Source organism: Musa acuminata, chromosome BXJ3-5 (genome assembly GCF_036884655.1).
Source record: "Musa acuminata AAA Group cultivar baxijiao chromosome BXJ3-5, Cavendish_Baxijiao_AAA, whole genome shotgun sequence".
NCBI classification, from domain to species: Eukaryota; Viridiplantae; Streptophyta; class Magnoliopsida; order Zingiberales; family Musaceae; genus Musa; species Musa acuminata.
In genome coordinates, this window is record NC_088353.1 from 5,798,864 (window position 1) to 5,941,233 (window position 142,370).

Sequence of the window (142,370 nt, forward strand, 5' to 3'; positions counted from 1 at the left end):
CCTTTTTTTTTTCCTTCTCAGTCCATTATTTTTTTTTTCTATTTTATTAATATGTATATATATAATAAATGATAAGTGGCGAAAATAGAATTATGTATTGATGTATTAGTATATATTGGACATCATAAGTATTTCATAATTGTTAAATCTAACACATGAATCATAAATAAATAACAATAAAATAATAACTATCAACTATTTGGGATATCTTTTATTATGATCGAGACATATAAAAAATTAAAATCGATTAAGATTGTGTTTATAAGATCATTATGTCAATAGCCTCACATAAATCTTTCACTTTTCTCATCCATGGATGTGTTAAATTAATTAATAGTAAATAAAATCATGTTGATATGCGCCAACACATATCATGTCGATACTAAATTGTAGAAAGGTTTCTCGACACAGTTCTCTACATATACTGTAGTTTTTTAATCTTTTATTAGCAATTTATGATGATTGATATAATAAGTATTGTTTACTGTTGTGAATCATCAGACCGAAGTTTCTCGTGGAATTGATAGTGCTGTTGTGCGTTTAGAAGGCACAAAAATGAGGAATTCGACGTGAAAGTGATCGATTCCAAAACCAAGAGAAATGGGAGAATGCATGCATGGCAGCGTAGGAATCGAACTATTAGGTTTATGAGCGAAGACTCCGAGGGTTGAACTCTAGCCACAGAAGTCAGCGCAGCCTACCTTGTTCTCTTCTTTGTCGCAAGACAGTCAATCCAAGTTCATGCATGCGACAGTCACCGAGAGCGAAGGTCAAACATGCACACCGGAAAAAAGGACCAGCTGTCGATCACAAAGCTATATATTTGAGGATGGATACAAAATTGGTTCTGTCGATGCTAATTACATTTTAGCAATATCAACAACCTTTAGAAGGAGTATTTACGAGTTAATTTTCTTCGATATTATAAAGAAAAATAAGCACTTATATCCCTTAACGATTTGTAAGGATTGAGAGTTTTCATAGTGAACAATTTCAGTACGTCTATATCAAGATAATGACTCATCAGAAGTCGCAACTCGGTTCATGTACGGCAAGTGACAAACCTATGAATGGAAGATCTAAAAGTTGCAGCTGAACTTGTGTATATGTAGAGCTAAAGGTTGACCAGTAGTTGGGGGTTAAAAGGAGGATTCTACACTTGTTGTCCTTCAGCTTGGAGGCAAATGGAATCCTCTTCCTCTTTTGTTTTCTCCGCCATGTCCACTCCTCCACCTGCTCTTCTTCCTCTCTCTCTCTCTCACGCAACACACACACGCTCATATCACGGTGAAGAATTCTTTTACCGGTGGTAACTCCACGGGAGTGCAAGTTTTCGTCGAATCTCATCTTCCTCCGACTTAGCTGCTGACTTTACTGAAGCCGATCGAGAGCAATGCGAAGACCATGAGGCGATCAACGCGTTGTGGATGGGTCACTAACGATGCGTGTTGGATTAGGAGTGGAGTTGCTATTCTGGCCTTCTCCACCGCGTTCATGCCGGGCACGCTTGCATGCTTCTACCGGAAGCTTGCAAGAACGTTTTCTTTGTTGCTTGCGTGCAGTGTGTGTTTACTTCAAGTTTCATTGAATCGTTGCATCGGCAACTTTAAGCTATATTTCTCCAATTAATTATAGTTTTAGTGTGTTGGGATTTTGGAGAACTCTACATAATATTATGACAACGATGACAGCCAATTGGATTCAACATTGATAGAAAAATAGATAAGTATGTTATTAATTAAGTTCCTATATAATTTTCTTAAGTTTATTGTATTTATTTCTAAATCATTGAGATAATATTTTATCACTGATAATAGATAATAATAATAAGTAAATAAAAAAATTCTCCAATGATAATAAAACTATGGAAGCGGTTCATTCCTTTTACATGGGTTATTAATATTCTATTAAGGTTTTTATCAGTTGAGATAATATTTCATAGCCGTTGTATGGTGCATGATTTTTCTTTTTTAATTAGGAGTACAAGCATATATAATTTTAAAAATAACATATTTATCACTTAAAAACTCAATACAACATATATATCATTTAAATATTCCATATATATATATATATATATATATATATATATATATATATCACTCTTATTAGCATTCATTCAATAAAAAATACTATAGTTAGAAAATCCAAAATATCCTTTGATAATTTCATCAAAATTTCAAACATAAAAGGACAATATTATAATTACCAATGTATATAAGAATCTACACAATATTTTTGAATACATTAACATCATTATAAATGTCATTTATGTAACATTTAGTGTTTTATAAGTATATATATATATATATACAGTTTTTATATATAATTTTTCCTTAGTTTCGATAACAATCATCCCGAAAACTCAAAGAAACTATTTTTAACTATAATTAATCTTAACTAATTTATGATAAAATATAAAGTAGAAAAAAATATAATTGATATTCTTATCAAGATAATAGTTTTAAAATATGTTTATGTTAGTTAGAGTTTAAACAATTATAAGTATAAGAAGAAACATATATATGCACATTTTTGCCTTTTATTATTATTTTCCTTTTGGGCGATTAAAAGAAATCGTCTTGACGCCGTTCGCTCGACCCCCCAACGGTCCTGACGGAGGGCCCAGGGCAAACCGGTCAAATCGCGAGCCCCATCTTTTCTAAAGCCTTCAAAAACCCATGGTTTCGCCTTACTCCAGCTTTGGCGCTCTTCCCCCTCTCTTCCCTCTTTCCATCCTTCCCTCGTCGCTTCGTCTCTCGTTGCCTTCCTTCTCCTGCATCGTTTTCCTGTCTCGGTCCGTCGAGAGGGTTTCTAGGACAGCAACCCCCATGGGCGATTCTAGGGTCTTCGCGGAGCCGCGAGGGAACCCCGCGAGATCCGGAGCTGGGGTCGTCTCCAGAATCCGCCTCGAGAACTTCATGTGCCACAGCAGCCTCGAGATCGAGTTTGGTGATTGGGTCAACTTCATCACCGGCCAGAACGGGAGTATGCCGGATCACACCCACCTCGATCACTGGTTTCTGGATCTTTGTTTTTCGTTCGTGCTGAACTAGGGTTTTGTTCTGTAGGTGGAAAGAGTGCGATACTGACCGCCCTATGTATTGCGTTTGGGTCCCGAGCGAGGGGCACCCAGAGGGCGTCTAGTTTGAAGGATTTCATAAAGACGGGTTGCAGGTATATTTGATTTCCTTTTTCCTGTCCTTTTAATTCGTCATTGACGAAAAGCCCGCTTTTTTTTTTTCTTTTTCTTGTGTCACTGGCAAAATTCATTTTCTGGATATTGTTTATTTGTTTGTTGATTGTCTTGTTTGGTTCTGTTTGAGTGCGGTGTATGTGTTACGAATGGCATTTGATTAGTAATGTACACATTTATGGGATCCCGCTACTTGACTCAGGGAAATGTTATTATCTTACTGCGCTTAGTGGTTTGAAGACTAGCTGGGTTGTTTTTGGACACAACTGATAGTGGTAAAGAAGGTTTGTAGATTAAGAATTCTTTTAGTATTTTACTTCATAAAAAAATCTAATATTGTGTGAATGAGCCTGATACTGGAAAATGTCATATTTGTGGCTGCAGATGATTTAATTGGAACATAATGATTATTATAGAATAAAAACTATTGTGTAATGTAAAAAACATTGTCTTGGTTACGAGGTGATATAACCATAATATAATTTGTTGGCTTTGTCACGTTGTCACGGATAAATTTATATATAGGGTGTTTGATTTAATGTTTGTGTTTGTCTGTCTTTTGGTTTTGTTCATGCTTTTCATAGCATGTTGAGGGCTTACAGTAAGCTTGACAGTTTCATTTTGGTTAGTTTTTGTGATTGTTTTAGTTTAGTAAACGCAAATTGTGTGTGGTAATCGTGCAGAGGCAAAACTGCCTAAAAACAAGATATGTAGATAGCCTTGGCATGAGGCAAGAGGATGCAGCGACAATACTCTTGAATAATATGTCGTAGTGTTGCCATTTGAGTTGCCACAAAAGAAGCTGTGCACAACAGAGATTGTGCTAGGGGTAGGGGCCCATGATCTAGACAATGACACATCAATTTCAGTGAAGTCGGTAGACTTCGAGAGATGTTGGGCAACAGACTATCCTTGAGCTGCGTTTTGTCCATGTGTAACCTAAAAGTGGGCGGACGAAGGTTGATTACCAAAGAAGATAGCACAATCGAAGGTGGTGGAGGTCTTGTGATGTGTAGGTGAAGGCTACAGACGGAGAGATCGCAGTCCAAGTTCATCCCACAAAGATTAGAATGGAATAAAGATGTCACTAGGAGGCGACATGATGTAGCGGATCGTGATGGAACAATTCGAGGCAATGCGGCACATACGGGAGAAGTCATGTGAGAGATTCGATTATACAGAGGTATGATCGAGAGCCATTGGGAGCTTCACTTCAGTGAGCAACACGACAACAAGAAGGGTTATGGATTCAATGAGTGTATACCATCGTACTCGCTGAGGTAAGTCTTTCATACATGTATCGAATTTTGCATCAGATAAAAGCTTTGATCGTCAGCTTATGAGGGTTGTGTACCATTGAGGGGGATTCCAAGTGCAAGTATCGACGAGTCTCATGTGGGGGGCTTGATCATACATAGGTATGATCGAAGCGAATGGAGAGTTGGATTGCTCCAAAACTCATATTCACTTGAGGGAGCTTGACAAGTCTGAGGACAAATCCAAACGAACGAACATTCCTTCCAAGGATGCAAAGGAGAACAAAATCGACACGAGCTCTACAACATGATGGCGGAGGCCATACGTGAGAGTTGTATATGTTGTTCCATCAACCAGGGGGGATTGCTTGGAGAAAACAGAGACATTGAAACAAGTGGTCGAAAGGGGCGAGGAAGTGATGACGAGTCAAGAAGGACTTAACTACTCGAAGCCAAGCGTCAGTTAGAATGAATGTGGACTTAGAGGAGTGCCACATTGTCATAGAGGTGAATCTATCGATCGTGAAGAAAGAGATGTATATACGAGGTGACGAATAGTAGGGCCATGGGCACAGTAGCGCCATGGTACTGTAGAAGCAAGACTTTTTTGGAGTTATTGATCCTTTGCTCTTATAGAGGGAGAGTGTATGGTTGTGAAAGGGGGTCAAGGAGATGGAAAATGCTAAGGCAAACTCTATATATCGAGCTAAGACAAAAGGATAGAGGTTAGGAAACTTCATAAAACCGGTGTTGATGGATTTCTCATCAAGATTGTCGAAAGTGGGGAACTTCGGGTTGATGCAGGAGTGTTCGACCAAGGAACGAAGTAGGCAGTATGCGGTGCTATACCTTTTCTATTCAGAGGAGCAGACAATGAAAATGATGGAGAAGATGGTACAATCAGAGAGGTGGCCAAAACTATCGGAGACTTGCTCTAAGTCATGTAAATTTTTTCTCTTTTTAGGTAAAACTTTTTGCATTCTAGAAGTTCGATGACAATGAGGAGGAAAATTGCATTAGCTAACTCAATGCAAGAAGTGCAAATACTTTGGGTGCTTTAAAAGTGTGAGCAAAGAGCAAGCGAAGGATAATAACCAGCTTAATGCATGAAGTACAATCCTTGAGGAGGCGGATGAAATCAAATAACCTTTGACTTCGTAACTCTTAAGAGAATGAGCAAAACCAAGTATCCTAGTTCTCTTATTTATCCAGCAAATGATCTCTACACATATTCAAAGATCCTTCAAAAAGACTTAGTGGAAGACTACAACTATTATATCTTCACTAATGGTGATTGGTTCTATTGAGAGTAGATTGCTTGTTTTATTTCCCAATCAAATACCATAAAAAATAGAAGTTATGCGAACTTCCTTGGAGGCAATAATTAAGCAAAAGAGGAATCAATGAACAAATTTTACGGAGGAAAGACCTTATAAACTTTCAAGTCTGCAAAGCGATGCTCGTTAAAGTTTTAATAGGCATCCAACCAGTTCAAACAACGCGAGACGTTTGAGAGATTAACGCATAATAAATAATGTCTTTTTCTTCATATGAGGGATCTGCAAGAACTAGCAAAAATCAACACAGCTTGACCGACCCCACACCAGAGTCAGAGTCATTGGCGAATTGAAGCAACATTAGTGGATCAAAGTTTGACGGTACACTAGTTGCTCTCTAGCGATGTAGAGCAACTGGAAGTCGTGGGAGGTGTGTTGTAGCTAAAGCATAAAATTGAAGATTCAGTAAAGACGAGGAGATGTCTGTAAAGACTTCAAATGAATAAGTGGAGGAGAATGTCATGGAGAAATCTGTACACAATGTATTTGATATAATGTTTGTGTATGTTCGTATCTTTCAGTTTTGTTCATGCTTTTCATGGCATGTAGAGGGCTTGTAATAGGATTGACAGCTCCATTTTGGTTGGCTTTTGTGGCCGTTTTAGTCTTGTAACCAGAGGTTGTGTGCAACCACCGCACAAAGGAAAATCTACCCCAAAATAGGCCATCCAGGTAGTCATTTTGGGGGTTTTCTAGCTCTGTAGAGTGGTGCGGAGTGTCAGCCAATACAATACTCTAGAGTTACTCGGATGACATATGACTAAATGGGCTTTTGGGGTATTGTCTAGGGCTAGTTTGCTGTATTGTTTCACAACAATGTCATATGGGGACTTTTAGTCGTGGCGAACCATCTTGAACCCTTTGTCATGCGATCGTTCAGAGCTTGCAAAGTCTATATTTGTAATTTGCGTTGCCTATCAAGTGTTTGTTGAAATGTCTACTTGTGGGATCTCGAGTTAAACACTTCCTGTAACCCGTCTTCTCTTTTGCAGGTCCTTATGGGACCATAAGAGGTTTCAGAGGGGTCGATCCTTTATGGATGGACACACAAGGGTGTCGCACAACTTAGGTAAAACTAACTAAGTTTGTGATAATGTGGTATCTGTCATTATGGTGCCTCACCATGACTTATGTTATTTTTTTTATTGAAGCTTCTTTTCATCTTAAGTTTGGAGTAATCCTATGTAGTTGATGTAAAAGGTATTGTTGTTTATTTTCTCGAATGAATGACTTCCATTAACATGGAAACATACGACTCATTCTTGAGTAGCTATTTGTTTATTGACCAGAACTGTGGGTTAACATTATCATCCATTTACGAATGATTTTTTATGTTGTTGATGCTAGTAGGCAAACTATAATGTTATAATCCAACTTTAGTTCTAACTAGTTCTCTTATCGCATTTTGTGCCTTTTGGTAATACACAAGGATGCAACTCTTCTTCATTTCTAAGCAATTTTTTGTGTGTTCAACTTTTAACAGCAAAAGTTTTGTTCTGATAACCAATTTCCACCTACACCATTCACCCTGTGCTCCGGACCACTTATTCGTCTTTAATCTAAATGTTTATTGAGTAAGCTCTTCCTTGGAAGAGAACTTATTTGTTTACGTAACTCTTCCTTTTATTCTGGATGGTCAATTTTGAGAAGCTAAGGTTGCACATCGGTGATGTCTGACTGAGTTTAAATAAAGTAAACAAACATCCAAAAAAGCAAACTGTGATGAAGCATGAAATAAAGATAGAAGCCACAACTGGTTCCCAGGCACACTCATGCTCATGCAATTTGAATTTTTTGAGGAAACTTGCACTTAAATATAGTTTCAGAAAGCTTTGATATCAATTGAGATCTGTTTTGAATTGCCCATGGTATCTGAAGCCACAAGATAGATTGTGAAACCTGAAAATATAATAGAGTCCACGAAACCATCTTAAGTCTAATTCTCAAACTGAGGCTTTGGTGAGATTGATGTATGAGTGTGAGGCTTAGAGTAGGAAATTAATATGAAATTTCTGATTGTGTGGATGGGTCATATAGTTGCACTTGTAAAGTTGGAAGGATTTCAGCTTAGCACGTCATAAATTAGTTCTTTAAAATAAAACAACTTTTAACTAATTCATCTGTGCTTTTTCCTCTTTTCCATCACCATAGAAGCAAATATGAAGTCAAGGTTATATCCTTACTGTTTATGTTTCTCTCTTTGTAGGTGCTTGTGCTATGTTCACAAAATGAGTAGTATCAATTTTCTTAGGTCAACTAATAGTGAATTATATGGTGCTCTTGTCAATTTTGGTGTTTAGTGTAGAAAAGGTATCCAATTTTGTTGAGTTATTAGGTTCTTAAACAGGAAGCTCACATTAATTTGGTATTTCATCAGCGGGGCTAGGCATTGGAACTTGCTCTAAAACATGATGGCTTTTCTTCTTGCAGTTATGCTACTGTTCTTGTTCAAATAAAGAATCACGGGGAGGATGCTTTCAAGCATGAATCTTATGGTGACCTCATCATGATAGAACGCAGGATAACAGAGTCATCAAGTTTGATTATTTTAAAGGACCATCAAGGTTAAATATATTCTCCTCCCCCTTTTATTTTTTTGTTGATAGATAATATCATAGTTTTTATTATTAAAAAGTAACCGGTATATTATCCTTTTATTTTCTCCTTTGAATATTATTTTAACTTAAGAAACAAATGGATTATCCTTCATTAGAAGGTGATCTTTCTTAATGATTAATTTTATCTGGGGATTAAACCCGATTATATTGTATAATGATAGGAAACATTGTGATGGAAGAATCATTATATAACCGTAACCGTTATAGAAAAAGAAATCATATGTTTAGTTGTTAGACTTAAGAAATTGTCAACTTTGTTGGATTTAATCTTATAGTAGTGTTTTTATAAGTTTTAGGTGCATTTTACCAAGGTCCCAAAATGTTTGACGTGCTAAGTGCTCGCTCGAGTAAGGCACTCCCAAATATTAAAACTTAAAAATTATATTATGATTGATAAATAATTAGATATGATTACAAAAATAAAGATGGTGCTACAAACTAATTGACCTTTATATGGTAATAGTGTAATATAGAGTCCCAACTCTTTGGTAGCGAGTTAATTGATCACAAACTCCCAAGTTCTAACTTCTAACAGATTAACAATGCGCCACCTCAATATGGTGCAACAAGTTAATCGATAAAAGTATCACCTATAAAATGAGAAAGAGAGGATTGAGAAGATGGAGAAGTAATCGACGGTTGTGGAGGAAGGTGGAAACTAGCGACAGATGAAGCTGGAGAGGGCGGTAGACGAAGCTACAATGGCGAATGGATGAAGTTGCAATGGTAGATGAAGTTGCTGAAGGTGGTGGACAGAGCGTATGAAGGTGGCAGACGAGGTTGCCGACTGCGGTGGGCAAAGTGGATGGAGCTACAGTGGTGGATGAAGTGTATGAAGGTGGTGGATGAGCGTTAGGGTTTCACTTCTGGTTTCTTTCATTGGGTCGGGCACATGCACGGGAGGGGGAGTGGGGTGTGGTGGGGAGTGGGTTTGATTGAAACCCACTTACTCAACCAGTCAAACCCAGACTTGAAGTCGACTCGATTTGGCTTGTGCGTTCGCCTAAGGCGTCCAATGCTTAGGCTCAGCCATGCGCTAGAGTGATGCTTCATTGAAACACCTTGCCCTGAGGTGTTGCAAGGCGCTCAGGTTTTGCCTCACCCGAGCGTCTAGGTAAGCGCCCGAGTGCTTTTTGAAAACATTGCCTCATAGGAGGATGAACAAGCAAATATTGAAGGAGTTATAATCTAGAAAGTAAAAGAAATAACATCGAGCTTTTTAAGAATAGCTTGCCAAAAGGGTATCCAATGTTTAAGAGGCATTAGTTTCATCATTGAAAACAGAATTTGGATTGTATGTCATTTTGGCTATATTGGATTTTCTGGGTCATTTAAAGTAATCTGAAAATGTCAAACAATGGTGACATTAATGGCAAAAATAGAAAGATTTTTGAAATTGTTAGAAGCAAGGTTTTTAATTTCAAATGATATCACCCGGTACGGGCAGTACGTACCGATCCGCCAGCAGACCGGTACGTGGATTGCTTGCTACCGGGCGGTACCGTCGATTGGGGCTGTTTTTGCCCCATTACCACCTGAAATCGGTCGGTGACGGTCGATTTCGACCATCGCCACCCACTACCGGGCGGTATTAGCCAAGGGAGAAGGAAGAAGAGGGAGAAGAAAAGGGAGAACCTGGAGATCCGATGTCGCTCTCCCTCGACGATCCCGATCTGTCGCCGCCCTCCCTCGTCGGACACCGTAGATGAGATGTCACCTCCTCCTTGTCTAAGGCGATAAGGCCTCGACGTCTTGTCGTGGGGAGAAGAAACCTCGGTGATGTCACCAAGGCTTCACGGGGAGACCAAGGCGTCGTCGGCGACTTCGCCTAATCCGCACGGGGAGAAGAAGCCTCGGCATGGGGAGAAGTATCCTCGGTGACGTTGTCGAGGCTTCGAGGTTTTCTTCTCCCCACGCGGGGAGAAGAAACGATGCGATGTCGTCCCTTTTCCTATTTTTTAACTTTATTATTATTATTATATATATATATATATATACCAAGCGGTATGTCAGAACGTACCACTCAGTATACTCGTATCGCACTGTATCGAGTTGAACTCGATACTTCAGTACGGTACGAAATTATGAACCTTGGTTAGAATTCACAGAACAAAAGAAAGATTTTTGAAAATGTTAGAAGCCTACGGAACAAAATTGACTTAAGCTAAAAGTGCTCTAGTCAATGAATTGCAATTTATTACTAAAGAACAGTATTCAAGCTTTGTGTCACTGGATATAGTTATTCGAGATCTGTAGCTTTATACTTAAAAGATACTCTCTCTAGCATGAATGCTGTATTTCCTATTGCTTTTTCTACAAACAAATATATGATTACATGTGCTAGATCACATATTTCACCTGCTTACAAGAGTTAATTTTCTACGTGGTCAACACTGATTTTAGAGTGAATGGGTCAAGTTTAGAGTTGCTTCTGAAATATGTAACAACTTTACTGGTAATGTATTTATCCATAGTGCCATTGGAATTTGCATGCAGGATTTTTGCTGATTATATTAAGTTAATTTAATCTGAAAAGAAAAGCAGTTCAACTACATAAAAAATATGTAGAAGTTTTTCTTCTGAGAAGAATCTCTATGGATTATTGATTGAGCATTTTCATTTATATAGGAAGTGATGGGAATCAAATTAAACTTTGAATTCTTTTCTATTACAATATTTTATATTATTTTTCTATGGTAAATCACACATTAAATACTGAGTTTAGTCATTTAATAAGTGTTTGGTGTTGTTCATCTATATTAGTTTTATGTTTTTGAATAGGGAAGAAGGTCTCTAATCGGAAAGATGAGCTACGTGAGCTAGTGGAGCACTTCAATGTGAGTATTAAACTTTCATTCCATCATTATGCTACATCTTAGCAACTATTTCATGCACATGCTTTGCAATTGAATATAAGAACAATCCTCCACATTCTTTATTTTCGGTTCCTGTTCCTTTCTGGAACCTCATGTCTCAAGAAGTTCATACTGTGCCAATAGTTGGATATGAGAAGCATCAGCTAAGTTGTTTTGTAAAAACACTCATCATCAATTCTATTAATGCTAGTTTTTCTTAGCGTGAACATAGAAACTGTACTGACTCTTATTGCTCAGTAGTGGCTTGTTTGTGGGCTTTCTGTAGTTGTGTTCATTTTATTTGCAGCGGATATCTATGATAGCGAAATTCTAAAGCTACTCAGGATTTACATGGACTGCCATGGTGGCACTTTGGCTATTTGGTTAGTTTGGGCACTAAGCCATGCTATTTAGCAAGGTTTTGAATACCGTTGGTAGTACGATGTATCAACTGGTATATACCAGTCCCACTAAGGACCGATATTAGACCGTGTGGTTGGGTATTGGTCTGGTATTTCTTTATTATCTTTTGGCCGGCACTGAGCAATACAGGTCAGTGTACTCACTACATGGTACACTGGTATCATACTGGTCTAATAGATTACCTAAATGGGTATGGCACTGAGATGTAAAACCATGCTATTTAGTTCACATTTTGTCAGTCTTTAAAAGGGAAAAAGTATTGTATTGATCTGCTAATGCGCCCAGACAGATCTTAGATAAGTTACATTAGATCTGACAAACTGCACCTTCATTTCCTTCTGGATAGTATATTGTAAACTTTCCTGCAGAAACAGTTTTAGATTTCTATGTTATTGTTGTTTGCCCTGATTCTAATTCGTATGTTTAGAATCAATTTACAATCTGTTCACACTCTTCTATATTTTTTCTTGAAACAATGATACTGTCACATGCAAAAAAAAAAAAAGTGGGTAATGGTTCAGAATCTACTTTGTTGCTGTAAATTTGTGTCTGTTTAACGCTTGACAAGCTGTGAGCTCAGAATAAAGACAAATGAGGAGACAGAGGATCTCCTTAATGGAGTCCTGGGAAGGACATGTTTTGCCATTAATACGAATCAAATATGACATTGTATGTGTTTTATTATCTTGGACACCTAATTGTTACCAAACCCCAACCTCAGCATCAGTTGATACTTGAATGGCTGTTCAACCTTATCATAGGCCCTTGAAATATCCAAAAAACAATCAAATAATCAGAAGCGATTAAACACCTGGAATGAAAGTCTTGTGTGTCATCTATAGTATCAGACTATCAGGAACTAGAGTTTTTAGTCTATTTGCAGGAGCTCTCATAATTAGTTTCAATGCTTCGTTATATATGTATAGGTTGATGTAGTTTTAGGGATTTTTTTGTCTCAGGAACTAACGAATGAATTATTTAACTTTCAAATATGTCTTGTTGGTTCATAATGCTATGAGAAGAGTTAATTATATTCTTTGAATTATCTTCCGAAAGGTCTGGGAAAATCTCATAGTCATTTTATCTTGGCTTGGAGTGTTGGATGGATGTATATGCAGAAAAGTAGAGAAAGATTTCTTCTTTTCATAAGTTCTCTTCTTTGGCTTGCTTTAACATTGAAAAAAATTGTATTTTTTTATCACCCTCATTGAGCAAAATCTTGATATCGTACACTTCTCCACATAGTAACTTAGTGCATGTGCAGGTGGAGCTCTGCATCCAATTATTCATTGTTGCACTAGAATTTTATCGAGTATTTTCTCATATAGTTTGCGTGATGAGTCGTTGCAACAAAATTCAATGCTATTTTTCGGTACTTAATAGCATAACTAGGTAATGGTCTAAAATTTTACTGGTGTTACCCATACGCTAATGGTCTAACATTTTGCTGGTGTTACCTGGAAGTGGTTATAGACTTGGACACATTAAATCTTTGTAACAAGATGTGAGCTAAACTGTAGTATTAATATATCTTAGGCAGTTTGTTTAAGTTGTTGTTCCATATATTTGTGGAAGATGGCCACCAGTCTCCTACATGTGATGATGCTTATGCTAACTTAAGCTAAGCAACACTCCAGCAGTATAAAAAGGAAAGAAATATCATATGCTCTAAGAAACAGGTTGCTTTTTAGTTTTTACTCTATTGATGTGGAACATATGCTTTCATATAATTTGCGAAAAGGAAATAAGCATAATTATCTATTACTTGGCATGAAGTATTCTGTGTTCTTCATGAATTTCAGTGTGTTGTGTGTTTTATTTACTTGTACACTACAGTGAAAATCAATGTAAAATGTTTGATTCCTAAAACATTTTTGGATTCCATGTGATCAGGGATTTTTTAGGCTGGAGGGATGCCAATGTTAACAGATGCACAATAGGTTGATCTAATCACGTATCTGCTTATATGAATGTGAATTGATGACCAATTTTACTTACCTTGATCAGATCTGATTAAGCCACGTTTGTGCTGCTTCTGTTTGGTTGGAAAATCAAAACTTTTTGGTTAGTAGTCCCATATTGGTATTAAAAGTTTATATTGACTGTACGTTGTCTGAAATCGAGAAACCAAAATTAGTGGTTTTCAAATTTATTGCATGAGAGAGATTTTGATGGTGACCAAAATAATTGGTAGAACTCGTGTTGGTTAAGTAATCCATGTTCCATGAAACATTAATGATTTAGCTTGAAAAGAATAGAAAGCACGACTTGGTCTGAATGACTCATTGTTTGATACAATTTTGTAGCATGCAGACTTTCTTTTTTTATTGTAATAGTTAGGAGAAAGAAAGATTTTAAATACTGGATACTGACCTTGTATTGGTCTTTGACTCTTTGTACTTCCATATAGACATATATTGGTTAGGAGAAAAGGGATTAAATCCTGGATATTGGTTATGTATCTGTCCCCTCTTGATCTGTTGTGGAATGTTGGTATAACATAGTATACTTCAGTATATCACTAGAAAAACCATCAAATATCACTTGAAGCATCAATATACTTTGATATGGCATGCTATATTGCATGATGGGTTGCAATATATGGTTGGTAGACCTGGTAGTTGGCACACTGCAATATATGAATTCATGATTAAAAACATATAACCCTGTTTCTTCTTTCCTTTAGTTGCTGTTCAGACTATTGCTATGCAGGTTAACCAGGAAAATCTTATCCTGTAATCTTGCTGATGATCTTTCAGTCAAGCCATTCCATGGTTGTATGCTTTGATTGCTTGTTTTGAAAATCTCATTTGTATAATATGGGTAATAATTTGTTCATGAAGGCTTATATTTACTCTTAGGTGACATATTATAATTCTTGCAGATTGATGTGGAAAATCCATGTGTCATAATGAGCCAAGACAAAAGCAGAGAGTTTTTACATTCTGGGAGTGATAAAGACAAATTTAAGGTGAATATTGAATTTAACTTTGGTGAATAATATTGTATTTAATTTTAGTGAATATTTGTGCCTCGACTGTTAGTTCCATGAGTTCGTTTGAAGTTTTTCTTTTAAGTTTATGTTTATTTTAAGAATGTAAAAGTATATATTGCTTTAGATTTAAGGAAGAAATAAACTGCAATGTTGTGATAGTTTTCGTGATGATTCTGTTCCACTAGCTATTTTAATTTCTTCTTTCAAGTGTTCTATAAACATATACTTTTTGCACAGTTCTTTTTCAAAGCTACACTTCTTCAACAAGTCAGTGAGCTTCTACAGAATATCAGGACTGAGCTGTCTGCTGCAAATGAGATTGTTGATGAACTAGAGTCATCAATAAGGCCCATTATCAGGGAACTCGATGAGTTGCGTAACAAGATCAAGGCTATGGAGCATGTAGAAGAAATTGCTCAAGAAGTGCAACATTTGAAAAAAAAGCTGGCATGGTCATGGGTATATGATGTTGACAGGGAAATCCAGGAGCAAAATGTCAAACTTGAAGTGCTTAAAGAACGTATTCCCACTTGTCAAACAAGAATTGACAAATATACGGTAAGCTATATACTGACTGTAATGTTTTCCTTCAGCCTTGTGTTATTTGACTTATCAGGCATCATACTAGTGTGTTGATCTATTGACTTACTTTATCTAACACCTGATATATCCTTCACCTTTTTGGTTAGCTTATAGTGTCATACAGAATTCTTCACACAGGACAACATCAGACAAAAGTAATCCTGTTAGTTTTTTCTTAAAGCGTATTACCTTATTGTTCTTGCAGGCAGAATTTTGTCATGTTTGATAGCCTTCTTTTTCTGCCATTTAATAAACTTGAACTAAGATGTGATTTCTGTGTTTGGGAATGATATTAAATTTCTCATTTTGGTTGACTTGAAAGGAGACCAAAAGCTGTTAGGGACCTCTTTTTTTAGATGCTACACTATTTCATATGTAATCTCCAAGTTATATTTTCAATTGTTGTATGATTTAAGGTAGTTTACATCAAATGAGGTTGTGCTAAACACATATTCTGGCTGATCTTTCCAAGGCTAGGGCCGTCTGACATCTATGGCCCAAAATTAAGATGTTGTTGTTTGGGTCTAGTGAGACCGTGGCTTAATTGGCTCCATTTAGGTTTCTAATCATGCCCAATGTGCACTATAACAAAATAAAGCCATTGTAAGCCTCTTTGGGCATCACTTAATATATATATTTTTTGTGTTATTCCTGTCAAGGATTAAAATATCATACCGTACCGAAGTTTCGATATTCTCTCGGTATGGTACGGTACTATATACTGCTCGGTATACCGTTCGATATTCTCTCGCTTCGGCGACGTCGCCTTTGTTCTCCCAAGAGGGGCGACGTTGCCTCTCTCTCTATATATAAATATAATCTTTTATTTCTATATCTATTTATTTATATATTTATATATAAAAGTTAAAAAAAATGTGTGACGTCGCCTCTATATATATATATATATAATATTTTATTTATATATCTATTTATATATATATATATATTTATATTTATATAAATTTTTTTAAAAAAATGTGTGACGTCTCTCTTCTCCCAGGCTCGGTGACGTCGTCGAGAGAATGTATTTTTTTATTGTTGAAACAGCCAGAAATAAATAAATAAATAAATAAATAAATAAATAAATAAATAAATATATATATATATATATATATATATATATATATATATATATATATACCACCCGGTAGCGAGCGGTCCGTGTACCAGTTTACTGTCGGACTGGTATGTACTGCCCATACCGGGCGGTATCATTTGAAAATGTATACCTTGATTCTTGCAATAAGAACTTTGGTGTTCTTCTAAATTTGCTTGTGGGAGGTTGCTTCTCTTGTGAAGCTAGAGAAGCACTAGTTAAATGGTGTAATCTTGCTGCGTTTATTTAACACTAAAGGGCAATTTTCACTTAGTCTGGATTATTACTTGAACCTTGGACTTGTTTTTTTTTTAATTTTTGAACTTTGTGGTTGATTTAGGTGTTTCAAAGGGGTTAATTTTCTAGTTGCATTTGATTTGATAAGACCTGAATCTACAAGCTCACACACTTATTTTGGTTGGTTTGGCTGTGGTGTGCTAGTTATTACAGGTATGTGCTTTAGCTTTATCAGCAGCAAAAGAACTAGAGTGGCCTTTCTCCCAAAGAAGTGGCCAAGTGCAAGGAAAGTTAGGGAACGGTAAACAAGTAGCAAAGAATGATGAAAAAAAAAAAGAAGGATATGAATTTGGAGGAATTCTTATCACCAAGGAAAAGAGGAAGAAAGGAGAATTATCACCTGTCTTTTTTTCTTTCAGTTGATTATTGCATTCATAACCATAGTTGTGGAAGAGCATGAGTCTGCTGTAGCTGTTAATATCTAAAATTAGTCGAATATTTCTAAAGTAGGATGAGTAAAAAAATACATTTCTTGCATTTTTAATTTATGTCATTGTGAGCCAACTTGTTTTGGCTATTTCAACAATAATTTTATAGTTCTATTTCTGGCTTATTTTTCTATCTTGTGATTGTTTATATTGCAGGTACTTTTCACTCAAGGTGTTTAAGCTGATAAATATTTATGTTTGTTGAAATGTATCAAGTTTTTTTTTTGCAAAATATTATGTGCTCACTTAATTTTATTTTATCTGGAAGATTTCATTGACATTGTTTTTCCTGGTTATCCTTGTTAGGCTCTTGTGGATGAGTTGAAGGGATTACTTGCTTCTAAGAAAGCTGAAATAGCACACTTAATGGAGAAGACTTCAGAAGCAAGAAAATTGAAAGATGAACTGCAGCACTGCCTTTCGGCTGTATGCAATTATTTTTTATTGATCATTGGTCTATTGTTGGTTAAACAGTTGTAGATGCTGTATCAAGTTTTTTCTCTCCTTTAGTTGGTTTCTTTTGGTTGACTTGGAAATTGATGGGTTAATTTTATAAGGTTCTTGACCTTGCTGTTATCTCATTGGTATGATTACTGAGTATTTAGCGATAAAAGACTGCAACAATGGTAATGAGACTTTGACCCAAACTATTTGGGGTTGCACATTTTCCATCTCTTGTGTTGGACTGAGAGATCTTCTGTTTCTAATCTGGATGCTGTACCTTTTCTGATACATGATATGTTGTAACTGCTGATCTATATAAATTTCTTTTGTTACACTTCAGGATAGCATTCTAATTGATTTGCCATGGACCATTTTTTTTTGAATTATAAGTTGCTCATTAAATTTGTTTAATGCACTTGGCTATGATAATCTTTCTCATTTTTTATTTCTTTTTTATGCTGGTTTTGGGTAAGTTGTCATGACATTAACCTGCAGTTCCAAATTTCTTTGTAATTGTTACATACTTCTTAGCTAAGATGATGTGCTTTGGGTAAGCTATTGCTCTTTTTATATAGGGAAGCTAATAAAGTCTTTTAGCCTCCTATACTAGGAAGACTAAACTGAATCATTCCTGGAGGATGATGTGCCTTATGATTTGCTTGCTTTACTTCTAAAGGAACCATTTAGTTGGACCACAAACATGCACTCTTTTTTCAACATAAAGGAAAATAGGAAATAATATATTTTCTTTTTAATTCTTCTCAACTTCTCATGTATACAAAAGAAAATCATATGAATTTCATTAAAATAAGGTTTTGAATCTTTGTTTGGTGCCAGTATCAGTAATCTACCATGCTAGTACAGTACCAGTGGACCATGCAGTATACTGATCCATACCAATCCGGTACCAACATACAAAATAATAAAACACACCGATTGGTACCAAACTGCATAGTCTGTCTGATACTGGCCGGTGTGCACTGTACTGATCGGTATATGAAACCCTGCATCAAACATCATGTGCTTGCTTCTTCTTGTACTAGTTTTTGTTCATACCTTATATCACATGATAGCTTTTCTTGGTGGTGCATTCATCTGTTTGTTTGCAATCTTGGCAAAGTTGAGCTTTACCAATCATGATACCTTAGATCTGCTCTGATGCCACAATCTTGGTAAAATATATTATAACCTGTTTAATTTTGTAGGCTACGAAAGACAAGCTTGAGCTTGAAGGGGAGTATTCTCGAGAAAATAACATGGTTAGGAAACTGACTCATCGTGTAAAGTTGCTTGAGCAGCAAATTCATGATATTAAGGAGCAATATAAAAGAAATACACAGGTTTGCATATCTGTATTTCTTATACATTGCTCATACTTTTTGTGATCAAATGAATACATCCACTTTAAATTATCATAAAATTTCATATGTGATGTACTTCGAGGGTAGAACTTCATACTCATGCTTTATGTGTCCAAAAGCTTTTAGTGTACATTTTATGCTGAAACATGGGCGGCATTAATATACTGAGATATCATGTAACTGAAAGTAAGTACCACTGATGCATTATAAAGTAACTGAAAGTAATATATGTCACATAAGTCAGATAGTTCAGTTCTTAAATTTAGATATTTTAACTATTTTATTCTTGTGAAATTGTACATAATATATCAAATAACTTCATTTTTATTTTTTTATTTGTATTTAAATCTCTAGTCATTGCTAATTTTTTATTAATTTGTGCATTGTTTAAAGTTGTATACATAATTATGTGTATACCAGTGTAAACATGTCATTATAAGTAGACTGTAGATATAAAATTCGGTGCACGCCCCCATATGCTGATGACCAAGGTTTTCATCCAATGCAAAATTCGGTGCACGCCCGGAAGACCCGCCTCTGCGGTACCATGGCCTTCACTCCTTGAATCTATAGCCCTTCTTGCCGTCGTGTTGTTCACCAAAGCGGAGCTCCCAGTAGCTCCCGATCATACCTCCATATGATCTCATCCCTCACGGGACAATGTCGTGTGCGTCGCATTGCCACAAACTGTTCCACCACGATCCGCTGCACCATGTCGCCTCCTGGTGACATCTCCATTGCATTCTGATCCTTGTGGAATAAACTCGAATTGTGAACCCTCCATGTGTGGCCTCTGCCAATACATCGCAGGGTCTCCTCCACCTTCGAATTTGTTCGCTCCTTTGGCAATCGACCTTCATCCACCCACTCTTGGGTCACACCTAGATGAAGCACCGCTCTAGGACAGTCCGTCGCCTAGTAGCTCCCGAAGTCCACCGACTTCCCTATAGTTTGTGCACCATTGTCTGGATCCTGGGCCTCTGCCCCTAACAGCACAATCTCCGCTGCGTACTGCTTCCTTCATGGCAACTTGAATGGCAACACTGTGGCATATTCTTCAAGAGTACCCGCCTCTGCGTCCTCTTGCCCCGTGCTAAGGCCTTCTGAACCCAACTTCGCCTCCGCAAATTGAGTCGCCTTAGTTCCTCCATCAAATGCTCCTCCGAGATAAGGTGCATGTGCCGCGAAGCTCCCTTCGTCTTTGGCACCATGCAAGATGAGTCCGCTCCGTCAGAAAGAAGGACCCATGGAACAACATGATCCTACTCTTGCCTCTGCAAGAGTTCATGTCCTTGACCTCTGTCTAAGGAAAGCACTGTGCCTCTGCTCCATGTTCCAACTTCTATGCTGGCTCCCTTCATGCGGCTTGGGTACTTCGCCAAGTTACACCCAAGTTGTTCCGCTCCTCGTTTTTGCATTGAGTCGATGGTGGCCCTCGCGCCCACCATTCCACGGGTCAGCCCTCCCTTGAGTCCGATCTCCACATCGACTCCAAGTGTACCTTCATAAGTTGCTTTAGGTCGCTCCCCCACTTGATCTCGCAATGCATCCACCAATGCATTCTCTCGAGCGAGATCATGCGACAACTCCTCGCCGCTTGCTCAGTCCATCGAGCTTCGTGAAGTTGTTGTTTGTGAGGTACTCCTCCTCAACATGTGAAGTCCGTCTCACATGATTCTCCCCCTGGAGTGTCGAGACTTATCCCTCCTAGATAACTGTCCCGTTGGAGCAATATCTCTCTTCGTTTCGGAGACCACCATCCCCTTGGACTACTCCGATCTGCTGAACAAACTGTGCATTGTTCTGCCTCTTGCAAACGCACTTGCTAGATTGTGCCTCCACGTCAATACAGCCACCGCCACCCCTCAAGGCCTAGCAACATGCTGAACTCGTTGCACACTTCAGCCTCTTCCGGACGTATCCTTTGCATGCCGAAGAGAAAGTTTCAATGCTCCATGGCGCCGAGTCTCGGCCGCCTTGGGATGGCCACGAACATTCCATCGTCCGCATACAAGCCTATGCATGAGTACCAAATTCTTCGAGTTAGCAATTCCCCTCACCTCTGTGAGCTTTGCACAACTCATTCGGTCGCTGAGCAACTCATTCCACTTTGCATGGTCTCATCCTTTGCCAAGCGCGTTGCTTGCCTTGAGCACCATCAAGTCAAGTTGCCAACGTTGAGCCGTAGCTCAAACTCAGCCATCCCAACCTTTGTGCGCTCCGCATTCTTCCAAGCTTGCATGTTCTCGTGATGCCTTTTGCGCGAAGGGTTGGTCATTCCTCTGAATGCCAATGTTAGATGCCCGCTCCTCTAAGCGACTCTTTTCCCTACATCTCCATGCCCATTTTCCCTCAAACGGTCGCGCGTGCTGACTGCCCTCAACGCAGCCCCGCTAGGTCCCCCACATTTGCATGTCAAGTGTTTCTATGAGTGCTTGTCCTGCTCTGATACCATAATGTCACGACCTTAGCTGGTTTTGCCTAAGGCGTGCGGCACCCTCGCGCGTCCGTCCGCAAAGGTCAGCCTCCCCGAAGCCTCCCATTGTCCCTTAGGACCAACAAAAGAGAGAACGGGTTAAAGAGAACGCCTCAATCGGGATCCACAAGCAAACATGTCCGAAAAACACTTCATAGACAATGCAAATTACAAACAGACTTTACAAGCTCTGAATAGTTGCACAACAAAGGGTAAAATGGTCCATTACAGACCGAAAAGCTCTCGCACGTGTCCACATGACACAACCTTTATTTACAAGCCTAAAGAGGCCACCAACCCAACTAACATGAGACTATTTAGCCTTCGGCCGCCCCTCTACCTGCTGTACAATGCATGAACATGCCAAAAGACAACGGACAGACATAAGCATTACATCCAACATCTTGTTTAGAAGTTTGTCCGTTACAGTAAGGTATTGAAGCTTTTCATATATATATTTTTTGTTAATATTGCAAATCAGACCTGGATCTGCTTATGACTAATAACCAAGTATACAAGGTGTTTCTAGCCGCTGAAACTGAAAAATTGTCCTTGCTGTAATGATTCAAGGGCCAAAAATGGATGAAATCTAGGTCATCTATCATCTATGTTAAACCCTTCGATTATACATTCAATGAAATCAATCAGTACTGGGGCAAGGACACCATTTTAACAACAAATTAATTTATCATAAGCTTCATTGATTGATGAAAGCATCTGCATAAACAAGGATATTTTGGAGCCTGGTGAGATACTTGTTATGATGTTCTAAATTTGCTGATTGTCGAAGGGATTCATATCATGGGCAGTTTCATCCATGTATTTTTTTTGCTTTGTTAATAGCTGAAATCATATATTATGTGCATGATTTTGTTAGCTGAAAGTAGGCCAACTTTAATTCTTTGACAATCTTTGCATGTATATATCATTTCTTTTGGAAACATGGAGCTAGCATGAATATGGCATCAGTAACTTTGTGTGATTTTCAATCTAAGGCTGAGGTGTCCAAGATTGAAGAACAAATGAAGAAACTCCAAAATGAGGTTGATATAGCTCATACAAATTTTACAAGGTTATTAATTTTGATGTTTCCTATTTGGTGTTTGGACTTGTAATTGTGGTTAAGAATTCTGTTCTTTTAGGTTGTTGTTCTTTACACTTAATTTTTCTGTAGTTGGTTTCAGGTTGCAGGAGGAAGAATTATCTATGTCAGAGAAGTTATCAGTTGCTAGAAATGCTACGAATGAGATGTCTAAAGAGGTAGACTGTCGCAATAAAGATTCCATGTTCCTTTGGTTCATACATATTGGTTCTGGGAGGTGTCTCCTTGGACACTAAACTGCATAATCTGCCTACCTAATTATATATACAACAAAAACTTTCCCCCAGTAAAAGATGGATAGAGGACTCATGGCCTGAAGAAACAGGGGAGGGAGCAGGGACGAAGTTTTTTGGTTTGAGTGTGTACGTGAATGAGCAAACTAATGCGAGGGAAGGTAGTGAGAACTGAGTTGGCAACGGTATAGGCAAAAGTTGTTGGGCTTTCATTTTAGAGATCCTGTAGTTCCTGTGTTTTGCAAAGACATCAGTATATATTGAGAATTGGGTACCCCATCCTCATCTACGTGTAGGGAGTTTGACAAATATCATGGGTACCTGCTAGCTTCATAAGATATTATGGCACTTCATGGTGCTTGACAAATATTCATATAAAATCAGGTTAAAGATGCTTTATGTATTATGCTGGTTGCCACAAAAGGGAAAAAAAAATGCAATTTGGGTGCTCACCCATCTTCTGGAAGCAAGTATCTCTTCCCTTTTCTTAGGAGCAAATTACATGAATGTTAGAAGTTTGGCTTAATGTGAGGGTCTATTGAGCATCATTATGGAGTTGATAACTTACATTTTTGTGGTCTGATCGATCATAATATTATTAGTAGTGGATATTTTTTGCTTTTATTTTTTGTTTATCTTCTAACAGTCTGAGTTCTTACAGCATTAGGTAAGTTAATGTAGTACATAATGCGACTTAAGTTACATCTCTTACACATTCTCTTTTCTCTTGGTATCTTGACACTTTAATATGCACTCATAATATCTATTACTATATGCAGCATATGAGAAACCCATGTTTATAACAATGATGGAATTTGAAAGTTGTTTCAACTTTCAACAACCTATTGAATTTGTATGGTACCTGAGATGCTGGGAGGTGTACAAAGTTGTAATCCTTGGTATTTTTGACTAGGATCATAAAAGAAATAAAATGAGTTGTATACTGACTGGTACTCATCAACATTTAGCTACCAGTGCTTGGTTGGACCAGTAAATACTGCTTGGTGCTTACAAATTTGACTGGTATTTTAAACCAATAATGGAACATCCGTTTAGTGAAGGTAGAAGTCCAATAAAAGGGAAATGTTTCATTCTTAAATTATAAAGCTCAAGCAGTTATAGAAGTTCATGTCAAAATGGCGGTTGCATCTCTTTCTTGTCGCCTCTGTGTGTCTTGGGTTTTTAAGGTTCTTCATTAGTTTGTACTTTGTTGTATTTTTTTGGTCCGTGCATTGGCTATCTAAAAATTTTAGCTGATGTTTGCAGATTGATGAAAATGAGAGAAAATATCGTGAGTTACATTCACAGATACGCCAGCTTCAGCAGCGCCAAACAAACAGAGTACAATTTATTTAACTGTGTTATACTGGTTGGCTAACAGATGCATCTTTTACTTGGTATTCATTTATTGTTTTCAGGTAACAGCTTTTGGTGGAGAAAAGGTGCTTAGGCTTTTAAAATCTATTGATAGACATCATGACAAATTCAAAAGTCCCCCTATTGGTCCAATTGGAGCTCATGTCGTACGTGGAGTCCACCAATTGATTCTTTGTTCTTTTCAAGCTTAACTATTACATAGTGATATATGGCTAACATTCTCATGTGATTTCAATATAAATACTTTGCCAGCAATTGAAATTGTAATTTCATGACACAGACATTGGTTAATGGTGACATATGGGCCTTAGCAGTTGACTGTGCTATCGGGAAGTTATTAGACGCTTTTATAGTCACCAACCATAAGGATTCACTTCTTTTACGAGCTTGTTCTAGAGAAGCAAACTACCATGACCTTCAGATCATCATCTATGACTTTTCAAGACCATGGTAATTATTTTTTCCTTTTGTTAGGTTATATATATATATATATATATATGACCCTCCTGCAGCATGTAAGAGTAAAAAGGAGTCTTTTCATGTTTACTTATCATATGCAGGCTAAAAATTCCAAACAACTCACTTCCTGTGACAAATCATCCGACTACTTTATCTGTTTTACACACCGAGAATCCTACTGTATTCAACGTGTTGGTAGATATGGTTAGTATATTTTTGGAACTTTGATAAATTGTTGTTATTCTTCTGTAACCTTAGATGCCATGGTTCTACCATGTGAAGAGTGCCTTAACTGCTTTATTATATTTTTTTCATCTAACTAATTTATGTGTTATTATTTTTGTATTAGATGTTTTATTATGTTTTCCTAGGTAACCTAGAACCATATTTCAAAAGCTAGTTTCATCTCAAAAACTTTTATGAGAGTATTCTTTTAGTGAGAAGCAAGCATGATAGGATGGTTGGCCCCAACTTGTTTAGAAAGGTAGTTTTTATTTTGAAGGAACTGCTGTTGTTGATAGTGGTTTGTGTAAAAGAACAGCTATGGATTGTTGTGGTTCTACTTCATTCAAACTGCTATCCTGGGCAGTGATTTTTGTGAGATATAATCCTGGGCAGTGATTTCTGTGTTAACCATAAAAGGCTGCCTAAAGAATTATTTTTATGGTGAGGTTAATCTCAGATATATATATTTGAGAAGAAGTCTTTTTAAAGAAACAAAAGTCTACATTTCGGTTGTCAAGTGATTTATTATATTCAAGTTTTTTATGCTAATGCCATTCTAATTTATATTAGATGTTACTTGGGTAGAAACAAACAATACTTTAGTGCTTGTGGGTATGCATTGCATGTTCTAAGCTCAGTTATTTATGAGATGAAAAGTGAATGATGGATTTGAACACAATTTCTGTGATATGGCCCCAAAGGTAATATTAGTATACTATTAACAGAGAGGAAGGTTTCTAGATTCATTCCATACATCAAAATCGTTCATTTTGTGGAGGATGCAACCATAATTACACTGTTTGTTTTGAATTTTGTGTTTATGATCTGAAAGAAGATGATGTTTTCACTTTTGTCTGTTCCTGATTGAAACCAATCGTTTCTCCATAGTCCATACTATTCATAGATTTAGTTGTGTTCATATCATAGGTATTTGACTACAAATGCATAGTAAATACTACTATACAACAGGTTCTAATGATTAAAAAATGTAATTCCTAAAGTTATGTGTGAATACTTGCTTACTGGATTGCTCAACTCATAATTGATCGAGGATCTGATCATTATGCTCTTTGTCAATGCTTTTCATCTTCTTGTACGCTTGCACATGTTTGCCCGACTCTTGTTCAGGAATAGTCATTTATGGTTCCTATTGTATGTACTGAGAAGATGTCCTATGGTCAATTTTCTTCCCTGGTGCAGGGTAGTGCTGAAAGGCAAGTTCTTGTTCAAGACTATGAAGTTGGCAAATCTGTTGCATTTGACCAGCGAATCCCAAATCTGAAGGAAGTATACACTTCCGATGGATATAAGATGTAAGCTTTCATTGTTGTGGCACATTTTTGTTTCTTTCCAATTTTCCTTTTCCTGCAGTTTTTAATGCTATTAATGTGAGTTAGAAAAATGAATCATCACACATTGTCTCTCATTGTATTTTCCAAACATTAGTGTAGATTGCTATGACTGACGATCATTTTTCTGGTGAGACAGGTTTTCCAGAGGTTCTGTGCAGACTACCCTCCCTCCGTCTAGAAGAGGTAGGACTGGTCGTCTATGCAGTGCAGTCGATGACCAAATATACTCTATTCAAAATGAAGCCTCTAAGGTCAAAGGACATGTTCAAGAATGCAAAGGCAGGAAAAGGGTTTCTGAGGAAGAGCTTCATGATATGGAAGGCCAATTACATAGTGCTAAGGTATTAATTCTTTTCTGATCTGATAGGTAGTGCTGTCTCTAATGCATTTCATTTGTTCCCACAGAAGCGACGAGTAAGTGAAGAAAGAATTTTGACATCTAAGCAAATTGCATTGCAAGGCATGAAGGATGCTTATGCTGCTGAGCAAAATGCTGCTGCCTCTGAAACAAATGTTGAGGAACTTCTTAAAGAAATTTCAGTATGTTGCGAGTTTCACTTTCAACTAATGGTTTGTTTTGTAACTGAATTTTCTGCTTGGAATTCATTGTATCTTGCCTGCTGTTTTTTTTTTTCTTTTTTTAGCAAACAAAAGTTGAGATACAGGGGAAGGAATTGATACAAGAGAAAATCAGGGTTAAGATGACTGCTGCAGAAGAAAAAGCCAATGATCTCAAAATTTCGTTCAAGGACTTGTCCGGTATGAGGGAAAAACTGTTCATCTTTGATGTCCTTTGATTATTTGCTCCAAATAAAGGGGCACTAACATGCAAATTAAGGCCCAAATCAACACATTGGTTTTTCTTAGCCTAAATTTGATATGAAGGAAACAGAACCAACATTTGAAGATGTTAAAAAAAACAAAACAATAGCTTTATGTAACAAAGTTGTCCTTGATTTATAATGATATATGAGGCAAAGACTTCACTGGTAATTTTCAGTACTACTCAGTGTTTCTTATGCTTGGAAATCAAAATTCTTTGCGTTATAGTTACAATGTATGTTTATTAGTCCGTGAAAAAAGTTTAGTGATCACATTACATAACACCACATGTCTTTCCATGTACCATCTGTTTATATTCTTTCTGATAGTTGCTGTAGGTCTCTCAATGAGCATGGATTATTTCTGTTCATGCTGTACCACACCAGAAGAGTTGCATTTCATTCTAGCAACATCCTGACATGATAAATAACTTGCTCGTACAAGTAGTCTATGTGCTGCATATTATATGCACAATGTCTTGCCAATGCACATATTTGTGATCATGCACCTATTTTGCTAATGTGTCTTGGCATGTGTTAGCATGAATGTTTCAGTGTTTTTTCTTATGATCTAATCAAGGAATTGGATCTCAGATAGTAACCCTGCACCAGTCCTCTCTTAAATTGGCATGGTAAATTGTATATCATTGAAACCTATGAAATATTTGTTGAAATGCCGGTATGCCTCTATTGGGTTCAATATCTTGTGTACTTATATGTGGTAGGATCAGAAGGGTTTGGCTGGTATTCTTGTTGTACGACTATGTTCTTGTCCATCAAACAACTTAATTTGCAATAGGCCTTTGTATTTTTCTGCCTTTCTTGGGAGAGACTTTCATATCATTCATTTCCTTTAACATGGTTAGAATTATTTCTATACCATCACATTAATCATACTTTCATAACTTGAACATATTCTTACAGTAAGTTATAATAGCTCATATATGGAATCTTTTCTTGACCAGCCATGGCAAATCAGATCATTACTTGGGATAGAAATAGCTCATTTATGGAGATTTGTCTTAAAAATAGTTCAAAGAATTTTTTCTGGTTTAATATCTTTGTGAAGATCTAATAATCATTCTTGATTTTCTTGTACCTTACATCTTGTTTCATAAATGAACACATACCTGTTATGAATGTATTGCATGTTGGTGATTTATTTACCTCTATTCCTCTTTTTTATGAGCATGGGTTGCAATAAACAATCATATTAAAGTTCTATTTCAAAATATGTTGAATGTAATTCAGATTCGGCAAGAGAAGATATTGATGCCATTGAAAAAGCAGAGCGAGAATTATTGTCTACTGAAGAAAAGTTACAGTCAGCAGAAGCAGTATGTTTCCCTTTTGCTTGACTCACATCAAACACAAAACTGTAAATTCTTAGTTAGCTGATGTTTCTTCTCAGGAGAAAGTTCATTATGAAGGGGTCATGCATAATAAAGTACTACATGATATCAAGGAAGCAGAGGCAGAATGTGAAAAACTCCAAGAGAAACGGCAGGTTATTAGCTTCATCAAGTTGATAGCCGCTTAAATGTTTAATGATGGATTCTATTTTACTTGAACTTTATTAAGTTTGATTAGATAACTCTATGACAAAAAAAAAAGTGAAAAAAATAAGGTTGGATCAATTTTTTATAGAATGAATAAAATATTGTTACCCTTGGTAGTATGCTCTTATGATCCTTCTTACTTGGGTTAGAGTCTCATAACAGTATTTAATCTATAATTTTGAATAATTTGATGTTTTGTACATCAAATATTGTCTTTTGCCTCCTTTAAAAATTTGACATTTAAAGATGTCTTGATGGACACTAATCGCAGATTGTATTTTAGAAGACTAATGGATGACAAATAACTGCTACCACTTAAATTGGTCTTTCTCTTGTTTGTTCTTTGTCAAACAAATTTTTCATGTGAAATGTTCATGAAATACATTATTTGTGAATCACCAGGAAAATTTTAGGAAGGCATCCATCATTTGTCCTGAGTGTGAAATGGAAGCTTTGGGAGGCTTTGCTGGGTCTACTCCTGAGCAACTAAGTGCCCAGTTAAGCAGATTGAAACAAAGGCTTCAGCATGAGAGCCAAAGGTCTCATATGATGTACTTTCTTTCAATATAAATATTTTTGATACCTTAAAGAGGGGTAATAGTTCAGTTAGTTTCTCTTGCAGATACACTGAATCCATTGATGATCTTAGAGCATTGTATGATAAAAAGGAGCGTAAAATTTTGACAAAACGACAAACCTATGCCGCACTCCGTGAGAAGCTAAATGTACACTCCATTTTATGTAGCAGGAATTTGTGCTGGGATCTTCTGTTTTCTTATGTAGCTCTTTTGTTGTGCATGTTATTGTTAATCATAAGCTTTTGTCCTTTTTCTGGAGAAATGCATTCGAATATAGCAATCTGTTTGGTATTCATCAAGGAAAAGTGTTGCGGGAAAAAAAAGGTAGGGTCACGATAGAAATTTGAAAAGAAAATGAGAGATCATTGTCTGTGCCCCTGGATTGTTTAAGCAGAAAGAAATAACTTTTTCTCTCTAGTTTTGTTCACTTTTAGTGGCTCCTAATTCTCCTAAATTTTCTATCCATAAATATCAAATTCTTTTTATTCTTATGTTTCTGTTTTCTCTACTTTTCTCATCCTAAATGGTCTAAAGGTCTTCATGTTTTATTGTATGCCTTTGCAAATATTTCATTTTTCCTTAAGTGTTGATTAGATTGTACGATATGGAGGTGATCCTGGCAAAAATCATCACATGGATTGATATTCAAGCATGCAGATCTAAGAAGCACAGACACATGCATTTGGAGGACATGCCCATGTCTGACATGTGTCAGACACACGTTAGAAACTCGCATGTGGTGTTTTGCTTATGTGGCCCTCACATGAGGGCCATATGCTTCTTTAGAAATGAAATCTAGAGATCGTTGCAAAGAAACATATATCAATTCTATCTGAAGATTGTTAAATATTATTTGATGATTTTTATTTTTTCAACCTGTACAATGATATTCATTTGTTCACTCAATTATTTATAAAATTTAAGTATAAATACTATAAAACTCATGTTAATCGAATATTATATCTACATATATATTAAAAATCATGTGTCCTCACCGGATCTATGTCCTAATTTTTTTAAAAACAACAAATCACTGTGTCTGTGTCGTGTTGTGTCAGTGTCCCGTGTCGTGTTTTGCTACTCATGTATTCGTTAGGAACTTTGTTCTTGAGATAACTGCTGATTGGCTATATTGCTATGCACTGGCTTTTCAGTTTATGTTTGATTTGCTAGTATCTTATCAACCAAGCAATGCCTATCCATCACCTTGCTTTAGCTTGACTATCAATGAAGTGTTCCATAATGGCCATGTTATGAGTTAAATTTTCACTCAGTGACTAAATTTTTCTTTGGATTATATCCTTGTTAGTCGAAGAAAGTTATGGAACCTATTATTTGTTGCCTTGCTAGTTTGCCAGGTTAATATACATACATATGATACATAAACAGTTCTGGCTGATATGCCTTTAGATACCTTTAGTTATCTAAAGGCATTGGATATTTTCAGTTTTGGTTTACTCGGTTAATGATGCCTTTACATGCATTAATACCTTAAGTTATCTAAAGGCATTGGATATTTTCAGTTTTGGTTTACTTGGTTAATGATGCCTTTACATGCATTAAATATTGCATGGCTGATGTCTTTCTAGCAAGCATCTATTTAAGTAGGAATGTCATCTTGCTCTATTCCCTCCAATGCCCCTTTTTGGTGGGGAGAAAGGCATTTGGTGTTTCTGGCTATTTTAGTAAGATATATGATGCCTTTACATAAATTAAATATTGTGTGGCCGATGTCTTTCTGGCAAGCATCTAGATAAGTAGGAACGTCGTCTTGCTTTAATGGCTTATTAAGACTTGCCCCTCCCTCCAATGCCCCATTTTGGTGGGGAGAGCTATTAGGTTTTTTTGGCTAATTTATTAAGTGTTCTTTGAGAAGCATTTAGATAATGCATATCAAACAACACTAATAGTGCTATACTCTTTGCCTTTTGTGTTTTGCGTTCCACTAACTGCAGTGATATTTTGTCGTAGGCATGCCAAAAGGCACTTGATCTGCGGTGGTGCAAATTTCAAAGGAATGCAACGCTCTTAAAGCGGCAATTGACCTGGCAGTATGTGCAATTTGCTTATTGTCCTATTTGTTGGTTTAAGTTGAAGAAATTATGCTTAGAAACTATATATAAATATTCCTGAACTTTATTTCAGGGTTGTGTATTAAATAACTACTACAAAATTTTTCATGGTACCTATGCATAGATTTTTTTTAAAAAAATTGATGTAAAATGTTTATATTTTAATAGTAAATACATAATTATGGACCTGTACAATTGTATATATGCTAATTTGCCTATGTTCAATAAAGTGGTTTCTTTATGAGACTGCGTTCTGTAATGATGTCAGTGACAAATGTTACTTGGCTGTCCAGGTTTAATGGACATTTGAGGAAGAAGGGCATTAGTGGGCACATTAAGGTGGATTATGAACAAAAGGTCCTGTCAGTGGAGGTAACTTTGTTACTTGTGTTTGCCATATACAGGTTTCATATGTATTAGCCATATTCTTGCTTTGTGATGTCTTATGTTGAGTTAAAATCATTTTTGTAAAGTTCCCTTATCTTCAAGTATAATGAAATACAACTGATACTGTTTGTAGGTAAAGATGCCTCAAGATGCATCTGGCACAACAGTTCGTGATATTAGGGGGCTTTCAGGTCTTGTGCTGCTTCCTTACTATTGTGCAAGTGCAACATGCACTGTTTCTGACAAAATAGTTCCAGAATTTCTTATTAGTTGAAGTTTCTGTGTTCTCCCCTTTGCTGTCCTTTTGGGCATTTTGGTGCTTTCTCTGATTACATTTGCGTGTCTTTGTAAACAAAAGATATATTGATCTGGTGCAATGGTTATATATATTTCTATTATTTTTATTCTTTTTCCTGGTTTGTCGGGCAATGTATCTCTCAATTTCCCTCGTTTGCTTGCCTCATGGTTATGAAACCTATCATTTTCTGATACACATGGTATTCGTAGGTGGGGAACGGTCCTTTTCTACTCTCTGCTTCGCATTAGCTCTTCATGAAATGACAGAAGCACCTTTTCGTGCCATGGATGAGTTTGATGTGTTCATGGTGAGTGATCAGCTTAGTTCTTCCCATTTATTTCATTGTTGTCTGTGATCATTAGCGTACATTTACTCTTGTGTTTTCCAGGATGCTGTGAGCCGGAAGATGAGCTTGGAAACTCTTGTGGACTTTGCAGTGACTCAAGGCTCTCAGTGGATATTCATCACTCCGCATGACATCAGGTAAGAGCCACGTTTATGATTCCAAAACATAAAACTATGGGCCAATCCTGCAAATTTTGTGGTGTCATAGTCTCACAGACTGGCACATACACATATGGGTTGTTTCCTTTTTTTTTTTTTTTGAGATGAGCTAACCCCCCCCCCCCCCCCCCCCAGTGAATTTTCCGGTGATGGGCTATTCCATTCATAGTCATCGGGCGATGGGCCAGCCTAGTGAATTTTGAACTTGTTCAACCCAGAGGTGGTAGTATCTGTTCATGGACTAATATCTAGTTTTCCCATTCAGCATGGTGAAGCCTGGAGAAAGGGTCCGGAAGCAGCAGATTGCAGCACCTCGTGGTTGATTTGTCTTTGCGCCCGTGGTATAAATTATCCAATTCTTATAGAGGGGAAAAACAAATCTCTAATTTGGTTGTCATATTTTGCACAACACTCCACCCTTTGCAAAGGCACTCGGCCGTAGCAGGAGCTCCACGAAAAAGAATCCTCGAGTACCATCGTGAGCTAGAACTTATGTACAGGAATCTCTTGTATTATGGACAGGAGTCCATTAAAAAGGTCAACAGGTACCAACTATATTATGTACAGGAATCTCTTATTCAAATCCTTTTTGTAATGGGGATGTATTATGTATGATTGCTATACGAAGCATCATTAATACTCACGCTGGAAGTGTCGTTTTGCTGCGTGAGTTTTTGTCAGATTTCTCGCAGTAGCTGTGAAATGTTGAATATTAGTCTTCTTGCTGGCTAATGCCGTTTTCTTGCTAATTAATGATTTTGTTTGATCCTGTTACACTCTTGCTTTGTTTTTGGGTCATGTGAGACTTGGCGTTCTGGAAGCATTATTGATAGAAAATATATTGTCAGTTTATTATCATCTGATATGTAATCGAGTCTTTGGTGGGAGGAAGAGGTTTGCCTCCCTATTATTATCATCTGTAATAATAGGGAGGCAAACCCTATTATTTCTCACTTTGATGTCATGCGCAGATCATATCAACGCTTAAGTCAAGCGGAACCCATATGATGCCGCAATTTTGGGATCATATCCCAATTCAAACTCCCAAATCACGTCATTTGAAGCGTTAAACATTTGGCGTGTTTTTATGTTTGTTATTAAGAAAGCTTTCAAAAAGAAACTGCGCCTACGTGCCGACTAAAGTCACGACACAGTTCATGAGAGCCGGTCGTTACCACGTAGACATCCACGTGTGCTTTTATCTTTCACTTCAGAATCAAGAGGGAGGGAACAAAAAACTTTGAATCGAAGAGCGGCGAAACCCAAAACTAAACAGTCGCACGCGCTCGCTTGCACGGAGATGAAGAGGTAGAAAAAAAGATAGAGATTAGAAGGGAAGCGTCTCGCGGGGGGATGCATCGGCGAAGCACTACGCCCTCTCCTAGTTCCATTCCCACTGCCGTCGCTCGATTCCATTGCCGGAATCCTAGATGCACCACCACCGTCTGAGGAGATGGCCCAACCTCTGGTTCGCCGTCAAACCCCTCAAACATGTAGCCCTCAAGATGCCGCCCGGTGACCAAACCCTAACCCCAGAAGATCCCCCGTCGCAGCCTCGACCCGGTGGAGCCAGCGCAGACCTCACCACCCTGCTTTCCGACGAGCTCATCCTCCGTATCCTCGCTGCCGTCCCCGACGCCCATCGCCTACCCGCCTCCCTCGTCTGCAAGCGATGGCTCCGCCTCGTCGGGCGCCTCTGCCATTCCCTGACCATACCCGACTGGTCCTTCCTCGACCGCCGCCGCCTGCGCCTCCGCTACCCCTGCCTCACTGATCTCGACCTCGTCCCCGCTTCCTTCGCTTCCCCTTCCTCTCCCGCTGCCGGTGGCAGCGTCCTGCTTACCCGTGGCCCCGTCTCGGTCGCCGTCGACACCCACGCCGACTCTCCCGTTGGTGAATGCCACTTCCTCGAGCCGTATGTCATCGATCGCGGCCTCGAGATCATCGGACGCGACTGTCCTGGCCTTCGAAAGCTCTCCCTCGTATCCACCGCTTCGGAGGCCGGCCTCATGGCGATCGCCGGAGGATGTGACACTCTGCAGGAGCTGGAGCTCCACCGTTGTTCCGATCTCGCCCTTCGCCCCATCTCTGGCTTCGAGAACCTCCAGATCCTGCGGCTGGTGGGATACGTCGAGGGGCTCTACCGTGGGCCTGGCGTCACGGACTTTGGGCTCACAATACTGGCCCATGGTTGCAAGCGGCTGGTGAAGCTGGAGCTCAGTGGGTGCGAGGGTGGCTATGATGGAGTATCTGCCATAGGGCGGTGTTGCATGATGCTCGAGGAATTGACGATCTCCGACCACCGGATGGACGCTGGGTGGATAGCTGCGTTGTCCTTCTGCAGGAACCTTAAGACACTGAGATTGCAAAGCTGCAGGAGAATAGACGTTGAGCCGGGGCCATTGGACCATTTGGGGACGTGTCCGACCATTGAGACGCTACAGATGCGGCGGTGCCAGCTGCGGGCTAAGAGAAGCTTACAAGCATTATATATGGTGTGCGAGGCCGTTAGGGATGTTGTGTTTGAGAATTGCTGGGGAATGGACGATGACAAGTTCTCTCTTTTGAGCATTTGCAGGTAACAATATTTCTCTAACGACCTTTGCATTAATCTTCAATTTATTTAATCGTATGGTTGTAATTGCTGCCATTTATTCTTTCTACACCAATCTGCTGATGAATTTTCAAGGCAGCTTGGTCTTTGATCCTTCACGACTCAAAGTTCACAGACATATCTTGTTAAAATTCTTAGCTAACATTGAAGTTCTAGTAACTAGTTAATGCCATTTCATTTAGGAGCATTAGAGTTGCAATATCTCAAGAGGATTGGTTCTTTGGATGATGATGATACCTTATTTCCAGTTACACGCGACAACCTTGGTCAAGGCATGTTTGGGAGTTCTGTACTTGTATTTTGTGCTTTTCACTGAAAGCCTAGGGGGATCATGTACAAATTTATTGGAAAGAGTGTTGGCATATTTTGCATGATCTTTCTATGTAAAATATGTGAAATAGTTTATTGATATATTGGAGTCTTGTGTCTTCAAGCTTTCCTGGGTCATGCTTTCTTTTTTATTCTCAGAAAACTACTTACTGGAGTAGCTTTTCATGCAGATTGCTGTTTCCATTTGTGTAGACTCAGAATAAGTCTCTCTTTATCAAGTTTCTTCTATTTCTTGTTGAATGATTCGATCGAGCACAGTGAATAACTAACCTCTGCTTCTATCATCAGGCGTCAAGCATCTGATTCATATAATTAGTTAGTCACATCTTTGTATTTCCTTGAAGTCTGTTCAGGTTTTTTTACCAATAGACATCATAGAATTGGTTCAGCAATGTTGAGACTGAGTTGTGTTATGCAGGACTACCAATATGCTTCGTGAGTGTGCTAAGGTACTAGGGTAGGAGTGGGAACTTTTTGTACATTATTAAAAGAGTTCATGGGTGGGTCGTTCATCATGTACTTGGAATATACTGACATTTGAAAGTATGTTATATTTCACATGCATCATCTAGGAAAAGACTGTAAATTGGAGGCGGCAAATTGCAATTGGACCTTCATGCAGCCTCTTTCGTTGGGTGCGGTTGAACCATGCTGGCCAAGAAGAAACTGAAAACAGATGATGGGTCGTTTGCAACTGAATAAAAAATCTACAACTTAGCCCATGTAAGAGAACCAAGTTGCTGCTGCATGCCGGTAGCTTTATGTACCTTTGGTTGAGTTGCACCATCCTACCTCTCTGGCCTGCTATTATTGCTCAATACCACCCTCTTCTAACCACAACCTCACTGCTGCACAGAGGCTCTTCATCTGCTTGTCCTGACCACAATTGGATGACCATTCCTTTTCCACCATCCATCATTGTTCTCTGTTTCTGTCCTCTGATACCTTGGAGCACAACATTCTGCAGTCATTGCCTTGTTACTGCCTGGAGCACCATCATTAAGTTCCCTCATCATAATCTTCTTTCCTTGTCACAGATGCTTGTTGGCACTGTCTCACTGTCCTACCTACTAAATATCGCATAGCATTAGCAGACACTGAGGTGGTTATTCAGGCTTGTTTCAGTTTCCGGGTTATAGCAGCTGCACTTGCTTGTCTTTTTATCTTCTCTTTTAGATTTAAGATTCATTTTAGGTCTGTAATTGGTTCTGAGGATATTGATTCTGATGGCAAGCATGTAAATTTCCCCCATAGGATTACCTGCCTTCTCATGGGAAATTATTTTGCTGTCCTATATATTCGGAGTACATAGTCTTACTAGTTGGTATGATGGAGTTGCTAACTGATGTGACAAAAAAAAAATGTATTGTTGTTTTGTTGGTAATAATATGGCAGGATAGTATTTTTTGCATTCAAGTCATTCTTTGGAATGCTTTAATGCTTTGGAATGTTAGGATGAAAAGGAGAGTTTTAATTTGTTTAACATAACTTTATTTTGGATACTGTCTTTCTTCAAACAGGTCTTGCAAATTATAAGGTATTTGTATAAGCTAAACATCTTTGTGTTTATTATTCTTGGTGATGCTTTTATGATGAATTCTTGCCTTGGGTATCTCTTTGACTCGATATTCAGCAACTTTAATTTCACTGATTGGTTTGATTGGGGTTCAAGTTCTGACACTCTTATGGTTTTGTAAAAGTATTTTTAATGTTTTGAAGTCTCTTTTTTCTCCTTTTTGATCTCTGTGCAGGAGGGTGAAGTTTCTCTCATTAGAAGGGTGCTCACTTTTAACAACCGAAGGTTTTGAATCAGTAGTTCTGTCCTGGCCAGATTTGCAGGGACTTATAGTCGTCTCATGCAATAATATAAAGGACGATGAAGTATCTCCTGCTCTATCAAGCCTTTTCTCGGTTCTCAAAGAGTTGAAGTGGCGACCTGATACCAAATCTGTCCTTGCTGTGACTCTTGCAGGGACAGACCTAAGGAAGAAGGGTGGAAGATTTTTCAAACGGGTATGAATCTTGGTTACTGCTATGTTTCAAATTTGGTGCCTCTGCTCTCACAAAACAGACAAATTGAACTTAGTGTTCTTTGCAGCGAATTCTGCAGGGTCGTCGACGGCTAAAAGAAGTGGAAGAAGGAATTATGGAAGAGTCGAGAAGAGAAGCTATGGTTAACTACTGATTAGCACAAGTAGTGTTGTACATTGGTGTGCATGAGACATGAGGGGCACTGCTCTTTCGGCTGGTAAGGAACGATTATAAAGCGCTGTTACATCTGTGCTTTTGAATGCATGTCTTCTGGTTAACTTTCTTTTTTTCCCTGCGTGCAGTTGCAGTTCATGTATAGGCAGCTCAAGACTTATAACCGTCCGCAATATTCTTAATTCTGGTTGAATGATGATCTCATAGGTTTACTAGACTTTGTCAGAAGAAGCAAATCAAGATGTGTGACTATGTGACATCTAAATTTTAATATATGGGTGAACTACTCTCCCTCCTACACATGTTTGGTTTAATTGCTCAGAGTAGATTCCAAGTGCCGAGCAATCTTAGGTGTTCTTACATGTGCATTAATTAAAAGCTATGTCAAGTTATAATAGGGTTAATTATAGATAATTTTTATAATAAATTATCTTTAGCATCTTGATTATTATAATTTAAAAAAATATATTAAGATTTTTATGTTTATGAAAGTGAAATATTTAATTTAATTTTTTTTAACTTAATATATTGGTATTTTTACCGATAAGATCGATGATGATGAAAAGAAACGTGATTAAATATTTTTTGAAAGTATAAGGATTGAAATATTAAGAATAATTAATTATAGAAGATAATATATAATTAGTTTATCATAATATTTACTTAATAAAGAATATGATATTATTTATTTATTATTTATATCTTGAATCTGATATTTTTATTTTTTGTTCACAAAATAAGGATAAATATTTCATTAGTAATATGAGAGGCTAAATCACAAGCTACAATTACGATACCAAATCATTAACAAACGATCGAAGTGTTAATAAAGACGTCGCGATGTCTTAACGTCATGAAGGGATTTTCATGAAAATAGTTATATATATATATATATATATATATATATATATAATGGAAACTTTTTTAACATTCTGGCGCGCTTGTTTTGTGGACCATATGAACGCTCGAAATGAAACACTTGGCTCAAACGAGGAGAAATCCACGGAATCGGGGTGGTCAGCAACGCCAGAAGCCGCAGGGAGGAGCAGCCGGCGATCTCCGTTCGCCTTCTCCTTTCCTTCCGCTGAACTAGAAATGGATGTTGCGTACATCTGTAAGCGATTTTGTTTATATCGGTCTTCTTGCATCCCATCGAGAAGTGTTGGTTTCTATCTGAAATCGTGGAATGTCAGGTGGAGGAGCGGGTTGGGCGCAATGCGGATCGGCCATTGTCTTCTCTCCAGATCTCATATTGGCTCCATTACAACCGTGACAGAAGGTAATCGTCATATTTCTCTCCGTAATTTAGGGTTCCTGTTGATGTTATGCAGCTCTTCTTGGGTTTTCGCAAACCCTAGCCGATTCATTTCACTTCAGAACATGATAATTGGTAGTTGGTATATTTATCAGAACTGCAAAATTCTTTGCATCTTGGATGAACCCTGCGCTCGTTACTCGCCTATTTTCCCCCTTTTTGCCGATGGTGGTTGTTCTTAGCACCACAATCACTACGTTTGAAGATATCTTGTGCTTGTCTGCAACTTTGCTTCTTCCATATTTCGTTGTGCATTTCAGATGTTGCTTCATTCTTTTTATAAAAATCTAATGACCCAAAGCGATCGAGTGTCGTTTCATATTGCTCGGGCAGACTCTCTCTTGTTTTTGAATACCTAAACATATTTTTTGTTTGATGACCTTGTAATATGAATTATCATAGGGTAGGTTTAATGGTCTGATACACGAGAAACAATAAATATATTTATCACATGTTTATGCATCTCGGTAATAGCATCCTTTTCGGAGGATAGAGCCTCAAAATTGCATTTATCATATCTAAAAGTTGAGCTTTTTTTTCTGGTGTTATAACAAGGTATCAAGCTAGCACAAATTGGACTGCCTCGACCGTAATTTCACTTTAACTCATGATGATTTAAAATCATGAAAGTGAACCTCCTGTTTATGGGCTAATTAACTTATCTAGTTAATTATCTCAAGTATCTTAATCTCTATACTTTAAAAAGTTATATTATTATTTTTATCTTAATCTCAAGTATCGATTTTACCAACTGAAACACGAAAACAAAAGGTAAAATAATAATTTTAACATTCGAGTTGGTGATAATGGACGACGGCACCGTTGGGGGTCGTGGATGACTATTGTGAATGAGGAGAGCAATGATGAGAGGTGAGGGCCGTTTGTATCTGCATCAATGTCAACGTAGTTGTCAAGTGGCCCTTCGTCGTTCTGCATTTACGTCAACGCCAACGTAGATGCAAAGTGGCATAACTTGGCAAATGCGTCGGTGTCGACGCAGATGCAACAAAAGGGTCACTCGGTATCTGCATCGACGGATGTTTTGTCGCTCGATGATTACGTCGGTGCCAATACAGAGCGGCCCTCATCTCTCATCATCGTTCTTCTCATCCACAACACCCACCTGTGTCTCCCGGCAATGCCATCGTTCATCACCATAAACTGAAATGTTAAAATTATTTTTTTACCTTTTATTTTCATGTTTTCATTAGTAAAATAAATGACGTTAGGGTAAATGAACTAAGATGATTCGTTTTCATAATTATAGGGACGTTAATGTAATTTTTTAAAATGTAGAGATCGAAATGTTTTACTAACTAAATAGGGTAATTTATAATTAACCCCTGGTTCATAGTAGAGAACATCAAGAAGGCTAACGAGCAATAGTTTAGGCTCTAAAAAAATATTATAGTCTAAAATCAAAATGAAATTGGCAGCATGACATGTATAGATAGATAAACACTTTTAGCAGCATGACCTTTAAAAAGGGTTGCCTCTTATTTTAGATGTGGAGTTTACTTTTGGTCAGTCTGATGGATCAAATATAGTGATATTGGACATGACAATTGAAGACACCAGAATGGATTAGGTAGAATTAGAGGAAGATATAGAGGAATGAAGGTATCGAAGAAGTTATTATTTCTGTGTAGGACCAAATGAAGTTTCTCCTTGTTTTGTAGAAGAGAACTGGGTACTGTCTCAAGTACAAGATAGTTTCCTTGAAATGGAAATTTTGACAGCTTTTTTTTCTTCAATGATGAAAGGAATTGACACTTACGAGGGCACGACAACTTTAGGTGTTCCCTGATATATTAGTACAAGAGGAATATTTATCCATCAGTGGCTGTCCTCTGATGTTTACTATAATAGGAATCTTTACCTTAAAGAAATCTAAGATCCAGTAATTATATTTTTCATAGCCTGCTTTCTTTTGGGGTGGGTGAGTTTGTATCTAATGTGGTTATTGATCATCAATGAAAGTGTATTGGCATATCCAGCAAAGAATAGAACTGGTTGCCTCCATATGATGTGGCCAATATAATGGTGGAAAAAATCATCCCCCACAACTATTTAGCTTAACTTTGTGATATAAATTCTACACAAATTTCTCATTTGTGTCTTTCAGAGAAGCGAAATCTGCAGCTGTGTGCAGAAAACAGCAAGAAAACTGTGTTTTCATCCCATTTGTGTTTTGCTCAGTGAAGATCGAGTGTGATATAGCACATAAATGAGAATTTAGGAGTACTTTGACTGGGGAACATAGGAGTAGGTGGATAGCATGAAAACTGGACAGTGTTCTAAACTTTTAACAATTGAGAAGATTTCGGTTTTGATTGCAGAATCGATAATGGTTTCAGTTTCAGAACCGACGATTTCTGTTTCGGAATCGACTGTTTCGATTCTGGTTGAAACTGTTCAGGATCGAGTCCGATACGATTTAGAACTGGCAAATCGTCGTCGAGGCGCCATGTCAAGATGTATAGTTCTTTCCCGTTTTATTTACGTTTTTTTTTTTTTTTACTATCCTTGCTGTTTCTTCTTTGAACGTACTTTCACATATTCTTCCGCAGAATTCCACCATTGGTTGTTTTATCCCACCCAGAATGGTAGATTAAAGTAGGAAAAGATATCCATAAAAGGAGATTGCTAAGATCTCAACCGTCCGATTTGTGGAGAGTTCAAGGAAGAATTAGAAACAAACGAGAGTTGTCCTTGAGAGGTGGAAGGGACTGTCGGCCTGCGACGGTAGCGTCGGTTGCAGCTTAGCAAGCCCCGTAGTCGCCTAACAGCAGCTCCGGCTGAGCGGAAGAGGAGGGGTGGTTCTCCTGGTGATGGCGACGGAGCAGCAGCTCCTTCTGGCGGCGGAGCTCCATCACCTTGCGGTGGGAGTTGGAGTGCTGCGTGAGAACAAAGGTGGGGCTTGCCGCCGGGCGGTATTCCGCCACGAGCCTCCCGGACTTGTACCTCACCCCGCATGCGTTGCACAGCGTCTTGGGCCCCAGCGGCCCCGTCCGCCACTGCGGCGTCTTCTCCGACGCGCAGTGCGTGCATCGCCGCGCCGCCCCGCCTTCCATCCCCGCGCTTCTTCCTCCTCCGCTAACGCCCTTCTTTCCTCTGTTGCTCCTATTGATGTTGTCGCCACCGTTCCCCTTTGGCTTGGGCATCGAGAACTCGGAGGAGGACGAAGAAGACGAAGACGAAGGCGAGTTCTGAGCTGGTGGCTGTAATGGCGCCACCATTGAGGACCAAGCTTCGGCCGCTACCGCACCAGTAGCGGCGCTCGAGCGCTTGCTCCGAGCTCCAGGGCCGTTGGCCGACTGCTCCACCCGAGGCGTTATTATGCCCGCGCCGGTCTCGTAAGGCACGTCGGAGAAGGAATCCTCCACAAACTTGGACAGCCACTCCAGCTCTGCTGCGTCCTCGCAGTGCTGCACAATAGTAAATAAAGCTTTAAGTACCCCTTCTTTACCTAAAGGAAGCGTGTCGAAGTCTTATTCCGAGCTCTCGTGGAGTACTCACTGGAATGTAAAGGTCGGAGGAGGCCTGCTGAGATCGGAAAACAGAGAACGTCTCCTCTGATAGCGTACTGCCCCCGGTGGTCAACGACGGCTCCACCGTCGTGGTAGCGTAGAAAAGGGTGTCGGTGGCAACAGGAGGGAAGAGATCATGATGGGAGAAGTCGAGGAGGTCATCGACGCAGAGACCGGCGTCGGCGGTGGGCGGAACTGGACCGTAGAGGTAAGCAGGCGAAGTGGGAGTAGCGCTGGTGCTGGGAAGTGGTGAAACAGCCGCTGAGCTTATAGAATAGCAAGCTCCAATTCCCATCATTGCCATCTCCCACTCCGGAGCCATCAGAAGGCAAAGAGAGTCGTACCGAAGGACTATGGTACTCCGAGCTCCTAGTCTTGTTCTGTTCCCAGTGAGGGTGGGTGGAGAGAGAGTGAGCGAGCGAGAGCTAGAGGAAGGAGAAGAAATGGAGGTGGGAATTGAGGTCAAGACGGCATTCACAAATTTGCAACATTGCTACAAATAATGGAGGTGGCCATGATGAGACCAATAATGATAATAATATCAATGCCGTTGTGGAAGTAACGAGGCGCTCGGACTGAGAGGGGGTGGGGAAGGGGGGAGAGCACATTGAAAGAGGTTGTGGCTTCATGCACTACGTGCATCCCTCACCCTCATCTACCTCCCCTCTCCTCTCTCCAAGTCTTCTGTTACTTTTTCAACCCCCTCGTATTTATCCCTCTCCCATGTGAGTTTGGCATATTAGCTTGACGTGAATGATCTCCATCGTTGACTGTTTTGTCATCGACATTTTAACTGCCGATAAAACTAACTCCACCTGGTTAGACCATGGACTCGATTTGCGTGTGGCTGTGAGGGAATAGGGAGTTTCTAGTTACGTTACCTTCTCTTTCTGTGGGCACTGTGCAGTTACCGTGGCCGTGCGCCTCCGGCATTCGGCTACCACTGCACCTGCACACGAGGATTCACTGCGTCCCATTGGACAGCCGCAGGCGCTGCGCATTGGACAACGAGGTGCCGGACCTCTCGAGGCGTCGTGCCCCAACTATACACCGGGCAGAATACCTGTATGCTATTCGTCATGTGCCGTGGTTGATGAGGACGCAGGTGGCGATTACCGCGGTGAGGCGAGCGGTCACTAAGACATGCAGTGTCGGACGCCGTGTGGACCACCGGCGCACCTCTGAGTCCCCCCTTGTAACTGTTATCATCATGTTGACGTAGGTAAATAATAGAAAAGAAGACAAAAAGGCCAAGGGAAACATACCGACGCCGAGACAACTGGATACAGCTGTGAAATCTCTGACGAGACCCCCACCCATCATGCGGCTGGAGTCTCCCCCCGGCGACCAAACACAGTGTTGCACTCACCCTCAAGCTCACGAGCGGAGGCGTCGGGCGCCAGCTGTACGCGCGCTACCCATGCGGCCCAAGGACCGGGTACTTTTCTTGTTTCTTCATGTGGATCCTGAGCCGTCGGATCCAGCGTGGCCCGCTGGATGTTGTCGTAGTTGTTTACCGGGTCCTGATGAGGAAGGCGCCGTGGCTGCCGTATAGAAAGTCGGAGACGAGGGCATCGAATCACGTGAGGGCGATGAGGATCCCGATGCGAGGGGGGAATCCCGCACCCACCCACCACCGCCACATCGCACGTGCTCGCTCGTGGTCTCCGATGACGCATGCACGTGAACGGACGCCAGCCCAATTCTTTCCCACTCTTCTCGTCTTAATTGTGGTCATTAGCGCTGTGTTTGCATGAATCGTTCCCACAGCTCCGCTTAATCCGCGATCGGGCGGGGACGGCGACGCGTTTCGGTGGGAGTGGGGGGTGCTCCGCGGATGAGGGCACTCGCGAGCGTGGGTGTCGGTGGAAAGCCTTTGCTACTCCCCTAGTGGGTCCCTCGCGCCCCACTACCACATTTCTCCCACCACCGGCACGTGGCTCTCGTCAGTTTTTTCTACCTTATTTTCTCTTTTTTTTTTTTTTTTTGCATGAGTCTCATCTGCATTAGCAATGGCCAACTAAAACACAAGGATAGAGAAGGCAGGCTCTCTCGCGGACAAGCAAACATTAGATTTTGATGTGCTTGCACCGCAAATCCATCAGAAACGGTTCCACCAGATATTGACTAAATATTGATGACTAGTAGTAGGTAGCCAACAATAATTTTCTCCCTAATCGAAGAAAACTAATAGCTATCGAGACTGACTTTAGTGTTCATTTTTAGACGTCTACCTTTTTCACCAAATTATGGCTTATGGCTGGACGCAAGGTAGAGAGGTCAAGCAATGAGAACAAAAAGACTACAAAAAAAAGAAAAAAAGATAAAAGAGGCTAGTTTCTAGACGCAGGTGACCACATTCTAAGGTCGCTAGTCTTACCATTGTGCACGCACAATTCCAGGCAATGCTTGTGTGCATTTGGTACTACTACCCATCAAAGTCATACCACCGTTATTTAACTTCAATCGAAGCCAGATAGTAATGGGGAAAAGAATTTAAGGCTTAGCTGCCTTTTGACTGAAATCAAACACCACTTTCGATGCCTCGGACATCCTACAATTAATCTCCCTCTCTCTTTGGCCATCCTGCTATCTCCATCCATTATGACCCGATTGGTTAATAAGCTTTGTACGTCAATAGCTGTTCACGGATCATCACATCCAAGTAATGCATCCCCTTGACCAACATGGCTACAGCAGACATCATACGTACAGCACATTATGCTACGTTTACTCAGTAAAATATATGAGAAAGGGTCAAAGAAAGATCAGAAAATTCCATTCTTCAAGATAACTTTCTAGCACTCTTAACAAAGAAAAACACTAACGCTCTTTGCATCTGCTCCTTCCAGATCAATTAACCTTGGACAGAATCAATAGAATTCTTAACTGTTTTCATGTATTTTTGTTATTTTACTGTGGTATGCATGCTTCGCGCACGAGATCATAACAAACTAGATTTACAGGTAAAGCTCAGATGGATTCAAAGGATGAAACAGGCAACTCACTCTATTCAGGGTGCTAAAGTTGGTACCAGTGTCTAGTTTCATCCGAGAGCAGCAGCAGCAAAACAGATGTGCCCCCTGAACTAACTGTGGTCACACACAAACATATTGCTTATTATAACAAATAGACATTGAATATGTTCAAGCATTTTGGTTTTTTTATACTAGGCGACTCATTTGATAACCGATCAAACAAATGACCCTAACAAGGGCATCTGCAAACATGTTACTTCCGTAACTCGAATTTGATCAAGTCTTATTAAAGGAGCAACCTTAGCATTGTGTCAAGGATTGCCCTTAGAAAACTATGTTATATTTTAGAAAAGATTGCAGCCACAATAGTAGATCAGATTATAAAACAAGTGCCTAACTCATTCCACCTTAGCCTCATGAATGCAGCTTTCCGAAGGTGCAAAAAAAAGGGGTAGAATTCATACTTTAAGTGGGACAGATAGGAAGAACTGATGTTGATAACTAAGTTTGATCTTTAGTCCTATCTCCTATTTGCAATGCTTAGTTTTCAATTATTCTTCAACTAGCTTAACTACATCATGGCTCCTTTTGCCAGGTGCTGGATCTTCAGTAGTAAATAAAATACTGAAACCTCTATTTACGTTTCAGGTTTCCACCAGTTTGTCCTTTAATTTCCCTACGAAACCTATGCCTAAGTAGAAGAATTTACAAGCTAAGGCAGATCAATAAAAAGTGGACTATCAATATCATCATGGAAGAGAAAGCCCAACAGAAAATTAATATTTAATATAAAATGAGAAACCATGCATTAAGCAATTATCAAAAATATCCTTTGTTCCGTAAAGGCTGAAGAATTTAACGACAAATTGATGCTTTGTGAATAATTGCAGAAATAAAGTACAGATAGGAACAAAGTAATTTCTGCTTACATGATAGGCAGTGCAGTTCTACAAATTGGCCACCTCCATTAGTAAGTAAAGAGACTTCGATGATGGTCGGCCTTCAAGTATCACCTTCGAACAGAAAGACCCATCTCTGGATCGACAATAAAAGTGGACCAAGTCATTAAGAAAGAAGAATATTCAAGTTATACCCCACAAGAAAGATGAAGAATACCAAAGCAGTCCTATTAACAGAAGGATGAAGCAGCAATTCATAAAGGTATCATTGCAAAAGAAAGCATATTGCAGAAAAAAAGTATGGACCAACCTCTAGAAATAGCAAAAGGATGAAGCAAAATGCTTCACGTACCATCATTGTGATCTGGAAAAAGGACAATTTCATTATCCTCTAAACTGTCCTAGTTGATGAAATCGAAACAAACTTATTAACATTTCCAAATGATGAGGAGATACAACGCCATTCTTCAATACATGTATTGCACGAAAACCTGAGTCTAGCTATCTTATTGTTGTCTTAGGCAAAAATATATTTACTGATACATTTAAGGTATAGTCAATTTAAGCAGTCACTCATATCGTTTCAAATGCAGTTTTAGGATTGCTATAGGCACAGGCACAGTTTTAGTCAAATTTCTTAGAAAGCTTTCTGGTGTGGAAAGTAGATAAGCTGCATATAGTCCTAGATTCTGTATTTATTAAATCTTTAATAGAAACCATGAATAGGCACAAGAATGATCCTGATTCTACCATCAGTTTTAAACTAAAGCTTTTATAAGCATCACATATATCCAGTGGGCCTAACCATTTCAAAATTAAAAAAACCCAGCTATCCAGGATAAGAGTAATGGTCATAATAAACATCTAAGTGACAAGGGCCACTATAAGTCCATAATACAAAATTGCACATGATGACATTACTTTCTTTAAATAACTCCAGCAAGCTTAAGTTGCCGCCAAACATCAACCACAGTCATGTTTTCAACTAGCTATCCAATTCATGAAGGTAAGTCTTTCTGTACCAAGGCTTAAGAACAACAAGTAGCTAAATTTCAACCACACATCACCACACCAAGTCATATCAGTCACTAACTTCTCGTCTGCCTTACAATTGATTCAACTTCATTATTATAGAAGTCAGATATCATTACTCAAACCACAAGGAATAAGCAACAAACTGCATGATTTAAAATCATCCAAATTTGAACATATGCAATCTCTCTAATGATTTCGATCTTGTGATCCAACCTTCTTTTTCTAAATCTTAATGGTCATTCTTCATTTAGTTTCTCTGTCCTTTTAAATGAGTGGTCCAAATTGTTTCAGTCATTGTAGAAAATCTGATTGGTCCATTCCCTTTCCTTCTTTAGTTTTGGTGCCTTAATTAAAGTATCAAGTTTTCTTTTCCAAACAAATTTAAAATAAGGATGCATGTCAGAATGCAAGAGAATCATCAAGTTCTTCTTACAATAAAAGCTGCTCTCTATTTCCCTGAAGCAATGGTGTTTCGGGCGAGCATCACTAGGAACAAATAAATAACAATGATAAATTTTACGCCATAACATCCTTTCGAGGCTGTGTGCTACTATAATGGCTGATGAAAACAGAATTATCTTTGAAAACAATGACAATTTTCCCTTGGTCTGTCCTCCATATAAAATATAAATCTTTGAGAATTTTAAGACACAATTATCAACTTGATGAAAACACGAAGCACATCATTTTACTTTATGTGATCATAATTAAAAGTCTCTACTCATTAAACTTGTATTAGCAGAGGATCTTATTGAAATAATTAATCAATTACTAAAGAACTGCAACTAATGAAACATACTAGTGGCCACATGTATTCAGAGTAGATAAGCTATCACTATCATAGATCTATTTTGCGATTACAAAGAAACAAAGTGAATATATTAAGAGCATAGTGACACTGAAGAAATATGATGTTGGCAAGAGACAGGAAACTGTGAACTGAAACTGCTCCCCTGTGGATTCTTCAATGTGACACTCAAGAAAGAACATAATCAGACATTGAGAAAGGCTCTAAACGTTGTTGATTATGCATCACTGATAAAAAACCACTTAATAAGGGGATGCCAACGGATTCTCTATAAGCTCCAATAACAGCCATCTACGAAAAGAACTCCACTTCCCTAATTTTAGCAAAATTGATTGCTAGTAACAACTGAACTAAAAAAAACCCAACTAAAATAAACACTAAGAGCCTTATACGTCTCTTGTTATAGGTTACATATTTCACTTTATAAATCTTTTAAAGCTTCAGAACTCTTTGATCTTGTTAGCCATGCATAAGCTGTTAACAGTCAGAGAGACAAAAGACAGGTAAATTGTCCTATGACTTGGCCAAAAATTTAACATTCAACCACAGTATAACTTCGCCTAATAGGCCCACAACTATTAGAGAATGATCGAAGAAAATGCAACACATTTTAGACCACTACACCTGAAGTTTCCCTTCTCCAACTCCTGTAGGACTAAAATTTGTACATAGATAACAAACTTATATATCTCATTCCAAAAGTTTTGCTCTATGAAACAGCCATTGGTTAAAAATATTTTTACCAAACTTCCTCTCTACAATAACAAATGTAAAATATGTCTGGCACCACAATAATAGCATTGGTTGCATTTTTGTTAACATTTACTCCACATGTGATATCATTCTGGACAAAATTCTAAACACGATGTTTGATGCAATACTTATGTATGTCCTTGTCTTTTGGTTTGTTTATGCTTTGTACAGCATGTAGAGGGACGGTTGAAAACTTAACAATCCCATTTTAGTTAGGTATGATGGTCGTTTTAGAGATATTCGGTCTGTAGTGGATCATTTTGACCTTTTGTTGTACAACCGTTCAGAGCTTGTAAAGTCTGTTTGTAATTTGCATTGTCTATGAAGTGTTTCCTAAAATGTTTGTTTGTGGATCCCGAGTGAGACGTTTTCTCTAACTTGTTTTTTCTTTTGTAGGTCCTAAGAGATCATAGGAGGTTTTGGGAAGGCTGACCGTTGCGGACGGACACACAAGGGTACTGCACGACTTAGGTAAAACCAACTAAGTCCATGACAATTCAACGATATATTATTAAGGAAGAGGCTGCTTCTTCAAATTTCTTTTTCTTATTCTGGAACAAAATCTGCCTCAGGCAAATTTCACTCATATGGTTAACGATTAATAAAACTTAAAAGTCTTAACTAGAATTAAAATAAAATCTATTTAACGTAAATTTCACTCATAAGGTTAGCGACTTCTAACATTCAGACTTAACTATAATTAAAAGTTCTAAAGGCTCATAAGCTCGCGAATATTTATTCGCATAACAATTCCCATCCCAAATCAGAAAAGATCAAATAGCTCAACAACTTTCTTTAGGTTTTAAATCTAACCGATAAATACAGAGGCCAATTCTATCTCAGATTGTAACAATCCATCCATAGAAACGTTCAAGTCAAATCCAACATATCAAACCATAGTGTACGACGGAAAAAAATTCTACATGATTCACAACCAAAGGCAAGAATCTTCGACGGAAACCAATTAAACGATCGGAGCAAAGCTACTCACTGATAACTCGAAAAACTGACGGAACAACAACAGCACTAGAGTCCGGGATAGGTGCGGCAGAGGGTACCCTGAGAGAGAACGCGGCCTCCGCGGGACGTCGTGCTCAGACGCGACGTCAACCTAGCCGCCGCCACCGCGCTGTGTAACGGGAGCAGAGAGCCCCCGTAGCACCCCAATTCGACAGGAATCCTTCATCCAAACGAGAAAGAAATATCAGCTAAGAGACGGATAAAAAAACCACTGGTACCAATAGAAGAGCCCACCTAGAGAGGGACGAGAACCGGCGAATCGTACAAGGAGCGGCGGCGAAGGCGTGGAGGGAACAAGAAGACGGAGCCGCGGCAGCTCTGGATCTAACGCCGACTTGTCCGAGGGAAGAGAGAGGAATCCGGCGACTCAGGGATCTCACGCAACTCGTCGCCATTAGAAATAATGAGGCAATCGAGGGAAAGGATCGATCGGGGTTAGGGTTTCGCCCCGTGAGAGAGAGAGACAGAAGACGGGCGTTTAGGGTGTAATGGCGGTAAAGAGAAGTGCACGCAACTGCGGATCGGGTTGAGGCGCCTGCAGATCAAGTTTCCTGATCCGACCCGCTTAAACCAGATTCGACATTTTATATGGTATATGAAGTTTGGAAATTGAAACGAAGTTCATTTTAATTTGACCCGACCCATTAACAGACGAAGAGTCTCGACTTTGACTTGACCGATGAACCGAATGGAACTAACCGGATAAGATCGGATCCAAACCCCTTTCCTGCACGTTGAGAGAGAGAGGAGTTGGCCACAAAGGAGGCAAAGGTAATGAGTGTTATCTTCTAATCTATCTGCTCGTACGTGTGTGTTTGGCCCATGCAGCTGCTCTTTGAGGATCGATGTGAAGGTAGCAAACCGGATTGGCACTCTTCCAGAGGCTAATGGTCGTCGTTCCAACGCAATCTTAGGCTTTTAAGCTCCGGCCATGTGTATGTATCCTCTCATAGCTGACGACGACTCGGAGTTGCAATTTTATAGCTTCGTCGGCCTCCGACCACCGTCTCCTCCTCGTTTCCTTTTCCTTCCGTTCCCTTTTGTTTCCTCCGGCTTCTCTCTCTCTCTCTCCCTCCTCTTCTTCTTCTTCATGTAAGTGTGTGAAGCCAAACTCTACAACACCGTAAGCCATGGATACCACTATGACAGTCTGCTCCATGTGTGGTGATATCGGCTTCGCCGACCAGCTGTTCCAGTGCATCCGATGCCGCTCCCGTTTCCAACACTCGTATGCTCTCTCTCTCTCTCTGTTTGGATTCCTAATTCGTATCATGTGACTCATACAGCTACTGTACCAACTACTACGAAGAGGAGCGATCGGAGACTGTTCGAGTCTGTGACTGGTGCTTAAGAGAAGAGCGAGACGGAGCTAAACGTCGCGGCATCCATCGGAAGAAGGTCACGGGAGGATGTACTTCTGAAACCAGCAGCGATAAGGCCGAGCCAAGAAGCGATCGAGAGGAGAGTCGTCGCGGCCGTGGTAAGAGCAGCGGCGGTGCTGCTGCTTCCAGGCCAACGGCCCGCAGGTACAAGCAACTCAAGGATGTCTTGCGCTGAGCTACTAATACTACTTGCTATCTAAGACTCGGAGAGATGGATAAGTTTCTATACTTACTATATGATCTCTCTCTTCAGATGTAGCAAACACATGCACAGCTAGTTCTGTACACGATGCTAGTCTTCGATCCTCTCTAACCAAGAAATGGATGTCGAAATAGGATGAAGTAGTTCGTAGCAGTTCATCCATGACTCTTACCATCTGGAGAATTCAACTCACAGTTGCACTTCATGCAGTGTGTCCTCCTGTCTGCTCCTTAAGGGACATCTAAAAACCCGTGCATGACTCAAAGGTCATACAAAACTCGAGTAGTAGTAAATTGATTGGGACGAGAAGCATGGATGAAGTCGATTTCAAAATGGATCCCACATGTGGTACCATCAATTACGATTATACATATATAAATATATATATATATATATATATTTGTTTGAAAAAATTATTTTAGCTCGATGATAATGCCTCCCATTTGTTCATTCATTTTCTTGTCGTTGCAATACCTTTTTTATTGTTTTTTATTGTCAGCATCTCTTCTTTCGAGTGAACATTGTTATGATCAAAATATCATTCGGGGATTATTCAAGGACATGATGAATAGAGGAGGAGATGAGATTGTAGACATTGACAACATCAAGATAGTAAATGTCGAAAGTGAGGGAGGGAAGAAGGTGACCATAGCAGGCGAAAGCGATACGATTGAAACAATAAGACCTCACAGAGGGACGAAGATAAGAAATGAGGGAGAGGAATGAGATTGCTATGGTGGGGTGGAAAGATTCGTTGTAATAATAATATGAGGTGGTATCCATATGACCCACACAAACTCCTCTAAGTTAAAGCATTAGATGTATGCCAGACATGATACTAATCGGAATTTGAATCTCCCTAATCAAAGTGTTGCACAAGTTCGAATGACTTGAAGATGCAATGCTAGAGTAGGTAATTTAACCTAATTGGAGGTCAAGAAAAGCACATGTATACGTCACCATTGTCACGTCTCATAATCCATATAAAGACGATTTGATTTATGTTGGTCTCTTAATTAATTGTTGGTCTCAGGCTAACTAAGCTCGGACTTATCAAGAGCATGGATGTGCATGGGCTTGGCCAGGGTAACTCTAACCGAGCCCAGTCTATCATTGGGTCTTTCCTTCATAGCTTAGGTGGAAGGCAAAGAAATCTTTCCACTATAAGAAGGATAGATACCGGAGAATTACTACTGTAAACTTTGCCCTTTTGTTCGGCCTGGGTGCTTTACAAAAGCAAAGGAACGTTCCTGTCTTAAAGATGGGCTCATCGATGGATGCTCCACCAAGTGGTCCTCCAAGGACAGCTATAAGGATCCCAAGTCAAGCTTCTGGGTGGCTTGGAACAACCCCTGTAAGAACAAGCACTCCTGTGCATTGTCCCCAACGACAGATCTTGTGTAATTGTCTTCCCACTGTTGCAGAACCATGGACTGGAAGAAGCTGGAAAGCTGTCGGACGTGAGATGCTCATTTTAGTCCCCAGCAGTGGTAGCAGCATCAGGATAGGTATTCACTCGGACCACAGTAAAGTTTCCATACCATGATTACTTTTGTGCCATAAAACTCCAGGTTTTGACGGTGGTTTGAGGTTGATGGAATGCAACAGGGAAACCTACAAGCACTGTTTTAGGGAGTAGTCGCAGATCGCCATGTGTTCCTAAGTCCTGCGAAGCTTTATTTCTATCAGCAGTTTTGAGGTCTCTCAGCTTTATTGTGTTTGCGTGGATGAACGCAGCTAATGTTTCAGAGCAAACATGACCATGAGGAGACCGAGGGATCAGAGACTGTCCGGTCCTCGAACTGCTACTATACCTTTTAAGCTTTGGGTTGAAGTGACATGTCTGCTTTAGGGTGAACTGCTGCTGCCTTCCCTTCACCATCATCTCTCTTCGGAGGCCAGAGGCGATAAACTAAGTCTCGTGGTGAGAGAGTTTCTCAGGAACGTTGGTATTACTCTCATAAGAGAGAACTTGGTTTCTTTTGTGATTCTTGAAAGCATATTAAATTTTAGGCGATATTACTCGAAGGAGGATGCTGCTGCCTGTTGGCCGTCGGAGTTCATTGCTCCAATGATCTTAGAAGCTGTGATTTCCAGTGATCGAATCTGTTTAAATGCAAAACCTCAATTCATTTTGATCGGTGAGGATCTTTATCTAAGCTACACATATCATCAGAATGAAAATAAAAAAGGACTTGGCATGAACATCATCATAACAAAATTCAACATTTCCGATATTTTTTTGAAAGTTTAATCACATGAAAATATACTGCACTGTTCAGACCAGCTTAACTCTTCCTCTTCCTCTAAAAAGAGAACAAATCATGATCAAACAAGAGGAAGGCACATCGAGTTCATGATATCAGGACCATCGCCCCCAGTTGCTGGCGCATGGAATCCCCCCTTGTCGCGAGACGGGGAGACTGCGAAACTGATGTCAGGTACCATCGTTTTCATGGGCATTACTTGTTAGGTCAGGTCAGTTCTGGGTGCAAAAGCGATGTGGCTCATATACCAAATCCATGTGCTGCGATAACAATCATATAACTGTGCCATTGAGGAATATTATGCACATGGACATAGGAATTCCGATGATTAAATTAATTGCATGCAAGAAGGAATATTACCAACGAGGGGAGCACCGTAGCCTTATCCAAAAGATTTCGCTTCTCTGGTGGTACGTACAGATCAGCCTCACCTCCTCACGTTGAATGTTAGTACTTGAGCGTGGATCCCATTGTATCGCCACAACGAGAGTACCGAGTTCTCTTTTGGGGGGAGGCATTTGATCCTTCGTGTTTCCGCAGGAAACAACTCCGGGCCGTATTCCAGGGGTGGAGAATACGTGTAATTGCAGATGGTTGAGGCACACAGTTACAAGGAGGACGTGATCATGGCGGTTCATCCACATGGGGAGGGCGACCGAATCGTAGTCCCAAAGCTTCCTCTCTGGAGGGATGACAGCATGATGGATGCATCTCGCGGGGCTGCTTTTGTCAGAACTCCTCGTTCAATGAACCTGTGTGACTCTGACCTGTCTCGGCAAGCGAACCCATCAATCACCTCCACCCACGTGTTCGGGCCCACCGAGACACGTGCGTTGCGCTGGCTCACCTACAGTGCCCCCGTCACGTGACCACCACCCCCCCTCCCCTCATCCCTCCCCTCCCCCCCATTATAACACACACCCTGAGTGGTTGGGTATACTGAAACAGTCGCCAGTGACTGGTCAGCTGCGCGTCCCTCCTGTCGAAGGGAGACCGGCATCGGTGTTGAGAAAGGGAAGTTTGCAAGTGGGAGAGAAGCCCCCAGATTTGTCTCCGGGCGTCAAACCTGTACTATTTACTCTTACCCTGTGACTCCAAAGCAGCAGCAGCCGCAAGAGTGATGGAGAACGGGGGAGCAGCGGGGAGAAGTGGAGTTCCCTCGTGGGACTTCTGGGAGCTCGGGAACTGGACGTCGTCACACGTCGCCTCGTCCTCTTCTTACGTCGCAGCCCGCCCCACTCATACCACGGCCGCCGCTTCTTCTTCCACTGCTGCCGCCACTTGTTTGCCCTTCTCCGGCCATCAGATCGTGGCAGAGAGCAGCGGGGACCACCGGGCTTCGCAGTTCCACGACCACCGCCACCACGCCCACCTGGCGTGCCTGAAGCTGGGCAAGAGGCAGTACTACGGGGAAGAGAGCGGGGTCGCCGCCATGAAGCGAGAGAGGCCCGCAGCGGCGCCGAGGTGCCAGGTGGACGGGTGCAGCAAGGTGCTGGTGGACGAGAAGGAGTACCACAAGCGGCACAAGGTGTGCGAGCTGCACTCCAAGGCTCCGAGGGTGGTGGTGCTCGGCGTCGAGCAGCGCTTCTGTCAGCAGTGCAGCAGGTCGTTCTGCCACAAAACTAGCGAGAAGAAACTGTACTCACCACCACAAGAACTCAAAACGGTTGGAAACTTGATGCAGGTTTCATGTGATATCCGAGTTTGACGACTCCAAGAGGAGCTGCAGAAGGCGGCTGGCGGGGCACAACGAGCGCAGAAGGAAGAACAGCAGCGAGCCCATCACCAGAAACCCTGCTTTAGGTAGGTACAACCACTTCAGGCTACAACAATCCCAGCTTCCTCTGGTCGTCGTCTCCATTGTTTCTTTCCTTTTTATCGCATGGTTTAGAATTTTATGTAGGTCAGCCCCTGCAATTTCAATTGAAATTTGCCATTAGTGGTGTGTCCATAACGTAGTACAGTGCACATGGGAGAAAGGTCTTATTCTTTTGAGAACGTTGGATATATTTATGAGAAGGATTGACACCGGGGAACCGGGAGCTGGTGATGGAACATAAAGCCGTGAAAGCGATCTTGACTAAAGTGGGTTGAGTGGACAATATTTAAAAAGTAGATCCTTTAGGTAAGGGTTAGGGCTAGATTTAGGATTAGGGTAGAGATAGGGTCAGGGTTAGGGTTTGGTTGGGGTTCGTAACATGTATCTAAATGGGGGTGGGGGGAAGAAGACAAAAAAGGTGACTGTCGAATCAGTAGCATTTGCTGGCACAGTGGGGGTGGGGGCCATGCCTGTCAGTCTCTGGATTTGACCTTTCAAAGTCTTTGGCCAAGGTAAGCCATCTTTATTGATTTTGGTTGGTCCAGCAATCATATCATCGCAATGCTCTACCTCCTTCGGTGAATTTGCTCCTCGCTGATGACAACCTGCATGTTTCAGAGATTATCTTCCACTTTAGTGAAAGTGCATGGCCTAGTTCCGAGATTGGTGTGTCGCTATGAATCACCCTCGTGCTTACCCCGGATATGCCGGATAGTAATGCAAACTGGCTTCTGTGAGAAGGCTTTTTGAGATCTTAAAAAGGGTTTCCTGGCTTCATTGCAGCTACTATGTTTTCTTTCGAGAGTGATATCGAAGGTGTATAGTCTGACACAGTAGGAGAAGAAAAGTGGTAGCTGACTCGGTTCCTAGGAATTCATCTTTAGGAGAACTTTGATGTAACCCATGCAGTTCAGTAGAATATTTCTGTGCATAGGAGGGAGAACAGCCACTGTTGTGTTATTTCTTGAACCTTCGTTCTTCCTGTTTGCAATATAGATATGAAGAATTCACATTATAAGTAACTCAAAAGTGAAATTATGAGAGATTTTTGTAAAACAAAATGCTGGATAATACAGTTAGGGTGAATGAACCCAAATGGTAGAACATATGTACGATGTTATTTTCCGTAAAAAGAATTACTATTCTAACTTTCATAGGCATGCGAGTACGATGTACGATGTTATTTTACCTTTGACCTCTTAAGTATCTGTTAATCCAATTTATACAATCGATTACTTGTTCTTGCAAGGTTTCTGCGTTATTGCTAACATTGCAAATGAATACTGTTTTTTCTATTAGTATCTGATGGAACCACGTTGTTGCAAAAATAAAAGCCTTCCCTTGTAACCTTTAGTTGAAGTCATTAGTTGTAAACATCTCAACTTCTTCCATAGTAATATGATTGAAGTTTCATGGCTTTAGTAATCATAACCATGTAACTCAATATTCCCTATGTGAAAACATGAGACTCAGTTTCTCATGGTAAGACAAATATGAATGTAATGCTACGATTGCTGAAGGCCAGAATAAATCCAATTATGTTTAGCCAAAAGGGGAAAAAGTTGATCGGTCCTATAGATCTTAGTTATGAGGCCAAGATGAATAGTCTTCTTGTTTTTCAAGTTAATTTTTGCATGCTACTTGAATTCTACTAAAAACATGAGGTAAATGGAATTTAAGACATATAGGAACAAGAATTTAGGGTTTCACTTGGCATAATTTATCTACGTAGTGTAAGGAGGAGAATAGTTACTCATTATATGTCCATGAATGCCAAAACAGTAGCAGAAGTCTCCAAGCTCCAAAGAAATTGCTGATCTTGTGTCAAACATAAGTTTCTTTTAGAATCATTCACCCTGAAGATGTAATGACAGTAGGTACAACAAGAGAAGAGAACCCAAAACACAAAACATTCCATGAGCTAATTAATTTATAACATCATATTTTATGTAAATAGCGATTAAGAGGTTGAGTTCCAAAAGGGACAAATATACTAGGAGCAGTTATTTGCATGAACAGCAAAACATTCAGACGGGCAAAGTTTATTGTTGCACACTATTGACACAAAGGTATTGTTATTGATATTCTAAACATAATTTCATATTATGGAAACCGTAAAGATTTAACATCCATGCTCCTTCAGTAAATGTCAAGCAATTTAAAGAGGTGATTGATGTTGCGCAACACAAATTATAGTTTGATCAGATGAAGTTGCTTATAACATGCGGTATGTAGTCTAAGAATATGTGACTCAGCTTTGAGGAACCAGCTAAATTTGAGTTTTATCATGTGCAAACGTGCAGTATCTTCTCTGGAATCTCATGCAATGTTTTTAACCTAATCTTAACATCCTGCTGTGCCAAGATTTTTTAAACTTGGAAAGATATCTGTGTGCAGAAAGCGCAATCATCGGAGGCATGGCCCCATACCTGTCTGCTTCCCCGGGTTGTGCTCTCTCTCTTCTGTCATCCAAGGCTTCTCCTTGGATTGCGACATCCGACTTCTCATCCCGATCAAGCGCCGCACTCAACGAGCTGATAGCCGAGAACCGCGCTGCCGTGCTGGCCCGGCAGCTGCTCGCTGATGGAAGTGGATGGCACACCATGGTCTCTGTAAAGCAGCAGCAGCCGCCCGTCTTCTGGTCACATATACAGCACCAAGCAACGCCACAGCCGATGCCGCCGCATGCTGATGGTTGGAGTCGTTTGCAGGGAGCTGGAGGCCATGTGACGCTCGACCTCATGCAGATGCCTGACTCCTTCGAGATTGTTTCAGGGAGGAGGAGCAAGTCAAAAGAGGATGACGAGGAGAGCAGTGAGATCTGGAAATCCTTGGCAGGAACACACGTGGTATGAAGTTTCAACCCTAAACCTCAAGTACCTCAAAGCAATTTTCCATTTGATTAATTTTTATGTACTATTTTTTGTGAGCTAATTAGCTTTAGGTCAATGCTCATTATGCTACATCTTGCAAAACATTTGCTAGTTTCTATATGTCCGGGCTTGGAAACTTGCCTAAGCTGACAGTTCTTTGTCCACTTATGTCTTTCTAAACGTTAGCATTAGCTTTCTAATGTCTGTTCAAGTTGCTGCCCTAATTTTACGGCCCTGTACGTGTAATCTTGAATATTGATATGATATGGTCATAATGAAGGCTGCCAATTTTGGTTGAGGATAGGGTATCTGATATTTTTCTATTAGAAAAAAAAATGATGATGGGTATGTGGGGATGTAAATAATCCAAAATAGGGAGTCCTGTTGTGGTAAATTAAGGTAGTTAATTCTAAACAAGGGTTTATGTAGTCTATGAAAACTTACTATTATGGCTTACGTAGAGGGTAGTATAGACAGCGTAACTCTGCAAATGTACCACGTCGAGCACGAGTCGGTGACTTCTCGGAAGCGCCTTTCTGAAACCCTGCAACATTTGGATAACGAAGCTACGGTACAAAGATGGAAAATAGCAGTAGTACAAGTGGCATTAGACAGTAGATAGATGTGCTGCAGAAGCAAACCGTAGCACTGCAGACTATGGTCATGTCTTGCTCTGAAAGAGTTTTCGGACCATCTCCGGAACACTGCTTTCGGTCCGCCGCCATGTGCGAACCAGTTGTGAGCACCTACAGCATGTCCGTTCGTCACACATACATGAGGATCTACATATGATCTATCTAGAGACTTTTATCTCTCTAACACTCTGGTTTGACCAACAGCAACTTGGTTCTCAAGAACATAAAAGTATGGTGAGAGACATGGCTTAGGAAGATGGAACTGTCAGTCTGGGTCAGTATCATAATCCAAACAATACTATATTTCTGCTGTCGTTTGACCTAAGCAGTAAAATGATGGTGTAGTTTGGGCTAGGAACATAGAACCTGGGGGTCATCAGCTTCATTACTGGAACTGCAAGATGCATCTATTCAACTGTCTTCATTTTTGCAGTAGACAAAACATGTGTTTTCCGAATGATTTATTTAGAAAAGATTATCATTTTGGATTGTTTTTAAAATAGAATATCCTTTTCGTTTTTTTCTCAAATAATACTCTTAATTCAAAAAATATTCAAACCGTCATTCAAAAAATTGACTATACTTTTCTTGTTTGTTATAGTATTTTGACCTATTATAATATTTTGGCTATTGTCATAAAAATATTATGAATTTATTTGAAAACATTATAAATAAATTAAATAAAATCAAAATAATATACAAACAATTTGATATAACATATTAGGATTCAAAAGCATATTTATATAGTTTAAAAATAACATCATCCAAATAAAAATAAAAAATAATTTATTATAATATTTTAACCATCATAACAAAAATATTATAATGGATCCAAATGGACTCCTAATATCAATCAAACCAATCACAAGTCTAATTGCAAAAATATGATATCAGTAATGATAATGAAAGAAATATAATATGATATCACTTATACTATTTTTAATAATTTTTAATATCTTATTAAAAATACTGTAAATATTATTGAAAAACACTATAAATAAGTCAAATGAAACACTGTAATAGCTCAAAATTTGATGAAAAACTGATGAAAAAATTTGATGGAAATATTTGGTGAGAGATACTTCAGATAGTTTATGAATTAGGGACACTACTTAGAAAAAACCTTTACCTAAAGGGGGACGTTGCTTGAGAAAAACCCAAAATAAGATCTTTTCCAAAGAAACTGCCCCAATCTTTCCAATTCCCCAGTAGCAGTCAACAAAAATTAGGCAAAAGACCTAGTAAGATATCTAGTGTATAGAAAAGAAAATGTCAGTCAGTTCTATCACCAATCAGTGAATATGTCATTTTCAAAGAAATAATAACACAGGGTTATTGGTTGGGAAAAAAACTGGTGTGTGGTCAAATAATCAGCACCATCAGTACCTCTTCTGCTTGTTCGTGTTAGGGAGATCAAAATATTGAGCTTTTAGTGATGTTTAGTGAGACTTCAAATGAGACGATCCAATCTTTTAGCCCATGGAAATCCCATAAACTTTTCTTGACTAGAAATGAAAAAAATTGAGGGAATTTATCCGACAGAAACACATTAGCTTTGAGTAATGGTATAGCCTTAATGCTAGGCACTAGAATCTGGAGACAAGAAAAGAAGAGCCTTCTTACAATGGTCACAGCAAAGCACAGAAACCAAAGTCAAAATTTGCTAGTTATTACCGAGGCAAGTTGGTGTATATCGATCAAAAGCTGTTGCGATGGCAGCAGCAGCTCCATAAAGGAACGGCTATGGCAGGAGCAGTCGATCCTTTAGCAAATCTCTCGGTAATACTGATCTTTGCTTAATGCAAATACTAATTAAAAATTATCTTCTATAGTTAATTATCTTTACTATTATAATATTTACACTTTAAAAAATTATATTGGTATCCCTATAATTACGAAAGTGAGACTTGTAAGTTCATTTATTCTAACGTTATTGATTTTACTAACGAAAACAAAAGATAAAAGAATAATTTTAACATTTTTTTGGGTGAAGACGAAGGACAACGAGAGGTGAGAATCACTTTACATTTGTGTTAGCATCGACATAGTTATTGAGCGATGTCACTCTGCATCTACGTCGGCATCGACACAATTACTGAGCGACGAAAGGATTATCGATGTAGACACCGAGCAACATCGCTCAGCAACTACGTCGACACTGACACAGATACAGAATGATCCTCACCTCTTATTGTTGTCCGACATCATTGACTGAAACGTTAAAATTTTCTTTTTGTTCTTTGTTTTAATATTTTTGTTGGTAAAATCGATAACATTAGGATAAATAAACCTAGATGTTTCACTTTTGTAACTATAGGGATGATAATATAATTTTTTAAAATATAAGGATCGAAATATTAAGGGTAACTAATTACATGAGTAATATGCAATTAGTCCGTTCAACGTAGTGCTACATTATTTTTTTATCACATTCCCAGAAAATAAACAAATATTATGAAATATATACAAGAAAATTTACGAATGATAGAGCTGTAACAGCATGATCAAATTCAATTATAAGTTTTTATTTGGAACTCCTTCCACTATCCATTGGGGGTTCTGCTACTGTTCAACAATTAGTGTAAACATCCGATGTTTGTAGGACATCGTCGGTCTCTGTTGGCAATCAAATTAATCTATTAGACCATTAAGCGGAGCCCTGCTGGCGATGCAACAAATACAAGGGCATCCTACTGCAATGAGGAACGTGGACTAGTGATTGGGAACTCATATGTTGCTTACAACTATGACATCTTATCATAACTTTTGACATTCTTTTAGATAAATAAGTGCATTAGCACCAAGATCTAGTTGGACGATGCAAGCAGAATAGTTAAAAGAAAACAAATTCAAGATGCATTGTGACCTTGAAAGACTTGGCCTATGAATCATAGAAAAAAAAGGGCAACTGCAGCATAGTTCAAAATATCCCTTCCAATTTGAACTTGTAAGATGGTTTTACCATCAAAGCTTGCTAATCCTCAAATTACCATGGCAAGTAAACAAGAAAAATCATAACCAAATTTTTTTCATGTAATTAGATTTGGTAGCACAGCAGGAATTTACAAGAATAATATGAGCTATCACGTTCATAAAACAGAAACAATCAATTGAACCATTGTTAGCCTAAAGCATTACTTGAGGGTAGATTTATCTATTTTATGGTCTCGGCAAACCCCACAAGGATGTCATGTGATTCAATCAATTGATCACTCTACGATAGATAAGGAACCCTCTAGAAAATATGTCGGCCTTCAATTAGAAAAGAGAAGCCAAATATATGTGATGATAACTGGATTTTCATCAAGTATCAACTAGAAGTAATGAAGTTCAAATATGCGATGCATGAATAATGCTACTTTCCTAAGTTTATCAATCATTCTGAGAGTCCTTTATATTTCCATTTTCTGTGCTTATTCCATCTTCATCCATGTAGTCATTACCCTGCAGTTGACTAAGATTGTTTGATCTCTTTCCATGGTTTTCTGTCACCTCTGTCGATTCCTAGCAAATCTTTGTCAGCTCTACAGAGCCAGATTGGTGTCAACGCACTATCAAACCTTAGCCTAGCATCTAAATAATCTTAGACTTAACCCCAAATTCATGTGTATATGATATGTAATCGACTCCGTCCTTTCTATCCTCACTCCTAACCCATCATTTTGGGTACAAAAGCTCAATCCCTTTAGGACATCCAAACAACGATGCTTAGAGATCCCTCGACAACCTCTCTTCCACCAGAAAACCAAAGATCGACGCAAGAAAGTGTAGCGATGACTACTACGATAATCTTGAAAGAGCCAACACACAGACCAGTCTAACTGGTAGTCATCAGCGAAAGAAGAACAACCCTAGCGTGGCTGCAATGGAGGAAAGACGATCGCCAAAGTCACAAAAAATGGATCGACCATGAAATAGGGTGAGCAAAGATCCAGAGACCTGGCGGTCGCAATCGAGGCTGACGACGAAGAGGATCCTCCGCTCCTTGTCCTCCTTGGCGTCGCGTCGTCGAGGAGAAGAGGCCGGCACGTACCGCTCGCGGCGAAACCTCACCGTCGCTTGGCTTCGCTTCTTGGGATCGATGTCCGCGGACCGGTTATATAGGCCGCTCCCTGTAACTTCTCCGGCCGCGTGTCACGTGGTACCAACGTGACCTAAGAGAGACCGCAAACTTGTTGAGCCTTTGGAGCGGCCCTATATGACCCAATAAGTATTATGGGCCTCTCAGGGTGATGCAGAATCATTCGATAAAAGCTCGACACCAATACTGACAACAGGAGATGCTTTTATTATAATGGATAGATCATTCAAAGAATTAGATTTATTATACTCATAAAACCAATTTGTTTGAGAAAATGTATTCGATAACATTGAGGTCATACTTTGGAATTGAGTTCTTGCAGCAGTATCAGTAGTCAAACGTACGAGATCAGTCAAGGAAAGAATAAGCCAAAGTCTTCTCTTCAATGAGCTCCTTCGCTGTCGCATCCATTCCAGCTCGTGAAGGCTCATCGATGCGCAGGCCTGCAGTTTCTGAACAAGCTGAGCTGCTCCCAGGAGACCATAATGAAGGGGGAGAAGAATTATACTTGGGGAGTAAAGATGAGACCGATACTTCAAATGAGTTCGTGCATAACCTTACCCTGCACGATCGACCATTCTCCTTTGTTGCAGGTGACAGGGAAGGAGTAGATGAGGCCGGGAGGAACACCATACGATCCATCGGAGTAGACACCCATCGACGTCCAGGTGCCCTGACGCAGAGTTGCAGTAGTGTCAACACATTCCATCGGGGAAGCACCTTATAGAGTGTTATCACACAGAAGCAAACCTTGGGAGTGCCAAGAACCCAGTCATGGATGTGATCACAAGCTGCACTGGCAGCAGATAATGCACTCGACAGCTTACGGGCATTGATGATGGCTGCGCCCCGCTGCTGCACAAAGCCGATGAACTCATCGTGCAACCTAGCATGAGTTCAAGATGCAAAACCTTAAGATTAAGTTATGGAATGCGAAAAAAGAAGAGATGATACCATTAAACAATAAAAAAAAAGACGATGGAGAAATCAATAATATAGTATTTATATATTTTCCAGTGATAGTAAGAGGTCTAAGGTGATTCCTCTTCCAAAGACAGGGTTTCACTCCAAAAGGACAAAACCTCATTAGACGCATCCTAGAGACAACAAGCGAATAAAGTCTATCTGCAGACACAATTAAAGATATTTGAATGGTAATAGTAGTTCCAATAAATTCTATAAGAAATGTGAGGAGAGTAATTTTATCTACAAGCCTATCTCTGGAAAAATGTATATGTTACCATTTATCATCAGCAATAAGTTCTTTGACAGATTTTTCTCCAGCCTGGGTGATGACAGTAGCATGACTGGCATCAGGATATTGAGTAGAAGAATGGTTTCCCCAGATGATGACGTTCTTCACATCACTGACATGGATGTTCAATCTCTGTGCGATCCCACCAAGAGCTCGGTTATGATCAAGCCTTGTGAGGCATGTGATGTTCTTTGCTGGAATGGACGGAGCGAAGTCTTTTAGGATCAGAGCATTGGTGTTAGCTGGGTTGGCAACAACAAGAACCTGAGATGATCACAAACCAGATCAGCATCAGCCTGTGGGTGAGTCAGATCTCAGAACACTCCTTCTCTAACATGCTTATGGATCATAGATTGTCATGCATATGGTCTTGTCCTCATTTTCTTTTTTCTAAAAATAAATCTTTTAAGATTTCATGATTCTACAAAAAGACTTATGTAAGTCTTTGTGGAGAAGAGCAGATACATTGAAGATTAGGTCTGGTTTCTCATTTGACTGATTCTACTGCTGCAAGTACTTGATATGTAGTTACAATCAACTATACCAAGCTTAGCATTGCATGTTTTGACTTCTAGGAAATTGTTCACTTAGAATTATTTGAATAATAAGACTATTCCTACGAGAGATGAGAGTTTGAATCTTGAAAATAATTTCTCTAAATATAGAGGTGATACAGCCTACTTTGATCCTCTGTTTCAACAGGAGCCTCGTGCACTAGATTTACCCTACTTGCTTAGCATTATTTTAAGTAGATCATGTAATTCATCAAACCGGATAATAGCAACAACTGAAGGATAGCTAAAAAGCAATTCATCAAAGAGAATTTTCCTTTAGTTGTTACCTACTCAATGACTCCTCAAAGGAATTAGGAAAGATATCCACATATTAGGTTGTACTAGGAATTACTACACAGTAGATTAGGAGACGGGAAGAATACCTTGCAATTTGCAGCTGCATACTGTTCCAGAGCTGACGCTTGAGCTTTGTAGATGGAGACATTCTTTGACATAACGTCTTTCCTCTCCGTTCCCTCCTTCCTACGAAACCCACCAACCATGATAGCTATGTTGACACCACCGCAAGCTTCCTCCACATTAGTTGTAGCAACAACGCCTGTTGGTTGAACCAACACAAATTTGGCCAAGAGGCATTGTTTACTTGAAGATTCACTTCAGATGAAGGATACTGCGTACCTTTGAGAAGAGGAAACGCAGCATCAATTAACTCCATTTTAACACCGTTCAAGGCCTCTGCAGCAGGTGGAATATCAAGCAAGTGCAGGATCACTGGTTGATCAGAGCCCAGCATTACACCTCGAGCAATCATCGGCACAAGAGCATAGCCTATTTGTCCTACAAAAGCAGACACAAGTCAACAGCTCTATTGTCTCTCGAACAATTTTTGGGCTGAAAAGATCACAGTGTCTTCCTCCAGAAACGAACAATAATTTCTGGGACAACCAATTCGATTAAGTAAACCTAATCAGACAAATCTAAATAATTAATGGTCAATGTCAGAAATTTCTTCGGAAACAATAACACAATCAATCTCTTAGGTTAATTCTGCATCACAATTATTTATGCCTTTAGATATTTCTTGGTTACTCTGCTGATGCAACACATGATCAGATGACCATCAACAAAAGCCTCATAACTACATAAAGGAAAAACCCAAACGAAAAAGCAAGTGCCAAGCTTGACAACAAGAAGAAGAAGAAGAAGAAGAAGAAGAATGATGGAAGAGGCTCAGAGTTCAAAATTGCCTGCAGCACCGGTGACCATTATCTTAACAGGCTGTTTCTCCATGGCACGGCAGCTCGTCAGGCCACATCTGACGACGATTCTCTGGAACAAGGAAAGGGAAGACATGATCCCAAGGAAGGCACCTCAACCCCCGATGTCGCAGGCCACAAGCACGCCATTCGTATGTATAAATGGGCGAATGGAACGGACTCCCGACTGCTCCAGCTTCAAGCCAGGAACATTCCAAGTTAAACCACCCAAGAAAGAGCAAAGGAGTCGACAACACGCGTTGCCCCTTCGACCATCGTGCAGTGAAAGCAGGAGACGAGGATGCAACGTTGGGTTCGGCTTCATATATGTTTAAATCGGAGCACAATATATATATATATATATATATATATATATATATATATATATATATATATATATATCATAATCATAATATTGTAAGTTGGTGTGTTTTACATGTGTTTATGGGTTCTTCACGTATGTTTGTCTACTGCTTCCCTTGGATCCACAAGCGTACAAAATCATAAAGAAAGCTGCTAATAAAAATGAGAGATTTTGGGATACTGACAAGTAGTAACAAGTCAAGAAGGATGCATTTTAAGGCTTAAGATAGAGAAACACAAACTTAGATTTGAATCTATAACATCTTACACCTAATCATCTGATAACAAAGTGTTCTTACACCATCTACCATCTGAGAACAAACCTTCTGCACTCTAATCCTTGGATTGCATTTATGTACATCATGACCCTAACAGAGAATTCTCAGTTATGCTGGAGGGGAATGCAAATCGAATTACATTGTGATGATGCCCTCCAATCATCCATGATTCTGACCTGCTACAGAATGTAAATTAAGAGATTTGTCAGTGCAGGATAAAGAAGGAAAACACAGAATGTAAATAAAGAGATTTCTCAATCCAGGATAAAGAAGGAAAACACATTCTTTTCATTCTTAAGGGCCTACCTCTTGAAGCTGATACACCTCTATGTAAAGACTTGCCACCTCTATCAAGTGGACTCTTTGATACAATCAGAGAGCTTTGCAATCCTTCCAGTAACTGTAGATAACAAAAAGATTTAACTTCAAATCAATACCTTTCAAAAATTGTTCATGAGCGAATCTCAACTTACCATGTATAGTAGTTACTTTCCAACTATGGGTGCACACCAGATTATCAATGCTAGAAGCATGCTGCTTTCGATTTATTTTCATGGAAAAAATAAAGAGAAAAAAAAACAATAACGCATTGCATACTGTCCATCAGACCTTAACTAATAGTTGTCAACAAAAGCCTTCTAATTATGGCAAGGATGCAAAAGATTGCAAGAACCGTGGGGGATGACACATCAACTATAAAAGGCATAAAACTTGCATATGTTTTGTTATATAAATGATGGTCCGAACATGTTGCTAATGATGTAAACTATGTACATCTGCTGTTCAATATGACTTTCACTATGGCTGGTGACATGGAATGACATATCAGAGCTTATCTCATTGACCTTGTGCTCTTGTGGATTCACTGCAGTGCTTGAACCAAACATGTTTATTAAGATTGCAGTTTTGCAAACCTATAATTATAAAATGAATGTCTCTGATAATATCTGTGAAGCATAATTACAGCAAATCAACAATAGAAAAGAAGAGCATAGGACAACATATAGGATGAACAAGAAATGAGCACTGATGGAAAACAGATACATAAAATTAATTCTCTTTGTTAATCGATAAGCAAGGAAAACAATGTGTCGGTGGATGACATGTATAAATGCCAGGATGTGCCTAGTCATGGGATCGGACAGTGGTTCAACACCTCGTGGTGCTTAGACTAAGAGAATCTGACATAATATGTCTAAAGCACATTCCCTGCTAAAGATTGTGCAGCTCTATAAAAAAAAAAAAAAGGTGTGAGATCAACGGCACTTCAATTAAAGTCCATATTACCAATTTTATGATGCCATCAAATTATCATCAAGTTGACTCTCAAGGATGCCAATGCTGTGAGTTCGAACTTCAGAAGCAAGGTTCTCAAAACAATAAAATTTAATAAAAGCACCACAGGCTCAGAAAACAATAGAATTTAATAAAAGCACCCAAAGACATTCAGGTGCTCCAGATATCAAAATTCGCACTGATGACTGAGCAAAGTAAAACATGAAACCTAATAAATATTGATTAAAGAAAGCAATAAAAATAAATCTTACAAGCCCAATACAGAAAAAAACCTTAACAATGCTTACTCTTGAAGTTGGCTGAATTCTACGATTGGATCTCCGGGGTTCAACAACATCAGCAGATCCTTTTCCAGGAATTTCAGAACCCTTAATATCAGATCTGGACAACTTATCGACAGAAGGTAAATCATTTTCCTTTTCTTTCTCCCCCATCTCAGCCTCAGCTGAAGATTTCTTCTCGAGTGACAGGACACCAGGTACAAATTGCAAAGGAGGCTCTATCACTGCCAATTCTACCTTTTTAAGAGCATGTGAAAAAGAACCAGTTTCCACTGAGTTCTTTATCTCTTCGTTGCTAAAAGAAGTTCCAAGACTGCTTTCGCCCCCATTTAAGATTGCTACAGCGGTGACAGACTTATCCATGGCACTCCTAGACTGAACATTCTGAGACCTCAAGGACTTTGGGCCCCTTCTGTTCAAGTTAGTGATCCCTCTTCCTTTAACGTCAACTTTTGAGGTATTTCTCCAAGAGTGGGATGCTTGTGGCATCAAATATTTTGCAAATTTTATAGAATCACTCACTTCAATTGTCTTTTCAATCTTATCTGTGTTGTAGTGTTTGCTTACTTCCATAAATTTTCTTTTCTTCCCAGGCTTAGGAACACCAAATACCACCTTAGAACCATCTTTCTGAAGGCCAGCTCGTCTTACCTTAAACACATCAGTGTTATTATCCTCACCCACATTGCTTCCAACAGAAAATGTTAAATCTTTTGCTGACAAATTAAGTGGCCTTAACTCTTCCAGCTTCCTCGAATCATCTGTGCGAATGTTACTTGACAAAGTTGTCATTCCTTCCTCACCTGTTTCTGACTTGTTTGCGGAATTGAAATGGCCTAGTTTTGCATGTTTCCCATATGGTGTATCACCCTAATTACCATCATAGCACAAAAGATCAAAGTTGTATTAAAATATGCCATCATATCAGACAAGATGAGCCAAAAGGAATAAGAATGCTTAACAGTATAAAAGGTAAAAAATGAACGAGGGCTATGCTAAGAAGGATTAAAACACTTCGTAGGGTTGAAAAGTAACTCTTTCTTTAGCTTGGGACCATTCTATCCATTGGCCATCCTTCCAGATAAGTGATGGTCGTAGATTCCAAGATCTAACAATTGACGAATCACCACCAGCTGTAAAGAGTGATAGCAATATTTAAATAATCAATTCATAGAAAAGAAGAAAAAAATAAATAGTAAGTGTGCTGATATATTCTTTTATATTCGAGCTAAATTTTGGTAAAAACAGTGATTAAATAAAAGATACATTTAACATAATATACAATGATGATAATAAACTGTAACTTCTTGATTCCAATGAATAATAATAATTAACATAAACCTTCTGGATAAAGAATATATTTATAACAAGAAATTTTATATTTAGATACTATTTTGATAAACAAATATGCTGATGCGTGTTGAATTCATGCCCAACCGCTTACAGAACATGAGGGAAAGAAAAACATACAAGTGCAAGCACAGAACATACAAATAGACTCCTATGGCAGGTTTTTAACATAAGCAATATCAAAATTTAAGTCCAAGTCTGATGGCAGAATGACCAATGCACTGGTCCACATAATATACAAATCCTCTATATACAGTATACTCCATGTGTTTATCTTGGAAATCTGGCCAAAGATTCTAATCAAGTCTTGTAATTTACAAAAAAGAGTTTCTATCTTCAGTTAATCATGATATATATATATATATATATATATATATATATATCAATCAATGTGAATAAATAAAAAAGTATCCTTGGAGTAGATCAATTTTGTTTGGCCTCATATAATGAACCTCCTGAACCAGAGGGCAAACATATCACAGTTACAAAGCATCATGATCAATTTATAGTAACCCTGATCATTGCTCTGCTTCCTAATAAAGCTAAGTTTGAGATTAAAAAAACACTTGATATTATAGTTAGTGACACAATTCTGTAAACAAGTCAATCCCCCTTAAGTTCTATCAATCCCAGACCCAAAAGGCTCAGGGTTTAGTTATCTTGTTCTTCAGTCGGCTGACAATAAAATGGCTTGGATCAGTCAATCTTTAACAAATCTTGACCGATTGTGGCTACTAAAGCTAGAAATGGTATGCAGGTGGAATAAGAGATTGAAGAAGAAAAAAGTTGAAACTAGTGTTTTACAAATATATTCACATTGATCAACATTTGCAGCACGATCAACAAAATCACCAGTACACATAGTTCTTTGACTTGGAAGACACGCATGAGCACCTTTTTTTTAAAATTTTTTTCAATTTTCTTATTTTGTATTATTTAAGTTTGCTTATTTATAGTTCATTTTAATATAAACTTTAGTCCAAGGATTCAATTCCTGCCCAATAGACAGAGTGGAATTGCTAGCATGGACACCTACTGAACTCTATCTACTGTGTTGCCAAAAAACATGATAATAATATGTATGAAACAAGACAGTTGCATATGCTGATAAAGACGTAGCAAACCAACAAAGCAACCTATACCCCTTAAAACTAAGAAGGAACAGAAATGTCCTCTGACCATATAAGTGCATGGCATAAGGCACATGCTCATGCAAAACCTCAATAAGCAACTGAACCCCAAAAAAACACCAAAGGAGAAAAAAACAATAATGAAGAACCCCACAGAAAGGGAAGGAAAACAAACCAATAACTGAAAGATATTACAAAAGCATACCTGGAAAATGGACAGTTAACTTGCTTTCATCATCTCGACTCTTCTCAGTGACAATCCCTTCCCACCAACTGAGGACATAAGAAGCATGCAATTGGCTTATGGATGTTAAATAATCCGTTATGACAAAGTATAAGTAGGATTATGACTCAAGTTCAAGTAACAATTACAAAATTATACTGGTCATAATAATCACACATTTATGAGCAAAATTCAGCAAGGAGTAAAGGTAAACCTAAAATAGACTCAAGCACAAAAGAAAAGTCATAGTTGGAGAAATATATTAGTCATAATAACCTTAGATATGTAAGAGTATGCACTGAGAAAAGGTAAACCCTATGACAGAACCAAACAAAATTTTCATCCACATAATGAGTAAGAATCTAATCAGGAAGCACCCTGGTACATGAGGCTGAATGTAATATGTATGTACCAAGATGCAACGAAGCAGCCTTACTATTGCACCAAAGTCCTTTAACTAATGAATTCTTACATGCCAACAGATAGCATATAGAAGTCAAAGGATGCAAATTAATTGTAGAAACTGGCCAATCCAAATATGGAAAAAAGCTTTTTTTAATTTAAATAAAAGATATTAACCAAGAGTTTGTAAACCATATACTTGAAACAATTTTCAGTGACGACGGTAAGGAATAATGCAGAAACCAACATAATGCTGTTCACCCTCAAACTGAAGTAGAAGAAAACAAGGGGATAGTCCAGATGAAAAGGTAAGAAAAACTTTAGATGGCTACCATGGATATAATATTACATGCTAAATAGCAGGCACAATGTTATAGCTACAGAATTAGTATATAAGATTTTCAGAATATAGTGGTCATCAAAGCTATGGCAACCATTATGAAACAGGCCAACATAAGCATTTTGAGTCCAAGTCCTTTACCTATCCGAATGAAAACTTCCTTAACACTGATGCTTTGGTGTAGGCAATCAATCCCACTAGTTTCCTTGAGACTTTTTAGACAAATGGAAGGCCATAGTCCCCCTCTCCCCTTTCTCCAATGTTTGGATCTTTAGCTATAGTAAATTGCTTCTTTTGATGATAAATATGACTTGACCCACAATAGGTTCATAGCACCCTTCATCAACTATTCATCATGAACATACTCTGTAGGCACTAATACACTCAACTCTTGTACTTTATAAGCCACTAATAGTTGACCATATGCCTCTACTTAAAGTAATTCCTAGTCTAGCACAAGGGTTTAAATAGGCACCCAGGTGCTCAAGTGAGGTGAGACGAGACCCGAGCGCCTCATATATTGGCCAGGTGACGCACTTTAGTGAAGCACCGTCTGGGCGCTTGCTTGAACCTAGGTGTCGAGCGCCTTGGGTGAACGCTTGGTTGAAACCTTGCAACCGAACCAGACTATTAAGTTTGTTTCGGTTGAACAGTAGCTAGTTGGTCGATTGAATCAACAAAACTACATAGTGTTACTATAGTTGCAAAACCCACCCCCCACCCCCTCGTGCAACCCCGAGTCTTAAACCCTAGCGTAGTTGCTACTTCTGCCGCCAACGCACAGGACTGCCACTGCTTTTGTGTGCAGCTCACTTCTGTGTGCAGCTCTTTCCACTGTCAAGAGAGAGGATCGCCACCGATGGACAAATATGAAGCATCCTCCGCCCACAACATTGCCATCCACAACTTCCGCTGCCGTCATCCGAAGCTTTCTCCATCGCTACTGTTGTCGTTCGCAGCTTCCTCCGCAATTGCTGTCGTCGTCCAAAAGTTCCTCCGTCATCGTCACCCTCTCCTTCCCCACTTTCTACCGTCGGTGACTTTTTTCTCCCCTCTAACTATTGTTAATGGTAGATTAAATATTGTTAAAAGTAGATTAAATACTGTTAACAGTAGATTGTTAACTATTGTTATCAATATAATAGTCCCTATTTATATTTTAGCACTACTAATCTCTATTTAGAATTGTTATTAGGGTTTGAGGATTAATGGCAAATGTACAAAGCAATTCAGAAGATTCATCAAAAAATTCAAGAAAGAATCCTGCTTGAAAATACAATTATCTAAAGGATCCTAAAGATCCTAATACAGTTACCTGTATCTTCGGTGATAAGACTATTAGAGGTGGTATTTTTCATGCAAAGCAGCATCAAGTAGGGAACTTCAAGAATGCATCAGCATGCAAGAAGTGTCCACCTGATGTAAAAGAAAAGTTGCTGGCTTATATGACTGAAAAAAAGATGCAAAGGAATGAATCTTATAGGATTTTATCCGAGGATAATGTCGAACATATTAGAGATGACAAAGAAGAACATTATTCAGAAAGTGTCAATTCAAAAGGGAAAAGAGTATATGACAAAAAAGAAAAAAAAGTCATAATTGTTAAGAAGGATAAAAAGAAACCAATGGACTTATATATGTATCTAGGATCACAAAAGCAATAAGAGTAAGTAGGAGCAAAATTAAGGCAAACAAATATAAGTGATGCTTGTGATAAAGAAAAAATAGGAAGAATGATTCAGCACATTGCTCGCTTCTTCTAACAGGCTGGCCTTCCTCTTAATACTTGTTGTTTAGACAGTTTTAAAAATATGATTAAAGCTATTGGAAGATATGATGGAGGATTAAGACATCCAAGTTATTATGAGTTACGAGTTCCATTATTGAAAAAAGTGTTAGATTATACAAATGACTTATTTAAAGGCCATAAAAATTCATAGCTAAGGCATGATTGCTCCATTATGTCAGATGCTTGGGCTGACAAGAAACATAGGAGTATAATTAATTTTATGATTAACTATTTTTAGGAACTATGTTTGTGAAGTTAATAGATACATTATTTTTTATGAAATCAGAAGAAAATATATATAAGTTGTTTAACTATTTTGTGAAAGAATTTAGTGAACAAAATGTTGTTCAAGTTATAACCGACAATGAAAGCAACTATATGTTAGCTAGTAAGATTTATCTTTTGAATTTTTTAATCTTTTAATTACTCTATGCCTCCAATTTGAATGGAAGAACTGTGTGGCTCCTAAATCTTATCAACTTTATTATCTTTTATCTTAAGTAAATTATTTGAACCAAAAAGATAACACTTATATCGGACTTCATGTGTGGCATATTGCATTGATTTAATATTGGAGGATTTTGGAAAGATTCCTAACATCAAAAAAACTTTAGAAAGTGTAATCTTTATCATTAGATTTATCTATAATCATATTGGGGATTTGAATATGATGAGAGAATTCACAAACAACAAGGAATTGGTGAGTTATAGTGTCACCCGATTTGCTACTTCCTTCTTAACATTATAGAGCATGCATCGTCAAAAATATAATCTAACAAACATGTTATCTCAAAGAAATAACTGACAAGCAAATGGATAGAAGAAGCGAAAGGTAAGAGGGTCGGTGATATCATCTTAATGTCATCCTTTCGGAATCTTATAGTTTATGCATTAAAGGTAATATGCCCTCTTGTTTGAGTCTTTCGATTGACAAATAATATAAAGAAGTCTGCTAATAGAATATATTTATGAGGCTATGGATAGAGCAAAAGAGACGATTCAAAAGTCTTTTGATGGAAATGAAGAAAGTATAAGAAAATATTTACAATCATTGACGAAAGATAGAATTATCAACTTCATCATCCATTACATGCAATGAGATATTATTTGAATCCAGAATTCTTTTATAAGAACATCTCCATTGAGTTTGATGCAAAAGTTGTAAATATGTTATATAAATGCATTGCAAGATTGGTTCCAAACCTTGAGGTGCAAGATAAAATCATATATGAATTATCTTTATCTAAGAATATCGATGGTCTTTTTGGAATTCTAATGACAATTCAATCTAGGACAACTACATCCCCATGTATTTATAAATTTATATAATTAATTTCATGTATAGTATGTTATTGTTAATAATAAACTAAAATTTGCAGCTAAATAGTGGTATCTATTTGAAAAATCCAAACAATTGACTATCAAAATTCTTAGTTTGATTAGTACCGTTGTAAGTTGTAAGCGAGACTAGAGTGTCTTTGAGCATGTAACGATCACAAAATATTTTTGTTTCAACTAATCTTTCTTTTTTAATAGATATATTAATATATTTTTAAATTATATGATATGATAAATTCACATAAAGAGGAGAAATCGGTTAGAACATCAACTATTATATGATCTGGTTTATATAAAGTATAATCAAGCATTAAAGGCTCGTCATGATTTGCGAAATAACATTGATCTATTCTCATTACAAAACGTTGATGATTCAAATGAATAGTTGGTGGGGGAAATGGGTACAAACTTGCAAGATGCCGAAGATGAGCTTGTATTTGAAGATGATAACTTGATATGGGGAGATGTGGCAAGAGTCTCAGGTGTTGAAAAATTACAGACATATACAAGACAGATGATGAAGGCAAAAATGAGTGCAAAAGCCTCAAGTTCATCTCCTGTCGTTGTCAAAGAGGAGGAAACTTATTTTGATGAAGACGAACGAGAGGAAGAGAAAGATGATAATATGATTGAGAATGATTATGTTGATTAAGATGATGATTGAATTTGATGTAAATCTTCATTGTTTCGAGTCTTTTGACATTTTTGTTAAAAGAAGATGGATAATGTGACTTGGTATTTTATATCTTTTTAATTTAATGTTGTGTTTCATTTATATAATCATATTATCAATTGTATTATATATTTTTTTATATTTTAATATTTCAAAGCATCTCGCTTCGCTCGAGCGAGCAGCTAGCGTCGCTCGGGCGAGCAACTAGCGCCTCAAGCATTTTGGGGCCTTAGCGTCTTTTGATGTCTAGTGCTTTTTAAATCACTAGTCTAGCATACTACACTTAACTCCTTATATGCCCAGTAGTAAGCCAATTATAATTATGAAACTAAGAACTCAAGAATTAACCATTTGCATTCCTAAACTAAGAATTATCAGTATCGATCACTATAGTTGATAAAGTTGCACAACAAACAATAACTAGCCAAAGCATACTATATATGATGCTAATAGCATCCAATTGAGCGAAGTATTGCTAGGTATTTAAAAATTGAGGTATAGATAATAGATATTTTTCTAAGCAACCCTAATTTAACAAATAAATCATTTTAAAAAATAATGCTAATGAGTACATAAAGAAGGCTTACCCATCACGTAACAATGCATCTACCCTGTCTCCAACTGCCCAAGTGCAATTGCCTGCAACCTCTCTCTGTCGCTTCCTTGTTCCTTCAGATTTAGTCACAATTACAGGATGTGCTACACGTATTCTAGGTCGTTGATCACTTTTGGATTCAAGTGGTATCCACTCCTTAAGCTTCTCATGGCCTGCATAATGTGAAGCATTTCACATTACAAGCTCAGAATAACATTACATATTCTATGAGCTTTATCACTTTCAAATTAGATCTCCATCCATTACTTAAGATGGCCAAATTTTAATAAAATTAACAACATGGTACAATAACACGGCTTATTAGGTACAAGAGGTAACCAACTTGTATCAACCAAAACTAGAATATAATTAGCTTAAATGCCATAACAAGTCTGTTTAGACACTATGAAAATCAATATTCAATTCCAGGAACAGCAATATTTTACCTTCATCAGAAAGAAGATCTTTGTAGCACACATATGCTTTACCATCTTTGACATCAAGAACCTGCGCAGAAAACCAAGCTCCTCTAAGACCATCTTCATCAGCTACAACCTGCAAGATTTCATTGCTAGAAAATCTGAAATGAATCTTAAAGGAGACAATCAAAATAATCAGAAACCTTGAGTCCAGTAATTGATTTAAAAAAGTAAACTTCATCATAAAGCAGGTAATATCAGAGTAAAATACAAAAAACATAACTAATTTCCTGACAAGTTTCGAAGACAGGTATTTAAATTAAAATACAAAAACAGGTTTATCCAATTGTGCCACATAGGCCTTATGTGGCACCCTGGGGATGTTACCAGGAACAGAAGCAACATACAAAGAAATCACACCTTATATGACTGAATTTGAATATAGAAATGTAAGCATATTTGATTAACACCCCCTTAGTGCCTATCAAACTAGCAACCAAGTCTAAGCTCGAGTATTCTTGCAAACTATATCTTTTTCATCATGAATGGAGTTTCTTGTCATCATTAGCCGAGGATGACTTTTTATTGCACAATTTTTCAAGCTGTACCTAAGCCTCCAATACATAAGGGATATATTCCTAGTTAAAACTTTTTTTCTCTTGAGGTTTTGTAATCTTCTGATTCCTTACCTATTGTGAACTTATCATAGGTCCTTAATCCTTACCATGAAACTACCTGGCCACATAGGTGTTAAACCAGATAGCAAATCCAGTATCAGTTCAATATTAAAAAACTAGAAATTACAAAGAAAACTACAATGAATATTCTTACTCAATATAGAAAATTACAAATTCAAAATATTCAAACCAACTACAAAAAATAACAAGTTCTTACTTGATATACAAAAAACTACAGCTTAAAATATTCATATCTTGGAAGAATAACTCCTTGCTTAGACTTATACCTCAACAAGTGAACCTTTCTGAATGTTACTTCCTTGCATAGGTTCGCTTGCAGCTCTAAAAGTCGGAATAGTTTGTGATCCATTTTCTAGATTACATCCTGACAGGTAAGATAACACAATATACTGATGAAATAGATCGATACGTAAACCATATTCAAAACAATCATAACTTGCAGAAAAATTGAAGCTGCACATACCTTCATAATTATTCTCTAAAATCATTTTCTTATTATTGGGAGTCATTTCCTCCATAACAGAAATTTTCTGCCTCCCGTGATGGTCAGTTGATTGTACTGTAATTATCTCAAGATCACCAGCCACATCTAAATGGAGATTTTCTCCAACCTGTACATCATTTGTTTCAATTCTCTTTTTTATAGTTGCACAACAAAGTTTCCAATGACCTTCAGGACCTGCTTCTACTAAATCACATATTGAGGATGGAAAGGGATCCCCCATTGTAATGACTGTTCCAGCTTGTGATACAGCTTCTGCAGCCATTTCTGCACATTTCAGTATGGCTTCCAAGTTCTCTGCTCGCTTTATAGTAGCAGAAGCTGCTTCAGCCCTCTTTCTGGTGGCCTCTCGTGCAGTAGAAATGATTGAACAAGAACCATGGATCTTATCCTGGCTCTTAGGGATTAGAACAGGAGTTGATGTCAACAGATTCTTCCTGATGTCAAGGCAGATTTCAGAAATTTGAGTGGTTCCTGTATTAAGAGAATTTAAAGTCTCATCTGCCATCAATTTAGCCTGTACTGCAGCCTCAGATGCAACCTTAGCAACTTCAGCAGCTGCCTTTGCAACAGAAGCAGCTGCCGTCGCTGCAACAGCTGCAGATGCAAGTTTCTGTTCGACTTCTAATGCAAGGCATGATTTTCTTTGAATAGCCATCTGTTCCCAAATAACTTGGCTGTGCCTGACAGCAGAAGCAGCATAAGCAGAAGCATTTTCAGCTTGCAGCTTCGACTGCTCAATTTGATTGCAAGCCTCTTTGATGACGATGCCCCTCTGTTGAGTATGACTACTGCCTAATATTTGGTAGTAAGGCATAGTAATGGGGTAAGAGGCAGCTGAAACATGACCAGCAGATGTAACAGTACTTGAAGAATTAGAATATAAAGAAAGTTCTGCAGAATTAGGCAGATTAATAAAAGGAGAAGAAGCAGATACTCCTTGGAGTTGAGAAACAGAAATTTTTGGCACAGGCCCCTTCGATGCAGAAACCTTCTTCCTCTTCCTGGACTTTTCACTAACGGATGAATTCTTAGTAATTGCAGGAGTTGCTTCTCTACTTTCTGTCTCACTTGGCACAATTAATGCTGCCGAAACACTGTTGGCACCCTGATTAGGCAGTAAGGAACCAGAGGAAGTGAGTTGCATGTTTGAGGTATGAGGTATAGAAGAGTCTGTAACAGTTGTTACTTGAACTGTTTCAGCAACAGGTATTGGAGAGTTATATGAACTAGAATCAATAGGTAAACTTTGTGGTGAAAAAAACCATGAAGCCGGGTGAGAGCTCTGAGATAACCAAGGTGTGGAGTTGGTCAAATATTGCCTGATCTGAGAAGTTTGATAGGGATGCAATGGTGACAGAGATTGACTGGAGTCCAAGTGGGTGCCTCCTGCATGAGAGTGGAAAGCTGACTGCAAAGACACATTGGAACTTTGTGTTGATGAATTTGGGACCTTGCTGTCCCTCCAGCTAGCAGGGGAATTCAGAACCTTGCTCTGAAATGGGGTGCAGCTGATCCCTTGTTCTGTAAATAAACATGAACAAGTATCAGTTGTCTTGGATAACTACATAACATTAATGAAATGCTAAACAAAAAACCATTCACCTGAATGACAATGCAAATGTGTGCCAGAACTATTGGGAGATTTATGGTTATAAAGCCTTTGTGCAGCAGAATGCCACACTTGCTCCCATAAGCTCCTTCCTCCATCTACTTAAAAATGGTCAAAACAGTCTAGATCAGGCAGAACCGCATAAAACATTTATAAATTATATAGAAACAACTAACCAGTTCCCCCAAAGGCTGGTACCATACAAGCCTGATCGGGAAGGACACCTTGGCTGCACCAAGTTGATTAATACATATTTTACCGGATAACACAATACTACAATAATCAAACAAAGAGAAGGCAACTGCAACTTACATGAGTGATCCATACACAAAAATCTGAGCACGCAACTGTACTTGTTGCAAATCTGTGAAAGGCTGGAGAAACAGAGCAGAGGGTACTGACGTGTTTAAATCTGGTAGATTGGATGCTTGAACACTTGGAGAACAGGACGATTTTGTAGTATTGGTCTCAACAAAGAGACGATGCTGTATATCCTCCATATGGGTTTTGCTTCTTGTGGATCTATCAGGGACAGATGAGGTATCGTATGGGGCCTTTTTCCTTCCTTTACCTTGTTTTTCTTCTGACTTTTCTTTAGCATCACCTTTTGAAATGCCTATCTTTCTAGTTGCAAAAGCAGAAACTTGCTTTCTTTTGTCTTCTAAAGTCATCTTGCTAATAGTGCTAGTACTCTCTTTTATAGATTGACCAGGACATCCCTGAGAAATCTCCTCAGACATCTAATTAAAGGTTTTACGTATCTCAGGAAAATAATGAAACTAAAATATAATAAGCAATACTGAGAACAGTAATTGAAGTAATTACCTGAGGCAGTTTGAAGGACTGCATATTCGAGAAGGGTGTCAGATCCTTGGTGCTGTCCTTTTGGGAAAGATTTGCATCTGGCTGAACTACAAATGTAAAGTTCCCATCATCTTTCAATGTCTCACTCACTTGAGAATCTTGAACGGTGCATTTAGACCTACTAGAATCTTTTGTTGAAGCAGGAGCTGCAGGATCTTGTGATGATCTATTGCTTTCTATAAGTCCTGTTTCTTCTAGGGTATGCTCATTGCAACTAATGACAGTTGGTGAACCACAATTTGGTTCAGATGAACTTAGATTGCCACCATCATGATCCACTAAGCGGGCCTCAGGATTACTTTCAGACAAAGTGAACCGAAGAAGGTTGTTTTCTGTAATGACATAAGCTGGTTAATTGGTACTGGCCTCCATTGAATTACACTAACTGGAAGGTGGCACATCAACATAAAGAACAGAGACATCAACTAACTTAAAGGGTACAGCATGATAACATCTAACACTATTTTAAATATGCCACAGCTAAGCTAATCCAAACCAGATATAATCTTCACTATTAGATGTTGAGATGAAACAGAACCTGCTGAAAAGGATCATGTTACTAGAGGACATGCCGGTAACCTAATGGAGATGATGTTATTAACTTTTGTGCAACTAAATTACAAATAAAACATGATACATATGACTTTCTGCACATAAAAATTTAATGGCCACTCCATATTTGCACACACACATGCTATTTCTAAAGGAATATTCATATGGATGTGCAATTGTGAAGAATTGCATGGTTTACTTGCAAAACTAACAGCAATTACCAAATATTCCAACTCCTGTCCCAGCCAATACAAGATTTCCAATTATACTTTGCCTATATTATCCTTATACTACAGTTTTCCCAAAATAATAAAAAAAAGATAATTGAAGGAATTCGACATGCAGTAAATTAAAATAAAAAGAAAAATTAATCACTTACAAAACATCAAAGATGACACACCTTCAGTTTCAGTGGATCTCAGTTTGTCACAATTGTTTGTTGCTGTTAAGTTAGCATCTTTCCCTTCTGTGCTTTGCTGAGCAACAAGAGAAGACATCCCAGCTGACGAAGCGACGCAAAGCTCATCACTGTTGGTAATTCCTGTTTAAAGGAAACAGTATATTTTGTAATTTATATTCACATTGAAGATTTCTTGCATCAAATGATGAAAAATATTCACCAGGAAACATTATGCTTGGAAAGGAAACAATTTTAGCTTTATCAAATGGCATTGCCAAAGAAATAATCAGGTCGTCACCCCATTAAACTGAAATTATCTTTGATATGTCACATAATAATTTTTATGTACAACAGAACCTTGGGAATGAAGGCTCCCTTTAAAATGTTATGTGTCAAAGGTTGATCTAGAAAAAAGTTATTTTGGCATTTGATAGAAAGTAGTGACAGGATTTCCAAGGAAATTAAGTGGTCATAATTTAATCATGTAAAGATCATTGACTGTCAGGAACTGGATATAACCTGCTTCACCTGATATGCTTGGTGACATGGTGTTGTTTTTCAACTCTGGCAATGACAACTAGAAGCATGAGCTTGCAGCAATTTATGCTTCCTTGTCCTCAAAACTGAATTTTGTAGCCAAAAAAATAAGGTTGCAGCTAACTTCAACACTCAATTTTTTTTCAAAACAAAAACATGATGATTTGTTCAGAGAAGCCAAACAAGGTGAATACCAGAAGCTAGGCTGATAATTTAAATTTTGAGAGAAATAATTGAATTGAAAGCTCATTTTCATTGTAATTTAAACTGAAGAACAAAGTTGCATTATCTGTAACACACAAAATTTTCATTGTATATTAGCAGTCAAATTACCCAAGCCATCTGAAAAATTCTTTACTGAGGGATCATTGGTATCTGAACCAGGCACTGCTATTGGTTGTCTCGATATCTGGGTATCTGTGTTACAACCTATAACTGACAAGGAAGAGAGGCAGACACCCTTCTCATTGCAACATGAAGCAACTGTAGATGACGCTGTCGTTTCCATCTGTTCTACCATCGCTTCAACTTCAGAATGTGACTGCTGGAGAATTGTTGAATCAACAGGGGACAGCAACTTCATACCTCCTGAGGTAAGATCACTAACTACAAGAAGGCAAAGGCAGATGAGCTGCACTATTTTATAAATTCTAACTAAAAATATAAGACTACAAGCAAAATATATAACAAAGATGTACATGGAAATTCCCCGATTACCTCCTGCTTGGTCCATGATGGAATTCTTGTCTGATTCCATCACTGTACCATTTCTTTGGATGTCAAATGAGCAAAATTCTGCATTCTTAATTATAGTAGAGCATTCCTTCAAAGCTGTGCCACTCGTATCAATCAATAGTACTGTGTTCTCCTTTTCCGCTGAATGAACTACATTGTCCTTGTTCAGTTCAGCGACTGAAGGACTTGTGTCAGATGCTGGAGCCAACTTGTTAGGATTCCGACAACAGAGCTCATTTTCTGCATCATCTGATAAAGCAGCACAAGATTCTTTGTGAATAGCATTTTCTGAAGCATCCGACTTACCAGTGGGTTCTTCAGAAATAGTTTTTAAGCATTCACCTTCAGTGCTATTTTCTGTTTGAGTAGAGTCGGTGTCATTCAAATTTGAAGGATCAACTCTGCATTCATTATCACCATCAACTCCGGTCATCCTTGTTTCAGTTTTCATCAGACTTGAAAACTCTACCTTAACTGCCATGTCTGAATAATTTCTCAGTTCACTACAGTTGTCATCAATAACTGTCCTGGATGTAGCAAGATTTCCTTCTTCAAAACTAATCATTTTACTTTCTTCAGTTGATTGAGAATCTGGGTTGCGACTATCATCTTTTGATATATATTCATGTACACAATGGCTAAAATCCGTACGCCCTTCTGCAACATCACATAGCTCACCAACATTTTCAGTTCCATCTCCTTCCACAGACGAGGAATGTGCCTCCTTTGTGCAGGTTGAACTTTTATCCCCTGTACTTAAGTCTTTGTTTGAAACTTTTACCTGGTGAGCAATATCTTCGAGCAGTGCATCAGAGTTCTTAAAGAACACAGTTTTACTGGATCCTTCATTTGGAAGGATTAGAGAATCTGTAGGTGAAACCGATTCAGAAGAAGCTTTCACATCACAAACATGATAATTAAGTGGATGGCCTTGAAAATGTTGATCAGTCACTTTGCAATCACCATATAAATTATAATTTGTTTCATTCTGCTTCGTTTCAGATTGCAAAGATTCTGATCTCTCACTAATGTCACCCTCATAGCATTCTTCCACGTTTTTCTCAGCGAATAATGGATCATCCAGCTTCCCAGTGACAATATCAGCATTATTAGTAGACAAACCAGAAGGACCATGATGAGTATTGCAAGAAAGAAATTTTGAACTTACTTCAATCTCCTTGTTTACAGCACATCCACGATCATCAAGTGAACTATTCCTGGTGGATGCATTATCCAATGGTTCCTCATTCTGAACCACCTCAAGAGGCTCACCAGCAACTAAACATGCTTTAGATACATTACCAGATGATGAAGTTAATTCCTCACTAGTGGTGCATTGTGTAGCAACCACCTTCCCAGCAGAGTCAATTTTTTTATCTAACAAAATCTCATCGAAGCCCACTTCTGATTTTTCCTCACTGGGGGTTTGAGGAGTAATTACATGTTGCTCAGCCTTAATTATGTGTTCATTTGACACCAAAATACTCCTTTGGAATTTATTGGTCAAAAAGCTTGAATCAATGTCTGTGATACACTCTGGCCTGCATTTGGCAGAATCTTCTACTGCATGCGTATCTGCCTCTGTATTCATAACTTGTGGGCTTACTGTCGTGACATCTCCAACAGATTTCACTAACATCTGTGCAGATTCAGATAATGGAGCATTGAACCAGATACTGTCATGCCCAGAAATGGAGCAAGTTTGAGAGGCACTTGGGTCAAATTCTACAACATTGTTTCTTGGTGAAAACTCTTCAATCCAATTGTTCTCTTCACTTTGAATGCCAAGCAAAAGCCCTGTTTCGGCTAAACTATCAAGCCTTAGGTGAGCCTGAAAATGATCATCTATATCAAATTTTGGCGGAGCATATGGCTGTATGCTTTGAGGAAAAACATCATTGTCCTCTCCAATTAGTTGAAAATTCTGACTTTGAAAATCATCATCATCACAATCCATGGATATACCCCTGAAACTATCTAGACTATTAAAATTAAGAAGAACCAATGCCATGTTCTTGTGTTAGGAGAAATTCCAAGGTGGCAAACTTAGTAACTACAATCAGTGGTTAAATAAACTTATGGATAAAACCAAATGCAAAACTGTAGATACAACAATGTGCTTCATTTGTACATTATCCAAGAAAAAAAAAGAAAAGGAAAACTAAACAGAATTGGAAATAAAAAGATCAGAGAAGCCAAGTAACAAAAACAAAAATATCCAAGACACAAGATGCATGTCCAGAGGCATACAGAACCAGAACCAAATATGAAAGATCCATGAATCCTTCAAACTGAATTCAAGAATCATTTGCAATGCAGGAGACATTTAATTCTACTATATATTTAAACAAATTTGTTATTTTGTTTTTTTATGTTTGTAATAAATTGTCAGATAGCGATATCTTATAAATTTCCACATTGCCCACTGAGATTATACTGGAAGAACAAGGAAGCTAAAACAAAAGATGTTTAAGAAGATATGTTTTGCTAAAGATCCACTACGTAGAAGGAAAATAACCCCAATCAAAGATCTTGCTAATAAGAAGTTTATTTCTCAAAAGGGAAAATAGAAATGAAGATTCTCCAAAAACAGATGTGATGGACTGGTACTGGATCACGAAATATGATATTCCATAGCACACATTTCCTATTTTTGGGTTTTCCTTTTCTTTTGTACTTGAGAGTATAAATCACAAATGTTTTGTAATAAAGAACATGGTGAATGAACAAAACTATAACTTTTTTTTATTTTATAAAAGTAATGTAAAATCATTCTTTCCCTTGATGATGGCATTCGACATTTGTGGATGAGATGCAACCAAAGTGAGTTTCGATACTATAATCTCTACTTTCCTCTGTTCTCTTCTACCATCACCAAATATGAACAAAAAATATATTTTCTTTCATCTAAGAGTCCTGCAACATATTTTGACATCAGAATTTCTATTTTAGCCACAATTCAGAGGCTATAACACAATCACGAGGCATCACGCAATTGGAAATTTGGCATTCATCATCAATCAACCAAAGATCTCATTCTCAGTTTCAACACAATAAGCATATGAATCAGATGGCTTTTTATTTATTTTAATATTCATAACATTTTGTTAGTTTTGATTTTTCTTTTTTTTTACAGATATAATAGGCTAGACACGACAAAATCTTATGTATTTCAACATCACCTACAGCCGAGAAAAAGTAATGGAAGCTAACATTAAAACAGAAGATGATCAGAAAGATTTATGATTGAATGACGATGCCCTAATCCCAATCAACGATCTAGCTGATGAGAAAGATCATCTCTCACTGCAAAAATATAAATGGAATCTCCAGAAAAGATAGATGGATGATTAATTTTGATTTGAAAAAGTAAAATGCCTTGATCTCAGTCCTCAGTGTTAATGATTTACGGTCACACACAGCATAACCAATCTCATACCACATAGTATACAGTTATTCTCTGACTCATGCTAGCAATGAAATCGCAGAAAGTTTATTTTCTGTCAGTATCTTCATAACAACATCAGACACACATGATTTGAACCATGGTCTGCAGTATCGGTCCGTACCGTCCGGTACGGGCGGTATGTACCGGTCCGATAGGCTTCCGGTACGCGGACCATCTGTTATCGTTTCGACACTGTAGCAACACCTAAATATACCGAGCCGACAGTGCTACAGTGCTCGGCACGCCTAAATATACCGAGCGGTACACCTGGGTGTACCACTCGGTATACCGTACCGTACCAGTACCGAGCCCAGGTCGAAACTTCGGTACGGTACGGTATTACGGACCTTGATTTGAACTACAGTCAAAACGATAGCTGACACTTGCAGCTTATCAATCTTCATAACTGCATATGCACATGCACTACGATGGATACACATGTCAATTTTGATGCGTTATTTTCTCATACAAAATGTGAGGTGTGTTCTAAAGGATTTTTAAGGATCTTGCACAAAATTGCATATCAAATCAACCTTATCCAAAGGTCTATGTGTCATACATATCCAACTTGAGATGGCATTTTGTCTATTTTAGGGATAGTCATCTAAACACAGTATCTATCAGCAACATAAAAACAACATTTCATGGTCTACTGACATAATAATAATATTGTAACATCCTTTAGTCACACATCGGAAGTGAACAGAGATTTGAAATAAGATAAAGGTCTTGGTGTACTATTATTAAGTTTGACTTAAATTTCTTGGGATAGTAGTACAAGCTCAGTGGAATTAATCTGCTAAATCATAACAATTGGTATTAGAGTCGACCTAGTATCCGTTAGGTTAGGTCGTGACAATGAACATTTTAATGTCCAGTTTATATCTATTAAGAATAGTAGCTACTGTAACAATAGATGTGACAACAACAAAGGAGAGAGAAAGCATAAGTGTTAGTCGGAAATTGCATGTACGTAAGTAACCTAAACCATTCTTAAACCTTGGATGAAACTTTCAACTCTTTAAACAATAATGAATCAATTTTTAAAAAAAGTCAAATTTAACTGTAGATCGGCAAATTTCTTCTTCTTGACAAAAAAAAAAAAAAAAAAGGTTGTCAGATTCTGCACATACAAATAGGTTTCAAGTTGCATAAGGTTTTGAATTCTAGAATCGTGAAAAATCATCACGGCATGATTACTTAAGGAGCAACGTGGACCCTAAAAGGCCAACCATAACCATATCAATTATTGAATCACAATGAACCCTACAAGTCTCTTAACAGCGAATATGACAACATGACAGAAGCTACTTCTAGATATAGTTCGACATGAACCTACACCAGCACAGAACTGTACAAGACTAATTTCCATGATTCACTACGAAGTCTAACTTTCAAGCAAGAGATAATTGTTTTATAAATAATCAATTTTACCGACGTGAAAGGCAAGTGTGGGCCGTCAAAATCGGTAATGTGATCCATTTAATCATCAACCGCGTAAAAAGACAACTTTTGCAAACAAATCAAGAAAGCTCATTAAATGAGGCCAATGTCCAAATTTCGGAACAACAGTTCCAACATTCAAGAAAGAACAAACGCCCCATACAAATCAAATCGAGCACATCAATGACTTTAACTATTCATCATGCCAATGCCGACGAAAACCAAATTCTTAACCTCCTTTCACGGCAAAGGCAACGAACCATAAGCAAACCAAAGCAGTAACAAAGCGCAGAGACAACAGCGGTTGTCGGCGGAGAGAAAAAGGGAGGACGTACCAAAGAAAGAGCGCCTAAGCTTCCACCACCCTCCATTCGGAGACAAAATCTTGCCTCTTCAGCGTCCAGCCCCAACACGAGATGCAGATCCGCGGGCACTCATCCGCGCTTCAAGATCACCGGAGGTCCCTCTTCCGCCCAGAAAACCCTAGCTCGAGGCCTTCCGGCATGATTATGCGCCCTCCATGAATGCTCCGGTGGCAGAGAGGAGGTCACGAAGGCGAAGTGGCAGGCGGACGTGAAGAAGGACCAAAAACCCTCTTTTCGCGTTCTTCTCCTCTGCTCTTTCCTCTTCCTTCTCGGAGCTCGGTCTTGCGCTCACACACCATGGATTCCATATGGAGAGGGCCTTTATGACGAAGAAACGTTTGGGCGAAGATCCCCACCAGTAGTTTCTTCGACCACAAACTCCCACTCTCATCCTGACCGCTGATTCATGGGGGTCCCACCATAAACCTTGACAAAACGATAGCCGGATTCGATGTGGGTGTATGATTGGTTGGAGGGGATCCTAGCAAGGGGCATGGGCAGAGGCGAGGCTCCGGAAACGGTCATCGTACCTGTCCAGATTTACGGTATCACCCTCGATGAGGAAGCCATGGCACGTGCGAGAGCGCGTCGCGGGGGCGGGGGCGGGGAGCAGGACGACAGTTTCGTGGGGGCGAATGGAGGTTGCAGCGTCACGTGTCGGAGGGAGAGGCTTGGAAGGGCAAAAGGGGCGCTCTCTGCTCCCACTCCCTCGGCTGAGTCGGTAGTCATAAATGGGTCGGAAAAAGAACAGTTAATCAATTGATTTCCAAATATAATCTGGGGGTTGGATGTCCGAAAAAGCTTACACATAAGCATAGAAAACATTAACCCGGGGTGTGGTGAGCGATTGAGTCTAGTTGGATCGGGTTACGGATCATGATCTCAAAATTAACATCCAATTCACGTTAGGGAATAGTGATATAAATCTTGTACCATTTTCTTTTTTCTAAGAAGCATCTTATTTGTCATCACCAGTTTTAATATATAGCATACACATGTATTTAGAAATCCAGAATTTTAATATAGGCATAATCATACGTAAGAAATTGCTCAAGAACTTGGAGTACGTAAAATAAACTGACTCCACAAAGCACCAATTTTATGTGCTCTCTCGTCAAGTCATCACAAAACAACTTAATGTAGAAGGTCTATTTAGCACCTTTGTGAACGATCTCTGTGACTAAAGTATCATATCGAAAATAAATAAATAAATAAAAATTGCAAAAGGTGGACTTGTAGTATTGCAAAATGGCAATGTTCGAATTCACACGTCGTTCCCACAAGAGTCAAAGTAATAACTGAACACTCAAATAATAATCGATAAAATTTCCTATAATACATATGTAGGCCACACATGAATCTTGTACTACCCTCTGTACTTTTAGCAACGTTTCTGAAGCATTCGATGAAAACACAAAAGCAAACATTACAAAGAGCTACGAAATTCTCTGAAAGAAATAAATTGGTGAAAGTTTCTGGATATGACGCTCAAGGAGGAATACTTGACATTTACAGCTGCAGCTCCGGCTATGACACTGTGCAAAACTACCTCCTGAAAGTGAACAAATGGACAAAACTTGCCTGACGGTCAGTTTCCATGACCAGTGATGAGCAGCTTATTTTTATTAAATAAAAAATATATAATACCAATGCAATAACATAACCAAGAATAAATTTCTGTGGCATTCATAATGGCAAGGCCGTGCATGCCAGGCAGTTATTGTCACCTGTCGATTTCATGACTCCAATGCTTCTAAAGTCTATTACCTTTACTCAATGCTGCCATGTAGACAATCTTTTGAAGCCATGGAGCATTCTACACTAATCAGGATCAACCTATCTGGTGAATTCATTTTCTTCTTTCACAGAGCTTCACCTTTTCAAACTTTCACCTTCCAAGATAACTAGCAACGTTGAGAAGTTTAATCCAACAATCCATCAGTCAAAACTGCTTAGCATCTGTGCAACAGAGATATCTCTTCTAAAATTGTTAAATCAAATCTTCAAAATGTAATGACATAATCTTCATCATTTTTTAAAAAAATTCAATAGAGGTGTTCCAGTACTGAATTTTGCTTAAATATGATTAACATTATGATCGTGCCCACTGTCGCTTTCTTATCCATCCATCATAAAATTGACCGAAGGTGAAAACTTAAATTGGAACCTTAAGCCCGAGTCTTCAGAAAATTTCAGACGCAAACAGACCAACATTATCATCCAAATGGATGTCATATGGTAAATTCTACCGAAAAACAAACTCACGAGTCAGTAGATCATTTGATAACAAGACATCATTGCAAAGAGATACAGACAATAGCTGCAAGCAACAATAAGGTTTTGAACCACTTAAAAAGTCTTAACGAACAACTGTTGTCCTGCTTTTAGTAAAATACATGAAATCCCTCCTGCATTGCCACAACAAAGTGCTTTCTACTTTCCACATTGTAGTTCTAACAACAACTTAGCAATCTTGTAAAAGACCAAATCTTAAAACCACCATTCCACAGAACTGGGCAATATGCTAAAAAGTAACTTCCTTACTATTATTGTGTAACTTTGCACAAAATTGATGTTCCAGGCAAGAGATAATATAGCAGATATAAGCAAAAAAAAGAAGGAAAAAACAATGACAAAAGTGATAAACAAGTACCTCCTGCCAATTATCTCATCTGTGTAGCAAAGCAGAGTAAACCAGATGCATCTGCCCCTACCACAGCAAGTTCACAAACAGCACAAAGTTGCTCTCTAATGGCAGGCACAAACCGAGCCCCACAGTATGGGCAAGAAACATCCTTCTGGCCACGATAGACTGGAACAAAAGTTGCTCCACAAACCACAAATGGATTCCTATAATCATAATTGAGCTGGTTAACATCTTTTTTGTCACCACAATGTTGCAGCAGCTGCTGAGCCTTCTTTGCTTGGGCATCTGTTGGACTGCTCTCAAGAAGCATTCTCGCAAAATTGGCAGATGTAGAGAAGTTTCCTCCCTTATAGCATATGGTCATAGCACTTGTGAGGACAAGCCTCGTATGACTCTTCTGAAGCTTACAGTTTGTGAAATAGGCTGCCAACTCTTGCTGTCGAACCAAATTGTCCTTAATTTCCTTTCTTTTCAACTCAATTTTCAGACCTAGCACATATTCCCTGGCTATCTCGATCAGCTCCCTCACTTCATCAACTTCCCTCCTTGTGTCAACAACAATAAGCGGGATAGTGTGCAAAATGTTAATAAATTGACGCAAAGCCTCCGGGAACTTTCCTTCTGTCGTGGCCCGATAAGCTGCCTTGAGTTTCTCATCCATCTGCAAAAACTTGAATACAAGTGCTGGTGGGCCCCTTACATTAGGACTAGCAGACTCATTCCACCCCTTTTCAACACCAAATGATATCACTGGTGCAGTAGAAAGAGCATGCACATAGGTGTGGCTGCCCATGTAAATATCCATAAACAGTGGCTTCAAGGGCATAAAACTCTTTATAGCCAATTGCCTGCTGAGTAAGCGCATAGCAGTGTCGAAGTTTCCAGCTGCCACATGCTCCCCAGCAAGAGATGATTTCTGAATCCAGATTTGACTAACGGGCATCCCAGGTGTGGGGGCGACAAACAAAGAATGAGCATTGCCTACAGTCTTTGGTGTGTCTACATCAGGTGGTAATTCCAGATCTTCAAGATCCCACCCTCCTTCCTCTTCAGTCTCTTCATTTGCTTCAGCATCTGCAAAATCTGCTGTAATATCACCATTTTGCATTTCTCTCTCCATGTCAACAATGTCCAGTTCTTCATCACCCCAATCAGCACCAGTAGCATCCTCCTCTTCCTCCTGTCCCACCGTCCCCATATCCAGCCCATTATCAAATATACCTCTCATTACCCTTAGTAATGGCCAATCCCCACTGCACATGAGTGGTGCAGGAGGCATCAGAAGAGAACCTACTTTTCCCTCAGGCAATGTAGGAAGGTTTTCTCCCAATTCAGTGGCAAGCCTATCAGCAACTTCCTTAAGCCCATGAGCAACAGCTGTGACATACGCAAGCGGCAACTGGCCAGCATTCTCCAATATTCTCACTCGTTCCTGAATGTCGCCAAGATACAGTGCATTGTGGAACTGACCCATGATGTCATTTTTTATTTCAGCTATCCTCAGCATTTTGGAGAGCTTTTCCATATTCCCAGTTACAAGATAGAGAAAAGACAATCTCTCAAAATTTTTTGTTCTCTGATATGCATATTCCACTATACTAGTATTTCCCTGTCGAAGGGCCTCAATGCCCAACCTGTACCAATGGTCTTTATCATCGATCTCTTTTGCTGAAGCAACAGCAATCTGGATATTACCACTATCCAGAGCCAGGCTAAATCGGGTCTTCTCATCTTTGACAAAATGGAGAGCAACTTCAGGGAAGCCTTTCTGTTGCAAGTACGCAATGACAGCCTGCCCACATAACTGTGAATTCCTGATCACACCCATCACATGGTCATATCTTTTTCTCAGAAGCGAAAGCTTGAAGATGTACTCTGTAGCATCAATTGATATAGCCAGGTTCTTCCCATCTCGATCCAAGCAACAGATATTGCTTCCAGAAACCTTGGTTATGTAAACAGGAACATCCAGAGTTCTTATAATTCCACTATCCCCATTAGGAAGACAATACTTGATATGATTTACTGTCGTATAAATGAAGACACCATTATCATCCCAGGCACCACTTTTTACACGAATTGTCTCATGCAGTGTGAAACGATGCACAAGTTTCTTATTAGCAATGACTATAGCAAGTTTACTAAGCAAAGCTACAGACTCCATATCACTAGACCAAACAACGTACTTAACAGATTGGGTTTGAAGTTCACCGAGGACAATCCTCTGCTGAAGATCAAAGATGACCGCCCTATCCTCAGCTCTGCACAATACATTACCAGTTCCAGCATAAAATATTGCATCAGTCACAATTGGAAGAAGACACTTCTTTACAATCTCATTTTTAAGGTTCTTCACTACTACTTGATTGCTACTTCTGTCTAGAACAGCAAACCTATTACGGGCTATAAAAACAGCTGATCCACCAGCTCCCTTCTTTGCTTCCTGAATATAATCACCCCTTCCAGCCATCTCCTTAGTGCCAATATATAACTCATAAGATCCACCATCCAAATCAGAGCAGATCAATACAGCATTTTCCGTGGGACTATAAGACATAGCTCTAGGTCCCTGGTTTAGATTGATGGAACCAGGCCTTCGTATAGGAACAACCTGATTATCCTTCTGTGTTGAGAACTCATGCAATCGCAAAAACCGATCTTTGACATAGTACAGGGCATCTCCACTGACAGTGAAAGCAGGACGTTCTCTCTCCAACTTGAAGACAATCATGCCGCTATCATGACCAGCTGCAAAAAGATTCATTTCTGGATGGGCAGCAAGAATCCAAAAGCGGTCATGTTCGCGTCTAAATGTCTGAATGCCTGTGCGTTTTGTAGCATCCCATATGCGAATGCTTTTGTCCTCTGAGTTGGATACAATGATTTCCATCTTCGCATGGAACATTACACAAGAGACATTATTTGTGTGCCCTCTTAGAGTATCCACCTCCCAAGCCTTTGAATCTGTTCCACAACAACAATTGGCTAGTTTAGTTCATTTCTAAATCCATCTATACTGACAGTTATTCATCTTTAACTAATGAGTTATCTGTGAACATACTGTGACAAAAACCTACAAAGAATACTCGTTAGATAATATTCTAAGGTTATTAATCTTATGTTTTTCTTATTCTATGATTTAATTTTCCAAAGAAACAATTAGACACAGTAGAAAATTAATGGTGAAACCACCAAAAGATTCTTTCCTAGATACCATTCATTCTCCAAAGTTTCACTTGCCGATCATCTGCGCCAGACACAATAAGGGGCAAAGTTGGATGGAAAGATGCCCAATTGACCCCACGATCATGACCTTCCAAGACATATTTGACGACTGCATCAATTCCCCCAAAGAAATCTGAATTCATCTGACTCAGATGCAGAATGTCATCAGCCGGTGCCATCTTCTTTCTCAGAGCACTAATGTCCCAGACACGGACTGTCTGATCAAGGGAAGCAGAGACAAGCAGGTCTTCCTTAGGATGGAACGACGCAGACATGACAAAGTGATTGTGCCCTGTCAAAGCAGAAATGCAGGTCCGCGACTGCCAGTTCCAAATCCTGATAGTTTGATCATCACTAGCACTAACGATCCAGGGGTGCTCATCATGGAATTGGACAGTGCGGATATAATCAAGGTGCCCAAGAAGGGTAAATAGGCACCGGTGAGTCTTATAATTCCAGACCTTGATCTTGTAATCATCTCCTGCGTGTATAAAGAAATAAGTGCTAATCAGAAATGCATGCATCACAACAAACTTCAATATCTTGTAATTAGAGTAAATCAGGTCAACTAGGATATAATCATGCACATTGTGACAGACGACTCCAAACCACAGCTTCAAAGTCACATCCTGCAATATGTCCTAAGTGCAAACTAATTAAGCACAAAAATACTAGCTTCTCAGAATTACATCATAAAGAGATAAAATCTAATTACTCAAGCTAAAACATCAGATCAGATTCCAAGGCTGCCTATCTTCAAGATCAGAGTTTGACAAAAAGAGTAGTTCATGGAATCAGTTAACCGACGAGATCCATTTACCACAAAAGCAAAACCTAGTCATAGATTTCCCAAGGCAACCGGCCTGAATCCAGATATGATACATAAGGGAAGAACAGAAACGACACATAAAGGGAAGAACAGAAAAGACCGAGTATCAAGATAAAAGATCTTGTCACCGCCCGAAGGGCTAATTACAGATTATCCCTATAATTAGCTACCTTTAACATCTTGATCCATGTCCTTTCAAAAGTTATAGATCCTTATATTCACGAAAGTAAAATATTTACTCCGTTACTTCAATAAAACTCATCTCTCTCTTCATTTTTAATTCTATAAAATTACCTAACCGGATTTCAATATTTACTTTTGAAAATGTAAGGACTAGAATGCTAAAGGCCTAATTACATGTGATGTAATTAGCCCCCACCCAAAGGAGAATTTATTCATCACCTCCGGAGACGAAGAGGGGCTGCAATTTGTGGAAGTGGAGGCCACGAACGGGGCCATCGTGTTCCTCGAACCGGTCGATGAGTGAGCCCATCCGATAGTCCCATAGCTGGATCACGCCGCTGTGGAGACTGGCAAGGATCCAGGGCCGCTTGCTGTGGAAGCTCAGCCCCTTCACCCGATTGCTCTTGGTCTCGAACTTGGTCAGCATCGCTGCCTTCCCTTCTCGAAACCCTTACCACCACGAGCCTGCGAATTCGGTACCGATCCAAGAAAAACCAAATCAGACGGTAAATCCGGGAGGCACATTTAGCGTTACCATTAGGACTGACATCGAAGCCCAGATCTTAAGAGAAAGGATAGACCTCAGGATCTCAGTTCCAGATCTACCGATGTAGTCAAACAAAAGAGTGCGAAGTAGAAACTGGATCGAGAAAAGGCGACCCCCACTGCCGCCTCCGTCGCTGATGAGATGGCGTCGCCGTGGCGTCCAAGGACGAGGGATCGCGCCACAACTCTCTCTCTCTCCCCGTTGCCCCTCTCTCTCCTTCTCTCTCTCTCGCTCGCTCGGCGGTATTGGATGAATTAAATATATATAGTACAGAGAGATCACATCAGCAGCCGTCAATATGATCATACGAAATTGTTGTCCGTCAGATTAATGTTTGACGGTGAGGATGTCGGTTGGGCCGAACTAGATCTCCTCTGCCCCGTTGAGAACCCGTTCCATGGCTCAATCGGCAATTGAACCGGCCGACTTCCCGAGTCCTCAGGCTCGGTCCAAGTAACGTCGACATCTTACAGAGAGATTGCATCAGAAGCCGTCAACGTGACCAAACAAAAAACTCGTCCGTCAGATTAATGTCCTTAGGCCCATTGAGAACCCGTTCCGGAGCGCAATCAGCAATTGAACCGGCCGTACTTGCGAAGTCCTGTCCGGCTCGGTCCAAATAACGTCGACTACGTCGAGGCATTCACATTTCGCCACCGCGTCGAATTGCCTGTTCTCTTTAATTTCTCAACTTCTTTTGCGATCAAAACTGTTCTCGTTATTAAGTCATGAAAATAATATATCACTTGATGTATATTAATATCATTTATTTTTTATATTAGTGAGAGTCTCATTCTTTTATTCCATGTTAAATGTCATTTATTATCACGCGAGCGTCGCATTGGTGCGAGATGAGCCCAACATGTTTCTGCCTGCAACAAGGGTTTAATGCGTGAGAACACAACGGCATGCTCAGCAAAGAGAGGGAGTAAAAAGAACGTAAGGTTGAAGGACTAGCGTTCGTTTATTTCACGAGTTGAGTAGCTTTTCTTCCTTAAGAGTATCTGTCAGAATCACACTGCTCCGATGGCGGTGGGTTCCTCCGGCGTCTTTGCGAAACGTCCTTTAATCCTCGGCCTAACGTCGGCGTACGCCTTCCTTGAAGCATACCGCACTTGCTTCTCGTACCTCCGTTTCTTCTTCTTCTCCTTGTACCTCAGGATCTTGGCTTCTCTTTCCGTAGTGGGGCCGCCTTGGTCGGCGGCCTTGGCATCTCCAACCTCTTTGTTACTACCACTAGAAGCTCCAGCGATTGTGCTTCCGGAAAAGGACGTCTGCAAACAGACTTTCGTGTTCATTAGGACGCAGATTCATGAGGATTAGTGTGATACTTGTGCTGTAGTGAAAACTCTTAACATGGCTGGATCATAGATCTGCTGCTTGTTATTGATTGGAATTGCCACCACATTAAGATTCTTCAGCTACTAGCAGTCATATAACAAACGTTTCATTGTGCTTCAATATGACAATTGCAGAAAACGGCCAGCAAATTGAAGCTCTCCATTAAACAGTTGCATCATTAGAAAACAAAGACAGATAGATAGATAGATAGATAAGAGGGAGTAAAGTAGTTGGATGTGTTAAAGTCTGAAAGATGATTATTAGGCTCGTTAGGTATGTCTTATTCTCAAGAGAATCAAAAGAACTTCGACGAAGAGCTTCTCAAAATACTTGAACTCAAATTAGATGTTGCTATCGGATTGCAATATTAGGTGGTCTCCCTCTTAGGTGTGAATTAAACCTTCTCCTCCTCAGTGTGAACTTTGTCGAGAGGATCTTGCTTCTCTCGAGAAACTTAAAGGCTATAAATTGTGACTACATGACCAATCAGTGTATGAGTGGTACCTAAAGGTAAGAAGTGGGACAGATTGATCAAGGAAAGGGAAGAAGATGTGGCGCTAAATATACTACCTATGGCCCCGAACAAGAAAACTGCAATGAGATCAAGAAAAAGGAACCACTCACGATGGCAGCACTTGACGCCGCCTGCCCCATGGCCAAATCAAATCTCAGGCCAACTCCAGGGTCCCAAGATTCTTTCAAGCTCTCAATATAGCTGAAGCCGGCAGCGACCCTCGGCAGCTGGCTGTCGTCGTCCTTTGCGTCGTCAAACATCCACGCCATGACCGTGTCGTCATGACCGAAGAACTGGAACTGACGCAGCTCATCGAGGCATCGCTTATGGTTGAGCTCGGCGCAACGGGGGCAAGCGCCACAGGTAGCGCCATGGCATACGTCACACAGGTAGGATGACGACATGGCGGCCGTGATCAGGTGGGGGGAAATGGCCACCGGATGAGGAGAGGGAGAGGGAAGGAGTGGTGGGAGATTCATATATGGAGCAAGGAGGTATTATGGCGACCACTTTGCTCACGTGGAGAATTCCTCGCTTCACCTTGTATTATCGTACATATCATGTTTTATGATAAGAGGAATCAGAGACAAGCTTAACCATCAGTGCACTGTAGTCATGCGCACAGAGCTTATACTAACTGGCGACATCCACGTCCCTTCCAAAAATTCCTTCCACTTTGGGAGTTTGACGGAAGGAAGTAAGCTAACACTCTCCGGAAAGGGAAGGCAAGAGAGAGAGAGAGAGAGAGAGAGAGGATTAAAGCTGAGAGCCGAAGGCGACGGAAGAAGAAGCAACAACACTAACCCACCCTCTCGTGAATCTTTCCGACTTTAGTTAGATATCTTCTTATCTCCTGTCATCCCCAATTCCTCCACAACTTTTCTTTTGCTTTGATGGATAGATGGCGACTACTACTCCTGCTTTACTTTCGCTCCTCTCAGGGAGAAATAGGTTGGGAGGATAAGAGCCTACAGTAACGGAGCTGCTGCAGCTGCTTACGGTGACACTTTGCCGCTTCAATAATGCAAAGCGAAGAAGATTCGGGTGGGCGGACACTGGTGAAGGAATTGCGCATCATCCAAAGTTGATGTGGACGCACGTTTCGAACATTCCAGGGTAGGAACAGCGGAGAATCTGTGTGTGGATGGATGAGAACGCAGTGGAGTGGCTCAGAGAACCTTAAACAACCTCAGCCGACGATAATAAACAATCCTTGATCTCAGCGCATCAAACGGCTGATCGAGGATGAGAAGAGGCCTGGTAGTGCTTCTTCTTTCCCAGGTTGATGCAGTGATCTTAGGGAGGAGGGAGATCACACCTCGAAAGATAACAAGAGAATGCAAAAGGGACGTCGGATCCGATTCCCTTGGACGTCGATGCGGATCTCTCGAGCTTTTTCTTTTTACTAACTATCGGAAAAAAAGGAAACCGTCCCTGACGTGAAACGATTAGTTAAAATGGAAAGATTGCTTTTTTGGCTCAAGAGGGGAAAAGACACTTTTTCTTGTAATCGCATGGAAATGTCTCTAAGATTTTGCCGGTTTTACTGATAGCGGAGGAAATTGGATAAATTTTCGAAAAAAATCTTCTTTTTTTTTTTTGTTGCTTTCCTCTCTTTTTTTAGAATTATTTTAATGGTTCTTTTCTTTAATACTTGAAATGAGTCCCTTATTCTTTTTTTTTTCTTATGTACTGATCTATAAGGTGGATTGATCTAACTATAATATTTTTAGAATATAATATAGTATAAAAATAATATTTTTTTGATATTTCTAAAAATACTGTAATATATTATCCATTAAAAAAGAGAGAAAATAAGTATATATGGATAAATCTGTACAAATGATGTTTGACGTGATGTTTATGTATGTTTATATCTTTCAGTTTTATTCGTATTTTACATAGGTTTGTACTAGGCTTGATAACCTACTATGATTGTTTTACACAATGTGTTTAATTATTATGATCGTTTTAGTTCTATAAATGTAGATTATAGTTGTAGAAGTAAAACTATCTAAAAACAAATTATATAAGTAGTCATTTTATGAGTTTTCTAGTTGAGTGGTATGAAGTTCTAGCAAGTATAGCACTCTCGAGCTACCCGGATGATATATGGCTAAATAAGCTTTTAAGGTAATATCTAGGTTGATTCGTTATTTTATTTTACGGTAGTATCATATAAGAACTTTTGATTCTGGAGATCACCTTGGACCATTTAATGCATGACCGTTCGAAGTTTTTTATATTTGAAAAAAAAAATATTATTAGAGAATTATAAAAAAATGAGAACCACTTCTTTAAAATTTTTTTTTTTGGAATTCTTGGAAAAATTAATAGATTTTGATTAACATCCTAAGAGTTAAAAAACTGTAATTGCAAAATATAGACTCGATTGATGGGTCGGATCGAATAAATTAGGAATCAGCTATTAATCGATTTAAGATTTCTTTAATATGATCCTCCATTTTCTTGACCACCTTAGAGATCATATTGCTAAACAGCCTCTCCGTTAATTTGTCCTTGTGGACACTACCAAAATCTGTCAAGTAGATAGGATAAAGACGAACATTAGCAGAACATCTCTGCGTCAGAACCAGCAACAGACCTTGCCGCAGCGATGGAGAAATTTTGGCATCGTATAGCAAGTTGGAGACATCCACGTACCAATCAAAGATTCCTCCTTTACAACATGAATGACTAGTGCTTTAATTAGAGATGCATAAAACAATCGTGTTTGCATGCATGATTCCAAGCTTCTTGAAGTGTTGTATCCATGACTCGAATGGGTCAATGGCCACTGGACAGGGAGAAGGAAGGGGTGTTATAGCCACCATTCAGTTCCTCGCCACCTTTGATCCTTCATGTCATTTGTACCCAACGTAGAACGGCGACCGCTATAGATTAGATTGTTCGTAATAGTGGAGATTGTTCGTGCATGCTTATAGATGAAGATGTTGGAGCTCAGTGTGTCCAGAGAGAGAGAGAGAGAGAGAGAGAGAGCATGAACAGCTTCTTACATTCGAGAAGAAAGGAAGGGAATGGTAAAGTCTGAAGACAAGGCGACGCAGGAAGAAGAAGATGCAATAGCACGAACCCATTCCTTACATCTCCAACTCCACCATACCTTTTCCTTGCCTCTGTACCGAGTTGCTGCCATGAATCTGATCTGGGAACATAATACGGAACCAAGACCGTGACACTCCCAAGATCGGATCACAGCTGCGAGCTGCATTGGGATGATATTTTGGTGCGTATATGCTTCTTTGATAATGCAATGCGAGGTAGATTCGGCCGACCGGAGATTGCTGGCCTTACACACATCCACATGAAATTGATATATATATATATATATATATATATATATATATATATATATATATATATATATATATATATGTATATGTATATATATATATATGTATATATATATATATGTATATGTATATATATATGTATATGTATATATATATATATGTATATATGTATATGTATATATATATATGTATATATATATGTATATATGTATATATATATATATACATATATGTATATGTATATATATGTACATATATATACATATACATATATATATATATATATATATATATATATATATATACATATATATATATATATATATATATATATATATATATACATAATCCTTTTTCAGATCATGCATTATGAAAGTCTGGACACTAAGTTTTTCTTTTGTTTTTGTAAGGATATGGAATTCGATTAAACTCAGGGCTTTAGCATGATCTCTTGATTTACTCCAGAACAAATGATCCGTAGTCTTAGCATGTGTATATATATATATAATCTAATTCTGATTAAATTTAAGAAATACATGATGAATAAGTTTGAAATGTGGATTTACTATACTATTTTTTAGGTTTGAGGTGAAGCAACGATTTGATAAAAATTTTATTTCACAAAGAAAACATATAATAGATTTACTCAAAAAGTCTAACCTAATTAATTATGAAGTTACGACAATAACTATGAATATAAATGAGAAATTAAAACTTAAAAATGATATAAGTTTGACAAATGCAATATACCGCAAAAGTTTAGTCAAATACTTCGATCTATATAATTCATACTTGATCAAATATTAATTTTGCTATTGGTGTAATATCTAAGTTTATGCATAGTTCAAGTAAAATTATCTCGGAGATGTTCAAATTTACATTTTATTACTGGAATTATAGATTATGACATTTGATATTCTTATAATTCTAAATATAAATTATTTAATTTCACTGTTAGTGATTGAGCTTAAACTTTAGATGATACAAAGAATACTTTATGTAATACTTTCAGTCTTAAATCAAGAGTTATATCTTGGAGTTTAAGAAAGAAAACAACAATTATGTTATCAATATTGGAAGCAAATATGTAGGTGCAACATCAATAGCTTGTCAAAGTAATATAGCTTAGAAGACTTCTTGAAAATCATCATTGAGAATAAAAAAATACACTATCATTTTATTTGAAATCTTATAGCAAGTAAGCAACTATAACAATGAAGTATTATAGCGAATAAGTTGTAGATATTGTCACTAAGTCTCTTCGGTCTTAAAAGTATTCTTATTTCATGTCTCAAATTAGTGTATATAATTATGAATCAAGAGGGGGTGTTGAGAATTGATTCATCAGTAATTGTTATCTTATATAGTTATTATGTTCTAAGTTAATTCTAATAGGTAGTTCTTACCTAAATGACTCGTGATAAACGAATTTATTATTATAGATTATAGTTTCTATACCTAACTTAATCATTAATGATATAAGAAATGAGTGAATTATAATTAAGTTATATAAATATGAAGCAAGGTGTTGAACTTAGAAAGGTTGAAGAGTGTTATGAGGTTTTCAAAAGGCTAAATGGTCACCTTGCCCATTTGCTGCAACTCACCTCTTCTACCGGTGAAACTATGAGCTTTTACCTCGTTGCCATTGACATATTTGTTAACTCGATATTGGTATAAGATAACTCGGGATTTCAGAAGCCTATCTACTATGTTAGTCATATTATAAACAGGCTCAAGGAATGATAACTCAACCTCCCCCCAACGAGAGGCTTGTATTTATATTAGTATTGGCAACAAGAAAGCTCCACCAGTATTTTCAAGCACATTTCATATAGGTGATCACTAACCAACCACTTAAACTGTTGAGGTGGTCAGTAGAGCTGGGTGAGCTCGACATCCAATATGTTTTGAAGACTACTATAAAGGCCCAAACACTAGCAGACTTTATATTAGAATCAACTCCTCCTTTGCTTGATATCGACAACCACACCTCACCAACATTGTAACATCCCTCATTTTTTAAAATTTTGTAATGACCTATTTGTAATATAGAGATCTAAATGTAAATATTAGAAATGTAATATGATATGTGAAAGATTCTCATTTAAAGTAAAGAAAAAAATAGTAGACATGTGTCACTAGCTAACCTAATGGTGTCACCTAAGATTGCCTTAAGGATGACACCTAGTCCATTTCATGCATGTTTGTCATCTTGCAACATTTGCAACTCTTGTGTTAGCCAAAAGTAATTAAATGAGAGATTAAAGGAGAAACTAAATGTAAAGTTAAGATGCTGCGGCCAACGTGAGTTATAAGAAGAGAAGAAGAAGAAGAAGAGGAAGAGGAAACTTTGTTTGAGGATTTGCATCAACTCCCCCACATTTAGGAATCAAACTCTTCTAAGGCAAGTATTCTAACCCTATCCCACAGAAATCCTAATCTTTATTTTTATTTTAATTCTACATAATTCGAAAGATTTCAGTTTAGCACCAAACCTTTCTTTTGTTTTGATACAAAGCCATTGAATTTGTAATTTTTTAGTAATCTGACTTCTATGCATTATTTTCGGACCTAACTTTTAGCACTAAACTCTGATTTAAGCAATGTCTAATTCATTTGAAAGTAGACTTAAAGATCTTTATTTTGATATTAAGATTAAATGATTTGGAGTTTAAATGCCTACTCATACTTCTGTTTCAATTAACCATACCGATTCTGTAAAACATGGACCGTAATTTTTGACCTCTTATTGCTTAATTGCTTATAACTTTCTGCTGGAAACTCAGATTTTATACAAAATATGATTTATTGAAAACTAGACTCAAACATCTTTCTGTCATTATCTGATTTGAAATTTTTGGAATACAAATGCAAATTGAAAACATATGTTTTTGTCAACCCTATGGATTTAGTAAAATAGAGCTGATGTTTTTAAACCTTTCACTACGAAATTATTTTTAACTCCCTATTGTAAACTCTAATTCAGCAAAACTTGATTTATCTGAAAATATATTAACACATCTTTTGAATAACACCTATGTTATATAAATTGGAGCATAATTGGTTATCTAAATAATTTATGCATTCTACCTCTTAAATTATGCCAGAATCGAGCTTTGGTCGATTTTGCCTCCTCTTGTTTCTTCTTTTTAAAAATCGATTTCAACAAAAACCCTTACCTAAGTTGAGCTTTACATTATTATTTTGAATTCTTGTATACTTTTGTCCTTCAATTATTTGTATACATGTATTTATTATGTAAAGTTCAAGTTTGTATCACAATATTTTGTATAGGCACATGTATTCCATTGTTTCCGCATGTGTTTTCGATATGTCCCAATTTTATTGTTCACTATTCTTTTGTACTCCAGTGTTTGTGGGATAAATGTAAACCTTTGCTAGAAATGGTAAAGGGAGTTATGCTTAGAGCCCGTGATGTTCTATCGGCCCCCTATGACTTCACTCAGATATGGGTGGATGAAGCTCCCAAACGTGGGAGACTTATGTTTGGTGCTCATTCAGAAATAGATGGACCATATTATGTTATGATCCTACTTCACATTCTATCTGCTTGATATGATATCTAAAGCTTTGGTTATGTGTTTCTATATGTGCTTTGGATGAGAATGATATGAATATAATGTCAAATTCGACGTTTGAGCTTTTATTCTATATTTGTTTTTTGATATATTTCCAAAATATTTCATATATCATCAATAACCAAAATGCTCCTTGCGTCTTTGTTATGCCTTGAAAAGTGCAACATTCATTATTTTTGAAAAATTTATAAGGGTCTATTTGTAATACAGAGACCTAAATATAAATATTAGAAATGTAATATGATTTGTGAAAGATTCCCATTTAAAGTAAAGAAAAAAAAAAAAAGTAGACGTGTGTCACTAGCTAACCTAATGGTGCCACCTAAGTTTGCTCTAAGGATGACACCTAGCATTTTTCATGCATGCTTGCCACCTTGCAACATTTGCAACCCTTATGTTAGCCAAAAGTAATTAAATGAGAGATTAAAGGAGAAATTAAATGTAAACTTAAGATGCTACAGCCAACATGAGTGTAAGAAGAAGAAGAAGAAGAAGAAGAAGAGGAAACAAATTCTACATAATTCGAAAGAGTTCAGCTTAGCACCAAACTTTTCTTTTGTTTTGATACAAAACCATTGAATTTGTAATTTTTCAGTAATCTGACTTCTATGCATTATTTTCGGACCTAACTTTTAGCACTAAACTCTGATTTAGGCAAAGTCTAATTCATTTGAAAGTAGACTTAAAGATCTTTATTTTGATATTGAGATTAAATGATTTGGAGTTTAAATACCTACTCATACTTCTATTTCAATTAACCCTACCGATTCTATAAAATAGGGACTGTAATTTTTGACCTCTTATTGCTTAATTGTTTATAACTTTCTGCTAGGAAATCAGATTTTATGCAAAATATGATTTATTGAAAACTAGACTCAAACATCTTTCTATCATTATCTGATTCGAAATTTTTGGAATACAAATGCAAATTGAAAACATCTATTTTTATCAACCCTGTGGATTTAGTAAAACAGAGCTGATGTTTTTAGACCTTTCACTATGAAATTATTTTGAACTCCCTATTGTAAACTCTAATTCAGCAAAACTTGATTTATCTTAAAATAGATTAACACATCGTTTGAATAACACCTATGTTATATAAATTGGAGCATAATTGGTAATCTAAATAATTTATGCATTCTACCTCTTAAATTCTGCCAGAATCGAACTTTGGTCGATTTTGCCTCCTCTTGTTTCTTCTTTTTGAAAATCGATTTCAACAAAAACCCTTACCTAAGTTGAGCTTTCCATTATTATTTTGAATTCTTGTATACTTTTGTCCTTCAATTATTTGTATACCTGTATTTATTATGTAAAGTTCAAGTTTGTATCATAATATTTTGTATAGGCACATGTATTCCGTTGTTTCCGCATGTGTTTTCGATATGTCCCAATTTTATTGTTCACTATTCTTTTGTACTCCAGTGTTTGTGGGATAAATGTAAACCGTTGCTAGAAATGGTAAAGGGAGTTATGCTTAGAGCCTGTGATGCTCTATCGGCCCCCTATGACTTCACTTAGATATGGGTGGATGAAGCTCCCAAACGTGGGAGACTTATGTTTGGTACTCATTCAGAAATAGATGGACCATATTATGTTATGATCCCACTTCACCTTCTATCTGCTTGATATGATATCTAAAGCTTTGGTTATGTGTTTCTATATGTACTTTGGATGAGAATGATATGAATGTAATGTCAAATTCGACGTTTGAGCTTTTATTCTATATTTGTTCTTTGATATATTTCTAAAATATTTCATATATCATCAATAACCAAAATGCTCCTTGCGTCTTTGTTATGCCTTTAAAAGTGCAACATTCATTATTTTTGAAAATTTTATAAGGGTCTATTTGTAATACAGAGACCTAAATATAAATATTAGAAATGTAATATGATTTGTGAAAGATTCTCATTTAAAGTAAAGAAAAAAAAAAAGTAGACGTGTGTCACTAACTAACCTAATGGTGCCACCTAAGTTTGCTCTAAGGATGACACCTAGCATTTTTCATGCATGCTTGCCACCTTGCAATATTTACAACCCTTGTGTTAGCCAAAAGTAATTAAATAAGAGATTAAAGGAGAAACTAAATGTAAACTTAAAATGTTGCAGCCAAAGTAAGTGTAAGAAGAAGAAGAAGAAGAAGAGGAAACTTTGTTTGAGGTTTTACATCAACTCCCCCACATTTAGGAATCAAACTATTCTAAGGCAAGTATTAATTTCATCCCACATAAATCTTAATCTCTGTTTTCATTTTAATTCTACATAATTCAAAAGATTTCAGCTTAGCACTAAACCTTTCTTTCATTTTAATACAAAGTCATTGAATATGTAATTTTTCGGTAATCCGACATCTATGCATTGTTTCAGACCTAACTTTTAGTACTAAACTCTAATTTATATAAAGTCTAATTTATTTGAAAGTAAACTTAAAGACCTTTCTTTTGGAAACCTTATTTGTTTGAAACTATCCTCTTTGCTATGGATCTGCTAGTCACTTGCTGAGCTCTATGTGCTCACCCCGTTGCTATATAAATTTTTCAAGATAGCTTGTCGCTCACTAGAATATTTAAAACGGGCTGAGGCAATGGAAAGCCAGATGATTTTGGGGCAAATCTTTCACACTTGATAAGTTGATGTTGTAAAAGTTTCTTTTGTGTGTAATGAAATATTATCGATAACTCTATATTGATGTGTCTTGTAAATATTTGGAATGTACCTCTTATGTCGAGATTTTAGGAATATTAAGTTTAAACTCTATAATGATATAAACATGTGGTACATATTGGTTTTGTGATTGTATATATTGTCACGCTTATGGATTTATGATGTGGTTATGGTTTAGTTGAGTTGGCTTTGGATTTTGTGAATCATTAAGTGATATGATGGTATCAGCATAAACTGCACAGGTCTTATGGATTATAGAATATATGGAAATGACTAGAATGTATAAATTGTGGAATATAGAGGTGAATATATGGTATAAACTGCACAGGTCTCAATGTCCTCGAACGTGTGATTGGATCCTAGAATGTATTATTGTTGATCTATAATAAATTTGGGACGGGGCGTGATAAACATGTATGCTATTCATGGATGTCTCGCCACCTCGAATAGGGGTGGTGTTGGACTCATCCTAAAATGCCTGAATAAATAAACATATAAAAAAGCTTTTCGGTTTGGGTTCAAAATCTCTAATAATGAAGCCGAGTATAAGGCGCTTCTCTCAAGGCTTTGGCTCACTAGGGAGTTTCAAGTCCAGGATTTAACAATATTCAATGACTCACAATTAGTTGCGAACCAAGGGAAACTACAAACCTTGAGATATAACCATAGTAAAGTACCTCGTCAAGGTGTAGAAATTAATATGTAGCTTCTCTCGACTCGATGTGTTGTAGGTCCTCCGTAAAGAGAACGCCTAGGTTGATGTGCTTACTAGATTAGCATTGACCTGGGCCCCGAAGGAGGGTTAGCCATTAGTCAAGACGTTACTAACCTAAACTATTAAGAAGCATGATAGTGGCTACATTTGAAGAAAAGCCGAACTAGATGGATGAGATATTATGCTAAAAAAAATAAAATGCTCCTAATAGACCCTACATTGACCTAAAGAGTCAAGTATTATCGAGCATAGTTTTGCATAATTAATAGTCACTTATATCTTAAGTCTTTTAGTCAACATTTCCTCGAATGATTGACACTTAAAAGAGGTCGAGAAGGTGCTCGCTAAGGTGCATGAGGGTATTTGGGAGGAACACATTAGTGGATAGACCTTTGGCTTCAATGTACTTCGGTAAAGGTTTCTACTGTTGACACTACACAAGGATACAATAGCCTATGCCTAAAGATGCCTTATGTGTTAGATGTTTACACAGATACAACATCAACCGATAAATTTTTTAAGTCTGATCGATTATGGATGACCCTTCACCTAGTAGAGTATAGACATTCTCAAACCCTTTTCATTGGCCTTGGGCCAATGAAGGTTTCTCATTATTGAGTTGATTATTTTATGAATTTAGTGGAGGCTAAGCTATTAGAGTCGATCACCGAGAAGTAAATTGAGGGATTCGTATGGAAGAATAGCATCATCTACTTTAGAACTGAGAGTCATTACCACTGCCAACGGAACTCAATTCAGCTATACAAAGTTTAAGGAGTTCAACTAATATTTAACTCGGTAGCTCATCCTCAGACCATCGATCTCACCGAGGTCACCAATCGAGTTATTTTCGAAGGGTTAAAAAACAAATTGTTGAGCAAAAGATACCTAGGTGAATGAGCTACCAAGTATCTTGTAGGCCTCTCAAACGACATCTAAGATTAAGTTGGGAGAATTACTATTCAACTTAGCCTCCGGCACTAAGGCTGTCTTATCACCCGAGATCCAATACCTCGAGTTGAGAATTTTAATGAGAAAATATTCAAAAAAGGACTTCAAGCCAGACTTGACTTAATCAATGAGGTCAAAGCATAAGCATACTTAAGGGCACTAAGATATAAAAAAATGATAGTCAAACTATATAATTAAGGTGTTCACCCTCAGAGAGTTGGAATTGGGGACCTAGTGCTTCGAGAAGCTGAAGTTAGTAATCTAACTAGATCTCATGGTAAGCTAGCATCGAATTGGGAAGAGCCATATCGAGTCATCGAGATCGTCCGAGATGAAATCTATTACCTCAAGACAATAAATGGAGTGGTGCTATTGAGGACATGACACATCACAGAATTAACGAAGTTTTACCCCTAAGATGTCCTTTGGGATTAGGTTGGGGAGACTACACCTCAAGCATCGAGCATTAGTCTATCATGTCTTTGGCATCAATTGTAAAGTATATATATACTTTTAAGTGTTAGTGTTGCAAGGAGAAAGAAATTCATTTCTATAAAAAAGATTACATCAACTCGATCGAGCTTGTACATCCAAAATGAGATCCTGACCTACTAAGATAGAGGACTGGTTGGACAGACAAGCCTAACGACACTATAAGCATATGATAAAAGGAATAAGATAGGTAGACATAACCGACGACTCAGACCAACATAATACAAACAATAAGCTAGGCATTGGGGTGAGGTGGTGAGTTAGGACCATCGTCAAAGGCACTTTGGGTGCCATCAGAACGTTATGATCCTCGAGGTAATTAGTGAACAGATCCTCCTCGAGCTTCGTCCTAGGATACCTTGTTTTAAAATGAGCTAAGGCAATATAGTACCCGTATTGATATGAGGTGACCCTCAACCTCTTCAATCCCCTCCTAAACTCAGCGAAGGCCTTGTAGTTAATAATCGTTTCCTTTTGATACCTCGATATCATGCATTGCTCAGTCTCTAACGCCTCCTTCAAACCCTAAACCTACTCAATGATGCTCATGACTCACTCATTAGGCACAACAACTTGCTCGACGAGCTCCGAGTTATATATTCTCATCGAATCTAACTCTCGAGTAAGTCATAGCAACTCATTTTCTATGTTTCAGTTATTATTCCAGACTCCTCTTAATTGCTCGGCGTAGTTGGCAAGGCGTCGCTCAACCTCTTTTAGCTGCCTTGCCAACTCAGCCACCTAAGCCCTTGCCTTGCCTGACCTAAACCTATAAGAAAAAAACACTCCTTCCAACCCTTATTATTAGAAGGGGCACCACTAACTCTAAAGCCCTCTCGAGTAGCTAGGTAGAAATTGTTTTCTCTCTTTCATAGTTGAAAGCAAGCAATGAAGAGTTTGTGAGTGAGGTAATATTAATAGTCAGCATTCTTCGATGAATACTACCAAGTAGTGCCATGAGCTAGACATCATATATGAGGGTGATATCCTTCACTATTGAAGGTAATATACTATCGTTAGGTGGAGGAAAAAATGAAGTCCCAACTTTAAAGTATTAGAAGACAAGTAAAATAACCTGAACATGAGATCAAATGAATGGTGACTGGGCCAAGAGATTTGTAGATCAAACTTGATCGGGATGGAGTACCAAGTCCGCAAGTGATCCAGGAGTTGTGCACTCATCATTGAGTCCTATATCGTACATGTTTTTCATAGACTCTAAGCCCCAAAGAACCTTTGGGGTTCATGGAAACTGACTCCCCCGACAAGGGGGAGGTCAGGACTTCCTTCGCCCTTGGGTTATCCAAGGATAGAGCATCGATTTACTTGATCATTTGACAGTCATGAAATTGATAGGAGCTAGTATGAGAAAAGAAAGACGTATCGGCCTACGGAGGCGAAAGAGCATGATGCTCGAAGACTGAGGTATTATTAAGTCGACGCACCAAGAGGTGAAGAGAGTTTTGGATGCTCAAATGGAAGAGTGAGTCTCACCCCCTATGCTCAAGAGGGATTTACAAGGAGGTGATCAATCTCTCTCCTCCCACGTTTATGGTAAGTGTCCTTTCAAATTGGTTATGTAAGGACATCTAATGATAAAAGGATATTTCGAAAAACACAAAAGTGATTAATATACCAATATCATCTTAAAAAGCACAAAAGTGACTAATGTGTGAACTCCACCTAGGAAAGCACAAAAGTGATTAATATGCAAAAAAACCTAACCTGTGTAGAAAAAAAGCCATTATGGTCGGAAGCTCAAAGCAAAATATACTTAAGGTGCAGGGTGTCATATTCTAGGAGCCTAAACTATGTAATTAAATAAATCATCCTTTATTTGTTACATGAGTTAGGAAAACCTGACCCGCATCAAAAGAGACTTGCTACGGTGGGAGGCACTATACAAAATATACATGAGACATGTGAGTTGGGAAAACCCAACCCGCGTCAGAAGAAACTCGTCATGACGGGAGGCTCATGACAAAATATATCCAAGGTATGTGAGTCCGATCCCCGTCTTCGCTCGAGGTGGGGAGGTTAGGAAGCCCAACCTCCCTTGCCTTTACTGAGGCAAGGATGTTGGAAAGTGCCTCTGCCCAAGGCGTGGGGCTCAGGAAGTACGACCTCACCTTTTCCTATAATGTGAAGGTTGGAAAACCCAACCCCTACCTCCACCGAGGTGTAGAGGTTGGAAAGTCTAATCCCCACCTTTGCCCAAGGCGTGGAGGTCGAAAAACTCAACATCATCTAGCTAATGTGTGTCCTTCGATGATATGAGGTGTAGGTCAATAATGGATCGCCACCGGTAATACTAGAGGTGATCTCAGATAGACATATCAAACAAACTCATTCCAGGCGATGTAGACATGCTGAACGAACTCATGTCATATGAACTAAACATGCCACCAGGTTGATCATGTATCGAAGAGGTATGAACTCAACATACCAAATGAACCAAACGTCGCACTCAAGACCCCTATGACAAGAGTCTCAAAGCATGTCTTTAGGGAGAGACAAATGATGGGGAGTACATTGTTATCTAAACGTCATTCGATATGCAACCACCACGTGGTGTCCAAGGTGAAAGGAGAATACAAAGATCACCCTCCACTCATTTGCCCATGTGGGCAAGGGGTCCAAGGAAAGAGGTTATGGGTTGCGCCCCCACCCTTATATGTCACCCATGTAGATAGGAGTTTAGAGGGAGGTTGTTAGAGATGGTTAAAGACCGTCTCATTATAAAATATTTTATTAAATATTCTCCTTTGATTAGTTTATCTCCACCACAGTGAATACAAAGATTTACTAATTTTGACATTGAAAAGATCTAATCGAAAAACTTATCTGGTTCTAATATCCAGACCACATTGGGCTAATAAGATGTCAATAATTTTTGTTATGTAGTTTTTTCGGATGAAACTCGATGTGTAGATTTCCGAGGTCCTTTTGATGATCAATTGTGAGTTTTTTTTATAAAGAGCTAATGTTGCGTCTCTTTTTTTGATGCACCAGAGAAGATTTATCATATCAGATTTATTCGAGAGAATATCCCGGTCAAGAGTCGGTAAAAAGGAGTTGATCGATTCCCACGGGACCGGAATTATCTGAAGTTACACGTGTGGTTATCGGAATGGCATAGCGTGTTGTTCACCCCGCGAGATGGATGATGTGGTTGGCGTTGAGGGTGCGTCCGTCACGGTGGCCAAACGTGTCAAGCGAGGATGCCACAAGATCGATAGCAACAGCTTGGCTGAAGAATCAATCAATCACATTGTGAGGTGGATTAGTGGAGCGGCTCACAGAACCTTAAACCGAAGGAGGATCTGAATGAGATCAGCTTCCGCCTATGGTGGGAAAGAGCTCTTAACGAATGAGATCTCCGTGCAATAATCGAATGCGAACCTTTCAGTCCATGCTCCGAGTACAACGTTCAATCCCACCAGTCGCAAGCACTTTGTCACTGCTATCGGAATCCTCCTTCCAATCCTCCAACCTTGTCCTCACATCAAGAATCTCCTTTCCTTTTTCCTACACGACAAAAAGAAAAAGATAGGGTAAAGCATCTCCCATCTCCCATCTCCATCGGTCCTCCAGTTTCATGCCGGAATAAAAACAGCCAGCGCGACACTTCGACTTAGTCCTCGTTGATTCTGACAAAATATGTAAAGCGGAGGGAATAAAGATGAACCATACCTCCGTCACTCCTTCCACAACTTGGTAACCGAGTCAACAACATTTCTACAACAGAACCAGCAACAGAACAATTCTAGGAAGAAATCTTGTATTGATCGACAAGCTGGAGAGGCAAGAAAGACAGAATTACTAAAGCATGGAGAGCTAAGGTGACGAAAGGAGGACACTTTCTATTTCTTCCTTTGTCAGATGTCTTCTTATCTCGTAGAATCTCCGATACCACCACACGTTTTCTTGCCACGCTAGTTCAGATGGCGACCCTTTTGCCAGCACTCGGTTTTGCCTGCTTTGCTTTTCTTTATGATGGCCGAACCTCCCTTCCCGGCTCCTCCCACCGCCCACTGGGGACGTAAGGCCTTAGAGGTCGGAGTGGATCTGCTACACCTTGTTGCTTCGATATACAGGAGATTCGCCAATTTACGCATCACTTCGGAGTGGATGTTTTGAGCACCTCGTGCAGCAACACTGGCCATACAAGTGCTGTTCTGCCACAGCACAGCCAAAGTCTCTGTTGGAGAAGAAAGAAGACATCTTATGGATGAAGAAAAAATAAGTACTTCATTGCTTCAGATAGAAAATATTGCGTAAGAGTTTTGACAAAATTCTCACACTCCCAAAGAGAGTTTTCTGCAGAATTTTCTAAGATGCTAAACTGATTTCGATAGTTGCACCCACTTATATTCAGTCTTAAGCACAATAAGCCAAATACAAACTGCACAATGAAATTACAGATTACACTGCTGAAAGATAACTAAAGCAAATGTTAAACATCAAAAATTCATGCTGTGTATTCCAAAATATTTAAACTGGTAATATTGCCAGCAGCTGATATGCTTAATGTAGATAGAAACTGCAATGAACTGTCACAAGTTGCTTTTGATAATGCAGATACATGAACCAGAGAAGATAAGCACACAAAAGTGTAGAAGTCGAGGAAAGCAACAAATTATTTTGAATCTCAATGGACCAGGCTGGTAGAAGACCCACATCAAATACTGACTAGAAGAAAGATCCAAGACAACCAATTCTTTGCATTGGAAGAGGCTTAGGTGAATCTGTGGGATCCATCCATTAACAGAACATAAGATAAGTGGGGAAGAAAAATCTAAGACACTTTCGATCCATTTGGGATGTAAAGAGATTAAAGAGAAAAGATTCTAACTACGTAATGTCAGTTGAAATTTTAGGTAAGGTTACATAGCCACTGGTGGCTTTATCTCTAAGACATCAAACTACAATGCACAATCAAGGAGATTGAAATTTACCTTGAGTTGGACGTACCAGATTTTATGCCTGTGGAAGTTGATGGTCCTTCGAAGGCATAATGTCCAAATAGTGATGCTTGTATCTTCCATAACTGGGGAATGTACACGTAGTTACCTACAAGCATGAATGTCAGCACCATGTTAACGACTCAGTAACTGCCATTTCAAACAAAGGGCCAAACTAGCTAACATGCATATACACAATATCACTCGAGCCAGATAGACCCCATGCTTTACTGAGATCCTCTTAGTAACAGTAAAGAGCACATGGGCCAGGCACAATATACACTATTCTTGAACCTAAAATAGTGGGGATGATGAGATCATGATTAACAGGGGCTAAAGACACTAACAAACAAGTCGATTGAAGAGATTTTAGCATAATAAACTGATCTACTCATTCAAAAAACAAAAAAAAACAGAAAAACATCTACAAGGGCTAGAGGCATCAATTCAATTGATCACACTAACTATATATTTTCACTCAACACCACTATTATTTCCACATATCATCAGAAAGGAATCACCTCTAAAACATATTTGGACTTCACGTGCTGTATTTAACACATATTGCTGAATATGTTTGCAATTTTGGATGCCCTCCTCCAAGGTTATATATTATCTATGCCTTTAAAAATTAGGTCACATAAATGACTATCAGGGGCATATATCTAACACCAACATGTAAAACTTTCCAAATATACATCTAAATGGTGCTGGAACTGGAATAGTAACCACCTTAAGTGACATTTAGGAGAACTTGTGCAAGTATGCCTGAACCATCCTTTAGCTTTTATTTCATGTCATCCTTCCTGCATAGTTATCTTGTCATCCATCAACACCCATAGCAATTTATTATTGGAGCATTTGTTGAGAGAAATATACAATGAACTAGGTTGTTTTCAAGAAAGCATACAGAGAGTCCATAAGGCTATTCATACATCTTAATATGCATTCAGGGCTTTACTCTCAACTTCATATTTCTTAGCAGAGAAAAATAACTACCATATCTTTTACACGTATGTAGAAACATTCAAATTATGTTTCAGAAGGTAATCTATCTCTGAAAACCCACCTTCAATCTCCCTACCCAATCACCATGGCATTTTCATTTTAAGAAGAAATAGAAGAAAACTACATCTTACTTCCAACAAGGACATGATTGATGCAAACATTAATATAATCAACCATCAGGCTTCTCTCCTTAGGAGTCATACATATAATAGAAAAGGGCCACAAAAGTCTCGAGAAACAAGAAGGGCTATAAAAGCCAAATTTACATATTTGCATGCTGTTCTCTCAAATTTTAAGAGCTCCACTCTCATCCTTCTCGTTCCCAATTTTCCATTGATAGCAGGACATTCCAAACCATCCAATTTCAGCATCTCTTTGAACTCTGTGCTTTTCTGTCAATCTGTCAGTAATCTAATAGTGAACAGGTTGCAATTTGCAGATGTACAATCTGAGATAAGTGTAGAATCACAAGTCGTAACCACACAAACATGTCACCACTGATGAAGTAAAATCATGTTCATAAATTTGATGTTCCCAAATCACATGATATCCTTTACATAATCATCAAAGTACAAGATAAAGGGGAGTGAACTGACACTATATGGCATGTCTTCAAAGCAATTTAAACTTTAAATGACTTATAAATTGGTCAGACATATTTATGGTGCTTGTACTGTAATTGCCATAAGAGACAAAATCAATGATCTTTGGTTTGCCTGATCAAACAAACAACACATACAATGAGCCGTCATGCCTCTTTTTTGGTTGATTAACAAGCTTGATGAAGAACTTTATAGATCTCTTTAAGTTTAGATTTGCTAGCCAGATCTTCAGGGGCAATAGCTACAACATTCCACCGATCAACGAATGAGCAAAAAACAGAGCCAATGTAGTGGCCCCAGTGGCCAAAATTCAGATCAGGTTAATGAAGTCTGAACAGCCCCTCTTGCATTAAGGGAATAAAATAACAACATTAGGCATCCTTTTTTGTTCCTTCAGCCTTCATTGAAGGACTATCGTGTTTGTGCAAACGTGCCAATGATATGCGAAGCCGTGCTGTATGTTGTTTATATGACCATGCTGATATTTTTGCCAACTATCATAGGTCACTATGTATCATTCTAAAAACTTTTTGGCTTGTATCTCTACCGAAAAACAGGTGGTCATTACCTTCACTGTTCCATTGATGAAAGATTCTGATGATATGTCCAATTAACTTGAGAATAACTAAGTTGACAAAGCATTTGACTTGCCAATAACATTATAAGCATTCTACCAAACAAAAGCTGCTCACAAATGATTAATTCATCTGAGATTAAATCAATGATTCATAACTTCACAGCTATATAATCCCATTATTAAACTAAAAAACAAGCAAAAATGTTTAACGATAACCCAATGCATAACTTAATCCTTGTAAGAACATGAATAACCATTTCCTGCCTATAAGTCATCTATATTCATGCATGCCAATTGTCATTGGTCCATTCAATGTGGTACTGGTCCAGTATGCACTTATATGGAATCACATGCCGCATGTGCCACTCACCAAATTATATATAAATAAATAAATATATATATATATATATGTATATATATATATATGTATATATATATATGTATATATATATATATGTATGTATGTATATATGTATATGTGTATATGTGTATGTGTATGTGTATGTATGTGTATATATATATGTATGTATACATACACATATATACACACACATATCATTCTAAATGTTGCCAAATTTAGCTATCAGCATTTTCCCAGTAACTCAGGAACAAAATAGTCATTTGAAACATCTAAACTTACTGAAGCGCTGATATATTTGCCATGCATTATAGTGACTAGAAGATCAGTAGCATGCATAGTAGATCATTGACCTCTTTAAGCGACAAAGTAACTTTTCTCAAAGCATGTTATGTTCCACAAGACTAACCATATGCACTTGTAGCCCCAAATACCAACACGCGAAACATGAACAAATAGACAGGTCTTACAGTATTGAGGATCCTCAACGCAGCCTCGAGTTCCAGTGGTCCAAGGTTCGTACGCCAGTGGCGCATAGCTCGCCGGAAGAGATCGCCCACGGTCAACACATCTGCGAACCTCCAACTGAAAGAACGATGCAGGATTGAACAACACAACGTCAAGCCCTAAGTAAATCTTGGGACGAATCTTTCGAACAGAACAAGAGACGCTGAAACAATCGCACCAAAAACCTTCAAGATTCGATCAAGATTCCAACTGCAAAATCGAACATAAATCAAGTCCATATCATCAAATAAAGTGTCTGATACTGGAACAACATGCAATAACCAATGAAAACCCTACATGTTAACCCCAAGAACAGGAAGATCTTAGGGTTTATCGAACCCGAGGAACAGGAAGGCGCTGGTTGAGCCCTCCAGGGCGGATATCATCCGAAGGCACATCTTGATCTCGTTCGTTTCACGTACCTCGATGTCATCGTCGCGAGTCCAGCTCTCGAGAAGCAAGCTGAATGGCGAGGGAGGAGAGACCGATGAACAGCTTTGCGATGGCGCGGGCAGCCGAGCTCGACAGGAATGGAGATGAATGGCATCCGAATCCGATTAACTACTTAGATACCCCGAAACCCGCAACTACTTTCTATTCGGATCCGTTTTAACTTTTAAATGGATACAAATCCGCTATCCCCGAGTCCGACGGCGGCCCGGTGGAACTCAAACAGCAAGCAGTTCGGTTAAGTTTCGTAAGCGAGACGGACCCGACACGTGACGGTTCGTATAAGCTGACGTTTCTTGATGCAATCCTATCCATCAAACATCAATACACGCGCAGAGCACGTTCGATATAAGTCACGAGCGAGCGGCAGATATCACGTGTCTTCGACGAGTGAGCTTCCCCTGACCCTGTTGCCGCTCCCCGTGCTTGAGGCGATGGAGTACGAGCGGCGCCTCCTTCTGGCGGCGAAGCTCGTCCTGTCGAGCGACCTTTGCGACGAGGGTGGCCGCCCTCCCGATCCCGCCGATCTCAGGATCACGGCGACCGTCAAACCTCACCAGATCGAAGGAGTTTCTTGGCTCATCCGCCGCTACCATCTCGGCGTCAACGTCATCCTAGGTGAAAATCCCTTGGATCCATCGTCTACTTTACCGTCATTCCTTACTCTCCTTCCCTCTTGATGATATGTTTGTTGGTTCATTTGCAGGCGACGAGGTCAGGTTCTTTGAACTAACAAGAAGCAATTGAAATCCTTATAGTTGCTCATGTGCCGGTATATTTTGATCGTTGGGATCTTTATTGTCTTGAGAAAGCGAATTAGTGGAGCTTAGGGCATGTTTGCGGAATTAATGTGCCCCTTGTGTGTCGAGTAGATATTCAACGCTATGTTCATTTAGCCGCTTCTAACCTCATAGTGCAATAATGGTTTATGATGTTCGATATATATCATGCTGTATGACGCAAGATCGTGTTTAACCATGTTTATGTGATAGGCTACCCTATCACACTGTACTTTTGCTTGTAGTAGCATACCTGATTTGGCGAATGATCATCTTTCAATGACTAAGATGACCACCAATAGTAACTTGTCAGTTTGATGCTAATCTATCTTTGTTTTAATGAAAAAAAATTAGACACCACTTTTCCATTCTTAAGTACTGGAAACTACTTGTGAATTTATCGGTACACTTTTAAATTTCTAATGGTCCTAAAATCTTCCATCTAATTAACAAACCCATGAAAGAATGTCAGATAACAATCTTCATTATTGAAAGAATAAAAAATACAAGCAGCAAATAAGATATGCATATTGCTTTTGTTTGAGGGAAAAAAGATGTTAGGCTGGTATTTCTTAGATTTGATCTAGAAGCAACAGCGAGTTGTGGATTTTGCTAAAGAATATTTGTAAAATCTTATAGAAAATGACTACAAAGAAAGAATGTCGTTTTGTTAAGTATATTTTGACTCATGTTCTATCTTCAATTATTTTATTCTTGTTTTATTATTTTGAGCTTTAATTCTTCTCCATCTGCCTTTTTAGTGATACATGGAATATGTGGGCAATTTAGGTAGCATTAGGTTGTTGTGATTTTACTTGTATAAAGAAAATGGGTTCATTGTTTCTGGTCCAGTAGCCTGAACAGATGGTCATGTATATATGCATTAAATATCAATTCAAATTGCACGTATTCTTTCAAATTGTTGTCTGACTTGTTAAAGCTGCATGGATGTTGGATAGATGGGCCTGGGAAAGACTCTGCAAGCTATTTCTTTCTTGAGCTATCTGAAGATTCAGTCACTATCATGTGGACCCTTCTGTGCGTGTGTTCCCCAAAAAGATGTGTTATGTTCTTATGCTAAGATTTGAAGACGATACTCAGCTTGATAATTACCCTCTTTTCATTCCACCCTTGCAGTGGTATTGTGTCCGTTAAGCGTCACAGATGGTTGGATATTAGAGTTTACCAAATTTTGTCCTACTTTAAGGGTTCTCCTCTATGTTGGTGAGAAAAAGCATCGTCTCGGACTTCGAAGGATGATGTATGAGAATCTGCAAAGGAAGTCTTCGTTCCTTGATGTAGCTCAACACTTTCCTATTTAATTCTTTCAGTGAATTATAACACTCTTCTTTTGTGTAATTTGTAGCAGCTCTTTGATGATTTGGTGGCTTCAATTTCCACTTTAATCCTTTCATATATTTTTTTGTTAAAACTGCAGGATTTACCTTTTGATGTGTTGTTGACAACGTATGATATAGCTTTGTTGGATCAGAATTTTCTTTCTCAAATTCCTTGGCATCATGTTGTGATTGATGAAGCACAACGGCTGAAAAATCCTTACAGTGTATGTTCAAGGTTTTAAGCATTAATTTATGGATTAATGGGTTAACTATGCGCATAACTCTGATACTACAGAAATGTTCTTCCTAATGTTATTGTTTGCTGATCTTTCTGTGATGACTGGATTGTATTGACATTCTGTTTGGTGACATTAGAATATTTTGTAAGTGATCTATCAGCAATATTCTCCATCGCTTGCTGTTTATTAATGACATATTCTCAAGTTCGATGGCAACTTCTTTCTGTAAACTCAAACATACTGTTTCTGACATGGCTTGGTTTTTAATTTTGAAAGCTCTCCATTTTGTTTTTTTTTTTTGGCATGCTTTTTGTAACATTTGGACATTTTGCAGGTTTTATATAATGTGCTTGAGCAAAAATTTATCATGCCTAGACGTTTGTTGTTAACGGGCACACCTATTCAAAACAACCTTACAGAGCTATGGGCCTTGATGCACTTTTGTATGCCTTCTGTTTTCGGGACATTGGAACAATTTATTTCCACATTTAAGGAGGCTGGAATTTCATCTAAAGGTAATCATTTGATGTTGATAACTTCAGTTTAAAAAAGAAAACCTAAGGATGGTAACAAATACATATATGATTCTTAAGAGCTCCATTGAGAGATTTATGAAATAGAAAATCAATGTTCTGTTGAAAAACTTGCCCGCTTTGAGTCTTTTTCCATTGATAGTGACCCTATTGTGAGAGATGTAGCTTTATTATTCTTTTATTGAATCCCTTATTTCTTCTTGTTTTCCTCTTCACTTCATTTTTTCGTACTCTGCCTTTTGTATTCTTACCTAAAAAAGATTATACTTTGTCCATCTTTGCGTTAAAAGAAGAACAAGCCATTTTTTCAACTTGTAGTCATATGAGTTGTTGTTGACTTGTTAGCATATTCCTGACTTTACATATTATTTGTGTTTCTGTAATGGTTCTCTAGTTTCATGTCTCCAAGCTTATGATCTCACAGTTGATATTAACTTGGTGAAATGAAGATTGTATGGCAATTTCACAGTTGGGTCAATGGGTCTATCACTTGGTTCCATCTTTTTTGCTATAAAAAGACAAGACTATAGTAATTAAATATTTTACTTGTACATTATGATATTTTATCCTATGTGTTTGACTTTCCTATCCTCCTTAATTTATTTCTTGTTTCTTTCATTTTGTTTAATTGTTGTTCATGTGCTCTTGCTGAAGATATTAAAAGATGGTATATATGAAACTTGAAATATGTAATTGTCAATCAAGGCATAGAATTAAAGAGAATGTAGAAATGCAACATGTCTGGTGTTCTATGTATGCGTAACAAATTATATCAATGAATTATGGTTCACGCATTCAGGTCCATTACAGTTTCTAATTACATCCTCAAGCTCCTTTTATTTGAACTTTTAAATTAGAAGTCCTATTTGATATAGCTCTGCTCTTTACATAATAATAAAAGTAGTAGATATGGACTTAACTATTTGATCTTCATTTTGTACATGTATGTTCTTTTATTGGTTTCATAAGTAGAAGTTGGAAGAAAAGGATAGTACGTTGTGTAATGATACTGATCTAGAAACTTCTCTGGTTGATTGACCACTATCAGTTGGATGGTTAGTTTGGAGGGATGGCGAAGAATTGCTGTATCACCTGGCAATTAAGGATGCAAGCTTTCATGCTAACAACCCGGCAAGCTTATTTAGGATAAATGATAAATCAATTTCCCCTAACACTTGTATTACTTCTTAAATTGACTTTTAGGTTTATCATTTTTTTAAATTTTATGCACTAAACTACAATGATCTAAAATGCATCAGGGCCTGCAGTTATCTCTTCCTCTTCCAATTTTCTTTTTTGAGCATTCCCTGTTCTCAATAATCATCAGATACCCATTCTTTAATAAAATGAATAAACCACTTTTTTGTATCTATCATGTGCATTGTGGGAGACATAGGTTTGCAATTAAAAAAATGACTATAGATCGTCGAAAGAATCAGTCTTCTTGTGATTAGATGTCTTGGATTCTGGTGCTTAGAATTCTTAGGGATACTTAGCAATAGAAGACATGAAGGCACCTTCTGTTCTTTCTTTGATCTTAGCCATCATGCAGCATTTTACTGGTGTGTTTTAGAGAGAAATATTACATTATAAACTTTTTCCTATGTTCCATTGTTTATCTGCAGGGTCTGAATCAGATAGGGTAAAGAGGCAATTTGGAATTCTCAGATATATATTGAGAGCGTTTATGCTCCGGAGAACAAAAGCAGTGCTTATTGAGAGGGGAACTTTGACTCTGCCTCCTCTTACTGAGATTACAGTGTTAGATCCTTTGTTGTGAAACTAAATTATAATATCAGTATCAGATGTCTATCTTGCATCTTTGAAGTTTTTTTCACATGGATCAATTAGCAAGTTTTGATAGTGTTCCTTGGGTGCTAATATATCTGGTGTTGTGTATAGGATGGCACCTTTGATGCCTTTGCAGAGGAAGGTGTACATGTCAATATTGAGAAAGGAGCTTCAAACACTACTGTCAATTTCGTTGGGAAGTACTAGCAATCAGTCCTTGCGGAATATTGTATGCCAAATTTTCACATAATTTAATATGCTGTAAAAATGTGTACTTTATCAACTATGTGTTGTAGACTCGTACAGAATTTCAATCTGAATCTCTGTTATATGTTCATTGTAATGTTATCGTAAGTTTGTTTTTCTACTGAACCTTTTCATACAAAATAATTTGATGACTTGAGATGGTAATGCTAATTATAACACAATGCAAAACTTCTTTAAGTCCTAGAATTTTGAGGCACATAAGCTATGCTTAAGATTAAACATGTCGATTGGCCATTTAACTTATGGAATTTACATTCTTTTTCTTTTGCCCTAGAGTAATAAAGCATGGCCCTTTTTAGTATATCGTTATTCATATTTAGATGACATTTCTTACAAAAATATAAGAATCATAGGATTCCTATTTGTGTGTTTTTTTATCATAGTTTATACAGTTACTCTAGTCTCTAGCTTAGTTATGTACCTGCTGATGTTTCCAAGGTACTACAGAAGTACAGATAATGTTTTCCCTAATCCTTACCAGGTAATACAACTTCGAAAAGCATGTAGCCATCCGTATCTCTTTACTGGTATGGAACCTGAGCCATATGAAGAAGGGGAGCATCTGGTTCAGGTAATTGAAAATTTGAAACTATTGTCAACACATTCCAGAGCAAGGTTTGCCGTACCGGACTGTACCGCCCGGTACGGGCGGTACGTACCGGTCCGATAGGCCAGCGGTACGCGGACCACTCCGTACCGTACCGACACTGTAGCATGTACAGTAACACTGTAGCAGTGTACAGTAACACTATAATAGTGTACAGTGCTCGGTACACCTGGGTGTACCGAGCGGTATACCGTACCGTACCGGTACCGAGCCCGGATCGAAACGCCGGTACGGTACGGTACGGCGAACCTTGTTCCAGAGATTATCAGTCTTGATTGACAGATATATCTCAGGCACCTGGCTTCAGTAGCTGTTTACTAGGCAAATGACCGCTGATTTTGGTGCACCTTTGTGAATGGCAGACTTTTTTATCTTTCTTTTGTAAAAATTTTGGTCAGGCTAGCGGGAAGCTTATTATTCTGGACCTGCTGCTCCAAAAACTCTATGCAGCAGGACACCGAGTTTTGTTATTTGCTCAGATGACTCGTACACTCGACATTCTACAGGTGAATCCTATTTGTTCTAGACTAAATTGGTTATTTGCATCTTTTGTTGTGCTTGTGTTTCTGGTGTTATATATTTTTCAACACACAATCTAGGACTTCCTGGAATTGCGTAAATACACTTATGAACGGCTTGACGGATCTGTACGTGCTGAGGAGAGATTTGCTGCAATAAGAAGCTTCAGTAAACAACCAGTCAAAGGTGATGTGATTCATCAAGATAAACAAGACGTTGCTTTCGTTTTTATGATCTCAACTAGAGCTGGAGGAGTTGGTCTCAATCTCATCGCTGCCGATACCGTGAGTTTCAAAGCTACACTTTGTTTTTCTTTCTGGTACTTTTCCTGGAAAGTCAAATTTTGAGATAGTTTAGTATTTAGCTACTGTGTCTTGTGCACAACTTTATTACACTTTGTTGTACTTAAATTTTATCCTCGTCAGTTAATTTTTAGAGGTATCTTGCATGATTGTAGGGTATGGTCCCAGTACAATACGGACACATATCAGTTATATTATATTCATACAAGTCTTTGGTCGTTTAGATGATTGTGAAAACTATGAATTCTTTGGCTACAGTCAGTATAGTTCTAAGATACATTCTCTTTGCATGTTGGTTAGCAGTTCAAGTGAGGGCATGGTTGGATTCTCATACAAGTCTTTGGTCGTTTAAGAGATTGTGAAAACTATGAATTCTTTGGCTACAGTCAGTATAGTTCTAAGATACATTCTCTTTGCATGTTGGTTAGCAGTTCAAGTGACGACATGGTTGGAATCTGAACTGATATTGGGTATTTATTAGCTAAGTTGTTTTGCCAGTGGCTTTCTTTTGGTATGAGCATCATTGCACCATATCTTAAGCTCGGAGTCAGATGGAAAGAGAGAGGAGAAAACATGGGGACATCACTTCTTTTGGCATCATTGCTAGGGAATTTTTTTGCTTGTGGCTGTATGAAGTAATTCAAAGAAGTATTTTCTTGGTTATCTTTAGAAGCCCATTGGATAATTTACCAGCTACCAATGAGTCTTGGTCATACACAAATACCAGTTGAGTATGTCATGCTCGTCACCTAATTTTGAACCTTCAAAATGAATCCTGTTGTCCTATAGAACTGAAGTGGGTCAGAAAATCTTAACCTGTCAGGTAGCTGTTGATGGACCATACCAACTGACTTTCTGCTTGTTATTTATTTCCACTCGTCGAATTTTCTCTTCTCTTGCTATTTTGAGTAAATTTTCTTGGACCACAGCTCCTTTGAAGGAAAGCGAGTATAGATTGGCCTTGATATCATTTAGTTCTCTTATCTTTTTGGCCTCCTTAACTTAAGCATGAGTGCCATCTGCTGGATATAACATTAGCGCTGATTGATCATAGTGATCACCTAGTCTAGGAGAATAGGTTGGCAACCCACTGCAGCATCACATCATTTTCCTGGTCATCGCCTCGGATTCTGAGAAGAAACATTCAAGGTCTTTCTCTTCTGTACAGTTGCTTTTGACTAAAGCACTTTCACACATGTTATCCTTTTGCATTTTTCATGTCATTTCAGAATCATTCCTTATTTCTCTAAAATTGACTCTCATCTAATCCAGATGACCCTTCTATAAAGTAATACTTCTAGTTCTAGGATATTGGAAATTTCAATATCCAAGACAAACATTTGAAAAAGAAGTTTACATATATATGAAATTATGAATATTTCCTTGTAGGAGTATCTTCGTTGTGTCTTGACTATGCTGTTATACTCTATTTTGAAAAACTTATTCTCTTAGTATGTCTGAAGAAAGGAGTAAGTAGTACATCATACAATATTATAAATTCATCAATCATTCAACTTGAAAGCTCATTTTCTTGGCTCATACTGAATGTTATCGGTTTGTTGGTACTTGTAATGTTTGAGTTGGGTATTGAAGCGTTAATATATGCAACAGGCTGCCTTTTGAATTGCAACAGAAATAATCTGCACCAAATATTGCCCCTTTGTTATTGAGTTGACACTAATTGCCAATTTGGTTTGATGTAACCAGAACACTTCACTTTGAAATCAATCAGAATTATGCTATATTTATGCTAAATATGCAAATGATTTAATGACAGCATAACAACTAGCGGAACTATGAAAATCCTTTTGGCATTTTAAACATAATCTCAATGTTTTCCTCACGGTTTTTAAAACCGTATTGTACCACTCGGTACGAGCGGTATATACCGGTTCGTCAGCAGACTGACACGCGGACCGCCTACTATCAGGCGGTATCAGGGGAAGAGGGTGTCCAAGCGGAGAAGCACCACCTAGTGGATGAGGGCAACCCAGCGGACCGCTTGCTACCGGGCAACGGTAGCGGAGGAGGGTGACCAAGCGACGAGCGTCGACACAGAAGGTGATGGGAGAAGCAGGAGAGAGAGAGAGAGAGATGGGGTTGTGCGTCTCGAGGCTAGACTGGTGCGTGGGAGGGTGGCGAAGGTCGCCGAGAGCAACGCGGTGGCAGCGGAGGAGGGTGACCAAGCAGCGGGCGTCCACACGAATGGTGATGGGAGGAGCAGGAGAGAGAGAGCAAGAGAAGAAAGGAGAAAGCGAGGGGAGGGATGGGGTTGTGCGTCTCGAGGCTGGATGGGTGCATGGGAGGGCAGCAAAGCTCATTGGCAGGGACGCGATAATAGCGGAGGAGGGCGACCAAGCAGCGAGCGTCGACATGGGAGGTGATGAGAGAGAGAGAGAGAGAGGAGAAAGCGATAGGGAGGGATGGGGTTCGTCTCGAGGCTGCTCGGCTATCAATGTTTGCAGACGTAAAGTAAATATGATAGTAATACAAATATTACTTGTCAGGGTGCCTTTGTAAGAGTTCAGATTATGTCCAAGAAAAATATGCTAATATGAGATGTAGAATAGCTTAGCTACCTTCTTTGTTGTTGATTCCTCCCACTTGTATGACAGTTCTGCTGAAGGCATTATCATTAGAATCTTGGCGTACCGCTCGGTACGTCGGTACCATACCGAGCAAGACTCGGTACATCGGTATGGTACAAAATTAAAAACCTTGATTTTTCTGGATGGTGATAACACTATAACACTTGAGTAGTAAATGATGGATTTGGTAGATGATTTGCAACTAGGAATATGGGTAACATCACATAAATGCACAGGCTACGAAAACAATGGTTTCTTAATAAGCTTTTGAGTCCAGTTTTATTGGTCAGACTTAACTATCATAAATATAGTAGATGATGATGAAAGACTTTTTTTTTCAGGAATTCTAGAACTTTAACATTTTTCATGACCAAATAGTTTAATTTTTTGGGCCTAAATTCATTTAAAATGTCAGTATAGCTAATTTTCTGGAAAAACAACATTTTGTGTGTAGTCCTGTATGTTCTATTGTCACTTATGAAATTACTTTAGGTAATCTTTTACGAGCAAGACTGGAATCCTCAAGTAGACAAGCAAGCTTTGCAGCGTTCTCACCGCATTGGCCAAATGAACCATGTGTTATCGATAAATTTGGTAACAGAACACACCATCGAAGAGGTGAAGAAATTATGTTCTCTTGAAATGAATATTTTTGGTCTGAAATTTGTAACATTGTTTTACCATAGCCGATGTATATGTCTAGGCAATCATGAGAAGAGCAGAGAAAAAACTTTGGCTAAGTAACAATGTTGTTCATCAAGAAGAAGAAACATATGCAGCAGGAAAGGATGTTGGAACTGATACTGGTGACATGCGGTCACTCATTATTGGCTTACAATTATTTGATCCCATGGATGTCAACAAAGACTCCATTGATGCGGATAATATGGTGGAACTCAATGAAATGACTGATAAAGTGGTTGAAATCCGTAATCATGAAACATCAGATAAGGATGTCCGAAGATTCAAAATTAATAAAAAAGATATGTTGGAAAGTGGTGACATGTTTGCGAAATCTTATGGATCTGCTACTTTTGATCCTAGAGTTGATGAGGCTTCATATTTGTCCTGGCTTCAGAAGTTTAAAGAGGCTTCATTGTCTGGAGAGGCTTCCTATTTGGAGCAGGGAAAGAGAAGACATCTGTCAGAAGAATATCAACGAAAACGTGAAGCTGATAAGAAAAAGGCAGAGGAGAAACAGTTAGCAAAGTGGGAAGCTCTTGGTTACCAGACATTAGCTATTAAGGAGCCGGATCTCATAGTGGAGAATAGTGTTCTGTCTGATTTGGGTTCTGTCCAGTTTGTGTACGGAGATTGCACTAAACCATCAAAAGTTTTCCCATCAGAGCCTGCTATAATTTTTAGGTACTTTTTATTTTTCACAGATGCTAATGAAAACTATAAGTGAATTTAACTGCAATTTTGCTCTAGGTGCTATTACATATCATCACTTATTTTGTTTCAAAACAGTGCCAACCTTTGGTTTATTTCTTGCTTATTTCCTTTGCTATTGAAAGTTCATCAACATGACATTTGGTTCCCTGATCATTAAATTGATTTCATCTGCAATAACTTTTTGGCTCTGTGTTTCCACATTAACTTCGTTTTCCTTATTTTGTGCATAGAAAGTTATCATGGCTGTCCTCTTACATACTTGGTATCTCTCCTCCATATATCCTAGTGATTTGTTGCCATAACTTGCTGATTTGCAAATGCAATCTCTAAATGCAGGGATCCAAACAAAGAATTTATAAAAATGCAGCATTTTCATATGTAGAGATCCAACAAGCTACCTTAGTAGTAAATGCTGCATTTATAGAAATGCAATCTGCCACTGCATGCATTACATAATATGGTTGCATCCACAAATTCATGCATCCTAAACAGCATCAAATAATTAGGTTATTGCCCATTAGTTATTGTATTGAGAGATATTCCTTAAGAATTGAAGAAGTTTTTAAATATATAATGACTTCTCCCTTTATGTGGTACTCTTTAATATTTGTTTTCCTTTACTTGATTTAGAAATTTGTTTGCAGTTGCATTGATAACTCTGGAAGTTGGGGACATGGCGGAATGTTTGATGCTCTAGCTAGTCTTTCAACATGTGTCCCAGATGCCTACCACCATGCTTTTGAATGTGATGATCTTCATATGGGGGATTTGCACTTAGTGAAGTTAAATGGTTGTTTCTTACATCTAACCATCTTATCATCAACGTCATCATCGTATTTTTATTCTTTGTTTTAGATTGTACAAAAGCAACAAATCAATTTATGAAGCTAAAAAATAATTTAAATTGAATATAGTATGTTAAGGATTTGTGTGCTACTGCTGTCTATATTCTGCTTGTGCTGCATAGACAAACATGGTGTCTGTGTTAATGTGATCTTTACCTTGATGAATTCTGAATATGCTCCAGTTAATTTCTTAGATTTTTTTGTTAAGTATAATTGTCTAGGTTTGGTTTATTCAGTAGTGCTACCAAAGAAATATCAAATATGACTAGTTTGGTTTATTCTGAAAAAGAAGGCAGAGTCACGACTTCTAATGGGTCACATATTATCCTTCTATTATGAATGTATCATGGGGCTTTGCTTATGAAAATCCTATGACGAGCTTAGAGATTTTTGAATTGATTTTAATCCTTCAATCGGTTTATGTTTTTCAGTACTTTTTGTTTCCCAATATTAAGTGCATGCTGGCCTGAAGGTGTGTGACTGTTAACAGCAATTAGTCAACTACCATAAGATGTAAATCCTAATTGTTCAGGATTAGCTATATGGATCTTTTCTCAGCATTGAAGTGTTATTGGTCGAGATCCATGCTTATATTAGATATATCAAATTTCTTATTCTAGGTGTTAGCTAACTAAGTCAACCCTCCTCTCCTGTCATCAGATATGTATTTGTCTTTGCTTTTGCCTAATGCAGCCCTCTTCTCCTGCTATCCAATATTTATTTACTCTTCTTTCTTGTGTCTGCATGAAGAAGTTGGGAAACCCATCAATTTTTGATGTCTGATCCATTGAAGATGACATTTTTACCTCTTCTGAAGTAATTGAACCTTGCATGTCCATCTTGACTTCAATGAATCATTAGTGGGCTTTAAGGAATATTTCAATCTCAAAGATATAAATATTTGGCCTTGGTAAATTATGGAGGATCACTGAGCCAAGTTGAGTTCTTTTGGACCATGGATTTCTTATCATTTGTACTGTTCATATCATGAGTGAGATCTGTTGTTTTTTGTGAAAAAAAGGTCTTAACTGCATTCTTATGATATTTTAAGTTGTAAGCTGACTTGGATCTAAATAAGTAAAAAAAATAGTTTTATCAGTTTATGGTTGTTCTCTACTTTTAGAAGTTTGTTAAGGTATGATAATCAAATTTTACCCCGAATGATTAGGAACAGATAATTCAAGTTATGGTTACTTATCGTGTTATAATATAGTTTTTCCTGATAGATTTACCTGTTGATACACACATACACAAATATATATATATATATATATATATATATATATATATATATATATATATATATATATATATGTATGTATATGTATGTATGTATGTATGTGTATATATATATATGTATATGTATGTATGTATGTATGTGTATATATATATATGTATGTATGTATGTATGTGTATATATACATATGTGTGTGTGTGCGTGTGTGATTTGTTAGATCGTCTAGGGAAGCTGACTTAACTTCACTGTGGTCTCATGATCCATGTAATTAGGAGATAGGGTCATGTACACTGTATTGCGCATTGGCAGTGACCTCTGTACTAGAAACATATCTGACCTGCACCAGCGTGCATCCTGCTCTGTTATATGCTATATCTTAAGCTGATACCATAGTATGAGAATGCCACTAGCAGGAATTAAACTTTGAACCCCAACTGCATAATTTTGAGGTCTCATACTATCTGGGTTGCTGTCCTACTAAATTAATAAGTTGTTGACAGGATTGTGAATTAGTTAAAAAGCATGTTACTCTTTGGGGTCACCAAAGATTTAGCTTAACAACTACTACTAAGTTTTGTGTAAAAGGATTACTGAGTGAGAAAGTTATTACTGGACAAGTGATTATCAAGTTCTTATAAGGTTTCAAATCATGATCTGCACCAAGAAAATAGAAGAAGATGCTTTGTACATAGCAAAACAACATTTAGCGTGAGGATTGTATAATATAATTGATAGTACATTTTGTATTTCATGTTTACTTTTCTTTATCTTGAAATAAATGCTCAATTGAAATCTTTCCTTGCAGCAACACTGTTGTGTAACTATGATTATTCATTCTTTATATACATGTCTATATCTACATAAATAATGCCAATATATGACATACTTCAGTTTCCTGTGGTGATGAAAGCATTGTACAAAATTCTCCTCTATGGGTTGCACTTGCTGTTGTGCAATCATATAATCCTCGACGTAAAATTCCAAGAAGTAATATCTCTATGGTTGATCTGGAACGATGTTTGTCGAAGGCATCCTTCGCAGCTGCTCAAAATTCTGGTAATTTTTTAAATTTAACATTTCAAGTCTTGGTCATATTCTTCATTTGTCAGTAATATAATTATACACTCACCAACAGTGGCATCACTAAAAAGGCTGAGAAACTAAGAAACTAAGAGAAAAGGATTGATGCATCCTCTTCCTCCATTTTTCTCTCATCATGTTCTTTATAAATTTGGTTTTTACAAATCAGCTTTCCTGCCTTTTTCATCAAGAAAATAACACTACAACTAATTTAACCTTTTCTAAAAATTGAGCTATTAATTGCTACAAATTGAAGTTTGTGACCAACTCAAAAATTTTCTTGTAGTTTCCAAATTATGCAAATTATTCTATATAATTTAACTCCCAATTACCATTTCTTTTCAGTCTCCAATGCAGTTAATCAATTTTCTATTCAATAGCAGTATGTTTCTTCACAGAAATATCCTAAATCATCAAAATTAATCTTCTTCGGGTAGTTGATTGCAGAATTAGGCTGGAATTATATAAAAGTTCAGTGGGTTATTCGAAATGGTGCATATAGCAAATGCTTTATAATGTTAAACTACCTCTTTCATTCTGGTTTATGGTGTTCTCCGAATTGGAATACTATTGAATGGAGGAACTAGCTAGTGATTTAGTTACTTTGAGCTTATTGCGGATATCCATATTCTTGATAGTACATAAATGAACTGGGATTGGTTACTACAAATGAGATCCTAAAAAGCTGATACTACAAATGTTTTGTGGTAAGACACAAGTGATGGAGGACTCAAGTGCCAGCTCTGCTATTATAAAATGTGTTTTTAATAAGCACCTTGGAGGTGGATGAGGGAGAAAAGGACCCAGGGGGTGGATGAGCGAGCAACCCTTTACATAACCTTTGCGGGTTAAGGAGTAGCAAATGTTGACGTAGATCACTGTGGTGAGTCAATAATAATGGATCCTCAAACATAGAACCAAGAAGGGAGATAGGTGAGGAAAGACACCTAGATGAGTTTCATCAGTATGGGTGGTACATACCAATCTATCGGTACACTCCACCATACCATGTGTCAGTATATCGATACATATCATATCAATGGTTGATTGGTACACCTATACGGATCGATAAAACGAACCATGCTAAGAATAACACAACTCTCTCTCTCTCTCTCTCTCTTTCTCAAGTTTTCTGGCACCTAAGTTCTAACATTGTTCCTTTATGAACATTTGTTATTTTTCTAGGCCTTGGAATCTGTTGAATGTAAACAAAAATACATCTTTCATATTGGTGAATTCATGGGAGCCAGATTCTCCAATTCTCCATATATGTGAATTAATGGAATCCATTCTTTTTGTTTGTATTTCATAGTTCACTAATAAATCTGTGATATATTTTCCACTGTGAACTTGAGGGATAATAACCAGAACAATTTGTGATTATTTTGCTTTTGTTATCCACTTTGATTAAGAGTTCACAGCCCTATCTTGTTTGAGAAGCTTCTCAGCATTGAAATTCTAGATTCACATTTTCATGATTTCTTCTTGATGATGTAAAATTATGGGTTTGCACCAGATAATGATTAAACTGTTTTGTGCTGTTTTATTAATCTTTAAGCTTCCATTCATATGCCACGGATTGGCTACCAAGATGGATCACAACGCTCAGAGTGGTACACAGTGGAACGCCTCCTACGGAAATATGCATCAATACATGGCATCACTATATATGTGTAAGGCACTATAACTTCAATTAATGCCATTTGCTAATTGATATTATGCATTTCTTCCACTTTCATCTGATATCTGCTTATTGATTCCATGAACTTACCCTTTGCTTCTATTCCATCATCCTGATAAGTTCATATGCAGGTACTATTATCGGCATCCATCCAGAGAGCATTAAGAGCTGATATTTTCAAGTTCTGCTATGTAAATTATTTATGATGTGTTTTATATAGAAGAAGCTTTGCACCATGAACAACTACCTATATTAAGATTTATGTTGATGGACATGGAACTGATAAAAATAGATGCTGAAACTCTCTATGTGAGGTGTTAGAATTTGTTCTGTTTAGTACTTGCAACTTTCACATTTGCAGAGCTGTTGGCAACTGTATTGTTTCTTGGTATGTGTGCATTACCTTGGTGGATCAGCAGTAATGTTAGCAACTCCTTGACAACATATTCTTGAAGGTGTCTGTAATATTATTGGTACTTGATGATTCATGTTTCAACTCATACAATACAATTTTGGCTGACTCGAAAATGAGGCATCAAGGTGTTTGTTTTGCTACTATTATGTATTAGCTATGGTTCTGCCGGTGCTGTCGATTCCTATGTGATGTAAGGTTTCAAATGTCATACTTAGGCTATTCATGTGTCTGATTGTGTTCATTGTAGTTCTTATATTGTGAGAGAACTTACAGTTTTACCATGCCTTGGTAAATTTTGGAACCAACAGATGAAGTTGAACTCTACAAGCAAAGTTGGAAAAACACATCCTCTCTATTTTGGAACTGCAACAGGTAAAGCTCAACTGATCATTTACAGTTGTGTTTTAGTGCTCGTAATTTCATAACATGTTTGCAACAGCAACAACATTAATGGGACTAACACATTGTTTAAATGTAGTTTCTCTTTGTGGATGTAGCATGAATGGAAAAACCATTTGTTCTGTCATCAGTCTATTTGGAGGACCACCTGAAAGCCATCAGCTTAAGTGCCTAACTTGTGGTGCCAGTTTGGACCTAATGATGTGGAACCAATCTCTACACATGATCCTGGTTTTTGTTGTTTGTGTTGCAAATGGAAACCAAGTCCAATGTGATAGATGCAGGTAGGTTATGTTGCTGCAAAACCATGCCGGTGCCTTGAAGCTTAGTTTTGGTAGCATATCTTGGGATTTCATGGGCAGAGGTTGTGTCACTCCACAGCAAGGTATTGAATTCTGCTTGTTCTATTCTGGGGTGTGGAGAAATCTGCACGAGGGCCAGTATTTGCCTTGCACTAGGTTGTGCTAAATAAATCTGAAGCCAATTTGTAACTTGAAAGATATTTTCAGGTTGCTCACTGTGGATTCTTCTGGTCTGCAGCATTGCATTTGTTTCATGACTGAAATTATGGCACAGGTTCAATTATTTGACATGCTTTTTTACTGTTGCATCAATACATTAGCATTTCTTGTGTACTCATGGATTATCTCTTTCAGCTGATAGGATGATGATCCTTTCTGGTTACTACACCCCTATGGTGGTTCAAGTGATCTTGAATAAGATAAGTAAAAGCACAGCATTGGAAAATGATGCATTCTTTGGTAGCATGTTCTGCATGTGAATTGTTTAGAATTTATGTGAAACAGAAGAATTCTTTTGTGCTATATATATAGCTGTTCATGGTTAATATGTTGGAATTAAGATGTCACCTAACACTACTTTTTTGGCGCATTGTTTGTATGGTCTTGTAGGGTGATGTCGCAAGACAATTTTTTAGAGTACTGGTAATGGTGATCGCCTTATCACAGTCACAATATGGCAGCAGTCAAGTGGGTGCTGATAACGTAGTCCCGACGAAAAAATATGAAGGAACACCAGCATACATGTCTTCATGCTTGGAGAATAAAAGATGAGTGCAGCTGTGGCCATCACAACAGGTAGAGATGTTCCATACTTGTCTCCATTCTTTTCTTGGAGCATTCCGAAAAGAATCCACGATCATCTAATAAATTAATTTTTGTACATCTAAAATATCAGTTTGATCACATCTATTTATCAAAGATTGAGATCCCGAAACTTTTTATATCATATAATTTAGTTGGTAAGGATCTTGATCATTGATAATAAGGTTAAGGTCTTAAGATTCGATCATTGTGCTTTAACATGATGGGCTCGATGTTTGTCATCAGGAGGGATCTTTTGGGACGAAGCTGTGACACAAAAGCCATCATCTTTTTTGGGGCCAGATTAATGGCCGTCGTCCTGGTTCTAACCACGAGACAAAGCTCACATTCTACCTGCCCTTTGATGTCAGTAAAAGCGATTGGAATCCATAGGAACAAGACAATAACGTGGTCACACCAAAGGCCTCATTTTTGTCCCCCGGGTTGGACCATTGAAGCTGCACTGTCCTCCTCCAAACAAAGGACCACCAACAACCGCTCTCTTGCGTATGGTGACAGTCTATGCTTACTACTGTTGACACACATGACTTGGAGAACAAACAAGCAACATCGCATGATCAGATCCCGTCGGCCTACGGACTGTTCATGCGTCCGGCAGCATGTACTGTTTAGCGGCTTGTCAGGTATGGTTGAAGTAAGTTGATCCTTCTTATCTCTCAAAGAAGATATGACAGAGAAAAAGAAAGAAGATGGTTGCTGGTAAGAACACGATCACACATATTGACCTTCCAATAAACTTTGTGCACCGTGCAAAGGAATGAACATGTGAAGCTCGACTGCAGCATGTCGAATCATAAATCGTGAATGACGACAATGATGACCGCTGCTTGCAGAGCTTGCGCTTGTGGGTGTTCTTACGCTCTCTGCGGAATCTCGCCCTGTTTGCATTTCCCTTTTTTTCCTCGCTGTTTGCTCGGATTCTTCCTCTTCTCTCTTACAGCACCTTTTGTTGTTTTCGATACGCCAGTTTAGTTAAAGTGCTGCCCTGTTCTCGTTTACCTTGACATGGTTAGTCTAGCAGAACAGTGTAGCGTCGTTCCTACCCACATGACAAGTGATGAGATCGTTAGGATTTTAAATAAATAATAAACAAGAAAGTTGTAGTTTGGGAAGAATTGTTCTTGATAATATTTACCATTTGATCTATTTTGATAAGTGGAAAAGAAAATTTGTTCATGGAAATCTGTTGACTTGTATCTGTTAATTCTTTTTTATTATCTTTGTTGCTTGATTGATTCGAGGAATGCAGTCTTTTATGTTGCTTGATACTGATTCATTATGTCAATTTACACCTACTGGTTCACTTTATGTAGGACTTTTTCTGTCTTTTCAGTATGTACTTTGACAGGAACACTCTAATGGTTTTTCCTGAGAAGTCACCGGCATTTCCGTGATTAGCTTTTACTCACTGGTCTTTCTTTTCTTCTCAACATTAGCTTTATTCTTGCAGTCTCGTCTATGCGTTGGTGGACAAATCATCCTTCACCGGTCCTCTGCCGTCCTTTGAATGGCGAGGCGCCCCCACTCTGTGAGTGTTCCATCACCTTTTCCCTTGTAATTTAGTAGGACAATTCAACACCTTCATCATAAATAAAAACATAAAAATAATCCACTGGTTACAATGATTCATTTTACCGATCTATATCGATATATTGATTAGTTATCGATATAATATTTATTGGGTTATACCGAATATATCAGCATGATAGAGATATACTATCTGTATCAATCCATTGTAGGATCAATATATATCGCTCATGCGTAGTACCATTCTTTAGCTTGTTGACAATCTCATGAAATCAAAATCTAAGCAAAAGACTTTCTTAAGAGTTTATACATTGTGTAAAGTTTTTTCTTAACGATTTAAGCTTTTAGATTTTTAGTAATCTAAATAAAACTTTTATCATGGTATTTGGAGTAGATTGAGTTAAAATCATATATATGTATTTTTCTATTTTGTTTGTTATTTCGTCTAATGTTAATTAATATGTTTGCATTTGATATGTATTAGGTCATTTTTGTGACAACTTAAGTTTTCGAGATTTCTATTGACCTAATTGAAATCCTTACCAAAATTACTCTTATTTCTTATCTAGCAATGTAGAAGTGATGCATATAAATATGAAATTTAATGATCTTTAAGAAGCTAGAAATAAATATTAGCAACTGTTTCTGTCTGTAAACTGTTCTTCCATTCCTTCCTGCACAATAAAAGAATCAAAACGTTCAATGTGTGACTTTGTGGCTTGCTTGTGCTCGACTTGTCCAGCTTTCTTAGGGACAATTGTTAGGTCTAAGTCAATCAAAAAAGTTTTCGTCTTTTGTCTCATTGTCTGCTCATTGCCACAAACATTGCAGTACTACAACAATTTTGGGAACAAAAACTTGCCTTTTACCATACAAACTGTTATATCAAACAGTACAAACATTGTACACAGTACTACTGTTGGCAGTGACTAAGGAGCCCTTTGTGAGATCCATAAGGCAGAATAGAACATAAAATTATTCAGAATGGACAATAGATTATAAATTTAGAAAATATCTACTAGCTTAAGATCTTGGGATTGAATCTTGTCTTCATCATTGTCCTATGAAAAAAATTTGTTTGGATTAAAATCTCCCGGCGTGGATGATCAATGTACATAGTCTAACCTCAAGGACGATGATCCAATATAATTATTTTGCATAATAGCATTTGTAGGCTACAAGCTCATGTTAGGTGCATCCGACCTAATAGAATAAATGACTCATTAATATGTGCAGCCTAGATTAATAATTAAAAATATATGTCTAATTCAATAGCAGAAGGTTCTATCTAGTCTGTCAAATCAATTCTTTTCCCATGATGTGCAATGGAGTATTGTAATCTTTATTACTTGAGGTCAAAACTCTAGTACGACACACATAATATGTCCGATACTTTGTCTATTCAGATATTTGTTTTTCACAATAAATTATAAAGTGTGTGAATAATTTTTATGGTTCCTTCCTGTGCCAATAGGAATTCACTGTTGCAATGCCACTGCAGAGGCCGCCTCATTGTTCCAAAGGTATCTGAGACGCTATGCTCCTCCATGAACTCCGTGTTTCGGCCCTTAATTGCTTCTGTTAGCAATAGGCTACTGAACTACGTAATGTTGCGGCCATGTAGGTAGACTTCTGGTGCAGTTCCCCTTTCAGCGTTCCATCACAATAATGCGTCTCCAGCTTTTGTCATCATCTGTCGCTATGCATCACTCATCATGGTTCGTTCGGAAAACAGGTGCAGCTCTCTCATATATCTCTTCCTCTCCTTTCTTGCACGCCATTCCTGTGATATTTGTCACGCATGGGAGTTGAACTCATTTACAACACACGAGAAGTCGCTGCAGAGCCTTCTCGCACCATTTGATCCATCTTGTCATCTGGATCACGTTTGCAAGATTGCAAACGAGGAGTTGCGATGTCAGTGGCAGCGGATTGCTCCATCGCTGTTGCTTTCTGTCTCGTGACCTCCATACGGTGGTTGTGGGGTTAGATAGAGGAAGGAAGGATGAGGCAGGAACTCCTCTCTATTTGTGGCAGCAGTCCAAATGGTAGGCTGTTGTTGTGGTACTCCAGGTGTACTGCAAGTGCCCTTTGGGGATGAAGAGCAGTTACTGCCTCATTGGAGGTTTTCACCTTGCTGCTGAAAGAATGATTGAACTAAAGCCAAAATGATTGAGAGAGAGAAAGAGAGAGAGAGAGAGAGTTGTCGAGGTGATTTTGATGTCAGCATCACTGATTTCTTGAGACCATTTCAAGTTCTACCACCTTCTCCTCCCTTGGCCTTTTAACTTTAGGTTTGAGGAATCCTTCATCATCATCCTTCTCCATTTGGAGGACTTTTATTAAGATATAAACCTGGATTCTCCTGATAAGAGTTTTCCTTGAATGAGGAGAATTAGTGCCCTGCTTTACTTTTGTCACTTTGTTAACTCGGAGTAAGCACATGATCGAAGGTAAATGGGTCTCCAATTCAGCAAAAGGGAGTCAGTCTGTGGCGAGTCACAATACACACACACATACCTCAGACATACTATCACAAACACACTTGTCAGCTACAGTAGTTACATGTGTACTGAACAAGCTTCTTTTAGCCTCGTTATCGAGTATGGGAGAAGTGGAGCTGCTGTTGTTGTTGTTGGTTCGAGCATGAGTAACCACGCCATTAGAGGCAAAAGATTTGACCTCCATTTCCGGTTCCAGTTGAGGAGGGAGCTGATGATGATCCGTCGCTCCCGCGATTAGATGTAGAAGAACGGATACGTGCGTGCATGCATGGCTGTTGCAGACCATGGGTTCTAATTATACTACTCCCACAGGAATGGCTCCTCCACCCGGAACACGATGCCGTCTTCCTCGGTAGAAGGCAGCCATGAGGAAGGAGGAGGAGAAGAGTGGCAGAATGCGTCTCTGAGGTCGAGGAAGAGATCCGGCAAGTCAAAGAGCGCGTCTTCGCCGTCGCTCGACGGCGTCGTGAGGGAGTGGGAGACCGGCTGCTCGGCCTGGCCCGGGCATGCGGCGGCCAGCGCCGCCGCAGCCTGGATGTCCTTGGGGGCCGCCGTGGCCGGCCGCGGTAGCACGGCTGCCAGCTCCGGGAAGTTGAGGTGGGCAGACTGGCCCTTGATGGTCAGCGCCGCCACGTCGTGGGCTCGTGCCGCCATCTCGGCGGTTGGGAACGTCCCTAGCCATATCCTCGACTTCTTCCTGGGCTCTCGGATCTCCGACACCCACTTGCCCCAATTCCGCATCCGGACGCCGCGGTAGACGGGATGCTTCCCATCCTTGCTTCGCTTCTTACCTCCTCCTCCTCCACCACCAACACCACAAGGAGCAGCCTCAGCCTGTCTCTTGGATCCACCCTTAGAGGCCGTCTTCTTCTTCTTCTTCTTCATGTTCCTTGAACTGTGGCCGAGTAATTCTGGTGAGGCACTGGGACAACAGGAGGAGGCCATGGAGGTCAAGGAGGAAGAGGAGGAGCAGGAGGTAATGGTGGAGAAAGAGGAAGAGAAGGTGATAGCTTCACATTCTTGCCTGAGTAGCTCTTTCATGGATGGAGACTCCAAAGGTCCTTGTGGAGGCGAGGGGCAATGCAAAGCGGTCGCATAAATAGTGATGTGATGAGCCAAAAACCCCACAATACTAGAGAGAGAGAGAGAGAGAGAGAGGTGGATGAGTGACCTACTACCATTGACTCCACATTTACTCTCTGCTTTGTTCCATTAGAGAGGCCAAGAAAAACCAAAGGAGGAGTTCATGTGAACTTGATGTGTTCCATGTGCCATTTTGACCCTCTTTGGATTTCCATGTAAGATCAATACAGAAACATATATCATCTAATGATGCATGTTTCCAATCTATCATCCTTCAGTAGTGAGACATGGATGCCAATAACTTGTAAGCTCAACATCATCAACTCTAATTTCCACCAATTGAGGTTTAGCAGCACCAACTTGCATGATTGGGAACAATTATCCTCTAATTTCTAGTGAACCAACACTTCAAGTGGCCATGAGGCTGTCTCTCAAACCCTAATCTCTCTAGCTTCCATAGCATCATTACTTGTTGACTGTATGTGATACTGGCACATGGAGAGACACCCATTGACATAAACATATATAAACATGTCAAATTGGCACATGAATTATGGGAAGAAGCCACACGAGAAACCTCTCTACATCAAAAAACATTAAATGAGGGAATTATTGAATTATGAAGTTGTCTCATCTGATGAACCATTAATTGTCCTGAACACAGCAATGAGCAGGAGAGAAGAGACAATGTGAGACCACATTGAAGATTCCACATCAATTTAGGACCATAAATAACTCAATCACATTACAGTAAGAAGCTAAACAATAAGGGAAGGTGAGCAAGCAGTTATTGTCATTTGGGCTCTACAGAGTACTATTGTCCAGGATCCTTCATCATCGTGCCACAGTGATCTTCTCATCTTTCTAGCACATATTTCATTTTAAGCAATGGAAATATGCACTGACCAATCAGTCTAAGATCTGATGGTGATGTCCCAACACGCAATTATATATGTCATATGATAATCCAACAATAGCAATAGAGGACAAGTGATGCATATAAACATGTATTCTTTTGCTGGCATCACCATATGTTTGACTTGTATCAAATACTCTTCCTACTAACTACTCTTCCAACATTAAAAAGAGCCCACATGTTTACTTATTTAATGAATGACTTGTTAAGATTGACAATGAGATTTATTAGTCTAAAGCTAGTGTGAGGAGTTGGTGAATTTATGTTAGAGAATGACTTCTCTCCTCTCCCTACCATCAATGAGAAAATTTTGGGCTTCTTTACCAAGGAAGAGGATTAAATAGTTGCATCATGTGATGAAGCACAATATTTTATGGTAGTGGAAGTTGAGAAGTTGCACCTCTTGACTGGAGAGGTTGCACCGCCTGGCAGAGCTCGAAGACTGAGCTCAGGCGGATGCACCTCTCTGTCAGGGGTGGTTGCACCTTCCTGCCAGAGCTCGAAGACCGAGCTCAGGCGATGCATCACCTGTCCAAGGAGGTTGCATCACACTGCCAGAGCTCGAAGACCGAGCTCGGTGGTTGCACCTCTCGGCAGAGCTCGGAACTTGAGCTCTGGCGGTGCTACCTCTTGACAGAGGAGGTTGCACCGCCCAGTCTCACTTGGAGACTGAGCCGTGGGCAGTTGCACCTCCTGGCTGGAGCGGTTGCACCGCCCAGTCTCGCTGGGAGACTTAGCCTGGGCGGTTGCACCTCCCTGCCTGGGCGGTTGCACCTCCCACAGCTACTTGGGTTCGAATGGGTTGAACCATTCGACCCAACTTGAGTTCTTCAGGGGCCCAATTGCCCCAGGATTAAGCTAATGGGATCACCTCCCATTTCTAACTTAATCACCGTGCTAACTACGATTAAATCTAAGACAATTTCTGCAGCTTTGCTTCGGTACGTCAATCGCTTCTTCCGGCGAGTTTCCGGCGAACTTCCGTCGATCATCCGATGAACCCTCGGTGATGCTTCTGCGGACTTCCGGCAAACTCCTGGACTTTGCGACGATCCACTTGGCGAGTTCCGACGAGCTTCGCTTGGCAAGCTTCTGGACTTCTCGGATCTGTTCTCGCTGAACCTCCGACGACCGTCCGAACTTCCGTCGAACTCTAGAACTCCCAACGTGATCATGATCTTGACTCCGGCGCAACACCTGCTGCTTGTCTAACTTTCATCGTAGTTAATCCTGCACAACAAAACAAAAACTTCGATCGAGACAATTAGTTCTAAGCAATTAACCAAGTTGTCCGGCATGTCATTGGTCTCTCGACGCTTCGTCCGATTCTTCGGCGCATCGTCCTCTTCTGCAGCCTATTGCCCAATCGGCCAGTCGACTCCGCAACTCCGATATCCTTGGCACAATACCCGCTCTTCTTGGCCCGATGCCCGAGTCCACGACCCGAAGCCTTCTGTCGATACGTCGACCGATCCACCGGCCCGACGTCCAATCTTCTAACATGTTCCTCCGGCACAACATGATGTTCCTGCTTTAATTGTCTCATCCTGATCGAAGCATCCTGCGTCACTCAAAACGCAGATTAAATCATAAACATATATCAAGTAGTTTCATCATCAAAATACGAGATTCAACAATCTCTCCCTTTTTGATGATGACAACCACTTGATGACGGAGTTAAGCTTAACTCCCGGAGTTTAAATAAACTCCCCCTATCAATATGCCATATTGATAGAACCTTGAATTCAAACTGAATTCAAGTCATTGCAATATTCATCATGAATACTTGCAACACGTCAACATGAACTTATGCATAAACTTATGCATCACATGTCATGTCATCAACATACTTCTCCCCCTTTGTCATCAACAAAAAGGAGAAGTACTACAATCAAGTGTGTGTGTTATTGGTTCAACTCATTGCATGAAAAACATAGTATCAAGTTTTATCATCATGCAATCTTGGAGCT

At 38.6% G+C, this 142,370-nt stretch overlaps 11 protein-coding genes across 40 annotated transcripts; 4 read left to right on the forward strand and 7 right to left on the reverse strand.

Moving 5' to 3' along the window:
* The first annotated feature begins 2,688 nt into the window (after positions 1–2,688).
* On the forward strand, positions 2,689–33,011 carry LOC135637578 (structural maintenance of chromosomes protein 6B-like). 2 transcript variants are annotated; one of them, XM_065150194.1, is made up of 28 exons: positions 2,689–2,988; positions 3,072–3,177; positions 8,220–8,353; positions 11,189–11,244; positions 14,570–14,656; positions 14,918–15,238; positions 17,390–17,509; positions 18,733–18,867; positions 22,360–22,436; positions 22,549–22,624; positions 23,966–24,040; positions 24,118–24,222; positions 24,357–24,526; positions 24,637–24,739; positions 25,961–26,073; positions 26,249–26,453; positions 26,518–26,652; positions 26,757–26,871; positions 28,185–28,270; positions 28,345–28,440; positions 28,895–29,031; positions 29,115–29,217; positions 31,042–31,121; positions 31,436–31,514; positions 31,663–31,720; positions 32,037–32,134; positions 32,216–32,310; positions 32,597–33,011. In XM_065150194.1, exons 1-28 carry the CDS (start codon positions 2,832–2,834, stop codon positions 32,652–32,654), a joined length of 3,180 nt encoding a protein of 1,059 aa, XP_065006266.1. In that variant the 5' UTR covers positions 2,689–2,831; the 3' UTR covers positions 32,655–33,011. The 2 variants fall into 2 exon arrangements, with proteins under 2 accessions (XP_065006266.1, XP_065006267.1); XM_065150195.1 differs by lacking the exon at positions 2,689–2,988 and adding an exon at positions 6,782–6,858.
* Positions 33,012–33,592: 581 nt separating this feature from the next.
* Positions 33,593–37,773, forward strand: LOC135637691 (F-box protein At5g51380-like). Its single transcript, XM_065150404.1, has 4 exons — positions 33,593–34,909; positions 37,027–37,288; positions 37,374–37,523; positions 37,609–37,773. Exons 1-3 carry the CDS (start codon positions 33,762–33,764, stop codon positions 37,458–37,460), a joined length of 1,497 nt encoding a protein of 498 aa, XP_065006476.1. The 5' UTR covers positions 33,593–33,761; the 3' UTR covers positions 37,461–37,523; positions 37,609–37,773.
* Positions 37,774–41,406: 3,633 nt separating this feature from the next.
* On the reverse strand, positions 41,407–46,315 carry LOC103984849 (GATA transcription factor 4-like). 4 transcript variants are annotated; one of them, XM_065152835.1, is made up of 3 exons: positions 43,591–46,315; positions 42,315–43,506; positions 41,407–42,223 (listed from the first exon to the last, which is right to left on the reverse strand). In XM_065152835.1, the coding sequence occupies exons 2-3, from the start codon at positions 42,645–42,647 to the stop codon at positions 41,558–41,560; spliced, it is 999 nt and encodes a 332-aa protein (XP_065008907.1). In that variant the 5' UTR covers positions 42,648–43,506; positions 43,591–46,315; the 3' UTR covers positions 41,407–41,557. The 4 variants fall into 4 exon arrangements, with proteins under 4 accessions (XP_065008907.1, XP_065008906.1, XP_065008905.1 ...); XM_065152834.1 differs by having other exon boundaries at positions 42,315–43,524; XM_065152833.1 differs by having other exon boundaries at positions 42,315–43,118; positions 43,207–46,315.
* An 8,280-nt stretch (positions 46,316–54,595) lies between these two features.
* Positions 54,596–58,561, forward strand: LOC103984850 (squamosa promoter-binding-like protein 7). The gene is made up of 3 exons (XM_009402409.3): positions 54,596–55,274; positions 55,354–55,472; positions 57,886–58,561. Exons 1-3 carry the CDS (start codon positions 54,790–54,792, stop codon positions 58,341–58,343), a joined length of 1,062 nt encoding a protein of 353 aa, XP_009400684.2. The 5' UTR covers positions 54,596–54,789; the 3' UTR covers positions 58,344–58,561.
* Positions 57,752–66,436, reverse strand: LOC135583330 (malate dehydrogenase, cytoplasmic-like). Of its 5 annotated transcripts, none has more exons than XR_010496704.1 (10): positions 66,095–66,436; positions 65,526–65,684; positions 65,270–65,445; positions 64,319–64,596; positions 63,828–63,963; positions 63,639–63,750; positions 62,936–63,543; positions 59,003–59,107; positions 58,806–58,905; positions 57,752–58,246 (listed from the first exon to the last, which is right to left on the reverse strand). XR_010496704.1 is itself a non-coding variant. In XM_065152056.1 (7 exons), the coding sequence occupies exons 1-7, from the start codon at positions 66,198–66,200 to the stop codon at positions 63,221–63,223; spliced, it is 1,290 nt and encodes a 429-aa protein (XP_065008128.1). In that variant the 5' UTR covers positions 66,201–66,436; the 3' UTR covers positions 57,752–63,220. The 5 variants fall into 5 exon arrangements, 2 of the variants coding, with proteins under 2 accessions (XP_065008128.1, XP_065008129.1); XR_010496703.1 differs by having other exon boundaries at positions 57,752–58,309; XR_010496702.1 differs by having other exon boundaries at positions 57,752–58,905.
* A 257-nt stretch (positions 66,437–66,693) lies between these two features.
* LOC135638731 (uncharacterized) lies at positions 66,694–88,048 on the reverse strand. Of its 7 annotated transcripts, none has more exons than XM_065152055.1 (17): positions 87,707–88,047; positions 82,463–84,311; positions 82,079–82,351; positions 81,209–81,349; positions 80,218–80,588; positions 79,705–80,132; positions 79,569–79,621; positions 79,386–79,493; positions 77,742–79,304; positions 77,545–77,642; positions 76,608–76,716; positions 76,154–76,334; positions 71,007–71,074; positions 69,357–69,454; positions 68,328–69,191; positions 67,051–67,144; positions 66,694–66,923 (listed from the first exon to the last, which is right to left on the reverse strand). In XM_065152055.1, exons 1-17 carry the CDS (start codon positions 87,740–87,742, stop codon positions 66,904–66,906), a joined length of 6,354 nt encoding a protein of 2,117 aa, XP_065008127.1. In that variant the 5' UTR covers positions 87,743–88,047; the 3' UTR covers positions 66,694–66,903. The 7 variants fall into 7 exon arrangements, 6 of the variants coding, with proteins under 6 accessions (XP_065008127.1, XP_065008126.1, XP_065008124.1 ...); XM_065152054.1 differs by having other exon boundaries at positions 79,705–80,111; positions 82,463–84,447; XM_065152052.1 differs by having other exon boundaries at positions 79,386–79,490; positions 82,463–84,447.
* A 1,034-nt stretch (positions 88,049–89,082) lies between these two features.
* On the reverse strand, positions 89,083–95,392 carry LOC103984854 (coatomer subunit alpha-3). 2 transcript variants are annotated; one of them, XM_018826563.2, is made up of 5 exons: positions 95,202–95,392; positions 94,840–95,085; positions 93,598–94,089; positions 90,390–93,347; positions 89,083–89,288 (listed from the first exon to the last, which is right to left on the reverse strand). In XM_018826563.2, exons 2-4 carry the CDS (start codon positions 95,045–95,047, stop codon positions 90,400–90,402), a joined length of 3,648 nt encoding a protein of 1,215 aa, XP_018682108.2. In that variant the 5' UTR covers positions 95,048–95,085; positions 95,202–95,392; the 3' UTR covers positions 89,083–89,288; positions 90,390–90,399. The 2 variants fall into 2 exon arrangements, with proteins under 2 accessions (XP_018682108.2, XP_009400691.2); XM_009402416.3 differs by lacking the exon at positions 89,083–89,288 and having other exon boundaries at positions 90,259–93,347.
* A 704-nt stretch (positions 95,393–96,096) lies between these two features.
* On the reverse strand, positions 96,097–97,467 carry LOC135638132 (transcription factor GHD7-like). The gene is made up of 2 exons (XM_065151095.1): positions 97,133–97,467; positions 96,097–96,441 (listed from the first exon to the last, which is right to left on the reverse strand). Exons 1-2 carry the CDS (start codon positions 97,424–97,426, stop codon positions 96,181–96,183), a joined length of 555 nt encoding a protein of 184 aa, XP_065007167.1. The 5' UTR covers positions 97,427–97,467; the 3' UTR covers positions 96,097–96,180.
* A 14,957-nt stretch (positions 97,468–112,424) lies between these two features.
* Positions 112,425–117,305, reverse strand: LOC103974909 (uncharacterized). 14 transcript variants are annotated; one of them, XR_010496606.1, is made up of 6 exons: positions 117,077–117,299; positions 116,965–116,989; positions 116,743–116,857; positions 114,460–114,533; positions 113,722–113,836; positions 112,425–112,964 (listed from the first exon to the last, which is right to left on the reverse strand). XR_010496606.1 is itself a non-coding variant. In XM_065151588.1 (5 exons), exons 1-5 carry the CDS (start codon positions 117,210–117,212, stop codon positions 112,699–112,701), a joined length of 516 nt encoding a protein of 171 aa, XP_065007660.1. In that variant the 5' UTR covers positions 117,213–117,299; the 3' UTR covers positions 112,425–112,698. The 14 variants fall into 14 exon arrangements, 2 of the variants coding, with proteins under 2 accessions (XP_065007660.1, XP_065007661.1); XR_010496607.1 differs by lacking the exon at positions 114,460–114,533 and adding an exon at positions 115,002–115,135; XR_010496605.1 differs by having other exon boundaries at positions 116,743–116,989; positions 117,202–117,305.
* A 297-nt stretch (positions 117,306–117,602) lies between these two features.
* LOC103984855 (probable helicase CHR10) lies at positions 117,603–132,740 on the forward strand. Of its 2 annotated transcripts, XM_065152041.1 has the most exons (17): positions 117,603–117,847; positions 117,936–117,943; positions 118,968–119,046; positions 119,146–119,306; positions 119,447–119,572; positions 119,922–120,102; positions 121,746–121,881; positions 122,023–122,140; positions 122,660–122,749; positions 123,184–123,291; positions 123,385–123,588; positions 126,687–126,812; positions 126,898–127,559; positions 128,234–128,379; positions 130,563–130,727; positions 132,310–132,424; positions 132,564–132,740. In XM_065152041.1, the coding sequence occupies exons 1-17, from the start codon at positions 117,664–117,666 to the stop codon at positions 132,595–132,597; spliced, it is 2,643 nt and encodes an 880-aa protein (XP_065008113.1). In that variant the 5' UTR covers positions 117,603–117,663; the 3' UTR covers positions 132,598–132,740. The 2 variants fall into 2 exon arrangements, with proteins under 2 accessions (XP_065008113.1, XP_065008112.1); XM_065152040.1 differs by lacking the exons at positions 117,603–117,847; positions 117,936–117,943 and having other exon boundaries at positions 118,028–119,046; positions 130,582–130,727.
* A 5,626-nt stretch (positions 132,741–138,366) lies between these two features.
* Positions 138,367–139,708, reverse strand: LOC135638728 (ethylene-responsive transcription factor ERF034-like). The gene has a single exon (XM_065152042.1). The coding sequence runs from the start codon at positions 139,440–139,442 to the stop codon at positions 138,702–138,704; it is 741 nt and encodes a 246-aa protein (XP_065008114.1). The 5' UTR covers positions 139,443–139,708; the 3' UTR covers positions 138,367–138,701.
* Between the last annotated feature and the right edge of the window lie 2,662 nt (positions 139,709–142,370).

Coding starts and splice junctions, on each gene's coding strand:
- LOC103984855 (XM_065152041.1), top strand. CDS start 117,664: ATGGAGTACGAGCGGCGCCTCCTTCTGGCGGCGAAGCTCGTCCTGTCG. Junction 119,573..119,921: donor GGCTGAAAAATCCTTACAGT/GTATGTTCAAGG, acceptor GACATTTTGCAG/GTTTTATATAATGTGCTTGA. Junction 123,292..123,384: donor GTACACTCGACATTCTACAG/GTGAATCCTATT, acceptor CACACAATCTAG/GACTTCCTGGAATTGCGTAA.
- LOC135638731 (XM_065152049.1), bottom strand. CDS start 84,437: ATGGATTGTGATGATGATGATTTTCAAAGTCAGAATTTTCAACTAATT. Junction 81,350..82,078: donor GAATTTTTCAGATGGCTTGG/GTAATTTGACTG, acceptor TCCTTTAAACAG/GAATTACCAACAGTGATGAG. Junction 76,717..77,544: donor AGAAAGGTTCACTTGTTGAG/GTATAAGTCTAA, acceptor GAAATCTTGCAG/GTTGTAGCTGATGAAGATGG.
- LOC135637578 (XM_065150194.1), top strand. CDS start 2,832: ATGGGCGATTCTAGGGTCTTCGCGGAGCCGCGAGGGAACCCCGCGAGA. Junction 22,437..22,548: donor GCTCATACAAATTTTACAAG/GTTATTAATTTT, acceptor AGTTGGTTTCAG/GTTGCAGGAGGAAGAATTAT. Junction 24,223..24,356: donor GTCCAATTGGAGCTCATGTC/GTACGTGGAGTC, acceptor TTCATGACACAG/ACATTGGTTAATGGTGACAT.
- LOC135637691 (XM_065150404.1), top strand. CDS start 33,762: ATGCACCACCACCGTCTGAGGAGATGGCCCAACCTCTGGTTCGCCGTC. Junction 34,910..37,026: donor TCTCTTTTGAGCATTTGCAG/GTAACAATATTT, acceptor ATCTCTGTGCAG/GAGGGTGAAGTTTCTCTCAT. Junction 37,289..37,373: donor GTGGAAGATTTTTCAAACGG/GTATGAATCTTG, acceptor TGTTCTTTGCAG/CGAATTCTGCAGGGTCGTCG.
- LOC103984850 (XM_009402409.3), top strand. CDS start 54,790: ATGGAGAACGGGGGAGCAGCGGGGAGAAGTGGAGTTCCCTCGTGGGAC. Junction 55,275..55,353: donor TTCTGTCAGCAGTGCAGCAG/GTCGTTCTGCCA, acceptor AACTTGATGCAG/GTTTCATGTGATATCCGAGT. Junction 55,473..57,885: donor CACCAGAAACCCTGCTTTAG/GTAGGTACAACC, acceptor ATCTGTGTGCAG/AAAGCGCAATCATCGGAGGC.
- LOC103974909 (XM_065151588.1), bottom strand. Junction 113,837..116,742: donor CGTTGAGGATCCTCAATACT/GTAAGACCTGTC, acceptor TCATGCTTGTAG/GTAACTACGTGTACATTCCC. Junction 112,965..113,737: donor TTCCACAGGCATAAAATCTG/GTACGTCCAACT, acceptor CTTCTCCAACAG/AGACTTTGGCTGTGCTGTGG.
- LOC135638728 (XM_065152042.1), bottom strand. CDS start 139,442: ATGAAAGAGCTACTCAGGCAAGAATGTGAAGCTATCACCTTCTCTTCC.
- LOC135583330 (XM_065152056.1), bottom strand. CDS start 66,200: ATGTCTTCCCTTTCCTTGTTCCAGAGAATCGTCGTCAGATGTGGCCTG. Junction 64,597..65,269: donor ATGCAGCTGCAAATTGCAAG/GTATTCTTCCCG, acceptor TGATCATCTCAG/GTTCTTGTTGTTGCCAACCC. Junction 63,544..63,638: donor AGAATGGTCGATCGTGCAGG/GTAAGGTTATGC, acceptor TCCTGGGAGCAG/CTCAGCTTGTTCAGAAACTG.
- LOC103984854 (XM_018826563.2), bottom strand. CDS start 95,047: ATGCTGACCAAGTTCGAGACCAAGAGCAATCGGGTGAAGGGGCTGAGC. Junction 94,090..94,839: donor GCCCCTCTTCGTCTCCGGAG/GTGATGAATAAA, acceptor TTATACACGCAG/GAGATGATTACAAGATCAAG. Junction 93,348..93,597: donor GAAACTTTGGAGAATGAATG/GTATCTAGGAAA, acceptor GTTGTGGAACAG/ATTCAAAGGCTTGGGAGGTG.
- LOC103984849 (XM_065152835.1), bottom strand. CDS start 42,647: ATGGCTCCGGAGTGGGAGATGGCAATGATGGGAATTGGAGCTTGCTAT. Junction 42,224..42,314: donor CCTCCGACCTTTACATTCCA/GTGAGTACTCCA, acceptor ACTATTGTGCAG/CACTGCGAGGACGCAGCAGA.
- LOC135638132 (XM_065151095.1), bottom strand. CDS start 97,426: ATGTCGTCATCCTACCTGTGTGACGTATGCCATGGCGCTACCTGTGGC. Junction 96,442..97,132: donor CGGCGTCAAGTGCTGCCATC/GTGAGTGGTTCC, acceptor GTCTGTTTGCAG/ACGTCCTTTTCCGGAAGCAC.